The sequence below is a fragment of the Rattus norvegicus genome, chromosome 5, assembly GCF_021556685.1.
Source record: "Rattus norvegicus strain SHRSP/BbbUtx chromosome 5, alternate assembly SHRSP_T2T, whole genome shotgun sequence".
Classification (NCBI taxonomy): Eukaryota; Metazoa; Chordata; class Mammalia; order Rodentia; family Muridae; genus Rattus; species Rattus norvegicus.
Genome location: NC_141538.1, coordinates 80,845,083 through 80,977,500, shown reverse-complemented (window position 1 = coordinate 80,977,500; position 132,418 = coordinate 80,845,083). Strand labels below are relative to the sequence as shown.

Here is a 132,418-nt window from a genome sequence, read left to right as displayed (position 1 = left end):
AATCTGTACAAACACATTCTTAACAAAATACTGCCCTGAGCTGCGTACTGCCCACCCCCGGACCCCCAGCTCCATTGTCCAGCCACTGGAAATAAAGAAATGAATTAAGCACTTTCTAGAATTCAATGATACCTAAACCACACAAAGACTCAATAAATAAAGAGAACTTCAGACCAATTTCCACTATGAACATTGATGCCAATATTCTCGATAAAATGCTTGCAAACTGAATCCAGGAACACATCAAAAATATTATTCGCCATGATCATGTAGGCTTCATCCCAGGGATACAGGGATGGTTCAATGTACAGAAATCTATCAATGAAATCCACTGTACATACAAACTAAAAGAAAAATATCACATGACCATTTCACTAGATGCAGAAAAAGTCTTTGACATGATCCAACACTCCTTCATAGTAAATGTCTTGGAGAGATCTGAGATATAAGGTGCATTTCTAAACACAATAAAAACAATATACAGCAAGCCAAAAGCCAACATCAAAAAAATAAAGAAAAATATAAAGCAGTTCCCCTAAAATCAGGGATAAGACAAGGCTGCCCATTTTCTCTCTATCAATTTAACATAGTGCTTGGAGGAAGTTCTCGGTAGATCAGAAGACAACTAAAGGAGATCAAAGGGGAACAAATTGGAAAGGAAGAATTCAAGATATCACTATTCACAGATGATGAGATAGTAAACGTATGTGACTCCCAAAATTCTACCAGCTGATAAGCAACTTCAGCAAAGTAGCTGGATACAAAATTAACTCAGAATAAATCAGTAGCCCTCCTTTATAAAACAATAAACAGGCCGAGAAAGAAATTAGGGAAGCAGCAACCTTTACAATAGCCATGAATAATGCAAACTATGGTGGTATAATTCTAACCAAGCAAGTGAAAGATCTGTATGACAAGAACTTCAAGTCCCTGAATAAAGAAATCAAGGCAGTTATCAGGAGATTGAAATAACTCCCATGCTCATGGGTCAGTAGGATTGACACAGCAAAAATGGCCAGATAGCCCAAAGCAGTCTATGAGTTCAGGGCAACTCCCATCATAATTCCAACGCAATTCATTACAGACCTTTACAGAGCAGTTCTCAATCTCAAATAGAAAAGCAAAAACCCAGGATAACCAAAGCAATCCTGAACAATAAAAGAATCTCTAGAGGAATACCATCCTGATTTCAAGCTGCACTACAGAGCCAATAGTAATAAAAACTACACTGTGTTGTTACAGAGACAGGTTGATGAATGGAATAAAATCAAAGGTCTGGAAATCATACACACGCACACACACACACACACACACACACACACACACACACACACACACACACCCATGGAAACCTTATTTTTGATAAAGAAGCCAAAATCATACGATGGAAAAAAGAAGCATCTTCAATCAAATGGTGCTGGCTTAACTAAATGAATGTCTGCATGGAGAAGACTGCAAATAGAGCCATATCTATCACCCTGCACAAAACCAAGTCCAAGTGGATCAATGACCTCAACATAAAACCGGACGTACTGAACCTAATAGAAGAGAAATTGGGGGAACTTCCTTGAACACATTGGCACATGAGACGAATGCCCAAAGAACACCAATAACTCTGGGCTACAGAGCTAAGCCGAGAATTCTCAACAGAGGAATCATGAATGGCTGAGAAGCACTTAAAGGAATTTTCAGTGTCCTCAGTCCTCAGGAAATGCAAAACAAAATGACTCCGAGATTCCTTCTTATACCAATCAGAATGGCTATAATAAAAAACTGAGGTGACAGCACATGCTGGTGAAGATGTGGGGAAAGGGAATATTCACTCATTGCTGGTGGGAGTGCAAACTTGGACAACCACTTTGGAAATCAATTTGGCAGTTTATCAGAAAATTGGAAATGAACCTGAAGTCTCAGCTATATGTCCCAAACATACCCCACTCTACCACAAAGACGCTCGCTCAACTGTGTTCATAGCAGCTTTATTTGTAGTAGCCAGGAATTGGGAATAGCTCAGATGTTCCTCAACTGATGAATGGAAAAAAGAAAATGTGGTACATCTACACAATGAAATACTATTCAGCTATTAAAAACAAAGACATCTTGAAATTTGCGGGCAAATGGATGGAACTAGAAAATATCGTCCTGAGTGAGGTGATTCAGATCCAGAAAGATACGCATGGTATCTAGTCACTTATAAGTAGACATTAGCCATAAAGTGCAGGATAACCATACTACAACCCACAGACTCAAAGGTAATTAGGAGGGCCCAAGGGAGGTTTCATGAATCTCACTCAGAAGGAAACAAAATAGTCATCAAAGGGAGATAGGTGGGAGAGGGGGTGAGGAGGGGAATGTGACAGGGATCAGGTGTGGGGAGAGGGTGCTGTAGAGGTCTGGGTGTGAGAACAGAAACTGGTGGGGGGCAATTCTGGAAATAGCTGGAGATCTAGGATAAGGGAGGCTCTGGGGAGTCTATAGGGATGACCTACCTTAGACACCTACTAGCAGGGAATATGGAGATAGAAGTGGCCATCTCCTACAGCCAGGCAGGACTTCCAGTGGAGGGAGGGAGACATTAATCCAGCTACTAAACCTAAAACCCAAAATTTGTCCTGCCTCCATGATGTTCAGGGACAAAGATGGAGCAGAGTTTGAGGGAATGCCCGACCAATGACTGCCCACCTTGAGATCCATTCCATTTGAGAGTCAACCCCTGACAGTCTTAGTGATACTCTGCTATGCCTGGAGACAGAAGCCTGGCATAGCTGTCCCCTGAGAGGTTTCATCCAGCACTGAATGGAAACAGATGCAGACACCCACAGTCAAACATCAGGCCGAGCTCGGGGACTCTTGTAGAAGAGCTGGGGATAGGACTGAGCGCTGAGCTGGACAGGTCAAGGACAGCACTTGCAGACCTACTGTTGTGCTAGAACCTCTTCTGGTACTAAAATCTGTATTAGTCAGGGTTCTCCAAAGGGACAGAACATGTAGAATGAAAGAGAGCGGCTCTAATCTTTACTTCCTCCTTCTGTAATGTAAATTATATTACATCATTTTCAGTTGAGTTTGTCCTTTTTTGGTAGTTTCTGGAGGTGTAGAATTTGGTTGCCACTTGAGGTAGTTACACAGGGGGAATCTACTGTTATAACCTTTGACATTGCTTTTTCACCCAGTGAACTGTAACGTCCTGTTATCATCCCATTGTCTTGCAACATTTTCTAACTTACTTTTGAATTTATCCTTTGAACCGATAGTTATCTATATTTGCTTTATTTAATTTTCATGAATTGCTCAAATAAACTCTGCCCACTACCCCAAGTTCTTAACCCTGGATGACTTCTTCAAAGCCTCTACTGTTGGTTTTTAAGCAATATTAATCCATGACCCTGAGGGCCAGACTCTGTCACACAGACACCCTTATGAGTCCTAAACCATCCACGGAGTCTCTGAAGACAAACACTGTCTGCGTTGATCTTATGAGTATCAATAAAGACACTGTGGCCACCAAGATGTGCTGAGATTCTGGTTAAATATGAGTCGGTAACAAAGGGAATCTTTTTAGCATCTGAACTTAGTGAAAATTGCTTAAAGTTTGCTCAGTCAGTGCTGGATCGAAGGGAGAATCTGGTTTTTACAGGCTGTACTGTCTGGTGTCATTCCCCATATCTAGTCCAGGGGTGATTTTTGGTTTTGTGTTTTAAACTCTTTTTCAGAGAATGGTAGGTTATGGGTTGAAGTGGAAACTTAAAGGTTGTTTGGAAAGTCTGTTGTGTAGGATGTCATACAGGTGAAGGCAGGTACAAGATAGAATGAGGCCTGCCATTGGATGAGAAGGAGGGATGAGGGGAGAAAAGTTTTAGAGAGTTGAGGAGACTGGAGTGAGGCAGAGGAAACAGCGGAGAGAATATGGAGGCTGATGTGAAGATTCCTCTCTGCACATTTACAGGTTATGAATATTCTTAAGGGATGGATGTGGACAGGGCTTTGTATATTTTTGTATATTTGTATATTTAGGTGGGCAATTATATCTTATCAATTGGATCAGAGGTTATTGTGTTGTGTGTTCTTACATGTGGAGATTTAAATCAAAGACAGTTATGTGGCAGCCAGTGACCCTAAGCTGCCATGGACTTGGGATGTACATTTCTGGCCTGGTGGCAACCTGCCTTGGGAACTGTATGGGAAGAGAGATTGTTGCCAGGCTCAGAGAGTAGTCATAGGCAGTGTGGTATGGGATGGAGCAGAGCGGGTGAGAAGCTTTGCTGACTGAGATGAAGATATCTACCAGTTGTCTTGGGGCACTATGGTGCCGGATCTAGTACGGGGAAAAGAAAGCTTTTTTTATATTTTTACAGCAACACAGGTGGATGGTGTTTTGCTAGGGCAAACACGTGAAGGAATGTTTGACTGAAGCAGACACAGGACAGATGATATTCTGCTAAAGCAAGCACAAGGAAGGACACACTACAAAGGATTCTTTTCTAACAACATGCATGTGTTTGTCCGCCTTACATGGCATAGTTGAGGTAAAGTTGTCAGGACTCCATAGAGAGAAATGCACCAAAAAGCTTCTGGTAGAATAGTGGTGTGCTCAGTTTCTTGGCGGACTCAGGCTGATTGGATGCACATGCTGAGGCACGACACATGGTGGACACATGATGCTTGGAGGGTATAAATAGGACTCCACAGAGGGACAGACAGAGCCTAGCGTACTGGTACAGCTGTGCAAAGCTTGTGGGTCTCGAGGCTTTGTCGATCTTCACTTCCCTGACAGACACAGCCAAGAACTTCTGGTGTTCCTGTTAGCCCCTGCTGACTGGATTCTAGGCTGAAGCCTGGCTCTCTCCACTAGGTTGTAACCATTGTTGCTAACTGGATTCTACCAAACTGGACTACTGGTGTATCTGTGAAGTGTTTGCCCGTGGATTGAGCTGCTGCTGCTGACACATGTACTAAACTGCCAATTTCTGGCAACACAGATTGGAGTTGCTCCAAAGAACTTTCTAAACAGGTCTACTTCCCTTATATCCTTTCCTTTTTACTGCCTCTGGTGGGTGGTGGGTTACAAGGAAGGTTAAAGCATTGAAAAATAGGATTTGAAAAAAATTAAAGTTACAGTGGATTGTATTGGCTTAAATATGCCCGGCTCCTGGGAAGTGACATTAGGTTGTGTGGCCTTGTCAGAATAGGTGTGGCCTTGTTGGCAGAAGTTCATCACTGTGGGGTCGGGCTTTGAGTTCCTATCCTCAAGCTCCCCCTTGGCTGCCCACATTAGACAGTCTCTTCCTGGCTGCCTTTGGATCAAGATATGGAACTCTCAACTCTGCCACGTCTGCCTGGATGCTGCCTCCCTGTGTTTATGCTGCTTAGAGGAAAGGGACCCTGGATGAGAGGCCTGGCCTCTCCCCACCTCCACACAGGGAGCAACCCTGAATGAGAATGAGAGTTAAGCAACAGAAGAAACAAGTGCTCCTGCTCCCTGAGTGGGTCACGTGGAGGGTGTGTGTGTGTGCGTGTGTGCCTGTGTGCGTGTGCGTGTGCATGCGTGTACATGTGTGTGTGTTTCTTTGTTTAGGTGACCTGGCAAAGCCAAAAGAATTTGGGTCCCCAACAGGATTGGGCATAGGTCTTAAGCCCGGGGCTTCTCATACCAGAGGAAACTACTGGTCATTACAGGTAAACAGAACTGACAGAGACACATAGAAAGACACACAGACACACAGATGGATTAGGCCCTGAGTTCTGGCAGGCGGTGTTGTCTACACACTGCTTACAGCCTGAATGGTACTTTCTATCATGGAGTGAGTTACAGGATCTGGGGCCCTCTTACACTCCCACTACAGACATAAGTGTTTGGAGATAAAATGAAGGCTAATTCAGAAACTCTGGGTTCTCTTTTCAAATACATCTTAAACTTGTGGGCTCACATCAACCACATTCCTTCATTGACCTACCCTCCTATTTCTAAAGTATAAAGGTCATTTGGGCCAACACAGGCTGATAAGAGTGTCTCCCTTCCATTGAGAAGCACCTTGGAGTCCAGCTTATCAATCACAAATATGCCATAATATGCTCCCAGTGAACAGGTCCCTAGACTTAGTAGGCCCCAGGACCTGCTGTGTGAGTGCAGGGAATCAAAGCCAGATCCTGTGGGAGAGAATCCAGTGCTCACCGGAGCCATCTCTCCAGGCCCTACATCCTAAGTCTTAAAGAGCTCTTCTTTAGGACTCTCTGAGCACATGCTTTAGAACACTGAAGAACAGAAGTTTTGTTTGGAAGAAAACTGCTATATGACAGACACAAGTAGAGTGCACATTTGTGGCCAAGCAGAGCCTCATTCTAGCTCACTGAAGCAGTCACTTAAATTCTGACAATTAGATATATTGGGGAGAAATCTGGAGTTTTCCGATGCTTGACCTGGATTTGGTGCAACCTGTGCATGCCTGGCCTTCCTTCTATGTAGTTGCTGGTCCTTATCCTTACACTTCAGTGTCTACTGAACCACCCTCAGCCCTGATATCTAGTTGTATTAATTTTTTTCATTCACCTAAGAGAGAATTTATTTTTACTACACAAAATGACTTGAAGCACTCATGTCTACCATTCAGGATACCCTTCTAAAAAGATGCAGGCTTGGGGTTGGAGAGATGGCTCAGCGGTTAAGAGCACTGACTGCTCCTCCAGAGATCCCGAATTCAATTCCCAGCAACCACATGGTGGCTCACAACCACCTGTAATGGAATCTGTAATGGAATCTAATGCTGTCTTCTGGTGTCTGAAGACAGCTACAATGTACTCACGTACTTAAAAAAAAAAAAAAGATGCAGGCTTTCTGCCACTCTGTGTATAGTGCCGGACTTCCACTTGGAGAGAAATTACCAATGCCAATGGATCTCGTATTGCACTTTCTTCACTGAAGAGCAATTATTTGGATATGAAAGCACAATATTCCTAGGGTAATCAATAATCCCCCAATACAAGCATGCACATGTGAACACACAGACTTTGCCCATATTTATGCTCATTGTTCTCTGAAATGAGGATGTTGGGAAGAACCAGAATGAAGTATTTAATCACCTATGTTTGGGGCCTACTATTGTGCTACACTGCCTTGTAGATGAAATACTGAGGGGGACGGAACAGGACTAGACAAGTTCTAATGACTGGGCCATGGTGTTGTGAGATGGGATTTAATGAATATGCTGTGAGAATATAAAAGGTTACAGACAATCGAATATTTTCTTTTCAGGGATGGGGTGAGATGGGCCTGTTTTTGTTTTGTTTTGTTTCACTTTGTTTTGACTGGAGAGACTGCTGTGGGTGCTGGGAACTGAGTGTTTCTTCCTCTGGTTGTGAGATTATCCTTTAATGACAAAGCCATCTCCAGCCCAAGAGTATATTTTGTAAGCTTGCTTCAGAGACATCATGTTAAACCAGTTCCGAGTTGGGATTATGATGTGTGAGGGGGATGTCAACTGAGAAAATTCTCCTGCTACAAGGGTACGTGGGAAAGCCTGTGGTGCACTTTCTTGTTTGACGGTTGCCTTGAGAACACTGCCCAGCTCACTATTGGAGAGGCCACCCTGGGCTGACAGTCCTAATGTTCTAGAAAGCAAGAGGAGCATGCTATGAGAAGCAAGCCAGTAAGCAGTACTCCTCTATGACCTGTTACCTCTAGGTTCCTGCCCTGTATTCCATGAATGGTGAACTCTAAGCTACAAGATGAAATGAACCCTTTGCTTTTAGTCATGGTGTCTTATCAGCAATAGAACCTAGCTAATAGTTTGCAATGGCAGACAGGTCTCTTGAAAACAGAATCATGATGCTGTACAGAACCTTCAGGAATGCTTCCCCACCAAACATTCTTAAGCAGATTCTGTGAGAAGCTGAGTGAGCACAGGTATCTGCTACTGGGTAAGAACAGGGTGTGGAGGCATTTGTCGCAATTCAGTTGAAATCCTCGACTAAGATACTTTTGAATTAGCATTCTGAATATGAAATAAAAACTCATCTGCAACAAGAATCCATCCTTAGTTTTTAATAGCAAACAAGAGAAATAAATTAGTTACAGTTATGAGTCACGTTAACAAAATCTGTGTTCTACAAGAAAGTCTTCATGAATATCAAAGTTTAATGCCATACTTCAAACTTGTTTTTCATAAATGAGTATAGAAATCTCAGGTCACTTTGTCAAATAACACTGTGGAATAGACTCGGCTATATTTTTAAACTGTGTTAATTTGTACATAGAAAAGTATTTTAATGTGATATATATTTGAATAAGTCTCATGTACATGATAAAAATGTCAGACATCCATGCTGCACTCCTGTGTTCAGTGGTAGCCCCTATTTTCTTCTAGGTTAAAAAACCAAGTTTATTCATATACAAATATACTGGTATAAATGCATATCCATGTACACAGAGGCATAAAAAGACAGACACAGATTCACAGTCTTTGTCCACAGTGAGAACATACTATATACACTGTTCAACAATCTGATTTCTGTACTTAAACGATATAACAAGTAGCATTCACTACAACACATTGCCAGATGTTCAGAACTTAGGGAAAAATTAGGCACTACCTCCAAGTAGAGAGTTGTGATTAATGTCTGTAACACCAGGGAGAGTGAATTCAGGCATATATTTTAGAAGCTATAAAGGTTAAAGAAAAATCTGTGGCTCCGGGTAGAGAGCTTAACAGATGGATATATTTTGGGTTAAATTCCTGAGTTTTAAGTTGTTTATTGGTATTAGAATTGATAGAAGCTGTTTGTTTTAAGGAGAGTAAAGAGATTACCCGAATCATGTGGTGATTTTTATCTATGGTTCAGATCTTAGATAGGGAAAAATTAGTCACTACCTTCAAGTAGAGAGTTGTGATTAATGTCTATAACACCAGGGAGAGTGAATGCAGGCATATATTATAGAAGTTATTAAGGTTAAATAAAAATCTGTGTCTCCGGGTAGAGAGTTTGACAGTGTTGGCGCCAGCACTGACACAGTACCGAGAATCGGGCGAAACCCTACAGGATAAAAGAAACACACACACACACACACACACACACACACACACACACACACACACACAGGTTATCGTGTCAAGCCAGGAGAGGAAGAGAGGAAGAGAGAGAGGGAGGAAGAGAGAGAGAGAGAGAGAGAGAGACAGACAGACAGACAGACAGACAGAGACAGAGACAGAGACAGAGACAGAGAGACAGAGGAAGAGTGGAAGAGCGGAAGGAAGAGTGAGAGTGAGGAAGAAGAGTGAGAGTGAGGAAGAAGAGTGAGAGTGAGAGTCTCCTGTAGCTTTATTCACCACTTATATACCCAAGTCTCCAGGTAGAAAATATCTGGGAAGCACAGTGGGAAACCCTGACTCGTGTCTACCTGGCTCGTGACTTAGGTAACGAAAGACCGACTAGGAGACCTTAATTAATTAGGGAGAAATCCCAGAAGACCAGCCTAAATCTCAAGGATAAAGGCTGAGGAAGTAAAAGGCAGAAGTAAATTGACCACCACCCAGGTGTGGTCCAGGTGTGTCGGTTCCACATGCATCAGCTGGGCTCAGCAGAGGTCATGCAGTGGAGACACCGGGTGTTTACTACTTGGTATTTTCTTCCTGTGCCGTAAATACATGGGAGAGGCCTCTGTCCAACAATCCCATGACTTCTTAACTGTGGCCATGCAGTTACAAAGCAGCCAGGCCCAAATCCAATATGGCACTACATGACAGATTGAGACATTTTGGTCTAAAGTCCTCGTATGATGTGTTGCTTATTGATACTGGAATTGATAAAAGGTATTTGGTTTGTTTTATGAATTACCCCGCTAAAGTCCATATGGCTTGTTGATGCCGGCTAGCAAGGGTTTGTGGTTACTTTTGATATCTACCACCACAGGAAGCTCAGATTCTCTTAACGTGGGCTCCATGGGAGTTTTGGGTTAATTTCCTGATATCCCAGAGTACAAAAGCCTATCAGGCTCATTGTTTAGCTTACTTCCTCTTTAAAAAATTGTTTAGTCTTCATGATTGGTGTGACTTTGAGTTTCATGGTTATATTATTACTCTGGGAGACAGTGCAGGATACAAGCTTTTCTGGTTTCAGACTAAGGAACACAGTATTTTGGGAGAAACATTTTGTCTTTGTGTTCTTTTAAAAGTGTGATTAGGCTCTGGAAACCTCACAGAGTCATACTGATCAGATTTGATAGAGGTAGACTGCCTGAAAAATTTATTCAGGAGAATCAAACAAAAAGATATTGTAGAACTAGAGTTTCATAAAGGTTGCTCATTGTCAGAGTCCGGATGTGCAGGGCCGGACATGCCTGAGGGAGAGCCAGAGATAGGACTTGCCAAACCAGCTATCAGCCCCAAGGACACTGACCATCCTTCCTTCCCCAAGGACACCCTCCCCTTCCTTCACCCCCCTGAGTGAGATGAGCTACCCTACCTGCCTGCCGAGCTGCTAGATAACACGTACTCCTCGCTGATGTAATTTTGCGCCGAAAGTAACTGTGCACCATTTGAATTGACCAATCATGTGCACCCTCGCGAATGCCCCTAACCTCCCCTATATAAACCCCTGAGTTTGGAAGCTCAGGGTCGATTCCTCTGTCTCCTGTGTGAGATACGTGTTGACCCAGGATCCCGCTAAGACCCGGGATCTCGTTAATAAAGCTACCTCTTGCTGTTACATCAAGAATGGCTCCTCGTGATTCCTGGGGGCACCCCACCCTGCGATAGGAGCGAGAGACGCGGCTCCCCGTTTTGGGGGTACGCTCTTTCATTTGGGGGCTTGTCCGGGATCGGAGTGTGACCCCCCGGAACCCCAAATGCCACTTGGAGGTACGTAAGTGTGAGTGCCAGAAAGCGGCCGCTGTGTGTGAGTGTGTATGAATTAAGTCCTGTAGTCTGTGTTTTTCGGTACCGGTTTAGTGTCTTGGTGCACTGTCTGGGCAGAAGAAGGATTCCTGCCCTGTGCACGGGTGGAAGAAGGTTCCCCACCCCGTAGAAAGCTAGCTTGAGAGTGCACTGTCTGGGCAGAAGAAGGATTCCTGCCCTGTGCCCGGGTGGAAGAAGGTTCCCCACCCCGTAGAAAGCTAGCTTGAGAGTGCACTGTCTGGGCAGAAGGAGGATTCCTGCCCTGTGCACGGGTGGAAGAAGGTTCCCCACCCCGAAATGGCGCCTGTGAGTAGATGAAGGATTCCTACTCTGAATAGTCTTTTTCTTTCTTTTTTTCCTTTTTAGAAAGCGCACCGGGGGACGCCCCAATCGCGCAGGCTCTGGGACTCGTGAGAGACGTTCCACGAGCCAGCCTTTGTTGGGTCCTGGCTCTGGGACGCGTGAGAGACGTTCCACGAGCCGAATTTTGTCAGGAGGACCCGGCAACGGACAGTCAAAAAGATCTGACTGTGACTTTGGAGGTCATGTTCGGCTGCCTATTTAAGTATAGGCACGGACAAGTGTGCTTAGGTGTGTTAGTGTTTGTTGTCTGTATTCTGTTTCTGTGTTTGGTATCCCAGAAGCAGCTAAGGTTAAGCTGCAGTTTGGGCCAGGTACTGAAGGTACCAGGCATCTGTGAAATTGGTTATAGGATGCTTTGTTTTAGTCTTGCTTGTCTGGTTTGTTTTCTGTGGTATTGCCGAGTGTCTTTTTTTGGCTTTTGTTTCGTGTTTGAATTTGGACTGACGACCGTGTTTAAAATCTTGGACCGACGACTGTGTTTGAAATCATGAAACTGTTTGCTTTGTTCGTTGAAGAGTTTTACTTGGTCCCCTTAATGCTTAGTGAGTAAGGAACTTAATTTTGTGGACCCCGCTCTAGTGGCGGTGTGTTGGTTGATAGCCAAAGTTAGTTTTTAAAACAGTGTTTTATCTGTGCTTGTGCTTGCAGCCAGCTGAAATAAGCTAGAGAAGTGAGTAAATATTGCTTGGGAGCAAAGAATCTTAAAGGTAGAGTTTCAGCCGGTATGACACTTAGTGCATAACTGCCTAAAAGATCAGAAATGCTGTTAACAGGCTAAAAAAAAAAGGGACAGGCTGTGTTAGAAATGCTACAGGAAGAATAATCTAAAAAGGCTGAGAGCTAGGTGGGGCTATAAGGAAAACAAGAACAGGAAAGGAATTTCTGACATTTGCTCACAGTAGGAGAGCACTCATTTAGAGAAGTTCTTTAAGGAAGCCTGCCTTATCTGCTGTCTTTATTCCAAGGGAGGAGTCAGTCTCCAGCACTAAATTACTTGGAGGTGGCCAAGGTCAGGATTAATGTTTTCTTTTCCTTGGGCCCTTTAAACCCAGTGAGACAGTTTGGTAAAGGGCTACTACTGAGGTCCTGATAGCCCCAGGTGAACTGATTATGATTCTTCTGTCAGCCACCTGGCATCTAGCAACCAGGTTCTAACCATCTCTCCATCCTTTTGTTATTAGTTGTTACTAAAAGCCTAGTGTCATTTGAAGGCTGGTTCTCTTGAGAGGCAAAGCCACAGAGCTGACACTGAAGAGAGATAAATGCTGTTTGCCCTCTTCACAAGATTCTCTTGTTTTCTCACCATCCCATTTGAGATGCTTGTTAGTAACTGTTACAGGTCTTCTTTACCACTGATGAAAGACGGAATCCTACTGGAGACCAGAAAAAAATGTTCCAGACACGGATAGAAGGCCCTCACTTCTGCCTGCTCTCTTCAGACGCCTGAAGGTAGGGAGTGCCAGGTCTGCCGCCAGGCTCCAAGGGTGGGTCTCTGAGGGGCTGGAAAGTGCCCCACCAATCTAGCTAAGATAAGGAAAAGATATGAAGAGAAAGTTACAGAAACTTGAAGGGTTAAGCTAAGTCACTGAGAGAGTTATTGTAAGTTGCAGAGAAAATAAGTTGATGCGTGGTTCAGGGTCTGTGCAGAAAAGTGGACAGCACCTAATAGCTGTAGAAGAAGATGCAGAGAGACTGAAAAAAAAGAAAGAAAGAAAGAAAGAAGGTAAAAAGAGCAGGAAGCTAGGGAAGAAAAGAGACTAAAAGAAGAGGAAGCTAGAGAGCTAAAGAGAGATAAAAGACAAGAGAGGAACATATACTGGCCACAGTAGTTAGGGAACCTAGGAAGACAGTACCTGGCAACAGAAGAGAATTCCTGGCTAAAGATCAGTGTGCCTAATGCAAAGAAAAAAAAAAGACACTGGGTCAGGGACTGCCCCAGAAAGAACAAGAGGGGACACTGGAGAGCCTCTTGGTCCTAGAGTGCTGGCTATGTACAGAGATAGAAGGGAAGTGTGGATACAGGGACCCAATGCTCTGTGCTCCTATGCCCCCCAGTGGGCCAATATCCAAAGACCTTGAGTGCAAGGGGCTACTGGCAACGAACAATACTTATGGACTGCCCGAAGAACAGTGGACCTTGGCGTGGGCCGGGTAACCCACCCACTAGTTCATAGTCATCCCTGACTGCCCCTATCCCTTGCTCATGAGAAAATTGCTCTCCAAAATGGCTTGCGTGGGCTGAAATGGCTGGGTGAGGCCATGTGTATGCATATCTACAGACTGTGTATGTGGAGCTTAAGACCTGTCTCAGTGCACCAGTACCTGATGCTGGGAGATGTGTGACTTAGTCCTGATCTGCCTGGAACACATCACTCCTGCCAGCCGGGCACTAACAATTATCACCCAATCCAGGACTTAAACTGTGATAGAGTGGCTGATGTTCTGCCTTTGAATAGAGTGTCCCAAAAGATGGGACCACTGGTCAGCTGCCATGGACTAGATTCTCCACCGGTTGGGAACAATCTGGTCACCTTGCTGCCCAATCCGGACCTGGAGCCACCACAGCACGAGTGTCAAGTACTGGCAGAAGCCCATGGGTAGAGGAAAGACCTCTGCGACTGGCTGATTGACCCCTGCTGAAAGCCGAGGACCTTGTCCACAGACGGGAACAGTTCTCTTCATGAATGAAGGTCAGAGACAAGTGGGTGCTGCCATGGTGGACAACACAATGTCATCTGGGATGGCTGAACCTCTACCCCCCCAGCACATTAGCACTTCAGATGCTTTTGCCATCTCTTGGATGCCCTGGTGAAGCCAACCACTGTGAGTACTATTCATTGCTCAGGATATCAGGAGGGAAGAGATTCAGTGGGATGGGGCAATAATGAAGCAGATCAAGTGGCTCAAAAAATGGCTATGCAGTGAAAGACCCCAGCTTAACAGCAGTAACGCCATTTTGCAAGGCTGTACTTAAGATGACTGGTTCAGGGAAAGGTTAGAACACTGAGTACACAGCGGCTGCCAAACAGGATGTGTTTGGTTGAAGGCCTGGCAACAGGACGACTTCGGTTGAGCACCTGACAATGAAAAAAAAGCCCCAGGAGAGGTCCCACACCCTGGTGGGGGGCCGAGTCAGTCGTTATGTTCCAAGAAGGTAGCTAAGAAACTTGCCCCCGGGCTGAACCCTTGGGGGGCCAAGTCAGTCCTTATGTTTCAGGAAGGTAGCTAGGAAACTTGCCCCCGGGCTAAACCCTTGCCATATTAGAATCCACCAATTATATCCCTGTAACCATGCATCTGCTTCTGTATGCTTGCTTCTGCTCCCCAAAATCCTATAAAAAGCCCATCCTTGGTTCCGTGGGGTGCGCCAGTCCCCCGAGTGACTGAAGCGCCCGCAGGTGCCTGTGCCTGTGTATCCCGACAATAAACCAAATCCTCTTGCTGATTGCATCCTGTGGTGTCTCGGTCTGGTCTTTGGAGTTGGAGGGTCTCCATCCCGAGGGAAAGTTCTCCCTGAGAGCTTTTCAGCAGGAGCCTATCCTGGTTGCAGGCCTGCAAGAGACAGCCACTGAGAACTAGGATCGGACTAAGGGATGGCCTCACTTAGAAAAGGCCCAAATTGCTTAAAAGATAAAGGACAATGGCACACTTGAGGGGAAAGCTATACTCCCCAGAGAACAAAGAAAAGACTCACTTTGCCAAATACAGAAATGGACTCATTTAGGAGATAAGAAGTGTGTCCAAGTAGTTAAGGTGTATGTAACAGACTTTAAGATTTTAGCCAGAGAGACAGTAAAAAGTATAAGGTATGTCAATAAGTGAATGCTTAGCAAGCAAACAGGGCAAAGAGACCTAGAGAGTTTAGTGAAAAGTCGAAGTGAACTTCACTGAGATAAAACCAGAAAAATATAATCACAAGTATCTCCTAGTGCTTGTAGATACTTTTTCAGGAATAGATAGACGCTTTCCTCACCAAACGAGAGACGGCCTCTGCAATCATCAAGAAGATACTGGAAGAAATCTTCCCCAGGTTTGGAATGCCCAAGGTAATCTGGTCAGACAAAGGCCCTACTTTCGTTGCCAAGGTAAGCCAGGGTGTGGCCAAGTATTTAGAGGTCAATTGGAAATTACATTGTATTTACAGACCTCAAAGTTCAGGACAGGTAGAGTAAATAAATAAAATTTTAAGAGAGACCCTGACCAAATTAAATTAACCATGGAGACTGGCGCAGACTGGGTGACACTCCTTCCCTCTTGCTCTCTTCAGAGCAAGAAATACCCCTTCCAGATTCAGCCTTACCCCCTTTGAGATCTTATATGGGGCCTCAGCTCCCCTGACTGTATTAGATGATGTTACTGAACCAACATGTCATAGTGCCATAGTAATAATGATTTGTGTGCCAGGCTGAAAGACCTTCAGGTGATACAGAAAGAAATCTGCTCACAGCTGACAGCAGCCTATGCCCCGGAGACCCCTGAGACATCCCATCAGTTCCAGGTCGGAGATTGCAGCTACACTGAGCCCAGACACTCGAGCCTCGCTGGAAAGGACCATACCTGGTGCTGCTGACCACCCTGAGAGCTGTCAATTCTCAGCCCTCACCAGCCGCATACTAGCTGTTGGGGCTGAGAGCTGGGACCTAGAGGGAAATTCAGTCATGTTTGTACTGGGTTCTATCAAGATAGGTGTGGGATAGGCTTGATTTCCATTACAAATGATGTAACATTGCATATGTTAGTACTCTTAACACTTCTTGGGACTGTGCCTCAGGGATCACAGTCTGTATAAGCTTAGAAGTTCTAAAAGCTACTCATGACCTTGGTGGATAGGCTTGGATAGTGTCCAGGTTAGAATCCTCATGTTAAGACTACAATACCAAGCTGTTATGCTAGATGAAGCTGAGTTCTCCATGAAGTTCTAGGAGTAGAACTATTAACAAAAAAAAAAAGAAGTGGGGAATGTAGAACTAGAGTTTCATAAAGGTTGCTCATTGTCAGAGTCCGGATGTGCAGGGCCGGACATGCCTGAGGGAGAGCCAGAGATAGGACTTGCCAAACCAGCTATCAGCCCCAAGGACACTGACCATCCTTCCTTCCCCAAGGACACCCTCCCCTTCCTTCACCCCCCTGAGTGAGATGAGCTACCCTACCTGCCTGCTGAGCTGCTAGATAACACGTACTCCTTGCTGATGTAATTTTGCGCCGAAAGTAACTGTGCACCATTTGAATTGACCAATCATGTGCACCCGCGCGAATGCCCCTAACCTCCCCTATATAAACCCCTGAGTTTGGAAGCTCAGGGTCGATTCCTCTGTCTCCTGTGTGAGACACGTGTCGACCCAGGATCCCGCTAAGACCCGGGATCTCGTTAATAAAGCTACCTCTTGCTGTTACATCAAGAATGGCTCCTCGTGATTCCTGGGGGCACCCCACCCTGCGATCAGAGCGAGAGACGCGGCTCCCCGTTTTGGGCGTACGCTCTTTCAATATCTCGATTCTAAACTTTTGTCTTGAGAGTTGTATTTTACAGAGTGTGCCTACTTGGATTCCTGGTCTCAAGGACTTTCAGCTGGGTCCAGTCAGGACACATCCTGCTACAGCATTTGCTTCATTCTTCCTTCCCCCTACCCCTAAGGATATCTCAACGCCCATGTACAGCTTGAAGAAGTTATGGAGGAGTCATCGCCCCAATTCCCTGGACTTTGGGGGGCTGAAAGTGGTTATTCTAACATTGTTTTTATGAGGAATTTAAAATTGGTAGTAATTTAACAGGGAGTAATTAGCTAGATTGAATTGTACAGTCATAATCTCATTTGGTAACTAAGCTAAAATCATATCTTTGCTTTGATGTAGAACTTATTTGTTTAAAGTTTAAAAGTACAAGGTTTAGAGCCAGTCCTTCTATTGTTGTCATTACAAACTTCTGAGTTGATTACACCTGTGAGTTAAGATTCAAATAGCAAAGTCATGGCTCTGAGCTTTTGAGAGTGCTTTCAAGATAAAATTTAGGATATGGGGACAACAGTCCAGATTGTCTTATATAGATAGATGATTTTCAAAAACATCAGAAATCCACAAAATTTGAGATTTAAAGTTATTTATCTTTTGTTGAGACATATCTGCTCCTAACAGTTACCCTTTGGTGGATTTAATGAAGATTGTGAACATCTCTACCTCTAGGTGAGGCAATACATTGTGGCTAGGCAGCCACTAGGCAAATCTGCATGTTTCATCTGCAGACTAATACTGTCCAGAAAAGGACAAATTATGCAGTATAGTTGACTGATAAACTCTGCCAAAACAGGGTGATCAGCCCTTCAAAATCTGCATTTCAAGAGTCTTTCAGTTGATTTTGGGCCAGAAGGCTGAAGTCTTGCGCTCACATGTTGCTAACAGGGGACTGTGCTAGTGGAGATTTGTCTCTACAACCTCTCAGTTCTGGAAGCTGTGTTAGGCTTCCTTTGTGTATAGATATTTGGTCATTCCCAGATTTCTGACGGGGTTGAAGATGTTAAATAGCCTATCAGGCTGTTTAACTCTAAATATACATATTTTATTGGATAGTTATCAGGTAGTATACAAGCTAGGCAAGATATAGATTTTAAGCCTTTCTTAAGCTGGAATGGAATGGAATGTTCTGTTTAACTGATATAGTGATGGACTGGGTGTTGAGTATATCAAATGCTTTATAAATTGTAGAATGGTAATTGTACTCAATATATAAGTGACAAGGCTTTTTAACTGGACAAAAAGGGTGAAATGTTGTGGTTTGCCCTGAAGTTACTGTATTTTGATGCTAATTCCACTGCCCCAAGGACAGCTGCCTAGTCAAGGACTCAGAACTCAGGTGACTTCACCAGAACCACCTCTCCATTGAATTTGTAAAGTACTAGGGAGGGGCAGGTACAGGATAGAAGGAGGCCTGTCATTGGAGGAGAAGGAAGGATGGGCGGGAGGGAAGTTTGAAGGAAGAGGAGGAGACTGAGGGAGAGAGGAAGAGACAGGAGGGAGAGAGGGAGAGAAACCGTGGCAGGACAAGATGACAGGTGATGTTAAGATTCTGCTCTGTGTATTTATAGGTTGTTATTAATGTTCTCAAGGGATGGATGGTACCGGATTTTGTATGTTTAAGTGGGCAATTATATCTTACCAATTGGGTCAAAGATTGTTGTATTGTGTGTTCCTTTATGTGAGGGTTTGAGTGTAAGAAAGTGTGCGGCCAGGATGTGTTTCGACCAAGATACCTAGCAGACATCTTGGGGCACCACGGTGCAGACATAACGGGGTAAAAGATATCCATACTTTTTTTTTATTTTTATATTTTTACAACAACATATTCATATACAAATATATCGGTATAAATGCATATATATGTACACAGAGGCATAAAAAGACAGACACACATACACACTCTTTGTCCACAGTGAGAACATACTTTATACACTGTTCAACAATCTGATTTCTGTACTTAAACGATATAACAAGTAGCATTCACTACAACACAATGCCAGCTGTTTTCCACATTTTTATTCAACTCTTATTAACAATATCTAGACAAAAACCCCTCAAAGTTTTCTATTGAAGTCTTTAATTCTAGCACTTGGGAGGCAGAGACAGGTACATCTCTGTGAGTTCAAGGCCAGCCGGGTCTACATAAAAAGTTCAAGGTCAGCCTGGTCTACATAACAAGTTCCTGGCTAGCCAGGTCTATATGGTAAGATTCTGTCTCAAACAAAACAAAACAAAACAACTCCACAAAGTTTTCTATTAATTCAGAAGCTAACAAAGACATTAACAAAGAAAGCTAGGCAATACCAGAGGGTACCCTCACCTGTATTTTACACAGGCCATAAGTATGCAGTAAGCGTAAATGCAAATTAAATACTAATTGTGGTGGCTAAGCACACGCGTAAAAAGTTCATGAATTATTGTATTTTACTGTTTGTTGCTCTAATTAACATTTTCACAAATGAGCGTGTGTGTGTGTGTGTGTGTGTGTGTGTGTGTCTGTGTGTTAACACAAGTACTGTTTTTCAGGAGCACTGTACCCTGTCTTTAAAAGTTTTTCCCTCTGACCTATGGCTTGTAAATTAAGCAAGTCTGGTTGGCCAGGTAGTCTCAGGGATTCTCCTGTCTCAACTTTCCCAATTATGGGGTTGCAAGAACAAAGCAGCACATCTAGATTTTGAAGTGGGTCGTAGGGATGGGATTCATATACCGCTTAACAAGCTTTTACTGATTACGCTATCTCCTCATCTCCTTGTTCACAATTTTAAGAGTTTCCTATTTTAATCTAAATATGGAGAAAAATTTGTAACAAGTGTAAAAACACAGTATTTCATGTAAAGGTTTAGGATGAAGTTTAAACTTTATTACCATCTAGTGATTTCATGTAAAGATTCATACTCCTAAAAAAGACTCTAACATCATCAAACTGAGACCATCTTGAAGGAATCATCTGAGGTAAGAGTTTTAAACATTTAAAGAGAGAAACATAGGTAAGAGTGAATAGCCACTCCAGTTTATGTGGAGAAAATAAGAGCATCTGAATGGATGTCTGGAATTCTCACTTTTATGGAGGGCATTTAGGAGATCCTGGTTTGGGGTAAACTACGGTGGCACACATCTTTAATCCCAGCATTCATGAGGCAGAGCTCCAGACCAGTCAGGGCTAAATAATAGAAATTCATGTTAGAGAGAGAGAGAGAGAGAGAGAGAGAGAGAGAGAGAGAGAGAGAGAGAGAGGAGAGAGAAGAGAGAGAGAGAGAGAGCGCTGCAGAGATGCCGAGACAAATACAGATACAGAAAGAACAGAAAGGAAAACACATAACAGTGAGACAGAGAACCAGAAAGACACACACACACACACACACACACACACACACACACACACACTCAGAGACAGAGAGAGACAAAGAGAGAGAAAGAGAGAGAGAGAGAGACTCTCAGCTCTCAGTGGGGAGGGGGGAGAAGGTTTGGTGGAAATCTGTAGAGTATAGAAGGGAGAGTCCAGAAAAGCTGAACTGGAGCCTTTCACCCAGGGACTGAAGACTCGCACCCTGGGATAGAGAGATGAGTAGGACTCTCCGGGAAGCAGGACTCTCTAGGTAGCATGGCAGCACAAATCTTCTGATACCCAGTGATGATGGTGGAAGGCAGGGACAAATTTCCTTCTTAAAGGAAGTGATCAAGACTTACACCTGTTCTCTTGACATGTAAGATTAAAACAATCTTTGCCCGTGTGTACACATGTTCATCTGGATGTGTGCACATATCCACATGCCCATGCATGTGCATGCCAGTTTCTCATCAAGCCATTCCTGGACTGTTTTCTTCATCTTAGGTTGCAACAAGGTTTCTCACCAAACAGCTCACCAGTTGGCTAGACATGCTGGCCAACAAGTCCCAGCTCCGGTCTCCACCAGCTTGGTGCCATATTACAGGTGTGCACCTCTAGGCACAGCTTCTTACATGGAGGTTGAAGAGCTGAACTCAGGGTCATGCTCATGAGGCCAGTACTTTACAAACTGAGCCATCTCTCTAGCCCCATAACCAACTTCCTACAGGGGTGGATGGAGCTGTCACAATGGGTATCCACTCCCCTAAAAGACAGAAAGTATGAAAAGACAACTTCACTATGAAGGTTTTATGAATCACAGTCATACTACACGACAAGATCATACCAGGGCACTAATAATTGATGAAGGGTGAAATAATTTTCTCTTCCTTTCTTGTTTTTTTCTTGTTTTTCAAGGCAGGGTTTCTTTGTTTAGCCCTGGCTGTCCTGGAACTCATCTGTAGACCAGACTGGCCTCAAACTCACATAGATCTGTCTGCCTATGCCTCCTAAGTGCCAATATCAGAAGTGTGTGTATCCCCCTTCTCAGGAAAATAATTTTCTTAGTTTGAGACAGCAACTGGAACCTGAATTTTAAGAGAAACGAAATGTCACTTCAGAAACTGAAGCATGGGCTCACTGGGACCTGCAAGTGCAGGTAATGCTTATGAGTGACACATCTGTACTGCAAATCAGGGAACTTGGACTGGTTAAACCCTCCTAAGTACTAGACTTAGAGATAAGACAAGCCGGATTCGTGTAGTGTCAGTGACAACTAAGAAAAACCAACAAATGGGACTTGACAAGAGGATCATGGAACACAGGTCAAAAGCAGGGAGCGTTAAGGGAGCCTCTGACTAATAAAAATGAGACTTTCCATAGCTGAATTTCCTACAAGCCACTCCAATAAGAAGGTACGACAAAGACGTCGGAGATGTCCACCTAGAATCTGCCAGTCTAGAAAAATTAGCTTGTATTTGCATACTGGGAGATCTTTTGGAAAGATGCAATAAGAACAGGACAGGAGAGGACACATGACTTTAAGGGACCATCAGCAAAGTAAGGGAGCTGGTAACTCATCCATTTAAAGACATAGCAATAACTTAAGGTTGACAGCCATTAACAAGGGCCGCGCCCAACCTCGACCAGCAAGGAAGACACGAACACAGGAGATCTTCTTCAAGCAGTTTTACTCAGGAACCTTGATACAACCTTCTGACTCTCTCTCTCTTCTGGCTCTCTCTCCCCAGGGAACGCCCTGCACCATACTTAAATAGCTAGCACTGGCCAGTCCTAGCAAGCCCCATGGGTCATGTAGATAGGCTGTCAGTATGCGGAAGCTAGCGGGCCAGGCAGACATAGCCAAATAAGGACTTGTTTACTGCAAGGAGCGCTCAGTGTTGGGAGGGTGGAAGGCGGAAACCAGAGCCATCTTTGAGGCTCGGCACGTCCCAGCTCTCTACAGTTCTCCCTTTTTGTTTAATTAATCAAGCAGGCAAGGCACCACTGAGCATGGCGACCCCACTTGTCTTAGGCTCATCCCTTCATTAAACCCGTCGTAGGACACCTCGTCACCCACAAGGTTCCGTGCCTTAGGTAGAAAGGTAGTTGCCTGTCGCTGGGCAAGGTCATTCACATATACTCAGGGGCGAGGTACAACTAGGTCTTCTGAATGACCATAAGCCAGGCTTTAGGGGACTGTCCTGCTTCAATGGCTGTAAATGTCTGTACCACCATAGCCACGTGCCGCCTCTGAATAAACCTCATTCAACAGAGACACCACAGGCTCACTAGGGAGACCAGCAGCAAGAGTCCAGATAGGGCTCCCATACCCACCCACTCTCTAAGATGATTCATAGCAACAGCAATCCAAGATGACAATTCCGTAGCCAGTCTAGCGTCTGCACATGTGGAGTTCACGGTCACGATGGCTACATGTAGCTGATCCATTAAGAAATCGAATTCTCCAGTCCAATTACCTAAAAGATAACTTGACAACTGTTTAGACAAATTAGAGGAGTGGGCTTAAAGGTCATGACGTATTGGCATGAGTCTCGGGAACACCGGTAGTATCCCCCACTGGGGCTCCCTTTTGACCAGCATTAGGGTCACACCGAGAAGTGTCAGCAACAGCAGGATCTTCATTCTTGTTGCACCTCCTGGTCAATCTTTCAGGGACCCACAACGGATCTTGCCGGTCCTGAGGAAACACACAAACAGACCCTCTTGCCCACACCAACAGTGGGTCTGGCCCATGCCATAAGCCAGTGAGCACATCTTTCCACTTCACATAACCTTTCAATGTGCCCGCCCAACACTGATGTTGGTCAGCGGCAGAAAGGCCATCATCAACCAAAATTAAAAAATTAAGAGTAAAAAGGGCTAAGGATATCTGTTCCTTAGGAGTTCTGCCATGGCCTATTCCCCCTTTTTGTTTAATTAAGCATTCCTTCAAGGTACGATGTGCTCGCTCAACAATACCTTTACCTTGGGGATTATAAGGCAGACCATGGCTCAACTGCACATCCATCTGTTTACAAAAGGATTTGAAAGATTGGGCAGTGTATGCTGGGCTTTATAAGGACCATAGACGCATGAGACTTGCTGCACGATTCTTCCATCCATAGACTATCTTTTCCAACAGATCGAGGAGAGACACATCTTTCTAAGGCTACAGCTGCTCAACATGGTTCAGGACATGCCAGGGGTCGGGGGAGGTTTGGTCATTAGAGGCCCAATGGATAAAGACAAAAGTTTGCCCAGCATCCCATAGGATCCTCTGGCCCCTAGATCGAGAGATTAAATTTGGTTCAAGCTCAGGATCCTGAATCAAATTCTTGCTGTGGTTTGCTACAATATGGCAAAATGCTGTTGAGAGAGCCAACCAATATTGCTGAAATCTCTCTCTGTCTCTCTATCTCCCTGTCTCCCCCACCCCTGCCACGGTCCACATCATTCTCTGACGAAAGCCTCCTCAGTGGCTTCAGCCACATCCATGCACCACTGTGCCTGGCTTTTCACTTTTAGTCTTGGCAAAAATTTAAGAGACAAAAAGAAAAAAACAAAACAAAACAAATTGTTCACAAGCTAAGGTATCCCTGAGAATACTTACAAAATTAGGTAACAGTTCCAGGCCTGGACTCTGTGGAAGATAGAAAATGGCCTGATAATGGTGCCATAAGCCAGGGGACTGCAACCCAGAGAAAGGTCCAGACAAACTCGCTAGTCCCAGGTCAACATGGCAGCTGGAGTTCACCCTAAAGCCTTCTCCCTTCGATACCAAACACTTTGTGGAAATGAGATGTGAAATAGTAGAAACATTCAAAGCCAAGGAAGAAATTCTAAACACCAGAGACAAAGCCAATCCCTTTGTAAAGAAGAAGGGAGGGAAGAGGTGAGGGTTGATATGGTCGAACTGTCCAATTCTCTGTGAACTGAATAAGAATGATAGGACTCAGTAACGTTCATGGATGTGTCTGTGGCTTTTCCTCAGAAGGAATGGGAGCAGTTGGAACCTGGGCAGAGAAATGTGTACAAGGATACAAAGCTAGAAAACTGCAGTAATCCAGCCTCGATGGGTAAGGACAGTTCCCCAACACCCAGAACATGTTCCCTGTGGTCCCTCCTTCCTCAAGTCCTTCATGTTTCCCCTTGATGTTTTCTTGTTTTGTTTTGTTTTATTTTGGTAGTGGTGGTGGTGGTAGTGGTTGATCAGGGAGTTTTGAGACCTTTTTAATACTGTTAAGGTTTTGAATCTCAGCCCATGCCTGGACAGAAAATACTAAGACACCATGGTTTCACATGGTGAGGTTTAATGAGAGAAGAGTAGAAGAAAGGAAAGGTGGCCCAGTCATGGGTACATGGGGGCAGTGGGGCAAGAACAGAGAAGAACGAAGAGCAAGAGGGAAAGAAAAAGTAAGAGGGAATAAGAGGAGGGCGGGGGAAGAAGCTCCTTATAGAGTGTCAGGTACTATATATGGCTGTTGCTAGGCAACTGTGAGGCAGAGCATACCTGGATGCTGCCAAGTAGCTGTGGGGGTGGAGCTTAGACAGAATGGCAACAAGTGCTATGAATGATGCTTGTGCCATTGACTCCAAAAAGGAAGGTGTGCTTAAAAGGGAGGTTCATGGGCATCCTTATTTTGAAACATCAGAAGCCATATATGTTCACTAGCCTTGAAAGACCCTGAAGTAAAAAATTTGGGGCTTGATTTCTGAATGGTTGGTCCAAACCTCAGTGTCTACCATTTCTTATGAGTAGGAAATCAAGATCCCAGACAAGGCCTAGTCTCTAAGTTGGATGGAGAAGAAGAGCGGTGGTCTTCAGGAAGGGTGAATAAGAACAGCCCAAGTAGTCTGCACAGACTCAAGAAAACAGGAACCAGTGCAAGTAAGTCTTTGGTTCCTTGATGGTAAGCTTGGGATTCTTCCAAGAGTAATTTGAAAACTTTCATTAGGGCTGGGGATACAGCTCAAAATAGAGAGTGATTTCGCACAATGACCTAGATTTAATCCCCAATATGGAAAAAAAATTTTTCTTAAAAATTCCGGGTTTTTGTCTCTTAACCAGGAACTAGTAGAAAAAACACCAGAATCTCTCAGGAGAAAAGGAATTCACAGTTCAGATGTTTTCTTACCTTGGAGATTCTAATTATCACCTTCTGTAAACCTGTCCACATGAGCAGCTCACAACAAGCTTGTATTTCACGGAGAAGAAAAGAATGGGTGAATGGAACCACTTAATTACTCCTTAAATCACTGCTTGGATGTGGTAGTTACCCACTGTAGCTCACTTTCAAATGGTCAGAGCGAGCCGCCTGGCTCAGGGGTAGGCATGCATAATCTCTTTATAGAGGAGGTGCAGCAATTCCAAATGCCATGCTACAGGGTAGCCCGAGAGGCATGGTGTTCCATAAGGAGCAAGAATATAGTCAGTCACCATTCTGACAGTGGTATGGAGAAAGCTGAAATCCGGGGCTCAGTAGCCTTAAATCACCTCCATCACCTAGCCCCTTCCCTACTGTATACTTCTTGCTTAGCCTCCGGAACACTCTTCAACATTCAAACTCGTTCCTCTTCACCATATTTAAAAAAGAAACCTCAATTTTCCCTGTCCTCACCCTGCACGCCCGTTCCATAATTGTCATATTTTCTCATAGTAAGTTTAGACATTCTTAGATCAGTCTCTTTTCTGCATCTCTGGAGATGGTGGACACTCCTAATAATTTTGTTTCCTTCCATGAACTACAAAACTCCTCATACCCCTGCTCTGTAAGTGTCCATCTGTCCTTAATCCCTGTGATGATTTGAAAGAGATATCCCCCCATAGTCTCAGGCATTTGAGACATCACCCAGTTGGTGGGTGTTTTCATTAGGGCTGGCGCAACTGTGTGTGTGCCACACACAGAGGTATGGCCTGTTTCCTACTTACAGCTCAAGATGTGACATTCAGCTTCTTGCTCTGTGACGGTCCCTTGCTGACATGCCTCCCTGTCATGACTATAGAGAGAGACATATCTCTCTGAAACCATCTGCCCCCTGTTGTCACAGTCATGGCGTTTTATTACAGCAATATGAAAGTAACTAATACCATCACATTCTAGCAACCTTCTTGCCCTCTAGTGCCCTTGTTAATGGCTGTCAACCTTAAGTTCTTGCTGTGTCTTTAAATAAATGAATTACCAGCTCCCTTACTTTGCTGATGGTCCCTTAAAGTCATGTGTCCTGGTGTTCTAGTCTCTATTGCATCTTTCCAAAAGATCTCCCAGTATGCAAATACAAGCTAATTTTTCTAGACTGGCAGCTTCTAGGTGGACATCTCCGACATCTTTGTCGTACCTTCTTATTGGAGTGGCTTGTGGGAAATTCAGCTATGGAAAGTCTCATTTTTATTAGTCAGAGGCTCCCTTAACGCTCCCTGCTTTTGACCTGTGTTCCATGATCCTCTTGTCAAGTCCCATTTGTTGGTTTTTCTTAGTTGTCACTGACACTACACGAATCCGGCTTGTCTTATCTCTAAGTCTAGTACTTAGGAGGGTTTAACCAGTCCAAGTTCCCTGATTTGCAGTACAGATGTGTCACTCATAAGCATTACCTGCACTTGCAGGTCCCAGTGAGCCCATGCTTCAGTTTCTGAAGATACATTTGGTTTCTCTTAAAATTCAGTTTCCACTTGCTGTCTCAAATTAAGAAAATTATTTTCCTGAGAAGGGGGATACACACACTTCTGATCTTGGCACTTAGGAGGCATAGGCAGACAGATCTATGTGAGTTTGAGGCCAGCCTGGTCTACAGATGAGTTCCAGGACAGCCAGGGCTAAACAAAGAAACCCTGCCTTGAAAAACAAGAAAAAAACAAGAAAGGAAGAGAAAATTATTTCACCCTTCATCAATTATTAGTGCCCTGGTATGATCTTGTCGTGTAGTATGACTGTGATTCATAAAACCTTCATAGTGAAGTTGTCTTTTCATACTTTCTGTCTTTTAGGGGAGTGGATACCCATTGTGACAGCTCCATCCACCCCTGTAGGAAGTTGGTTATGGGGCTAGAGAGATGGCTCAGTTTGTAAAGTACTGGCCTCATGAGCATGACCCTGAGTTCAGCTCTTCAACCTCCATGTAAGAAGCTGTGCCTGGAGGTGCACACATGTAATATGGCACCAAGGTGGTGGAGACCGGAGCTGGGACTTGTTGGCCAGCATGTCTAGCCAACTGGTGAGCTGTTTGGTGAGAAACCTTGTTTCAAACCTAAGATGAAGAAAACAGTCCAGGAATGGCTTGATGACAAACTGTCACGCACATGCATGGGCATGTGGATATGTGCACACATCTGTATGAACATGTGTACACACGGGCAAAGATTGTTTTAATCTTACATGTCAAGAGAACAGATGTAAGTCTTGATCACTTCCTTTTAAGAAGGAAATTTGTCCCTGTCTCCATCATCACTAGGTATCAGAAGACGGAGAGTCCTGCTGCCTGGAGAGTCCTGCTCATCTCTCTATCCCAGGATGCGAATCTTGTGTCCTTGGGTGAAAGAGTGGCTCCAGTTCAGCTTTTCTGGACTCTCCCGTCTATGCTATACAGATTTCCGCGAAACATTCTCTCTCTCTCTCTCTCTCTCTCTCTCTCTCTCTCTCTCTCTCTCTCTCTTTCTCTCTCATGAATTTCTATTATGTAGCCCTGACTGATCTGGAACTCTGCCCCATGAATGCAGACACTATAGTTTACCCCAAACCAGGATCTCCTAAATGCCCTCCATAAAAGTGAGAATTTCCGACATCCATTCAGATGCTCTGATTTTCTCCATAGAAACTGGAGTGGCTATTCACTCTTACCTATGTTTCTCTCTTTAAATGTTTAAAACTCTTACCTCAGATGATTTCTCCATTCCATTTCTATGCAGAGAGCTGGTAAGGGAGTAGGCTGAGAGAAGAAGAGCGTTTATAAATGTATATTTTTCAATTGGGCAATGTGTAGGAAAAAGAACATGAGCAAGTGTTCGGGCCATGAATCAACTTGAAACTGGCCATCACCTGTTGGAATGGTGACAGGATCAAAGGCATGCATTCCACAAGTCACTGGGAAAACAGGTGGACACCCACTGTAAACCCATACAGTAAAGCATCTCCCAAGTGAGTTGCTAGGAATTTCATGACTTTGCAAAAGCATCAGGGAACTTAGAGGAACCATGGAGTTGTTTGTTGTTAGTAAGCATGTCCTTCGTACGTTACTCATGGAAGAGAAGGGAAGAGCAGCTGCCCTTCGTAGCGCCCCAGTCATCTGCTGGCTCCTCAGTTCTCCTTGGAAAATGTGTTCTGTTTTAGTTTATTTTAGGTAGCCTTAGTAAAAATAAAGGGATTTATTGAAGAGGCAAAAGTACACCTCTTACAACCCAAGGGTAGAGACTTTAGCCAGACTCCACCAGGAACAAGAACTGGAAACTTAGATGTCACAGGGAAGTGAAACTATGCACACTATGTTCTTGAGAACAAGTAGTCCTACATTTCTGCTTCTTTCTGTGTGTGGGTAAGTAGGATAAGTATGGCTTTTATAACACTTACATCATGGCATCCTAAATTTAATCACAGTGGGGAGACTAGTAATGCTTTGCTATGTAGCTCCAGCTGATCTCAAACTTATGAAAAGGTATTTCAGCCTCCTGTGTACTGGGAATAATAGGCATGTGCCACCATACCTGGCATAACCACAAATCTGTTTTTTAACTTAATGCATTGTTTGTTCAATATTCCTTGTGTGTATTTCATCTTCTACAGGTTACAAGACCTGTTTCTAGGCAGCCAACTCTTTCAGTGGTCTTTTCCCTGGTTTACTGCAGCTTTCTTTCCATTGGGTCCAAGAAGACAGAGACATTCCTTCCTGACACTTATTTTATTATCTGGATGTTAGGGTGAGGGTACCCTTCGGTATCATCTAGCTTTCTTTGTTAATGTCTTCGTTAGCTTCTGAATTAATAGAAAATGTTGGGGAGTTGTTTTGTTTTGTTTGAGACAGAATCTTACCATATAGTCCTGGCTAGCCTGGAACTTGTTACTAGACTGGGCTGGCCTTGAACTCACAGAGATGTGCCTGTCTCTGCCTCCCAAGTGCTAGAATTAAAGACTTCAATAGAAAACTTTGAGGGATTTTGTCTAGACATTGTTAATAAGAGTTGAATAAAAATGTGGAAAACAGCTGGGAATGTGTTGTAGTGAATGCTACTTGTTATATCGTTTAAGTACAGAAATCAGATTGTTGAACAGTGCATATAGTATGTTCTCACTGTGGACAAAGACTGTGTATGCGTGTCTGTCTTTTTATTCCTCTGTGTACATATATATGCATTTATACCGATATATTTCTACATGAATAGACTTGTTTTTTTTAACCTAGAAGAAAATAGGGACTACCACTGAACACAGGAGTGCAGCATGGATGTCTGACATTTTTATCATGTACATGAGACTTATTCAAATATATATCACATTAAAATACTTTTATATGTAAAAATTAACACAGTTTAAAAATACAGCCGAGCCTATTCCACAGTGTTAGTTGACAAAGTGACCTGAGATTTCTATACTCATTTATGAACAACGAGTTTGAAGTATTGATATTCATGAAGAGTTTCCTATAGAACCAAGATTTTGTTAACATGACTCATAACTGTAACTACTTTATTTCTCTTGTTTGCTATTAAAAACTAAGAATGGATTCTTTTTTTTTTTTTGGTTCTTTTTTTTTTTTTCGGAGCTGGGGACCGAACCCAGGGCCTTGCGCTTCCTAGGCAAACGCTCTACCACTGAGCTAAATCCCCAACCCCAAGAATGGATTCTTGTTGCAGATGAGTTTTTATTTCATATTCAGAATGCTAATTCACAAGTGTCTTAGCTGAAGATTTCAGCTTTATTGCGACAAATGCCTCCACACCCTGTTCTTACCCAGTAGCAGATACCGCTGCTCACTCAGCTTCTCACAGAGTCTGCTTCAGAATGCTTGGTGGGGAAGCATTCCAGAAGGTTCTGTACAGCAACATGATTCTGTTTTCAAGAGAACTGTCTGCCATTGCAAACTATTAGCTAGGTTCTATTGCTGATAAGACACCATGACTAAAAGCAAAGGATTTGTTTCATCTTGTAGCTTAGAGCTCACCATCCAGGGAATTCAGGGCAGGAACCTAGAGGTAAGAGGCCATAGAGGAGTACTGGTTACTGGCTTGCTTATCATAGCATACTCTGCCTGCTTTCTTGTACATTAAGACTGTCAGAACAGGGTGGCCTCTCCAATAGTGAGCTGGGCAGCGTTCTCAAGTCAAACGTCAAACAAAGTGCACCACAGGCTTTCCCACATACCCTTCTAGCAGGAGAATTTTCTCAGTTGACATCCCCCTCACACATCATAATCCCAACTTGGGAAACTGGTTTAAGATGATGTCTCTGAAGCAAGCTTACAAAATATACTCTTGGGCTGGAGATGGCTTGGTCATTAAAGGATAATCTCACAACCAGAGAAAGAAACATTCAGTTCCCAGCACCCACGGCAGTCTCTCCAGTCAAAACAAAGTGAAACAAAACAAAACAAAAACAGGCCCATCTCACCCCCTTCCCTGAAAAGAAAATATTTGATTGTCTGTAACCTTTTATATTCTCACAGCATATTCATTAAATCCCATCTCAAAACACCATGGCCCAGTCGTTAGAACTTGTCTAGACCTGTTCCGTTCCCCTCAGTATTTTATCTACAAGCAGTGTAGCACAATAGTAGGCCCCAAACATAGGTGATTAATTACTTCATTCTGGTTCTTCCCAATGTGCTCATTTCAGAGAACAATGAGCATACATATGGGTAAAGTCTGTGTGTTCACACGTGCATGCTTGTATTGGAGGATTATTGATTACCCTAGGAATATTATGCTTTCATATCCAAATAATTGCTCTTAAGTGAAAAAAGTGCAATACGAGATCCATTGGCATTGGTAATTTCTCTCCAAGTGGAAGTCCGGCACTGTACACAGACCTGCAGAAAGCCTGCATCTTTTTTTTTATGTTTGTGAGTACATTGTAGCTGTCTTCAGTCACCAGAAGACAGCATTAGATTCCATTACAGATGGTTGTGAACCACCATGTGGTTGCTGGGAATTGAACTCAGGACCTCTGGAAGAGCAGTCAGTGCTCTCAACTGCTGAGCCATCTCTCCAACCCCAAGCCTGCATCTTTTTAGAAAGGTATCCTGAATGGTAGACATGAGTGCTTCAAGTCATTTTGTGTAGTAAAAATAAATTCTCTCTTTGGTGAATGAAAAAAAAAGTAAGAGAAGTAGATGTTCAGGCTGAGGGTGGTTCAGTAGACACTGAAATGTAAGGATAAGGACCAGCAACTACATAGAAGGAAGGCCAGGCATGCACGGGTTGCACCAAATCCAGGTCAAGCATCAGAGAACTCCAGATTTCTCCCCACTATATCTAAATGTCAGAATTTAAGTGACTGCTTCAATGAGCTAGAACGAGGTTCTGCTTGGCGACAAAGGTGCACTGTACATGTGTCTGTCATATAGCAGTTTTCTTCAAAGCAAAACTTCTGTTCTTCAGTGTTCTAAAGCATGTGCTCAGAGAGTCCTAAAGAACAGCTCTTTAAGACTTAGGATGTAGGGGCTGGAGAGATGGTTCCAGTGAGCACTGGATTCTCTCCCACAGGATCTGGCTTTGATTCCCAGCACTCACACAGCAGGTCCTGGGGCCTACTAAGTCTGGGGACCTGTTCACTGGGAGCACATTATGACGTATTTGTGATTGATAAGCTGGACTCCAAGGTGCTTCTCACTAGAAGGGAGACACTCTTATCAGCCTGTGTTGGCCCAAATGACCTTTATACTTTAGAAATAGGAGGGTGGGTCAATGAAGGAATGTGGTTGATGTGAGCCCACAGAGCAAGTTTAAGATGTATTTGAAAAGAGAACCCAGAGGTTCTGAATTAGCCTTCATTTTATCTCCAAACACTTATGTCTGTAGTGGGAGTGTAAGAGGGCCCCAGATCTTATAACTCATTCCATGATGGAAGTACCATTCAGGCTGTAAGCAGTGTGTAGACAGCACTGACTGCCAGAACTCAGGGCCTGATCCATCTGTGTGTCTGTGTGTCTTTCTATGTGTGTCTGTCAGTTCTGTTTACCTGTAATGACCAGTGGCGTCCTCTGGTATGAAAGGCCCCTTGCTTAAGACCTATGCCCAATCCTGTTGGGGACCCAAATGCTTTTAGCTTTGCCAGGTCACCAAAAGAAAGAAACACACACACACACACACACACACACACACACACACACACACACACACACATGCACACACATGCACACACACACAGACACACACACATGCACACACACTTGCGCACATGCACGCGCACAAACACACACACACCCACACACCCTCCACATGACCCACTCAGGGAGCAGGAGCACTTGCTTCTTTTGTTGCTTGACTCTCAGTCTCAATCAATGTTGCTCCCTGTGAGGACGTGGGGAGAGGCCAGGCCTCTCATCCAGGGTCCCTTTCCTCTAAGCAGCATGAACACAGGGAGGAGGAAATAGCTACCTAAGGTGAGTCTCCCTCTGTTCCACCCATATCTGCTCTAAGCAGCTCCAGAGAAGCAGAAAAGTTCCCCTCAGCTGAGCCTGAAGTGAAAGAGAAAGTTCTCCTTTATGATTTATTTTGACTTTAAACTCAATGATCTGTGCCTTAGGGTTTCCTTGCTGTGAGGAGACATCATGACCAAGGTAACTCTTATACAGGAAAACATTTAATTGGGGCAGCTTACAATTTTAGAGGTTTAGTTCATTATCATCACCGTGGGAAGCGAGGCAGCATCCAGGCAGACGTGGCAGAGTTGAGAGTTCCATATCTTGATCCAAAGGCAGCCAGGAAGAGACTGTCTAATGTGGGTAGCCAAGGGGGAGCTTGAGGATAGGAACTCAAAGCCCGACTCCACAGTGATGAACTTCTGCCAACAAGGCCACACCTATTGTGACAAGGCCACACATCCTAATGTCACTTCCCAGGAGTCAAGCATATTTAAGGTGACACAATCCACTGTAACTTTAATTTTTTTCAAATCCTATTTTTAATGATGGTTTTTAAACACTTTATCCTTCCTTGTAACCCACCACCCACCAGAGGCAGTAAAAAGGAAAGGATATAAGGTAAGTTGACCTGTTTAGAAAAGTTCTTTGGTGTAGAGTGCTGCTTTAACATTTGCCACCACAAGATGGCGCTGGCTTCCACTGTGCCCCACGTGGAAGGCCAGGATAGCTTCTGCCATTACAAGATGGCGCTGGCCTCCGCCGCGCCAGCTGACTTCCTTTCAGGATGTTGACTGTGTGTGCATGTGCAAGAATGCCTTCGTGCCAGGTCTTTTCCCACTCTGGGGCGTGCCTAATGAGATCATGGGTAAGCGGCCAATCAGGTGTGGATGCACCGTGCTAGGGTGTATATAAGCCATGCCATGCAGGCGCAAGGGGCTCTCCTTATGATTGAATAAAAGTTTTGGCTGCTGCAAGGATCCGTATGTCCCCGCGTGTTTTCTTGCTGGCGAGAAGTCGCGCGCAGGACATCTGGTGCCGAGAACCTGGGATAAAAAACGCCACACCATCGCCAGGTGCCGAGAGGGAGTCCTCCGTCCAGGGAGAGAATCCAGAAGCGGCAAGAATTGAGGTAAGCTCCGAGAGACATGATAATTTCCGAATTGTTTGGTCTTGACCTAACGTATCTTTCTCCTTCTGCTGAGGGTGATGTTGAGGCCTCTATTACATGGTAGTCTGAGGCCGGGAACGTTAGGAATTTGGCAGATGGTTAAGGATTGTTTAGGTAAAGACATTTTTCGTCCTATAATAGCGGCAGGCCAAGAGGCCCTGGACGAAATTCAGGAAAGCATGTCAGAAACGGAGCGTAGTGAAAGGTTGCAATGAAAAAATGATACTGATCGATCTCAAGCACCAGGCCCCTCTGTGGTCTTACCACCGTCAGAGGTGCTAGAACGGGGAAAGGACGCCCCGGGGACAGTGGCCACCTCAGCTACTGAGGGAGGGACCCCTGCAAAAACGGGGGCCCCGAAGACAAAGGGAACCTGAATAAAAAAGGGGGCCTCCCTGCTAAGATTAAATTAAACAAACAGGCAAAGGAGGAGAAAACCCCCAAAAAAAGCCTTTATCTGGTAATGGAGTTAGAGGTTTTGGGGCTTGATAGTTCAGAAACAGACGAGCTTGGCTCCACTGAGGAAGAGGATTTAGAAGATGAGGCAGCTCGCTATGAAGAAGAAAGATATGGGCCTAGGTGGAGAGCCACTGTGAAGAAACCAAAAGTTATGGATCCTTCGTGGACAAGGCAGGTAATTTTGTGTATTTTTTTCTTTGTGTGGGAAGCCGTTACAGCCGTTAGGACAGGTCAGAGGGTCCTTACAGAACAACAAGAAAGTATGTCGGAGGGAGAAAAGGTCTCTGAAGAAAAAAACGAAAAGAAAAGGAGATAAAAGGAACACAGTATTTTGGTAGACAAACTATGTCTTTGTGCTTGTAAAAGGCGTGATTAGGTTCTGGAAGCTTTGCAGAGTCATACTGATTAGACTTGATAGAGGCAGACCGCTGAAAATTTATTCAGGAGAATCAAACAAAAGAACATCTCAATGCCCATGCACAGCTTGATGGAGTTAATGTAATTGGGTTGTGAGTGAAAATATTCAGGGTTGTGTTTCACTTCCATACCATTGGCGAATGTCAGTCGTGCTGGTCAGATAATATATCTCAATATCTTATAGGAATTGGGTTTCAACACGTTGATGGACTAGTCCAGGAATTGAGACAATCCATCGTCCATATCGACTCCACTCGAGTGGATAGTCACCATGAACACCATCTGGTTTTTTTCCCTCTTTGTCTATTGTCTGTCCTTGGTGCACCAGGATGTCCCCATGTCTGTCAGTTTATGTCTGTGGTTCTTGCTTCTCGTTGTTTAAATGTTTTATGTTTCATGTTCAAAAGAAAAAATGGTAAAAACTTTATCTGCTGGTTGTTCACACCTTGATTTGGTTTTAACTCGTTTCAAAAAGGAACAAATGAATAAAAAACAGTTTCAATCAGGCCTTTAGAGCCCTACACCTGCAGCCAGGAGTCTGGGTCAGCTGGAGAAGCTGCCCAGGAGCTAAGCGTCTGCACGAGCTGATATTAAAGGCGCCAGCAGCTTCTCAGCTTCTTTGATACAAGAGCTGACAGCTGTTTCTCTTAGAGATATCCCTGACTTATTATTTGACTCAACAGGTGACAAGGTGCTTCTCTTAAAATCATAGCTAAAAAGGTAAAAATGGTGTTAGGTCTAAATATTAAAGATATGTGTAGCCACTTCAATTTTGTTTCTGATTGGTTTTAAATGTGTAAATATGCTCTACTTGCCTTGGTCATAGATTGTTGGCCTTTTTAGTTATTAGATATGGTTAAAAAGGTGTAATATTGGTAGCAGAAAGTTGACATAAAACTGGTAATTTGTATGGAGACATTCTAGACAACATGTGGCATGAGCCCACCCAGGGAAACAGGTCTAAATTGAGATAGTATTTTTATGGAATTCTTATCCTAGAAACCAGGCTTCTAAAAGAATTTAGGACAATGTCTCTTTGTTGAGGTACTGGAGACTACACCATCGTGCGTTCATATATAGGAATTGGCAGTCAAACTTTGTACTAGTTTGTTGGAGGTCGAGTTTTGCTTTCCAAAGTTGTGGTTTGCCCTAAAGCTATCTGTATTTTGATGCTAATTCCACTACCCCAAGGACAGCTGCCTAGTCATGTACTCAGAACTCAGGTGACCTTGTGGTTATGCTCTAGTGTTACAAAGAGAACTTAAAGATTGTGATTAAGGATTGCCAGTGTTACATTGACTAACTCAAACTTATTTTTAATTAAGAAAAAATCAAACAGGTAGAGATTGTTACAAGATTTATGAAAGATTGATGAGGTTTTAGAACTTGTGAGAACATTACAGCCAGTCTGTTTACTCCAACTGCCATTTCAAGATAGATTTAGAGGATTGATTTTGAGTTTTCATTCCGTGAGCTTGCTTATAGTTTTGGAGAGCCCATAAAGTGATATCATTAAGAATGGCTAACAGCCTTATATTATGTAATTTTGTCGCTTCTTCAATGTAAAAAGTTAGAACTTTAAATCTTTCAGTGTATATGGAAATTTTTACTACAAACCTTTGCTCTCAAAATGAGCTTTAATATTTGGGGAGTAGCTGTTGCACTACTCCAGAAAAGAATATTTGAAACTAATTTCAAGCTTCTAAGGATATGTTAATTGGCTAAGTATCTCACCTTACCAGAGGACTTAGGTCTTTGTTATGCACATTGGAGATAAAGCTTCAGCTGTGTTAATACAGAGTTGTGGACTAGAGTCATGGAAGTATTTTAAAAAGAAAGCTGATAAAACATATCTTATTCCAAACAACAGTTAATTGGTTATTACAAAATATTTGGCCTGATATTTGGCCTATTACATATACAAATTTTTCAGGCAAAATTGATAATTTTACTCTTTGCATGCTTTTGTACTTTCTGTATATTTGTGCATACAACCCATAGGAAATGTGCTTACTGTATTTATAGGTGGTTCATCTAATGAAAAGGCTACATGTATGATTGGATCACTTGTTTATTCTCTTGAGTTTCTGTTGCTTCAGTACATTATTAAATTCCGTGCTTTAGCCACTTTTTAAATCAAGCCTTCAAATCATATACTGATAGCCAATGTGTGGCTTGTGGTTTACAATTGATTTCAATTACTTAATGCTTTATTAGAGGCAAGTTTTCTACATGAAATCAGTGAGTGATGATTTCAGTGTGAATTGTCTGACAACTCACTGTCCTTTCAGTGCCCTGGCTCAGACAACTAAACAAAACCATAGACCCAGCTCTTTGAAAATGGTAATGGAGTTAATATAAAAAGAGGAAGACTCCATTTGCTTACTTTCAATTCTCAGCCTCGTCCTGCCAGCTCAGGGATTTCTAGTAAGACTGAAATTGGACAATATTTACAGGATTTGACATTTCTAATTAATGCTTATGTTTAGGTAAATAAAGTTTGTGAGGTGCTAGAGAAATTGCTTAGTGGTTAAGAGCACTAAGTACTGTTCCTTAATAGACCATTTAAGAACTCAAACTGGATTGTCTGGGCTCCTTAACAATGGAGGACAATGATACCAGACAGATTGTAGGCCTTACATAGGAACAATTAGTCAAAAAATCTCATTCTTATATATCCAAAACAATAATGCTGGAGACAATAATTTGGTATACAAGTCAAGTGCTCAGTGTCCTCAATTTAATCCTCGAGGACTTACCTTAATAAATAATATCTTCACTATATCTTAATAAATAAAAAGGGGAGTTATCCTTGTACGCTAAATAATGCTCCTTTTATTTCAATTTTAAAATTTGGATGCCAAAGTTTATGGTACCCTACAACTAGGCATACTTCTGCATAGGTGAAATAGAGAGATCCACATATTGACATGAACCTGTCCAGATATTTTATATGGGGAAGAGGGAATGTTTGTGTTTTTTCTACAGGATGTTACAAGAGTGTGCCAGCTGCCTGAGTGGTTGCTGAGACTTGCTGATCCTGGTTACATGAAGATTCAGCTCTCGTGGTTCGGGTCCCTGGAGTCATTCCTCTGCCCTGAGAGGAAGATAGAAGATTCCCCCTCACCTTTTGTCATCACAGAGATTTTGGCATTGCTGCAGTCAGTGTTACCGCTGCGTGTGTCCCGTCCAACTATGGCCCGCTCTCTGACCCTCTTTGCACTGCTGCTTGCTGGAGAAGACTGGACTCCAGCCGTTACTGCCCCCCTCATTCCCTGGTGACTCTTGCTGCCTTAACTGGTTATTTTACAGACTGTAGCTTCACAGAAATGCCACCTGCGTAAAGCTGCTGTGGACTGGGGAACTCTTCACTGGATGTACAGATCTCAGAAATAGTTCCATTGTCTGCTGGTTGTTCCAGAGAAAAATGACTGATCCTAAACTGTCCCAGAAAAGACCTTGACACTTTCGCTGCTATTGTATTTCGCTTGACACTTTTGCAGCCATTACTGCTGCAGACATTGTGTCTGCAGTGTCTAGAGTTATCCTCCCCCAATCTATTGTTAGACAAACACAGTGGGTGAACTTTCTGGAGTAGTTGCTAACAATTGCGAGTTCAAAATTTTATTATAGGAGCGGCTTGACTACGGCCCTTGGTGGTAACAGCTGTAGAGAACCAAATGAGGTGCCCACTACTTATCGGGAGTGGCTCTGTTTGGTGCAGCCCTATGCTGTGGATTAGTGTTCATGCTATGGTTGGTTTTCAAACTCAGATCTCGACAGAAACGTGACAAGGCCGTTATCACTCAAGCACTTGTGGCCATTGAACGAGGGGCCTCCCCTGGAATTTGGTTATCTATCTTCAAAAATTAGTCAGTATCTGAGTTCTCTGCTCTTGCACCCCATGGATCTGTGGATCCATTGCACTGGGATGAGAGAGACTCTCTCTCTGTATCTGAGTTCTCTGCACTTGCACCCCATGGATCTGTGGATCCATTGCACTGGGATGAGAGAGACTCAATGATCCTTTGATCAGCCCTTCCACATCGCTGAGGTTTCCTCATTGCATGCGATAGGGTAATCATGACTGTTATTAATACATAAATAAATAGGGGGAGATGTAGAGGGCCGCTTTAACATTCGCCACCACAAGATGGCGCTGTCTTCCACTGTGCCCCACGTGGAAGGCCAGGATAGCTTCTGCCATTACAAGATGGCGCTGGCCTCTGCCGTGCCAGCCGACTTCCTTTCAGGAACTTGACTGTATGCGCATGTGCAAGAGTGCCTTTGTGCCAGGTCTTTGCCCACTCCGGGGCGTGCCTAATGAGATCATGGGTAAGCGACCAATCAGGTGTGGATGCGCCGCACTAGGGTGTATATAAGCCGCCCCATGTGGGCGCGCAGGGCTCTCCTTAAGATTGAATAAAAGTTTTGGCTCCCGCAAGGATCCGTATGTCCCCGCGTGTTTTCTTGCTGGCGAGAGGTCGCGCGCAGGACACTTTGGAGCAACTCCAATCTGTGTTGTCCAGAAATTGGCAGTTAGGTTCGTGCGTCAGCAGCAGCAGCTCAATCCACGGGGAAACACTTCACAGATACACCAGTAGTCAAGTTTGGTAGAATCCAGTTAGCAACAATGGGAACAACCTAGTGGAGACAGCCAGGCTTCAGCCTGGATCCAGTCAGCAGGGGTCAACAGGAACGCCAGAAGTTCTTGGTTGTGTCTGTCTCATGGAAGTGAAGAGCGACAAAGCCTCGAGACCCACAAGCTTTGTACAGCCAGCTGTACAAGTAAGCTAGGCCCTGTCTGTCACTCTGTGGAGCCCTATTTAAACCCTCCAAGCATCATGTGTCCACCATATGTCGTGCCTCAGCATGGGTTCTGACTCTCAGCATGTGCATCCAATCAGCCCGAGCCTGCCAAGAAACTGCAGCACACCACTATTCTACCAGAAGGTTTTGGTGCATTTCTCTCTATGTAGTCCTAACAACTGCACCTGAACATGCCATGTAAGATGGACCAATAATGCATGTTGTTAGAAAAGAATCCTTCATCGTGTGTCCTTTCCTGTGCTTGCTTTATCAGAATATCATCTCTCCTGTGTCTGCTTCAGCCAAACATTCCTTCATGTGTTTGCCTTAGCAAAACACCATCCAACTGTGTTGCTGTAAAATTATAAAATATACCTTTCTTTTCTCCTGTACTAGATCCAGCATCATAGTGCCCCAAGATATCTGGTAGATATCTTCATCTCACTCAGCAAAGCTTCTCACATGCTCTGCTTCATCCCATACCACACTGCCTATGACTACTCTCTGAGCCTGGCAGCAATCTCTCCAGTTCCCAAGGCAGGTTGAACCAGGCCAGAAATATACCTCCCAAGTCCGTGGCAGCTTAGGGTCTCCAGCTGCCACATAACCCTCTTTGATTTAAATGTCCACATGAAAGAACACACAACACAATAACCTCTGATCCAATTGATAAGATACAATTGCCCACCTATACATACAAAGCCCTGTCCACATCCATCCCTTAAGAATATTCATAACCCGTAAATGTGCAGAGAGGAATCTTCACATCAGCCTCCATATTCTCTCTGCTGCTTCCTCTGCCTCACTCCATTCTCCTCCTCTCTCTAAAACTTTTCTCCCCTCATCCCCCCTTCTCATCCAATGGCAGGCCTCATTCTATCTTGTACCTGCCTTCGCCTGTGTGACATCCTACACAACAGACTTTCCAAAGAGCCTTTAAGTTTCCACTTCAACCCACAACCTAACATTCTCTGAAAAAGAGTTTAAAACACAAAACCAAAAATCACCCCTGGACTAGATATGGGGAATGACACAACACAGTACAGCCTGTCAAAACCAGGTTCTCCCTCTATCCAACACTGACCGAGCAAACCTTAAGGAATTTTCACTATGTTCAGATGCTAAAAAATTCCCTTTGTTACCGTCTCATATTTAACCAGAATCTGAGCACATCTTGGTGGCCACGGTGTCTTTATTGATACTCATAAGATCAACGCAGACAGTGTTTGTCTTCTGAGAATCCGTGAATGGTTTAGGACCCATAAGCGTTTCTGTGTGACAGAGTCTGGCCCTCAGGGTCATGGATGAATATTGCTTAAAAACAAACAGTAGAGGCTTTGAAGAAGTCATCCAGGGTTAAGAACTTGGGGTAGTGGGCAGAGTTTATTTGAGCAATTGTTGGAAATTAAATAAAGCAAATATAGATAACTATCGGTTCAAAGGATAAATTCAAAAGTAAGTTAGAAAATGTTGCAAGACAATGGGATGAGAACAGGACGTTACAGTTTACTGGGTGAAAAAGCAATGTCAAAGGTTATAACAGTAGATACCCCCTGTATATCTACCTCAAGTGGCAACCAAATTCTACACCTCCAGAAACTACCGAAAAAGGAAAAACTCAACTGAAAATGATGAAATATAATTTACATTACAGAATGGAGGAAGTAGAGATTAGAGCCCCTCTCTTTCATTCTACAAGTTCTTTGGAGAACCCTGACTAATACAGATTTTACTACCAGAAGAGGTTCTTGCACAACAGTAGTTCTGCAAGTGGTGTCCTTGCCCTGTTCAGCTTAGCGCTCAGTCCTATCCGCAGCTCTTCTACAAGAGTCCCCGAGCTCGGCCTGATGTTTGACTGTGGGTGTCTGCATCTGTTTCCATTCAGTGCTGGATGAAGCCTCTCAGGGGACAGCTATGCCAGGCTCCTGTCTCCAGGAATAGCAGAGTATCACTAAGACTGTCAGGGGTTGACTCTCTCAAATGGAATGGATCTCATGTTGGGCAGTCATTGGTTGGCCATTCCCTCAAACTCTGTTCCACATTTGTCCCTGAACATCATGTAGGCAGGAAAATTTTGGGTTGAAGGTTTTGTAGGTGGATTAATGTCTCCCTCCCTCCACTGGAAATCCTGCCTGGCTATAGGAGATGGTCACTTCAATCTCCAAATTCCCTGCTAGTAGGAGTCTCAGGTAGGTCATCCCTATAGACTCCCCAGAGCCTCCCTTATCCTAGATCTCCTACTTCCAGAATTGTCCCCACCAGTTTCTGTTCTCACACCCAGACCTCCCCAGCACCCTCTCCCCACACCTGATCACAGTTCCCCTCATTACCCCCTCTCCCACCTATCTCCCTTTGATGACTATTTTGTTTCCTTCTGAGTGAGATTCATGAAGCCTCCCTTGGGCCCTCCTAATTACCTTTGAGTCTGTGGATTGTAGTATGGTCATCCTGTACTTTATGGCTAATGTCTACTTGTAAGTGACTGGATAGCATGCGTATCTTTCTGGATCTGAATCACCTCACTCAGGACTATATTTTCTAGTTCCATACATTGGCCCACAAATTTCACGCTGTCTTTGTTTTTAATAGCTGAATAGTATCTCATTGTCTACATGTACCACATTTTCATTTCTCCATTCAGCAGTTGAGGAACATCTGGGCTATTCCCAATTCCTGGCTACTACAAATAAAGCTGCTATGATCACAACTGATCAAGCGTCTTTGTGGTAGAGCGGGGTACGTTTGGGGCATATAGCTGAGACTTCAGGTTCATTTCCAACTTTCTGAGAAACTGTCAAATTGATTTCCAAAGTGATTGTCCAAGTTTGCCCTCCCACCAGCAATGGGTGAATATCCCCTTTCCCCACATCTTCACCAGCCTGTGCTGTCACCTCAGTTTTTAATTATAGCCATTCTGATTGGTATAAGAAGGGCTCTCGGAGTCATTTGATTTGCATTTCCTGAGGACTGAGGACTCTGAAAATTCCTTTAAGTGGTTCTCAGCTATTCCAGATTCCTCTGTTGAGAATTCTCTGCTTAGCTCTGTAGCCCAGAGTTATTTGTGTTCTTTGGGAATTTGTCTCCTGTGTCAATGTGTTCAAGGAAGTTCCCCCACTTTCTCTTCTATTAGGTTCAGTATGTCCGGTTTTATGTTGAGGTCCTTGATCCACTTGGACTTGGTTTTGTGCAGGGTGATAGATATGGCTCTATTTGTATTCTTCTACATGCAGACGTTCAGTTAAACCAGCACCATTTGATTGAAGATGCTTCTTTTTTCCATTGTATGATTTTGGCTTCTTTATCAAAAATCAGGTGTTCATAGGTGTGTGTGTGTGTGTGTGTGTGTGTGTGTGTGTGTATGATTTCCAGTCCTTTGATTTTATTCCATTCACCAACCTCTCTGTCTCTGTAACAACACAGTGTAGTTTTTATTACTATTGGCTCTGTAGTGCAGCTTGAAATCAGGATGGTGATTCCTCCAGAGGTTCTTTTATTGTTCAGGATTGTTTTGGTTATCCTGGGTTTTTCGTTTTCTATTTGAGGTTGAGAACTGCTCTGTAAAGGTCTGTAATGAATCGCATTGGAATTATGATGGCAGTTGCCCTGAACTCATAGATTGCTTTGGGCTATATGGCCATTTTGGCTGTGTCAATCCTACTGACCCATGAGCATGGGAGTTATGTCGATCATCTGATAACTCCCTTGATTTCTTTATTCAGGGACTTGAAGTTCTTGTCATACAGGTCTTTCACTTGCTTGGTTAGAGTTACACCACCATAGTTTGCATTATTCATGGCTAATGTAAAGGTTGCTGCTTCCCTAATTTCTTTCTCGGCCTGTTTATTGTTGTATAAAGGAGGGCTACTGATTTATTCTGAGTTAATTTTGTATCCAGCCACTTTGCTGAAGGTGTTTTATCAGCTGGTAGAATTTTGGGAGTCACATGCGTGTACTATCACATCATCTGTGAATAGTGATACCTTGACTTCTTCCTTTCCAATCTGGTCCCCTTTGATTTCCTTTAGTTGTCTTAGTGCTCGAGGTAGAACTTCCTCCAAGTACTATGTTAAATTGATAGAGAGAAAATGGGCAGCCTTGCGTTATCCCTGATCTTAGTGGAACTGCTTAATATTTTTCTTTATTTTTTTGATGTTGGCTTTTGGCTTGCTGTATATTGTTCTTATCGTGTTTAGAAATGCCCCTTATATCTCGGATCTCTCCAAGACAGTTAAAATGAAGGAGTGTTGGATTATGTCAAAGACTATTCCTGCATCTAGTGAAATGATCATGTTAAATTTTCCTTTTAGTTTGTATGTACAGTGGATTGCATTGATGGATTTCTGTACATTGAACCTGGAATGAAGCCTACATGATCATGCTGAATAATGTTTTTGATGTGTTCCTGGATTCAGTTTGCAAGCATTTTATCGAGAATATTTGTATCAATGTTCATAGTGGAAATTAGTCTGAAGTTCTCTTTATTTATTGAGTCTTTGTGTGGTTTAGGTATCATTGAATTCTAGAAAGTGCTTAATTCATTTCTTTATTTCTAGTGGCTGGACAATGGAACTGGGGGTCCGGGGGAGGGCAGCACGCAGCTCAGGGCAGTATTTTGTTAAGAATGTGTTTGTACAGATTTTCATGTTTTATTTCTTTGTTATGTAGTATCAGAATGATTAAGAGAATATCACTAGTTGTCATATTTAAATTTTGAGATATCAAAAGAATGTCCCTTGAAGGAACGTCATAAAATTTATAATGCATTTATGGTTGTACGAGGGATGCTTACATCATGCTGTGTACAATTATGACTCTATTAAATACATAACGCCTTTGAGGTTGTACATGGGGTAGTTACACAGGCATAGTTATGACCTGGCTGTTACTTCCACCTGAAAATTAAGCATGTGATTGTGTGTCACATTGACCAGGGGTGGGCTTGTAATGGCTGTTCTTGGTTGTCAATGACATCCAGAATTAACTAAACCTTAACAGCCAATGCACGAATGAGAGAGTGGCTGAGTCAATTGAAGATGGAAAGACCCACTTTTCATCCGGATGTTTTTGAGGAGGGAAGGTCCACCTTGAAACTGGGTCAATCCCTCTGCTGACAGCTTACATAGAAGATGTGGAAGAAGGAAGATCCCTCCCTAGAGCCTCTGGCTAGGAGGTCCATTCCTTCATGAGCGTTAGGGCTTACTTTGGAATTCTGACATATACTGAAAAACAGCTATGCCATCCAACCTTGTGGACTAAACATCTCCTGAATTCTTGGACTTTATGGTAACAGATTACCTGAACTACAGTCTGTAGACCATTCTAATAAACTAATCACACACACACACACACACACACACACACACACACACACACACACACACAGAGTAAGTTTTATTCCTCTAGGGAACCCCACTTAATACAATACCACAAAGACACTTACATTTGATTTGTATTGGGTAAGAAGTAATGAAAGCATTCCCAAAAGGACGAGAAAAGAAAAAAAGTGCTAAGACAAACTCACAAGAAAGGACCAAGAACAGTTTCCTATGGAGAAAGACCTCAGACTATCTAAAGTAACTCCAATAAAAGAATCGAACTTCAGAAATAGGGGATAGGCCGCTGATGGTGAATGGTGACTTTGTAACCATGACACCCTCATTCAATCCTCAGCACTCAAAAAACAAAAGAACAGAATGTAACTCCGAGGTTAGAAGACCAGTAACCAAGGCTTTTAGTTGAAACATTAGCGTGAAACATTTGTAATGAAAGATGAGATTAATATTTTAACGTAGATTAAAAATGGATCCTTTGGAGCTGGAGTTACAGATGGTTGTGAACCACCATGTGGGTGCCGTGAACGTAACCTAAGTCCTCTGGAAGAACAGCCCTATGCTGTTAACCGGTGACAAAGCTCTCCAGTCCTGACTTGTCTAGTTAGACATTTTTAGTTTTATTTTATGGGTATAAGTGTTTTGGCTGTCTGTATGTCTGTTCACATATACAACTCGTGCCTGAAGAGTTCAGAATAAGGTGTCATATCTTCTGAAACTGGAGGTTGCGAGCTATCCTGTGTATGCCGGAAACTCAGGTCCTCTGTTAGAGCATCGAGTGCTCTTCCCCACTGAGCTATCTCTCCAGCCTCGACTTTTCTATTTTTACAAAGGACGATAATGAGTACAAGTTTTGTGCTCCAACTCGCCAGCTACTGGCTGCAAATTATAAGCACAAACTTAACAGAGACCTAACATGCACAAAGGAAGCCCCAGCAATGCGGCTGTAGAATACAGCGCAACACTGAGGTTGGCCAGTATGGGGCAACCCTACACCTTGCTGAACTGGCCCTGTGAACCCCCAGCATCGATTTCTTGGTGTGGTTAAGATTCTAACTCTTTCCTCTGTAGATGAGCTTAACATAACTACGCTTGCGTAATTACAAAGGCCTTGGTGTGGTTATCGGGTCTGTCCTATTATCTCCAGAGTTTCAGTCCTTATTTGGTTTGTCAGTAGTATTTGACTGGCTCCTCTATATTTTTATATATCTAATTAAAATTGCATTGCATAGTGGATGGATGAAACTGTATGCGACTAAGCTGAGCACCACAACCAATTAACACGGAATGTCATACAGATTGGTACTTCTCTGCACTCTAACACAGTTATAGTTATTTTATTATTTATAAACAAATCTCTGACACTAGATTTATACTGTATTTAAGACTGGACTCTCTCTCTTTTTTTTAAATTTCCATCTTAAGTAGGTCCATTCTTTGTAGTCCTTTTAAAACTATTTAAAGTTCCTTTGCATCTAAATAAATCCAAAGCTATCATGTCTTCAGAAAACCAGTTCTCTCTCATAGAGTCCCCTCCCACACACACACACACCTTCCCTTCATGATAGACTGTAAGCTAAAATAAACCCTTTCCTCCTCAAGTTTCTTTTGGTCATGATATTAATCACAATAACTCTAAATTGTATCTATATAAGGATACAGAATACCAATGTTTTCTTAACACCTCACATTCTATGAACACCATGTACTTTCTCTATAGACGTCCCTCTAATTGCAGCTATCGAGAGTAAGCTTACATGATCTCTTGCCAGCACGTTCCAGTAACTTCCTTCATGATCTCTTGCCTAAAGTTTCTCAACCTTCCTGATGCTATGACCCTTTAATTCAGTTCCTCATGTTATGGTGGCCTCCAACCATAAACTTATTTCCTTGCTACTTCATAAATGTCATTTGGCTGCTTTTATTAATTGAAATGTAAATATCTGATATGCAGGATATAGGACATGTAACTCAGGTGGGGGTCACAACCCACACATTGAGAACCCATGTAGGGTCCCGATCCACACGTTTGAGAACCACAGATAGCAACTTTTTTCTCTCTTCTCCTGCCTTCCTGTTGGTCTTTGTTATCCAAATGCAGCCAGATGAACTTTGAAAGCACACCTCTGACCATGCTCCTACTATAATTCTAAAATGCTTCAGGTCCTTCCCAGACACATGAAAACCAACCCCTACCAAGCTCCTCACAGGCCCACATAAGCTGATCCAGGATAAGTGTGCATACCAAAAATACATACATTAGAAGCCTTACCCATAGTGCCTGAGGCTGTGATTTGGTGTAATTATGGTAAGATGAGGTCTTCGGCGTGAACCTAAGTCAAAATGACTGACAAGTGTCCTCAAAAGAAAAGACTAGGATACAGGATGGATTAGAGAAGAGACTTCCTGAAGACCCGGGAAGACGATTCCACCAATGAGGAAGAGCTCAGAAGAAGCAGGACGCATCAAACACATTGCTCCCAGAGTTCTGGCTGCCAGAAAGGAGAGTCTAATTTTTGAAGTCACCCATACTGCATGAGTTCGAGAGGGCAGCCCCTGCAAACTGACACAACTCCCTTTCTAGCCTTAACTCATTTCGTAATTCCTGTGTTCACTGTATTCCAGCAAGGTTTCCTTTGGTTCTCTGAACTATTTGTACTCCTGTTTGCCATGGCCTTCACGTATGTATCCATTCTCCCCACACCCTAGAAGGCCTTCTGCCTAGTTCCTGTTAGTCTAGTCAATTCTCTTGTGCTTAAAACAATAGATTATTTTATGTGTATGAATGTTTTGCTTGCATGTATGTCTGTGCAGCACATGCACGCAGTGCCCACATAGGGTGTTGGATCCCTCGAACAAGACTTATGGATTCCTGTGGGTGCTGGGAATTTAACCAGGAGTCATCTCTCCAGTCTCTCCCTCTTCTGGTTCATCCTGCATTCCCTCCATCATTCAATGGTGACTGAAGGCTAACACTGCCAAGGCGCTGACCCATCTGAGCATGCAATAGTGTGGACACATGGTTCCTGGCCTCGGTGGCTTACAGATTCCCCTGAGATAAATATCTTTGTATTGCAATGTTCCTGTGACAGATACCTAATTGGGGAGAGGACTTGAGCCCTGTGAGGAAAGAATACTCATGGACAGCAGAATGAAATCACACACATCATGATGCAGTATAGCTTAGAGTCCACCCCCGATCTTGAAGTAAAGACTGCTTGGTTGTGAGGTGTGTGAATAGCTAGCTGTCCCAACTGTTAACTGCTTCAGAATCCCTTGTCTTTGAGCTGAGATGCTGGTCTCTTTGGGGTGCACATCCCCCACTGCATGATCGAGCAAAACTGTGGCATAGCATTTCTGCCTGACACAGGATAACTTCCCTTCCTTGATTCTGCTGTCTCCTAGCTCCCTTTGTCCTTCACGAGTTCCTGGCCAATAATCTCTTTGTCCCTTAAAGTTTGTTTGTGCCTGTTTTCTGGGGCCTGCTCTAGGTTTTGGGAGTTAAGCAGATTGATTCCAGTGACTCCAAGCATCCTCTGACACTGACAGAAGCAGGTGCTTTAGAACTGATGTTGAGCTGGGGTCAGCAGTCCTATCTGTCACTCTGCTGGAGGGACTACAGAATATTTCCTCTCTGGGACATGAATCAAATAAGCCCGTGTTCATTGATGTTCTTCTTGGCCCCAAACACACTCTGGCACCAGGTAAGTGACTCGAATGTTTCCGCAGGCTTTCTGAATGGGTTATTTATTCAATTAGTTGAGACTCAGGTAAAAGTCATTAAATCATCTTCCTATTAGTCAGTTTCAGAAATGCTAGCTAGTTACACATGGGCCATTAGCTGGTTACACGTACACTCCTTAAACCCCTTACCCACGTGCTTTGTCTAGTCATTTCTTAACAGCCTCAGTGCTTCAGTCACAGGAACAGCCCACATGTACTGACGAGTGTTAAGTGGAAGGAACTGGCTGTTGCCTTCTGCTGGGAAAGCAACTTCTTGCTCATTACTAGAAAAGCAGTAATCTATAGCCAGACGTGGTGCTACAACCTATAATCTTAGCATTCAGGAGGCTGGAGCTAGGGGATTGCCACAGATCCAAGACCATTCAGAAACTCAGGAAGCTCAAGGCCAGTCTCTATGTGAGTTGCTGGGAATACAGATCAGTGGAGAAGTACTGGCTGTGAGGGCTGTATGGATTCCCAGCAAGGTAAGATCAGATGTTCAGAACTCACATTAAAAAACGTGGTCATGGCTGCATTTAACCCCACCACTAGGTAGATGGTGGAGTCTGGAGGATTGCTGTGACTTACTGGACAGACAGCCTATCTGAAACACACTAAGTCCCAGATTCAGAGGGAGACCCTGTCTGAAGGGGATAAAGTAAAAGGAGACAGAGGGAGACAACTGGCACCCTGTTCTGACTCCTGCGTATACTAGCAAAGGGACAGGCGTGTGCACATGTGTGCACATGTGTGCACACACACCGCAATCAACCAAAAAAAGAAGAGGAGGGGAGAGGAGCAGGAGAAAGAGGAGGAGGAGAAAAGAAAAATGATAGTCCCCTAGTCAAGCATTTACCAAGTGCTTATAGACCAAGAGGGGCCAGTAGTCATGTCTCATTGAATCTCAAGCTACATCCACTCCTCCATATTTTAAAGAAACCCACGTGCAGTTTCAGTCCGATGTGTCTGGAGCTCTACAGTGCTGTTTATTCCTCTTTCTCCTATTTAACCATCCTCCCTTCATGTAAAAACATCCCGACCTGTGTAGTGGAGTTAATAAGAGTAAAGGATCCTGAGTCAGATGGACAGGCTTGGGTTTAAATCTAAGTTCTCTCGCTGACTGGCTGTATGGCCTTGTATAGTTACTTGATCTTTCTGAGTCTTAGCTAACACTATGGAAAGATGAAAATAAATAGTACATACTATAGACAGTTGATGCAAAGTGGAAATAAACCCTATCGAGGACTTGCCTCCTTCTTGAATTCTTTATTTCCCCACATCAAACACTATTTTATGTTTCTAGTTCCAGGGTAAATACAATTTATACGGATACAAAATATGTTCCTATTATATCTGTGTTTCTTTGTAAGCAGACTCTTGACATCATTTCTACTTGGACCTCCATCAGCAAATATGACTTTGAACAATACCTTTGTTTTTCTTTAATGATGAGATTATGTCCAGTCTTTTAAAGTCCACCATTCTCTGAGGTAAACAGCTGAAGCAGTTCACCTTACTAAGTTAGCAGTTTGCATTCTGAGGTCAATCTTTTGGGGTGGGTTTGGAGTTGGGGGCTGTCAGCTTAGCTTCGGAAGATCCTTCCTGATAATCTTTTTAAATAACGATTTATTATTTTTATGCATATGTGACTGAATGAGTGAGCTCATATGTACCACATGTGTATAGGAGATCACAAGGACCAAAAGAGGGTCATTTCCTGAGACTGGAGCTAGAGTCAGTTTGAGATGCCATGTGAGTGCTAGGAATTGAACCTGGGTCCTCAGCAAGAAAAGGTTTCAAAGAATCTGACTCCTTCTTTTACATCCTTCTGACTTTCTTGTCCCCAGGTGTGTGCATGGTACACATGCAAAACCAATGCTCATACACATGAAATGTGAATGTTTTCAAAGAAAACCCAAGTAATTCAGCTTCTTCCACACTCCACTCAAGTCTTGAAGCAAAGATTCTCTCCATGCTTGACCTTCCAGTTCAGTACCCGCCCACTCCATTACTGGCTTTCTGATTCCAAGTCAGATCCAAAGTTGCATCTGGTTCCAGATAGCCCTCTTGAACACCCACTGTTTTTCTTGGGAATATGCTTTGTGAAATGTATTAGTGAAAAAATCAATCCATAGGAGATGAGATTGCCAAGTTGGAAAAAGGGCAGGAACAATCCTTGGCTTCACATCAGTACATGAGAAAACATTCCAAAAAGCCTGAGGGAAGGAGGCCCATATGAGAAGGAAAAAAAAACACTCGAACCCAGAGAGAGTATAAAGATGAGCAACGTGCTGGAGGTGGAGTGTGGGCACCATCAGCAAAGAGATTGTCCCGACAGAGAGGCAATTCTATTCCCTACCAACATGAAGCTGTTGCTGCTGCTGCTGAGTCTGGGCCTGACCCTGGTCTGTGGCCATGCAGAAGACGCTAGTTCCACAAGAGGGAACCTCGATGTGGACAAGGTATGCTCAGCGAATAGTAACTTCTGACTCAGAGAGTGTTTTGGAGAACTCTTGAAGCCAAGCGGGTCCGCTGAGGGGATGGGTACAGTGGCCTGTTCTATTAGACAAATGAATGGCCTCAGACATTGAAATAAGACCAGTTGTATGCTATTCAGATCTAACAAGATTTGGGGACCTCTGCTCTCACTGAGAGGCATGGGCAGAATGTTAGGTATTGTGACAACTCTATCAAGCCAAATTCAAGAAGAAACACGTCCATGCGGTATCCCTGCCCCCTTCTCCCTTAAGCATTTTCTTATCCATTACAGCTCAATGGGGATTGGTTTTCTATTGTCGTGGCCTCTAACAAACGAGAAAAGATAGAAGAGAATGGCAGCATGAGAGTTTTTATGCAGCACATCGATGTCTTGGAGAATTCCTTAGGCTTCAAGTTCCGTATTAAGTAAGTGAGGTGTTTGCCCTTAGCTGAGGAAGAATAAATAAGCCCAAATTCCTGATTACTAAAGTATCAGACAGAAACGAAATAACCTTTAAAAAGCCATTTTGCTAATTTTGCAAAAATATTCAAAAGTAAAATGGAATGAGAAACTGGAGATACCTATAGAGTAGAGGGTGAAGAAGCCAGCCAGATCAAAAATCCCCTAAGCATCAGCTTGCTCTGTTTTACAGGGAAAATGGAGAGTGCAGGGAACTATATTTGGTTGCCTACAAAACGCCAGAGGATGGCGAATATTTTGTTGAGTGTAAGTATATAGAATGTCTATATATCTATCCACAAGTAATTTAGTAAACCCTACTACCATTATCTTGTGTGTGTGTGTGTGTGTGTGTGTGTGTGTGTGTGTGTGTGTGTGTGTGTCTATGTGTTGCTGGGAATTGAACTCAGGAACTTGCACCTCCCAGTCAAACTTTCTACTAGGGAACTCACCACACCCCCTTGTAGAATCTCAAGCACTTCCTGACATGGTTGATTTAGCCAGGGACATGGGGGCCATCTAATAGCTAGCACCCTGTGGCAGGCAAGGGAGATAAGTATGGTGAGGTGGAATGTGATACTGCCCAGTAGCTAGCACCGGTGTACATTGCTCAGGATGTAGCCATGTGAGAAGGCAGACTTATGAAAGGCAGACGTGTCGCTTGAAGGTGCTGAGGGAGGTAGGTGAGCCTCAGAGAGGATGAGAGAGAGTGAGTCACTGCAGTGGCTAAGTGTTCTCTAGTGGGCATGGTCCCAGGGCCCCTTCCTTAGAAGTTACTTCATCAAGTCCAGAAGGCTACAGATGGGAAGCAGAGACATCTCCGCCCCACATCTCTTCCAGGATATGTATTTTAATGATTTTTATGTTCGGGGTAGTACAGGTAAAGGGTTTACATAATTTCATGCAGACCAGAGTATTTCTGAGCTGTGTCCCATTTCCTCCACAGATGACGGAGGGAATACATTTACTATACTGAAGACAGACTATGACAGATATGTCATGTTTCATCTCATTAATTTCAAGAACGGGGAAATCTTCCAGGCGATGGTGCTCTACGGTAAAGTATTTCCACACGGACACTGATTTGGGGTGGGAAAACAGGAAGGAAACTCGAGCTTTAGTATAGTCTTCCCAGCTTGGTCCTGCCTCTTCCTCACTTCCTGAAGGTCGACGATGTTCACCTGCACCCTGCCTCAAGCACAGTGATGGGCACACTCTGAAATCTCTCCGTGTGCCAGAAGGCCATTCCGTGGGTGCCACATTCAGGATAGATTGGACCCACACCTGTCAACCATGTCACCAGCCATTTTCTCATCCTTATGGGGGTGCCCCTGTCCCCTCACTTAGTTCTGTGGTCAATGCCTAGGACACAGCTGCTACACTCACTGCTGCTCTTTTCACAGGCAGAACAAAAGATCTGAGTTCAGACATCAAGGAAAAGTTTGCAAAACTATGTGAGGCGCATGGAATCACTAGGGACAATATCATTGATCTAACCAAGACTGGTAAGTCAGGACTCACTTATTTTTCTCGTTCTGAATATCATATCATAGAAGAAATGACCCTGGGGGATTGGCTATCAGCTATTTGTTGAAAGCTGTAGAGGCACCTCATTTTCTCTTCGGGGAATAACGTGGACCTGGTACCTGAACACGTTCTTGTTCTCACCCTGCAGATCGCTGTCTCCAGGCCCGAGGATGAAGAAAGGCCTGAGCCTCCAGGTGGGCAATCTCCAGTGAGAGCAAGGGGTGGGTGGGCATGGACCAGGCCTTCCAAAAGCATTAGTATTGTGCCCCCAAATTATTATAAGAATAATTTGATAAGGAGTCTTTGAGGAGAGTTTGAAAAATGACTGAATTATGTGGATTTGTGACTATCTGGTCCTATTTTGAGCTCTAATGTAAAGTGAACGAAGCACTTAGGCAAGAAAACAAGGGAGTGAGTTTTCCATAGTTGCTGCACAGTTGTGTAAAAATGGCTCAGCGATGTGTTAAGTGTCATTAAGAGTTAAAGTTTGAAACAGAGAGTAGCAGGATGTGAGCATGACTGCTCTTCAGAGTCTGTGGTCCTACTCCATCCAACTCTGGAGAATAAGATCTTCATCTGTACTCCATACAACCTTGGCTTCTTACCTGGAAGTGGAGTTGCATGATCTCCACTTCTCTTCCAGTCTGGCGAGCAGACTCCTTTGACCCCTCTTTCCCACTTCCCAAGACTTCACTCAGATAATGTAGGAAAGTCTTTACAAGTGGCCAAGGCTTTCACCATTATTCCTCAAGGCAATGACCATTCTTCAGAGCCAAAGGTTGTGGAACCAAGCCTCAGACCTTTCATTACTTCATTTTTCATAGGCCATCCATAAGGAAAGTGTAATTTATTCTATGCCTTTAATCCCTGTTTTCTGGCAAATAATTTTGATTATAATGCAGGGCAAGATCTATTTCTTCATCCTTTCTTGTACATAATAGAGTGCCTCTCTGTCCAGAAGTCAATCCAAGAAGTGCTTAATGGGTTCCTGTATCCTTTCTTCCTTGATTACTCAGTGCTGAGTGGAGACTTCTCACCAGGACTCCAGCATCACCATTTCCTGTCCATGGAGCATCCTGAGACAAATTCTGCGATCTGATTTCCATCCTGTCTCACAGAAAAGTGCAATCCCGGTCTCTCCAGCATCTTCCCTAGTTACCCAGGACAACACATCGAGAATTAAAAGCTTTCTTAAATTTCTCTTTGCCCCACCCATGATCATTCCGCACAAATTTCTTGCTCTTGCAGTTCAATAAATGATTACTCTTACACTTAAATGTATGTCTATGTGTCCAGAGGGCTAACTCATGAGAGAATGAGGGGACCTCCTTAGTCCTGTACCCAAGATCCTTCCTCATGTCCCAGAATCTAAGCTGAGTCTCAGGATCTCACCACCTCTGGAGCAGTCCCAAGACCTGATGAATGCCCTCTAGGGCTCCTGCCTTAGAGGCTTTATAAGGACCTTAGACACTTGAGACTTGCTGCACGATTCTTCCATCCATAGACTATCTTTTCCAACAGATCTAGGAGAGACACATCTTTCTAAGGCTATGGCTGCTCAGCATGGTTCAGGACACACTAGGGGTCGGGGGAGGTCTGGTCATTAGAGGCCCAATGGATAAAGACAAAAGTTTGCCCAGCACCCCATAGCATCCTCTGGCCCCTAGTTCGAGAGATTAAATTTGGATCAAGCTCAGGATCCTGAATCAAGTTCTTGTTGTGGTTTGGTATATTATGGCAAAAAGCTGTTGAGAGAGCCAACCAATTTTGCTGAAATCTCTCTCTGTCTCTCTGTCTCCCCCCCCCCCCCCCCGCTACGGTCCACATCATTCTCTTACTAAAGCCTCCTCAGTGACTTCAGCCTCATCCATGCACCACCGTGCCTGGCTTTTCACTTTTAGTATTGGCAAAAGTTTAGAGACAAAATAACAAAGTGTTCACAAGCTAAGCTATCCTTGAGAATACTTACAAAATTAGGTAACAGTTCCAGTCCAGGAATCTGTGGAAGATAGAAAATGGTCTGACAATGTTGCCATAAGCCAAGGGACCGCAACCCAGAGAAAGGTCCAGACAAACTCGCTAGTCCCAGGTCAACATGGCGGCTGGAGTTCACCTAAAGCCTTCCCCCTTCGATAACAAATACTTTGTGGAAATGAGATGTGAAATAGGAGAAACATTCAAAGCCAAGGATGAAATTCTAAACACCAGAGACAGAGCCAATCCCTTTGTAAAGAAGAAGAGGGGGAAGCGGTGAGCGTTGTTGCGGTCGAACTGTCTAATTCTCTGTGGACTGAATAAGAATGATAGGAGTCAGTAACATTCATGGATGTGTCTGTGGCTTTTCCTCAGAAGAATGGGAGCAGCTGGAACCTGGGCAGAGAAATGTGTACAAGGATACAAAGCTAGAGAACTGCAACAATCCAGCCTCAATAGGTAAGAACAGTTCACCTCCACCCAGAATATGTTCCCTGCGGTCCCTTCTTCCTCAAGTCCTTCATTTTTCCCCTTGATGTTTTCTTGTTTTGTTTTGTTTTATTTTGGCAGTGGTGGTGGTGGTGGTGGTGGTGGTGGTGGTGGTCGTGGTGGTTGGTTGGTTGGTCAGGGACTTTTGATCCCTTTTTAGTACTGTTAGGGTTTTTTTATCTCAACCCTTGACTGGACAGAAAATACTAAGACACCATGGTTTCACGTGACGAGGTTTAATGAGAGAAGAGTAGGAGAGAGGACATGTGGCCCAGTCATGGGCACATGGGGGAGGGGGATGGGACAAGAACAGAGAACAAGAAAGAGCAAGAGGGGAAAGAGAGGGTAAGAGGGAATAAGAGGTGGGGGGGGCAAGCAGCTCCTTTTATTGTGTCAGGTACTATACATGCCATTTGCTAGCCAACTGTGGGGCAGAGCATACCTGGCTGCTGCCAAGTAGCTGTGGGGGTGGAGCTTAGACAGAATAGCAACAAGTGCTAGGAATGATGCTTGTGTCATTGCCTCCAAAAGGGAAGGTGTGCTTAGTTGAGGTTCATGGGCATCCTTATTTTGAAACATCAGAAGCCATATATGTTCATTAGCCTTGAAAGACCCTGAAGTAAAAAGTTGGGGCTTGATTTCTGAAGTGGTTGGTCCAACCCTCAGTGTCTACCATTTCTTATGAGTAGGAAATCAAGATCCCAGACAAGTCCCAGTCTCTAAGTTGGATGGAGAAGAGGAGCGATGTTCTTCAGGAAAGGTGAATAAGGACAGCCCAAGTAGTCTGCACAGACTCAAGAAAACGGGAACCAGTGCAATAAGTCTTTAGTTTCTTGGTGGTAAGCTTGGAATTCTTCAAAGAGTAATTTGAAAACTTTCATTAGGGCTGGGGATACAGCTCAGAATAGAGAGTGATTTCTCACAAGGACCTAGATTTGATCCCCAATATGGAAAAAATATTTTTTTCTTAAAATTCCCGGTTTTTGTCTCTTAACCAGGAACTAGTAGAAAAAACACCAGAATCTCTCAGGAGAAAAGGAATTCACAGTACAGGAATTTTCTTACCTTGGAGATTCTAATATCACCTTCTCCTGTAAACCTGTCCACATGAGCAGCTCGCCACAAGCTTTTATTTCATGGAGAAGAAAAGAATGGGTGAATTGAACCACTTAATTACTCCTTAAATCACTGCTTGGATGTGATAGTTACCCACTGTAGCTCACTTTCAAATGGTAAGAGCTAGCCGCCTGGCTCAGTGGTAGGCATGGATAATCTCTTTATAGAGGAGGTGCAGCAATTCCAAATGCCATGCTATAGGGTAGCCCGAGAGGCATGGTCTTCCATAAGGAGTAAGAGTATAGTCAGTCACCATTCTGACAGTGGTAGGGACAAAGCTGAAATCCAGTGCTCAGTAGCCTGAAGTCACCTCCCTCACCTAGCCCCTTCCCTACTGTATAATTATTGCTTAGCCTCCAGAAGACTCTTCAACATTCAATCTCATTCCTCTTCACCATATTTAAAAAAGAATCCTCAATTTTTCCTGTCCCCTCCCTGCACAAAAGTTCCCTAATTGTCATATATTCTCGTAATAAATTTAGACATTCTTAGATCAGTCTCTTTTCTGCATCTCTGGAGATGGTGGACACTCCCAATAATTTTGTTTCCTTCCATTGACTACAAAACTCCTCATACCCCTGCTCTGTAAGTGTCCATTGGTCCTTAATCCCTGGGATGATTTGAATGAGATATTCCCCCATAGTCTCAGGCATTTGAGACATCACCCAGTTGGTGGGTGTTTTCATTAGGGCCGGCCCAGCATGTGTGTGCCACACACAGAGGTATGGCCTGTTTCCTACTTACAGGTCAAGATGTGACTTTCAGCTTCCTGCTCTGTGACGGTCCCTTGCTGCCATGCTTCCCTGTCATGAGTGTAGAGAGGGGCGTATCTCTCTGAAACCATCTGCCCCTTGTTGACACAGTCATGGCATTTTATCACAGCAATATGAAAGTAACTTACACAATCACTCTCTAGTCAACCTTCTTGCCCTCTAGTGCCCTTGTTAATGGCTGTCAACCTTAAGTTCTTGCTGTGCCTTTATTTTTTTTATCTTTATTAACTTGAGTATTTCTTATTTACATTTCGATTATATTCCCCTTCCAGATTTCCTGGCCAACATCCCCCTAATCCCTCCCCCTCCACTTCTATATGGGCTTCCCCTCACCATCCTCCCCCCATTACCACCCTCCTTCAACAATCACGTTCACTGGGCGTTCAGTCTTGGCAGGACCAAGGGCTTCCCCTTCCACTGGTGCTCTTACTAGGCTATTCATTGCTACCTATGAGGTTGGAGCCCAGGGTCAGCCCATGTATGGTCTTTGGGTAGTGGCTTAGTCTCTGGATTGCTGTGTCTTTAAATGGATGAGTTACCAGCTCTCCTTAGTTTGCTGATGGTTCCTTAATGTCATTTGTCCTGGTGTACTAGTCCTCTATTGCATCTTTCCAAAAGATCTCCCAGTATGCAAATACAAGCTAATTTTTCTAGACTGGCAGCTTATGGGTAGACATCTCCGACGTCTTTTTCATACCTTCTTATTGGAGTGGCTTGTAGGAAATTCAGCTATATAGAATTAGAAAAGAATTAGAATTAGAATAGAATTAGAAATAGAAAGTCTCATTCTTATTAGTCAGAGGCTCCCTTAACCCTCCCTGCTTATGACGTGTGTTTTATGATCCTCTTGTCAAGTCCCATTTGTTGGTTTTTCTTAGTTGTCACTGACACTACACGAATCCGGCTTGTCTTATCTCTAAGTCTAGTACTTAGGAGGGTTTAACGAGTCCACATTCCCTGATTCGCAGTACAGATGTGTCACTCATAAGCATTACCTGCACTTGCAGGTCCCAGTGAGCCCATGCTTCAGTTTCTGAAGTGACATTTGGTTTCTCTTAAAATTCAGGTTCCAGTTGCTGTCTCAAATTAAGAAAATTATTTCCTGAGAAGGGGGATACATACACCTCTGATCTTGTCACTTAGGAGTCATAGGCAGACAGATCTATGTGAGTTTGAGGCCAGCCTGGACTACAGAGTGAGTTTCAGGACTGCCAGGGCTATACAAAGAAACCCTGCCTTGAAAAGCAAGAAAAAAACAAGAAAGGAAGAGAAAATTATTTAACCTTCATCAATTATTAGTGCCCTGGTATGATCTTGTCGCGTAGTAGGACTGTGATTCATAAAACCTTCATAGTGAAGTTGTCTTTTCATAATTTCTGTCTTTTAGGGGAGTGGATACTCATTGTGACAGCTCCATCCATCCCTGTAGGAAGTTGGTTATTGGGCTAGAGAGATGGCTCAGTTTGTAAAGTACTGGCCTCATGAGCATGACCCTGAGTTCAGCTCTTCAACCTCCATGTAAGAAGGTGTGCCTGGAGGTGCACACCTGTAATCTGGCACCAAGGCGGTGGAGACCGGAGGTGGGACTTGTTGGCCAGCGTGTCTAGCCAACTGGTGAGCTGTTTGGTGAGAAACCTTGTTGCAAACCTAAGATGAAGAAAACAGTCCAGGAATGGCTTGATGGGAAACTGGCATGCACATGCACGGGCATGTGGGTATGTGCACAAATCCAGATGAACATGTGTACACACGGGCAAAGATTGTTTTAATCTTACATGTCAAGAGAACAGGTATAATTCTTGATCACGTCCTTTAAGATGGAAATTTGTCCCTGTCTTCCCCCATCATCACTGGGTATCAGAAGATGGAGAGTCCTGCTGCCCGGAGAGTCCTGCTCATTTCTCTATCCCAGGGTACAAGTCTTGAGTTCCTGGGTGAAAGAGTGGCTCCAGTTCAGTTCTGGACTCCCTCTTCTATACTATACAGATTTCCACCAAAAATTCTCTCTCTCTCTCTCTCTCTCTCTCTCTCTCTCTCTCTCTCTCTCTCTCTCTCTTCTCTCTCTCATAAATTTCTATTGTGTAGCCCTGACTGGTCTGGAACTCTGCCCCATGAATGCAGCCACCATAGTTTACCCCAAACCAGGATCTCCTAAATGCCCTCCATAAAAGTGAGAATTCTAGACATCCATTCAGATGCTCTGGTTTTCTCCATAGAAACTGGAGTGGCTATTCACTCTTACCTATGTTTCTCTCTTTAAATGTTTAAAACTCTTACCTCAGATAATTTCTCCGTTCCATTTCTATACAGAGAGCTGGTAAGGGATTGGGCTGAGAGAAGAAGAGCGTTTCTAAATGTACATTTTTCAATTGGGCAATGTGTAGGAAAAAGAACATGAGCAAGTGTTCGGGCCATGAATCAACTTGAAATTGACCATCACCTGTTGGAATGGTGACAGGATCAAAGGCATGCAATCCACAAGTCACTGGGAAAACAGGTGGACACCCACTGTAAACCCATACAGTAAAGCATCTCCCAAGTGAGTTGCTAGGAATTTCATGACTTTGCAAAAGCATCAGGGAACTTAGAGGAATCATGGAGTTGTTGGTAGTTAGTAAGAATGTCCTTGGTACGTTGCTCATGGAAAAGAAGGGAGGAGCAGTGCCCTTCGTAGCACCCCAGTCATCCGCTGGCTCTTCAGTACTCCTTGGAAGATGTGTTCTGTTTTAGTTTATTTTAGGTAGCCTTAGTAAAATTAGAGGGATTGATTGAATAGGCAAAAGTACACCTCTTACAACCCAAGGGTAGAGACTTTAGCCAGACTTCACCAGGAACAAGAACTGTCAACTTAGAGGTCACAGGGAAGTGAAACTATGTACACTATGTTCTTGAGAACAAGTAGTCCTACATTTCTGCTTCCCTCTGTGTGTGGGTAAGTAGGATAAGAATGGCTTTTATAACACTTACATCATGGCATCCTAAATTTAATCACAGTGGGGAGACTAGTAATGCTTTGCTATGTAGCCCTGGCTGACCTCAAACTTATGAAAAGGTATTTCAACCTCCCGTGTAATGGGAATAATAGGCATGTGCCACCATACCTGGCATAACCACAAATCTGTTTTTTAACTTAATGCATTGTTTGTTCCACATTCCTTGTGTGTATTTCATCATCTACCCTAAGGTTACAAGACCCTGTTTCTAAGCAGCGAACTCTTTCAGTTTTCTTTTCCCTGGTTTACTATAGCTTTCTTTCTATTGGGTCCAAGAGGACAGAGACAGTCCTTTCTGATGCTTATTTTATTATTGGGATGTTAGGGTGGTACATATTTAACCCCACCAAGGATGGCATCTCTTTAGGAAATTTATACAGAAGTTCAGTGGGGGTGTAGAAATCACAAGAATCTCTCATCAATTCTATTCTAGAGGTCCAACAAGATGGTGCACAGACGGAGGGGAAGCAGAAATTCCAAAGGAAACTAACTACAGAAGTGACATTCAGGAAGAAAAGTTCAAACAGTAAGAAAAGCAGTGAGTGTACTTTGTTGGAGAAGAAAAATGTCCATTCAAAACACGATCCTTCTGAAAAAAGATTGCATAAATCCAATTTGTATGGGAAGAACTTGAATCAGAAGTTAGACTTGCCCAGTCAGATTAAAAACTCTGCGAAAAAGAAACCTGATACAGCTAACGAACATAGGAAATCACTCAGCCATTGTGCATCCGATGTGAACAGAGATGAGATTTCAACTAGAAAGAAATGTGACAAGTCACCCAACAATAAATTGTTTGGTAAAAGTGACAAAAACCAAACAGGCAAGAAATGTGAGAAAGTATGCCATCATAGCGCGTCCCATAACAAGGAAGACAAAATTCAGACCGAGGAGAAACGGAAATCACCCTGCCATAGTCCATCTAATCTCGACAAGGCTCCGGGTTCTGGGAAACCGTATGAATGTAATCAATGTGGGAAGGTCCTCAGCCATAAACAGGGGCTCCTTCACCATCAAAGAACTCATACCAGGGAGAAACCATATGAATGTAACGAATGCTGGATAGCTTTCAGCCAAAAGTCCCACCTCGTCGTACATCAGAGAACTCACACTGGGGAAAAGCCATACAAGTGTGTCCAGTGTGGCAAAGCCCACGGTCACAATCATGCCCTCACTGACCACCTGAGAATCCATACCAGAGAAAAGCCCTACAAATGTAACAAATGTGGCAAAACCTTTAGGCATAGCTCAAACCTTATGCAACACATAAGATCTCACACGGGCGAGAAGCCGTACAAGTGTAAGGAATGTGGCAAATCCTTCAGATATAATTCATCTCTCACCGAACATGTGAGAACACACACGGGTGAAATACCCTATGAATGTAATGAATGTGGCAAATCTTTTAAGTATGGCTCATCCCTGACTAAACACATGTGAATTCATACAGGCGAGAAGCCATTTGAATGTACTGAATGTGGGAAGACTTTTAGCAAAAAGTCACACCTAGTTATCCATCAGAGAACTCACATGAAGAAGAAACCTTATAAATGTAAGGAGTGCGGCAGCCTTTGGACATAGCTCATCTCTTACCTACCATCTGAGAACTCCCACCGGGGGTTGCCCCTTTGAATATAATCAATGTGATAAGGCCTTTAAGCAAATTGAGGTTCTTACTCAACACCAGAGAGTTCATACAGGAGAGAAATCCTATGAGTGTGTAGAATATGGAAAAGCCTTTAGTCAGAAGTCACACCTCATTGTACATCAGAGAACTCATACAGGGGAGAAGCCCTTTGAATGTTATGAGTGTGGAAAAGCCTTCAATGCAAAATCACCACTTGTTATTCATCAGAGATCCCACACTGGAGAGAAACCCTATGAGTGTGTTGAATGTGGTAAAGCCTTCAAACAAAATGCTTCTCTTACCAAACATATGAAAATTCACTCGGAAGAGCAATCTCTGGAGGAAGATTAATGTGGGAACTCTGACAGCTGAGTGGTTTGGTATTGTTTAACCTTCAAGATGTATTTAGATTAAAATAGGAAACCCTTAAAATTGTGAACAAGGAGATGAGGAGATAACGTAATCAGTAAAAGCTTGTTAAGCGGTACAGAGATCTGAATCCCATCCCTAGGACCCACATCAAAATCTAAATGTGCTGCTGTGCTCTTATAACCTCATAATTGGGAAAGTTGAGATTAGAGAATCCCTGAGACTACCTGGCCAACCAGACTTGTTTAATTTACAAGCCATAGGTCAGAGGGAAAAACTTTTAAAGACAGGGTACAGTGCTCCTGAGAAATGGTACTCGTGTTCACACACACACACACACACACACACACACACACACACACACACACACACTCATTTGTGAAAATGTTAATTAGAGCAACAAACAGTAAAATACGGTAATTCATGTACTTTTTACGTGTGTGCTTAGCCACCACAATTAGTATTTATTTTGCATTTATGTTTACTGAATACTAGGACCTTTGTAAAATACAGGCGAGGGTATCCTCTGGTATCGCCTAGCTTCCTTTGTTAATGTCTTCGTTAGGTTCTGAACTAATAGAAAACTTTAGGGAGTTCTTTTGTTTTGTTTTGTTTGAGACAGAATCTTATCATATAGTGCTGGCTAGCCAAGAACTTGTTATGTAGACCAGGCTGACCTTGAACTTTTTATGTAGAACGGGCTGGCCTTGAACTCACAGAGATGTGCCTGTCTCTGCCTCCCAAGTGCTAGAATTAAAGACTTCAAAGAAAACTTTGAGGGATTTTGTCTAGATATTGTTAATAAGAATTGAATAAAAATGTGGAAAACAGCTGGCAATGTGTTGTAGTGAATGGTACTTGTTATATCGTTTAAGTACAGAAATCAGATTGTTGAACGGTGTATATAGTATGTTCTCACTGTGGACAAAGACTGTGTATGTGTGTCTGTCTTTTTATGCCTCTGTGTACATATATATGCATTCATACGATATATTTGTATATGAATATGTTGTAAAAATATAAAAATAAAAAAGTATGGATGTCTTTTACCCAGCTATGTCTGCACTGCAGTGCTCCAAGATGTCTGCTAGGTATCTTGGCGGAAACACATCCTAGCTGCACACTTTCTTACACTCAAACCCTCACATAAAAGAATACACAACAACAATCTTTGACCCAATTGGTAAGATATAATTGTCCACTTAAACGTACAAAGCCCGGTACCATCCATCCCTTGAGAGCATTAATAACAACCTGTAAATACACAGAGCAGAATCTTAACATCACCTGCCATCTTGTCCTGCCATGGCTTCTCTCCATCTCTCCATTCTGTCTCTTCCTCTCTCCCTCAGTCTCCTCCTCTTCTTTCAAACTTCTCTCCCGCCCATCCTTCCTTCTCCTCCAATGACAGGCCTCCTTCTATCCTGTACCTGCCCCTCACCAGTACTTTACAAATTCAGTGCTTTAGCAGAATATCATCTCTCCTGTGTCTGCTTCAGTCAAACATTACTTCATACTTTGCCTTAGCAAAACACCATCCAACTGTGTTGTTGTAAAATTATAAAAAAAGCTTTCTTTTACCCTGTACTAGATCCGGCACCATAGTGCCCCAAGAAAGCTGGTATATATCTTCATCTCAGTCAGCAAAGCTTCTCACCTGCTCTGCTCCATCCCATACCACACTGCCTATGACTACGCTCTGATCCTGGCAACAATCTCTCTACCCATCCAGTTCTCAAGGCAGGTTGCCACCAGTCCAGAAATATACATCCCAAGTCCGTGGCGGCTTAGGGTCTCCAACTGCCACATAACTCGCTTTGATTTAAATCTCCACATGAAAGAACACACAACACAATAACCTCTGATCCAATTGATAAGATATAATTGCCCACCTAAACATACAAAGCCCTGACCACATCCATCTCTTAAGAATATTCATAACTTGTAAATGTGCAGAGAGGAATCTTCACATCAGCCTCCATATTCTCTCTGCTGCTTCCTCTGCCTCACTCCAGTCTCCTCCTCTCTCTAAAACTTTTCTCCCCTCATCCCTCCTTCTCATCCAATGGCAGGCCTCATTCTATCTTGTACCTGCCTTCACCTGTGTGACATCCCACACAACAGACTTTCCAAAGAGCCTCTAAGTTTCCACTTCAACCCACAACCTACCATTCTCTGAAAGAGTTTAAAACACAAAACCAAAAATCACCCCTGGACTAGATATGGGCAATGACACAAGACAATACAGCCTGTAAAAACCAGATTCTCCCTCTATCCAACACTGACCGAGCAAACTTTAAGCAATTTTCACTAAGTTCAGATGCTAAAAAGATTCCCTTTGTTACCGACTCATATTTATCCAGAATCTGAGCACATCTTGGTGGCCACGGTGTCTTTATTGATACTCATAAGATCAACGCAGACAGTGTTTGTCTTCTGAGCATCCGTTGATGGTTTAGGACTCATAAGGGTGTCTGTGTGACAGAGTCTGGCCCTCGGGGTCATGGATTAATATTGCTTAAAAGCCAACAGTAGAGGCTTTGAAGAAGTCATCCAGGGTTAAGAACTTGGGGTAGTGGGCAGAGTTTATTTGAGCAATACATGGAAATTAAATGAAGCAAATATAGATAACTATCGGTTCAAAGGATAAATTCAAAAGTAAGTTAGAAAATGTTGCAAGACAATGGGATGAGAACAGGACATTAAATTCACTGGGTGAAAAAGCAATGTCAGAGTTTAGAACAGTAGATTCCCCCTGTGTAACTACCTCAAGTGGCAACCAAATTCTACACCTCCAGAAACTACCGAAAAAGGACAAACTCAACTGATAATGATGTAATATAATTTACATTACAGAAGGAGGAAGCAAAGATTAGAGCCCCTCTCTTTCATTCTATAAGTTCTGTCCCTTTGGAGAACCCTGACTAATAAAGATTTTAGTACCAGAAGAGGTTCTAGCACAACAGTAGGTCTGCAAGTGCTGTCCTTGACCTGTCCAGCTCAGTGCTCTGTCCTATCCCCAGCTCTTCTACAAGAGTCCCCGAGCTCGGCCTGATGTTTCACTGTGTGTGTCTGCATCTGTTTCCATTCAGTGCTGGATGAAGCCTCTCAGGGGACAGCTATGCCAGGCTCCTGTCTCCAGACATAACAGAGTATCAGTAAGACTGTCAGGGGTTGACTCTCAATTGGAATGGATCTCAAGGTGGGCAGTCATTGGTCGGGCATTCCCTCAAACTCTGTTCCATATTTGTCCCTGAACATCATGGAGGCAGGACAAATTTTGGATTTTAGGTTTTGTAGGTGGATTAATGTCTGCCTCCCTCCACTGGAAGTCCTGCCTGGCTGTAGGAGATGGCCACTTCAATCTCCATATTCCCTGCTAGTAGGAGTCTAAGGTAGGTCATCCCTATAGCCTCCCCAGAGCATCCCTTATCCTAGATCTCCAGCTAGTTCCAGAATTGCCCCCCACCAGTTTCTGTTCTCACACCCAGACCTCTCCAGCACCCTCTCCCCACACCTGATCCCTGTCACATTCCCCTCCTCACCCCCTCTCCCACCAATCTCTCTTTGATGACTATTTTGTTTTCTTCTGACTGAGATTCATGAATCCTCCCTTGGGCCCTCCTAATTACCTTTGAATCTGTGGATTGTAGTATGGTTATCTTGTACTTTATGTCTAATGTCTACTTATAAGTGACTAGATACCATGCGTATCTTTCTGGATCTGAATCACCTCACTCAGGACGATATTTTCTAGTTCCATACATTGGCCCGCAAATTTCACGATGTCTTTGTTTTTAATAGCTGAATAGTATCTCATTGTCTACATGTACCACAATTTCATTTCTCCATTCAGCAGTTGAGGAACATCTGGGCTATTCCCAATTCCTGGCTACTACAAATAAAGCTGCTATGACCACAGCGGAGCGAGTGTCTTTGTGGTAGAGCGGGGTATGTTTGGGGCATATAGCTGAGACTTCAGGTTCATTTCCAATTTTCTGAGAAACTGCCAAATTGATTTCCAAAGTGGTTGTTCAAGTTTGCACTCCCACCAGCAATGGGTGAATATTCCCTTTCCCCACATCTTCACCAGCATGTGCTGTCACCTCAGGTTTTGATTATAGCCATTCTCATTGGTGTATGATGGACTGTGGGAGTCATTTGTTTTGCATTTCCTGAGGACTGAGGACTCTCAAAATTCCATTAAGTGCTTCTCAGCTATTCCAGATTCCTCTGTTGAGAATTCTCTGTTTAGCTCTGTAGCCCAGAGTTATTGGTGTTCTTTGGGCATTCGTCTCCTGTGCCAATGTGTTCAAGGAAGTTCCCCCACTTTCTCTTCTATTAGGTTCAATATGTCCGGTTTCATGTTGAGGTCCTTGATCCACTTGGACTTGGTTTTGTGCAGGGCGATAGATATGGCTCTATTTGCATTCTTCTACATGCAGACATTCAGTTAAACCAGCACCATTTGATTGAAGATGCTTCTTTTTTCCATTGTATGATTTCGGCTTCTTTATCAAAAATCAAGTGTTCATAGGTGTGTGTGTGTGTGTGTGTGTGTGTGTGTGTGTGTGTGTGTGTGTGTTTGTGTATGTATGATTTCCAGACCTTTGATTTTATTCCATTCATCAACTTGTCTGTCTCTGTAACAACACGATGTAGTTTTTAGTATTATTGGCTCTGTACTGCAGCTTGAAATCAGGATGGTGATTCCTCCAGACATTCTTTTATTGTTTAGGATTGTTTTGGTTATCCTGGGTTTTTGGTTTTCTATTTGAGGTTGATAACTGCTCTGTAAAGGTCTGTAATGAATTGCGTTGGAATTATGGTGGCTGTTGCCCTGAACTCAGAGATTGCTTCGGGCATTAGGGCCATTTTGGCTGTGTCAATCCTACTGACCCATGAGCATGGGAGTTATTTCGATCATCTGATAACTCCCTTGATTTCTTTATTCAGGGACTTGAAGTTCTTGTCATACAGGTCTTTCACTTGCTTGGTTAGAGTTACACCACCATAGTTTGCATTATTCATGGCTAATGTAAAGGTTGCTGCTTCCCTAATTTCTTTCTCGGCCTGTTTATTGTTGTATAAAGGAGGGCTACTCATTTATTCTGAGTTCATTTTTTCTCTGGCCACTTTGCTGAAGGTGTTTTATCAGCTGGTAGAATTTTGGGAGTCACATACGTGTACTATCACATCATCTGTGAATAGTGATACCTTGACTTCTTCCTTTCCAATTTGTTCCCCTTTGATATCCTTTAGTTGTCTTAGTGCTTGAGGTAGAACTTCCTCCAAGCACTATGTTAAATTGATAGAGAGAAAATGGGCAGCCTTGTCTTATCCCTGATTTTAGTGGAACTGCTTTATATTTTTCTTTATTTTTTTTGATGTTGGCTTTTGGCTTGCTGTATATTGTTTTTATTTTGTTTAGAAATGCACCTTATATATCGGATCTCTCCAAGACATTTAATATGAAGGAGTGTTGTATTATGTCAAAGACTTTCTGAATCTAGTGAATTAATCATGTGATATTTTTCTTTTAGTTTGTATGTACAGTGGATTGCATTGATGGATTTCTGTACATTTAACCATCCCTCTATCCCTGCGGTGAAGTCTACATGATCATGGTGAATAATGTTTTTGATGTGTTCCTGGATTCATTTTGCAAGCATTTTATCGAGAACATTTGCAACAATGTTCATAGTGGAAATTGGTCTGAAGTTCTCTTTATTTATTGAGTCTTTGTGCGGTTTAGGTATCATTGAATTCTAGAAAGTGCTTAATTTATTTCTTTATTTCCAGCGGCTCGACCATGGAACTGAGGGTCCGGGGGAGGGCAGCACGCACTCAGGGCAGTATTTTGTTAAGAATGTGTTTGTACAGATTTTCATGTTTTATTTCTTTGTCATGGAGTATCAGAACGATTAAGAGACTATCAGTGGTTGACATATTTAACTTTTGAGATATCAAAGGAATGTCCCTTGAAGGAACATCATAAAATGTATAATGTGTTTATGCTTGTAAGAGGGATGCTTACTTCACGCTGTGTACAATTATGACTCTGTTAAACACATAACACCTTTGAGGCTGTACATGGGGTAGTTACACAGGCATAGTTATGACCTGGCTATTAATTCCATCTGAAAATGAAGCATGACAAAGAGATGTGATTGTGTGTCACATTGATCAGGGGTGGGCTTGTAATGGTTGTTCTTGGTTGTCAATGACATCCAGAATTAACTAAACCTTAACAGCCAATGCACATGTGAGAGAGTGGTTCAGTCAATTGAAGATGGAAAGACCTACTTTTCATCCAGGTGTTTTTGGGGAGGGAAGGTCCACCTTGAAACTAAGTCACCCCCTCTGCTGATGGCTTACATATAAGATGGGGAAGAAGGAAGATCCCTCCCTAGAACCTCCTCTTACTCTGGCCAGCAGGTCCATTCCTTTATGAGTGTTAGGGCCTACTTTGGAATTCTGACATACACTGAAAAACAGCTATGACATCCAACTTTGTGGATTAAACAACTCCTGAATTCTTGGACTTTATGTTAATAGATTACCTGAACTACAGTCTGTAGACCGTTCTCATAAACTAATCACACACACACACACACACACACACACACACACACACACACACATTGTAAGTTTTATTCCTCTAGGGAACCCCACTTAATACAATACCACAAAGACACTTACATTTGATTTGTATTGGGTAAGAAGTAATGAAAGCATTCGCAAAAGGTCGGGAACAGAGAAAAAGTGCTAAGACAAACTCACAAGATAGGACCAATAACAGTTTCCTATGGAGAAAGACCTCCGACTATCTAACAAACTCCGGTAAAAGGATTGAACTTTATAAACAGGGGTATAGGCCACTGCTGGTGAATGGTGACTTTGTCACCATGACACCCTCATTCAATCCTCAGCACTCAAAAAACAAAATAACAGAATGTAACTCAGAGGTTACAAGACCAGTAACCAAGGCTTATAGTTGAAACATTAGCCTGAAACATTTGTAATGAAAGATGAGATTAATATTTTAATGTAGATTAAAAATGGATCCTTTGGAGCTGGAGTTACAGATGGTTGTGAACCACCATGTGGGTGCCATGTACCAAACCTAAGTCCTCTGAAAGAACAGCCCTATGCTTTTAACCGGTGACAAAGCTCTCCACTCCTGACTTGTCTAGTTAGACGGTTTTTAGTTTTATTTTATGTGTATAAGTATTTTGGCTGCATGTATGTCTATTCACCACATATACAACTCGTGCCTGAAGAGGTCAGAATAAGGTGTCCTATCTATTGAAACTGGAGGTATAGATGGTTGCGAGCTATCCTGTGTATGCCGGAAACTGAACTCAGGTCCCCTGTGAGGGCATCGATCGCTCTTACCCACTGAGCTATCTCTCCAGCCTCGACTTTTCTATTTTTAAAAAGGACAATAATGAGTACAAGTTTTGTGCTCCAACTCTCCAGCTACTGGCTGCAAATTATAAGCACAAACCTAAGAGAGACCAAACATGCACAAAGGAAGCCCCAGCAATGCGGCTGTAGGATACAGCGCAACACTGAGGTTGGCCAGTAGGGGGCAACCCTACACATTGCTGCACTGGCTCTGTGAACCCCCTGCATAGATTTCTTGGTGTGGTTAAGATTCCTACTCTTGGGGCTGGGGATTTAGCTCAGTGGTAGAGCGCTTACCTAGGAAGCACAAGGCCCTGGGTTCGGTCCCTAGCTCCGAACAAGAGAACCAAAAAAAAAAAAAAAAAAAAAGATTCCTACTCTTTCGTCTGTAGGTGAGCTTAACAGAACTACGCATGGGTAATTCCAGAGGCTGTGGTGTGGTTGTCGGGTCTGTCCTATTTTCTCCAGAGTTTCAGTCATTATTTGGTTTGTTAGTAGTATTTGACTGGCTCATCCATATTTTTATATATCTAATCAAAACTGTATTGCATAGTGGATGGATGAAACTGTATGCGACTAAGCTGACCGCCACAACCAATTAACACGGAATGTCACACAGAGTGGTACTTCTCTGCACTCTAACACAGTTATAGTTATTTTATTATTTATAAACAAATTTCTGACACCAGATTTATAATGTGTTTAAGACTGGAGTTTCATTTTTATTTTAATTTCCATCTCAAGTAGGTCCATTCTTTGTAGTCATTTGAAAACTATTTAAAGTTCCTTTGCATTTAAATAAAACCAAAGCAATCACCTCCTCAGAAAACCAGTTCTCAGGCTTACAATGAAATTACTTCTGAATTGCTGTTTATCAAATAAATTATGAGGGATAAACCAATCATTGCCATATCGTCTTCATAGACACATATAATAAGCCCATTTTTAGCATTTTTTGTTATATTCGACCGTTTAGATTAATTTTAGTGTGTGTGTGTGTGTGTGTGTGTGTGTGTGTGTGTGTGTGCATGTGTGCATGCGTGCAGGTGCACGCCGAGGCCTGACAAGGGCACTTGGGCTACAGGTGGTTGTGAGTTGCTCAATGGGGCTGCTGGCAACTTCTGTCCATCCTGCCCTCTGGAAGCATGTCTCGAGACAGTATCAATGACCGCGGCGCTTCCCAGCCCTAAGCACTTCTTCAGGTATCCAGTTTTAAGTTTTTCACACCCGTGGCTAAAATGTTTTTACATTCTGAAGTTTAAAACCACTAATCATGCTTCAGTTAAAAAAGAATTAACGTCCATGGAAGCATCCACCATTCAGTGAAGTGTATGAACCGCCAGCACAATTCAGATTCTGACCTGTAAAGGGTGGCTATATAGGTTTGGTTCAGTTAATGTCAGGGGGAGAAGTCCTGAGATAACTTATGAAACTATTTGCAGCATAAAACACAGAAAATTATGAGTAATGAAGAAAGAAGAATAAAAGGAAGATAGAAGCAAGAGGTGCCTACATCACGAAGGTTGAAACCAGCATCGCACCGACTCTCATGCATCCTGCATCTGTGTGGATCAGTCAACGGCACATAGATGCCTTCACGCCCACCTGTACACAGGGATATGGACGTCAGGTTTGAAAACACTAGGCAGAGGCATTATCTTTCTTGTTTCTCATGTAGAGTCAGTTTTTGTTTCTTTTGGTGTTTTGCTTTTTCCTTCCTTCATTAGTAACTTTCTTGGGTCATTTCTTTATTTTTTTTTGTTTCAATTCCACACAGGCTAGAGTTATTTGGAAGGAGGCACCCTCAAGTGAGAAAATGCCTCTAGGAAACTGATTCGGGAGGACCCACCTCACTATGGATGTACCACCCTGGGCAGGGTGTTCTGAGGTATATAAGAAGGCAGGCTCACAATCCACAGGGAACGAGCCAGGAAGCCATGTTCTCCTAAGGACTCTGCTTTAGTCCCTGCCTCCAAGTTCTCTCATAGAGTCCCCGCACCACACACACACACACACACACACACACACACACACACACACACACACGCACACACACACACACAACTTCCCTTCATGATAGACTGTAAGCTAAAATAAACCCTTTCCTCCTCAAGTTGCTTTTCGTCATGATATTAATTGCAATAACTCTAAATTGTATCTACGTAAGGATACAGAATACCAATGTGTTCTTAACACCTCACATTCTCTGAACACCATGTACTTTCTTTATAGACGTCCCTCTAATTCCAGCTATGGAGAGTAAGCTTACATGATCTCTTGCCAGCATGTTCCAGTAACTTCCTTCATGATCTCTTGCCTAAAGTTTCTCAACCTTCCTGATGCTATGACCCTTTAATACAGTTCCTCATGTTATGGTGGCCTCCAACCATAAACTTATTTCCTTGCTACTTCATAAATGTCATTTGGCTGCTGTTATTAATTGAAATGTAAATATATGATATGCAGGATATAGGACATGTAACCCAGGTGGGGGTCACAACCCACACATTGAAAACCCAAGTAGGGTCTCGATCCCCATGTTTGTGTGTGTGTGTGTGTGTGTGTGTGTGTGTGTGTGTGTGTGTGTAAGGACTGGGAAGACAGCTGGGCACTATAGAGACTAAAAACGGAACGTAGCATGAGCTAGCTCCATAACCCTTGCTCCTTTAAGCCCTGAGGATTCAGCGTTTTCCTAGGTTCTGTGACTTCTGTAATGAGGCTGGTACATTTTAGACCTCACACATATTATAGGCTGTCTCCAAAAGTGAATATTCTATACAGTGACATCTCAGATACCAATTAGCATGTAAGTCTGGTTAGGCAGCCACCATGCTGGGGAAGAGCTGAGGAAACCTGAGATCTGGGAAGATATGCGTGGTAGATAGCTATGGGAGGCTCCTTTGAGTGTGTTCCTCTGGAGAATGGGGCAAAGGGGGTTCCTTCGTCTTGACAGCCCTGATACTCACTGATACACTGATAGCAACTTTTTTCTCTCTTCTCCTGCATTCCTGTTAGTCTTTGTTATCCAAATGCAGCCAGATGAACTTTGAAAGTACACCTCTGACCATGCTCCTACTGTAATTCTAAAATGCTTCAGGTCCTTCCCAGATACATGAAAACCAACCCCTACCAAGCTCCTCACGGGCCCACATAAGCTGATCCGGGATAAGTGTGCCCACCAAAAATACATACATTGGAAGCTTTACCCACAGTGCCTGAGGTTGTGATTTGGTGTAATTATGGTAAGATGAGGTCTTCAGGGTGAATCCTAAGTCAAGATGCCTGACCAGTGTCCTCAAAAGAAAAGACTAGGATGGGTCAGAGAAGAGACTTCCTGAAGACTCGGGAACACGATTCCACCAATGAGGAAGATCTCAGAAGAAGCAAGCCCCATCGAACACCTTGCTCCCAGAGTTCTAGCTGCCAGAAATGAGAAAGTCTAATTTTTGCTGAAGTCACCCATACTACATGAGTTCGAGAGGGCAGCCCCTGCAAACTGACACAACTCCCTTTCTAGCCTCAAATCATTTTGTAATTCCTGTGTTCACTGTGTTCTAGCAAGGTTTCCTTTGGCTCTCTGAACTATTTGTACTCCTGTTTGCCATGGCCTTCATGAATGTATCCATTCTCCCCACACCCTAGAAGGCCCTCTGCCTAGTTCCTATTAGTCTGGTCAATTCTCTTGTGCTTAACACAATAGATTATTTTATGTGTATGAATGTTTTGCTTGCATGTATGTCTGTGCAGCACATGCACGCAGTGCCCACACAGGGTGTCGGATCCCTGGAACTAGAATTATGGATTCCTCTGGGTGCTGGGAATTTAACTGGGAGTCATCTCTCCAGTCTCTCCCTCTTCTGGTATCATCCTGCTTTCCTTCCATCAGCCATTGGTGACTGAAGGTTAACACTGCCAAGGGGCTGACCCGTCTGAGCAGGCAGTAGTGTAGACGCATGGTTCCTGGCCTCGGTGGCTTACAGATTACCCTGAGTTAAATATCTTTGTATTGCAATGTTCCTGTGACAGATACCTAATTGGGGAGAGGACTCGAGACCTCTGAAGAAAGACTACTCATGGATAGCAGAATGAAATCCCAGACATCATGATGCAGTATAGCTTAGAGTCCACCCCCAACCTTGAAGTAAAGACTGCTTGGTTGTGAGGAGCGTGAATAGCTAGCCGTCCCAACTGTTAACTGCTTCAGACTCCCTTGTCTTTGAGCTGAGATGCTGGTCTCTTTGGGGTGCACATTCCCCCACCCCATGTTCGAGCAAAACTGTGGCATAGCATTTCTGCCTACCACAGGATAACTTCCCTTCCTTGATTCTGCTGTCTCCTAGCTCCCTTCGTCCTTCATGAGTTCCTGGCCAATAATCTCTTTGTCCCCTAAAGTTTGTTTCTGCCTGTTTTCTGGGGACCGCTCTAGGTTTTGGGAGTTAAGCAGGTGGATTACAGTGGCTCCAAGCATCCTCTGATGCTGACAGAAGCAGGTGCTTTAGAACTGATGTTGAGCTGGGGTCAGGAGTCCTAGCTGTCACTCTGCTGGAGGGACTACAGAATATTTCCTCTCTGGGACATGAATCAAATAAGCCCGTGTTTATTGATGTTCTTCTTGGCCCCAAACACATCCTGACACCATGTAAGTGACTCGAATGTTTCCGCAGGCTTTCTGAATGGGGTATTTATTCAATTAGTTGAGGGTAAGACTCAGGTAAAGGTCATTAAATCATTTTCCTATTAGTCAGTTTCAGAAATGCTAGCTAGTTATAAATGGGCCATTAGCTGTTACATGTACACTCCTTAAACCCCTTACCCACGTGCTTTGTCTAGTCATTTCTTAACAGTGCTTCAGTCACACGAGCAGCCCACATGTACTGAGGAGTGTTAAGTGGAAGGGACTGGCTGTTGTCTTCTGCTGTGGAAGCATCTTCTCTCATTACTAGAAAAGCAATAATCTATAGCCAGACGTGGTGCTACAACCTGTAATCTTAGCATTCAGGAGGCTGGAGCTGGGGGACTGCCACAGATCCAAGACCATTCAGAAACTCAGGAAGCTCAAGGCCAGTCTCTATGTGAGTTGCTGGGAAGACAGATCAGTGGAGAAGTACTGGCTGTGAGGGCTGTGCGGGCTCCCAGCAAGGTCAGAGCAGATGCTCAGAACTCACATTAAAAAAGCTGGTCATGGCTGCCTTTAACCCCAACACTAGTTAGATGGTGGAGACTGGAGGATTGCTGGGACTTACTGGCCAGCCTGCCTATCTGAAACACACTAAGTCCCAGATTCAGAGGGAGACCCTGTCTGAAGGGGATAAAGTAAAAGAGACAGAGGGAGAAAACTGGCACCCTGTTCTGACTCCTGCGTATACTAGCAAAGGGACAGGCGTGTGCACATGTGTGCACATGTGCGCACACACACCGCAATCAACCAAGAAAAGAAGAGGAGGGGAGAGGAGCAGGAGAAAGAGGAAGAGGAGAAAAGAAAAATGATAATCCCCTAGTCAAGCATTTACCAAATACTTGTAGACCAAGAGAGGCCAGTAGTCATGTCTCATTCAATCTCAAGCTACACCCACTCCTCCACATTTTAAAGAAACCCATGTGCAGTTTCAGTCTGATGTGTGGAGCTCTACAGTGCTGTTTATTCCTCTTTCTCCTATTTAACAATCCTCCCTTCCTGTAAAACCATCCCGACCTGTGTAGTGGAGTTAATAAAAAACAAAGGCTCCTGAGTCAGAATGACAGGCTTGGGTTTAAATCTAAGATCTCTCACTGACTGGCTGTATGGCCTTGTATAGTTACTTGATCTTTCTGAGTCTTAGCTAACACTAAGGAAAGATGAAAATAAATAGTACATACTATAGAGAGTTGATGCAAAGTGGAAAGAAAACCTATCGAGGACTTGCCTCCTTCTTGAATTTTTATTTCCTCACATCAAACACTATTTTATGTTTCTAGTTCCAGGGTAAATACAATTTATACGGACACAAAATATGTTCCCATTATAACTGTGTTTCTTTGTAAGCAGACTCTTGACATCATTTCTACTTGGACCTCCATCAGCAAATATGACTTTGAACAATACCTTTGTTTTTCTTTAATGATGACATTATGTCCAGTCAGTTAACGTCCAACATTCTCTGAGGTAAACAGCTGAAGCAGTTTACCTTAATAAGTTAGCAGTTTGCATTCTGAGGTCAAGCTTTTGGGGTGGGTTTGGGGGTGAGAGCTGTCAGCTTAGCTTCGGAAGACCCTTCCTGATAATCTTTTTAAGTTAAGATTTATTATTTTTATGCATATGTGCCTGAATGAGTGAGTTCATATGTACCACATGTGTACAGGAGATCACAGGGGCCAAAAGAGGGTCATTTCCTGTGACTGGAGTTAGAGTCAGTTGTGAGATGCCATGTGAGTGCTGGGAATTGAACCTGGGTCCTCAGCAAGAACAGGTTTCAAAGAATCTGCCTCCTACTTTTGACCTCCTTCTGACTTCCTTGGGCCCAGGTGTGTGCATGGTACACATGCAAAACCAATGCTCATACGCATGAAATGTGAATGAATCTTTTCAAAGAAAACCCAAGTAATTCATTTTCTTCCACACTCCACTCACGTCTTGAAGCAAAGATTCTCTCCATGCTTGACCTTCCAGTTCAGTACCCGCCCACTCCATAACTGGCTTTCTGATTCCAAGTCAGATCCAAAGGTGCATCTGGTTCCGGATGGCAGCCCTCTAGAACACCCACTGTTTCTCTTGGGAATATGTTTTGCGAAATGTATGAGTGATAGAATCAATCCATAGGAGATGACGTTGCCAAGTTTGAAAAGGGCAGGAACAATCCTTGGCTTCACATCAGTACATGAGAAAACATTCCACAAAGCCTGAGGGAAGGAGGCCCATATGAGAAGGAAAAAAAAAACAATCGAACCCAGAGAGAATATAAAGACGAGCAAAGTGCTGGAGGTGGAGTGTGGGTACCATCAGCAGAGAGATTGTCCCGACAGAGAGGCAATTCTATTCCCTACCAACATGAAGCTGTTGCTGCTGCTGCTGTGTCTGGGCCTGACCCTGGTCTGTGGCCATGAAGAAGAAGCTAGTTTCGAGAGAGGGAACCTCGATGTGGACAAGGTATGCTCAGGGAATAGTAACTTCTGTCTCAGAAAGTGTTTTGGAGAACTCTTGAAGCCAAGCGGGTCCTCTGAGGGGATGGGTACAGTGGCCTGTTCTATTAGACAAAGGAATGGCTTCAGACCTTGAAGTAAGACCAGTTGTATGCTATTCAGATCTAACAACATTTGGGGACCTCTGCTCTCACTGAGAGGCAGGGACAGAATGTTAGGTACTGTGACAACTCTATCAAGCCAAATTCAAGAAGAAACACGTCCATGCAGTATTCCTACCCACTTCTCCCTTAAGCATTTTCTTATCCATTACAGCTCAATGGGGATTGGTTTTCTATTGTCATGGCCTCTGACAAAAGAGAAAAGATAGAAGAGAATGGCAGCATGAGAGTTTTTGTGCAGCACATCGATGTCTTGGAGAATTCCTTAGGCTTCAAGTTTCATATTAAGTAAGTGAGCTGTCTGCCCTTAGCTGAGGGAGAAGAAATAAGAGCAAATTCGTAATTACTAAAGTATCAGACAGAAACAAAATAACCTTTAAAAAAAGCCATTTTGCTAATTTTGCAAAAATATTCAAAAGGTAAATGGAATCAGAAACTGGAGATACCTATAGAGTAGAGGGTGAAGAAGCCAGCCAGATCAAAAATCCCCTAAGCATCAGCTTTCTCTGTTTTACAGGGTAAATGGAAAGTGCAGGGAACTCTATTTGGTTGCCTACAAAACGCCAAAGGATGGCGAATATTTTGTTGAATGTAAGTACATACAAGGTCTATACGTCTATCCACAAGGATTTAGTAAACCCTACCAACTTTATCGTGTGTATATGTGTGTGTGTGTGTGTGTGTGTGTGTTTGTGTGTGTGTGCGTGTGTCTGTGTGTGTGTGTGTGTGTGTGTGTGTGTGTGTGTGTGTGTGTGTGTGTTGCTGGGGATTCAACTCAGGAACTTGCACCTCCCAGTCAAACTTTCTACTAGGGAACTCACCACAACCCCTTGTAGAATCTCAAGCACTTCCTGACATGGTTGATTTAGCCAGGGACATGGGGGCCATCTAGTAGTTAGAACCCTGTGGCAGGCAAGGGGGATAAGTATGGTGAGGTGGAATCTGATACTGTCCGGTAGCTAGCACCGGTGCACATTGATCAGGATGTAGCCATGTGAGAAAGCAGACTTATGAAAGATAGACGTGTCGCTTGAAGGTGCTGAGAGAGGCAGGTGAGCCTCAGAGAGGATGAGAGAGAGTGAGTCGCTGCTGTGGCTAAGTGTTGTCTAGTGGGTGTCGTCCCAGGACCCCTTCCTTAGAAGTTACTTCATCAAGTCCAGAAAGCTACAGATGGGAAGCAGCAGACATCCCTGCCCCCCATCTCTTCCAGGATATTTACTCTAATGATTTTCATCTTTGGGGTAGAACAGGTAAAGGGTTTACATAATTACTTGCAGACCAGAGAATTTCTGAGCTGTGTCCCATGTCCTCCACAGATGACGGAGGGAATACATTTAATATACTTAAGACAGACTATGACAGATATGTCATGTTTCATCTCGTTAATTTCAAGGACGGGGAAACCTTCCAGCTGATGAGTCTCTTAGGTAAAGTATTTCCACAAGGACATGGATCTTGGGGTGGGAAAACAGGAAGGAAACTCTAGCTTTAATATGGTCTTCCCAGCTTGGTCCTGCCTCTCCCTCACTTCCTGAAGGTCGACGATGTTCACCTGTACGCTGCCTCAAGCACAGTGATGGGCACACTCTGAAATCTCTCCGTGTGCCAGAAGGCCATTCCGTGGGTGCCACATTCAGGATAGATTGGACCCACACCTGTCAACCATGTCACCAGCCATTTTCTCAACCTTATGGGGGAGCCCCTGTCCCCTCACTTAGTTTTGTGGTCAATGCCTAGGACACAGCTCCTACACTCACTGCTGCTCTTTTCACAGGCAGAACAAAGGATCTGAGTTCAGATATCAAGGAAAAGTTTGCAAAACTATGTGTGGCGTATGGAATCACTAGGGAGAATATCATTGACGTAACCAAGACTGGTAAGTCAGGATTCACTTATTTTTCTCGTCCTGAATATTATATCATAGAAGAAATAAACCTGGGGGATTGGCTATCAGCCGTTTGTTGAAAGCTGGAGAGGCACCTCATTTCTTCGGGGAATAACGTGGACCTGGTACCTGAACACGTTCTTGTTCTCACCCTGCAGATCGCTGTCTCCAGGCCCGAGGTTGAAGAAAGGCCTGAGCCTCCAGGTGGGCAATCTCCAGTGAGAGCAAGGAGGGGGTGGGCATGGACCAGGCCTTCCAAAACCGTTAGTATTGTGCACACAAATTATTATAAGAAGAATTTGATAAGGAGTCTTTGAGGAGAGCTTGAAAAATGACTTTGAATTATGTGGATTTGTGACTATCTGGTCCTATTTTGAGCTCTAAAGTAAAGTGACACAAGCACTTAGGCAAGAAAACAAGTGAGTGAGTTTTCCATAGTTGCTGGATGGTTGTGTAAAAAGGGCTCAGCAATGTGTTAATTGTCATTAAGAGTTAAAGTTTGAAACAGAAAGTAGCAGGATGCGAGTATGACTGCTCTTCAGAGTCTGTGGTCCCACTGCTTCCCACTCTGGAAAATAAGATCTTCATCTGAACTCCGTACAACCTTGGCTTCTTACCTGGAATTGGAGTTGCATGATCTCCACTTCTCTTCCAGTTTGGAGAGCAGACTCCTTTGACCCGTCTTTCCCATTTCCCAAGACTTCACTCAGATAATGTAGGAAAGTCTTTAAAAGTGGCCAAGGCTTTCACCATTATTCCTCAAGGCAATGACCATTCTTCAGAGCTTCTTATGCGGAAGGTTGTGGAACCAAGCCTCAGACCTTTTGTTACTTCATTTTTCATATGCCATCCATAAGGAAAGAGTAATTTATTCTATGCCTTTAATCCCTGTTTTCTGGCAAATAATGTTGATTAGATTGCAGGGCAAGATCTATTTCTTCATACTTTGTTCTACATCATAGAGTGCCTCTCTGTCCAGAAGTCAATCCAAGAAGTGCTTAATGGGTTCCTGTATTCTTTCTTCCTGGATTACTCAGTGCTGAGTGGAGACTTCTCACCAGGACTCCAGCATCACCATTTCCTGTCTATGGAGCATCCTGAGCCAAATTCTGCGATTTGATTTCCATCTTGTGTCACAGAAAAGTGCAATCCTGGTCTCTCCAGCGTCTTCCCTAGTTACCCAGGACAACACATCGAGAATTAAAAGCTTTCTTAAATTTCTCTTTGCCCCACCCATGATCATTCCGCACAAATTTCTTGCTCTTGCAGTTCAATAAATGATTACCCTTGCACTTAAATGTATGTCTATGTGTCCAGAGGGCTAACCCATGAGAGAAAGAGGGGACCTCCTTAGTCCTGTACCCAAGATCCTTCCTCATGTCCCAGAATCTAATCTGAGTCTCAGGATTTCACCACCTCTGGAGCCGTCCCAAGACCTGATGAATGCTCTCTAGGGCTCCTGCCTTAGAGGCTTTATAAGGACCATAGACACATGAGACTTCCTGCACGATTATTCCATCCATAGACTATCTTTTCCAACAGATCGAGGAGAGACACATCTTTCTAAGGTTATGGCTGCTCAACATGGTTCAGAATATGCCAGGGGTTGGGGGATGTCTGGTCATTAGAGGCCCAATGGATAAAGACAAAAGTTTGCCCAGCACCCCATAGCATCCTCTGGCCCCTAGATCAAGAGATTAATTTGGTTCAAGCTCAGGATCCTGAATCAAGTTCTTGCTGTGGTTTGCTACAATATGGTAAAACGCTGTTCAGAGAGCCAACCAATTTTGCTGAAATCTCTCTCTGTCTCTCTGTCTCCCCCACCCCTGCCACACTCCACATCATTTTCTGACCAAAGCCTCCTCAGTGGCTTCAGCCGCATCCATGCAATACTGTGCCTGGCTTTTCACTTTTAGTCTTGGCAAAAATTTAAGAGAAAAAAACAAAACAAAACAAAAAAAAACAAAAACAAAAAACAAAAAACAAACCAAACAAACAAAAAAATCAAATTGTTCACAAGCTAAGCTATCCTTGAGAATACTTACAAAATTAGGTAAGAGTTCCAGTCCAGGACTCTGTGGAAGATAGAAAGTGGCCTGACAATGGTGCCATAAGTCTAAGGAGCACAACCCAGAGAAAGGTCCAGACAAACTCGCTAGTCCCAGATCAACATGGCAGCTGGAGTTCACCCTAAAGCCTTCCCCCTTGGATACCAAACACTTTGTGGAAATGAAATGTGAAATAGTAGAAACATTCAAAGCCAAGGAAGAAAGAAACACCAGAGACAGAGCCAATCCCTTTGTAAAGAAGAAGAGAGGGAAGAGGTGAGGGTTGATACGGTAGAACTGGACAAGTCTCTGTGGACTGAATAAGAATGATAGGAGTCAGTAACGTTCATGGATGTGTCTGTGGCGTTTCCTCAGAAGGAATGGGAGCAGCTGGAACCTTGGCAGAGAAACGAGTACAAGGGTACAAGCTAGAGAACTGCAGCAATCCAGCCTCAATAGGTAAGGACAGTTCCCCACCACCCAGAACATGTTCCCTGCAGTCCCTTCTTCCTCAAGCCCTTCATGTTTCTCCTTGATGTTTTCTTGTTTTGTTTTGTTTTATTTTGGTAGTGGTGGTGATGGTGGTGGTTGTAGGTCAGGGAGTTTTGTTCTCTTTTTAGTACTGTTAGGGTTTTCAATCTCAGCCCATGCCTGGACAGAAAATACTAAGACACCATGGGTTCACGGGGCGAGGTTTAATGAGAGAAGAGTAGAAGAGAGGAAAGGTGGCCAAGTCATGGGCACATGGGGGGAAGGGGTGAGAAAAGAACAGAGAACAATAAAGTGCAAGAGGAGAAAGAGAGGGTAAGACGGAATAAGAGGTGGGGGGGGCAAGCAGCTCCTTTTATAGTGTCAGGTATATATATGGCTGTTGCTAGGAAACTGTGGGGCAGAGCATACCTGGCTTCTGCCAAGTAGCTGTGGGGGTGGAACTTAGACAGAGTAGCAACAAGTGCTAGGAGTGATGCTTGTGCCATTGCCTCCAAAAGGGAAGGTGTATTTAAAAGGGTGGTTCATCGCATCCTTATTTTGAAACATAAGAAGTACATTAGCCTTGAAAGACCCTGGAGTAAAAAAGTTGGTGCTTGATTTCTGAAATGGTTGGTCCAACCCTCAGTGTCTAACATTTCTTATGAGCAGGAAATCATGATCCCAGACAAGGCCCAGTCTCTAAGTTGGATGGAGAAGAGGAGCGATGTTCTTCAGGAAAGGTGAATAAGGACAGCCCAAGTAGTCTGCACAGACTCAAGAAAACGGGAACCAGTGCAATAAGTCTTTAGTTTCTTGGTGGTAAGCTTGGAATTCTTCAAAGAGTAATTTGAAAACTTTCATTAGGGCTGGGGATACAGCTCAGAATAGAGAGTGATTTCTCACAAGGACCTAGATTGATCCCCAATATGTAAAAAAATTTTTTTTCTTAAAAGTGCCGGGTTTTTGTCTCTTAACCAGGAACTAGTAGAAACAATACCAGAATCTCCCACGAGAAAAGGAATTCACAGTACAGATGTTTTCTTACCTTGGAGATTCTAATTATCACCTTCTCCTGTAAACCTGTTCACATGAGCAGCTTGCCACAAGCTTTTATTTCATGGAGAAGAAAAGAATGGGTGAATGGAACCACTTAATTACTCCTTAAATCACTGCTTGGATGTGGTAGTTACCCGCTGTAGCGCACTTTCAAATGGTCAGAGCGAGTTGCCTGGCTCAGGGGTAGGCATGCATAATCTCTTTATAGAAGAGGTGCAGCAATTCCAAATGCCATGCTACAGGGTAGAGTGAGATTCATGGTCTTCCATAAGGAGCAAGAGTATAGTCAGTCACCATTCTGACAGTGGTAGGGAGAAAGCTGAAATCCAGGGCTCAGTAGCCTGAGGTCACCTCCCTCACCTAGCCCTTTCCCTACTGTATACTTATTGCTTAGCCTCCAGAAGACTCTTCAATGTTCAATCTCGTTCCTCTTCACCATATTTAAAAAAGAATCCTCAATTTTCCCTGTCCTCTCCCTGCACACCAGTTCCCTAATTGTCATATTTTCTCATAATAAATTTAGACATTCTTAGATCAGTCTCTTTTCTGCATCTCTGGAGATGGTGGACACTCCTAATAATTTTGTTTCCTTCCATTGCCTACAAAACTCCTCATACCCCTGCTCTGTAAGTGTCCATCCGTCCTTAGTCCCTGGGATGATTTCAATGAGATATCCCCCCATAGTCTCAGGCATTTGAGACATCACCCAGTTGGTGGGTGTTTTCATTAGGGCTGGCCCAACTGCGTTTGTGCCACACACAAAGGTATGGCCTGTTTCCTACTTACAGTTCAAGATGTGACTTTCAGCTTCCTGCTCTGTGACGGGCCCTTGCTGCCATGCCTCCCTGTCATGACTGTAGAGAGAGAGATATCTCTCTGTAACCATCTGCCCCCTGTTGTCACTGTCATGGCATTTTATCACAGCAATATGAAAGTAACTAATGCAATCACTCTATAGTTAACCTTCTTGCCCTCTAGTGCCCTTGTTAATGGCTGTCAACTTTAAGTTCTTGCTGTGTCTTTATTTTTTTCATCTTTATTAACTTGAGTATTTCTAATTTACATTTCGATTGTATTCCCCTTCCCGGTTTCTGGTCCAACATCCCCCTAGTCCCTCCCCCTCCTCTTCTATATGGACTTCCCCTCCCCATCCTCCCCTCATTACCACCCTCCCCCCAACAATCTCGTTCACTGTGGGTTCAGTCTTGACAGGAACAAGGGCTTCCCCTTCCACTGGTGCTCTTACTAGGCTATTCATTGCTACCTATGAGGTTGGAGCCCAGGGTCAGCCCACGCATGGTCTTTGGGTAGTGGCTTAGTCCCTGGATTTCTGTGTCTTTAAATGGATGAGTTATCAGCTCCCCTTACTTTGCTGATGGCTCCTGAATGTCATGTGTCCTGGTGTTCTAGTCCTCTATTGCATCTTTCCAAAAGATCTCCCAGTATGTAAATACAAGCTAATTTTTCTAGACTGGCAGCTTCTAGGTGGACATCTCCGACGTCTTTGTCATACCTTCTTATTGGAGTGTCTTGTAGGAAATTCAGCTATAGAAAGTCTCATATTTATTAGTCAGAGGCTCCCTTAACCCTCTCTGCTTTTGACCTGTGTTCCCTGATCCTATTGTCAAGTCCCATTTGTTGGTTTTTCTTAGTTGTCACTGACACTACACGAATCAGGCCTGTCTTATCTCTAAGACTAGTACTTAGGAGGGTTTAACGAGTCCACGTTCCCTGATTCTCGCAGTACAGATGTGTCACTCATAAGCATTACCTGCACTTGCAGGTCCCAGTGAGCCCATGCTTCAGTTTCTGAAGTGACATTTCGTTTCTCTTAAAATTCAGGTTCCAGTTGCTGTCTCAAATTAAGAAAATTATTTTTCTGAGAAGGGGGATACACACACCTCTGATCTTGGCACTTTGGAGGCTTAGGCAGAGAGATCTATGTGAGTTTGAGGCCAGCCTGGACTACAGAGTGAGTTTCAGGATAGCCAGGGCTATACAAAGAAATCCTGCCTTGAAAAACAAGAAAAAAGCAAGAAAGGAAGAGAAAATGATTTCAAAGTTAAGCAATTATTAGTGCCGTGGTATGATCTTGTCGAGTAGTAGGACTGTGATTCACAAAACCTTCATAGTGAAGTTGTCTTTTCATACTTTCTGTCTTTTGGGGGAGTGGATACCCATTGTGACAGCTCCATCCATCCCTGTAGGAAGTTGGTTATGGGGCTAGAGAGATGGCTCAGTTTGTAAAGTACTGGCCTCATGAGCATGACCCTGAGTTCAGCCCTTCAACCTCCATGTAAGAAGCTGTGTCTAGAGGTGCACACCTGTAATCTGGCACCAAGGCGGTGGAGACCGGAGCTGGGACTTGTTGGCCAGTGTGTCTAGCCAACTGGTGAGCTGTTTGGTGAGAAACCTTGTTGCAAACCTAAGATGAAGAAAACAGTCAGGAGTGGCTTGATGACAAACTGGCATGCACATGCATGGGCATGTGGATATGTGCACACATCCAGATGAACATGTGTACACACGGGCAAAGTTTGTTTTAATCTTACATGTCAAGAGAACGGTGTAAGTCTTGATTACTTCCTTTTAAGAAGGAAATTTGTCCCTGTCTTCCCCATCATCACTGGGTATCAGAAGATGGAGAGTCCTGCTGCCCAGAGAGTCCTGCTCATCTCTCTATCCCAGGGTGTGAGTCTTGAGTCACTGGGTGAAAGAGTGGCTCCAGTTCAGCTTTTCTGGACTCCCCCTTCTATGATATACAGATTTCCACCAAACACACACTCTCTCTCTCTCTCTCTCTCTCTCTCTCTCTCTCTCTCTCTCTCACACACACACACACACACACACACACACACACACACACATCACAAAGACACACATATGTATTTCTATTATGTAGCCCTGACTGGTCTGGAACTCTGCCTCATGAATGCTGGGATTAAAGATGTGTGATACTATAGTTTACCCCAAACCAGCATCTCCTAAATGCCCTCCATAAAAGCGAGAATTCCAGTCATCCATTCAGATGCTCCGATTTTCTGCATAGAAACTGGAGTGGCTATTCACTCTTACTATGTTTCTCTCTTTAAATGTTTAAAACTCTTACCTCAGATGATTTCTCCATTCCATTTCTATGCAGAGAGCTGGTAAGGGAGTAGGCTGAGAGAAGTAGAGCGTTCCTAAATGTACATTTTTGAATTGGGCAATGTGTAGGAAAAAGAACATGAGCAAGTGTTCGGGCCATGAATCAACTTGAAACTGGCCATCACCTGTTGGAATGGTGACAGGATCAAAGGCATGCATTCCACAAGTCACTGGGAAAACAGGTGGACACCCCTTGTAAACCCAGATGGTAAAGCATCTCCCAAGTGAGTTGCTAGGCATTTCATGACTTTGCAAAAGCATCAGGGAACTTAGAGGAACCATGGAGTTGTTGGTTGTTAGTAAGAATGTCCTTGGTATGTTGCTCATGGAAGAGAAGGGAGGAGCAGTGCCCTTCGTAGTGCCCCAGTCATCTGCTGACTCTTCAGTTCTCCTTGGAAGATGTGTTCTGTTTTAGTTTATTTTAGGTAGCCTTAGTAAAATTAGAGGGATTTATTGAAGAGGCAAAAGTACACCTCTTACAACCCAAGGGTAGAGACTTTAGCCAGACTCCACGAGGAACAAGAACTGTCAACTTAGAGGTCACAGGGAAGTGAAATTATGCACACTATGTTCTTGAGAACAAGTAGTCCTACATTTCTGCTTCCCTCTGTGTGTGGGTAAGTAGGATAAGTATGGCTTTTATAACACTTACATCATGGCATCCTAAATTTAATCACAGTGGGGAGACTAGTAATGCTTTGCTATGTAGGCCCGGCTGACCTCAAATTTATGAAAAGTTATTTCAGCCTCCCGTGTACTGGGAATAATAGGCATGTGCCACCATACCTGGCATAACCACAAATCTGTTTTTTAACTTAATGCATTGTTTGTTCAATATTCCTTGTGTGTATTTCATCTTCTACCCTAAGGTTACAAGATCATGTTTCTAAGCAGCCAACTCTTTCAGTTGTCTTTTCCCTGGTTTACTGTAGCTTTCTTTCCATTTGGTCCAAGAGGACAGAGACAGTCCTTCCTGACACTTATTTTATTATTGGGATGTTAGGGTGGTACATATTCAACCCCACCAAGGAGGGCATCTCTTTAGGAAACTTATAACGAAGTTCATTGGGGGTGCAGAAACTCACAAGTATCTCTCATCAATTCTCTTCTAGAGGTCCAACAAGATGGTGCACAGACGGAGGGGAAGCAGAAATTCCAAAGGAAACTCACTACAGAAATGATATTCAGGAAGAAAACTTCAAATAGTAAGAAAAGCAGTGAGTGTACTTTGTTGGAGTAGAAAAATGACCATTCAAAACATGATCCTTCTGAAAAAAGATTGCATAAATCCAATTTGTATGGGAAGAACTTGAATCAGAATTTAGACTTACCCAGTCGGATTATAATCTCTGCGAAAAAGAAACCCGATACAACTTACGAATATAGGAAATCACTCAGCCATTCTGCATCCGATGTGAACAGAGATGAGATTTCAACTAGAAAGAAATGTGACAAGTCACCCAACAATAAATTGTTTGGTAAAGGTGACAAAAACCAAACAGGCAAGAAATGTGAGAAAGTATGCTGTCATAGCGCGTCCCATACCAAGGAAGACAAAATTCATACCGGGGAGAAACGGAAATCGCCCCGCCGTAGTCCATCTAAACCCAACAAGGCTCCAGGCTCTGGGAAACCTTATGAATGTAATCAATGTGGGAAGGTCCTCAGCCATAAACAGGGGCTCCTTGACCATCAAAAACTTTTAAAGACAGGGTACAGTGCTCCTGAAAAACAGTACTTGTGTTAACACACACACACACACACACACACACACACACACACACACACACACACCCATTTGGGAAAATGGTAATTAGAGCAACAAACAGTAAAATACAATAATTCATGAACTTTTTAGGCATGTGCTTAGCCACCACAATTAGTATTTAATTTGCATTTATGCTTACTGCATACTACCGCCTGTGTAAAATACAGGTGAGGGTATCCTCTGGTATCGTGTAGCTTTCTTTGTTAGTGTCTTTGTTAGCTTCTGAATTAATAGAAAACTCTGGGGAGTTGCTTTGTTTTGTTTTGTTTTGTTTGAGACAGAACAAACGGCCTGGAATTTTTTATGTAACCAGGCTGACCTGGAACATGTTATGTAGACCGGGATTGCCTTGAACTCACAGAGATGTGCCTGTCTCTGCCTCCCAAGTGCTAGAATTAAAGACTTCAATAGAAAGTCCTTGAGATCAGGAATCCAAGTAGGCACACTCTGTAAAATACAACTCTCAAGACAAAAGTTTAGAATCGAGATATCTTTTGGTTTGATTCTCCTGAATAAATTTTTCAGGCAGTCTACCTCTATCAAATCTGATCAGTATGACTCTGTGAGGTTTCCAGAGCCTAATCACACTTTTAAAAAAACACAAAGACAAAATATTTCTCCCAAAATACTGTGTTCCTTAGTCTGAAACCAGAAAAGCTTGTATCTTGCACTCTCTCCCAGAGTAATAATATAACCATAAAACTCAAAGTCACACCCATCATGAAGACTAAACAATTTTTTAAAAAGGAAGTAAGCTAAACAATGAGCCTGATAGGCTTTTGTACTCTGGGATATCAGGAAATTAACCCAAAATTCCCGTGGAGCCCACGTTAAGAGAAGCTGAGCTTCCTGTGGTGGTAGATATCAAAAGTAACCACAAACCCTTGCTAGCCGGCATCAATGAGCCATATGGCCTTTAGCGGGGTAATTCATAAAACAAACCAAATACGTTTTATCAATTCCAGTATCAATAAGCAACCCATCAAACCAGGAATTTAGCCCAAAATATCTCAATCTGTCAAACTCTCTACCCGGAGCCACAGATTTTTATTTTACCTTAATAACTTCTATAATATATGCCTGCATTCACTCTCCCTGGTGTTACAAACCTTAATCACAACTCTCTACTTCGAGGTAGTGACTAATTTTTCCCTATCTAAGTTCCGAACCATAGATGAAAATCACCACATGATTCGAGTAATCTCTTTCCTCTCCTTAAAACAAACTTAAACAGCTTCTATCAATTCTAATACCAATAAATAACTTAAAACTCAGGAATTCAACCCAAAATATATCCATCTGTTAAGCTCTCTACCTGGAGCCACAGATTTTTCCTTAACCTTAATAACTTCTAAAATATATGCCTGAATTCACTCTCCCTGGTGTTACAGACATTAATCACAACTATCTACTTGGTTGTAGTGACTAATTTTTCCCTAAGTTCTGAACAGCTGGCAATGTGTTGTAGTGAAGGCTACTTGTTATATCGTTTAAGTACAGAAATCAGATTGTTGAACAGTGTACATAGTATGTTCTCACTGTGGACAAAGACTGTGTATGTGTGTCTGTCTTTTTATGCCTCTGTGTACATGTATATGCACTTATACCGATATATTTGTATATGAATAGACTTGGTTTGTTAACCTCGAAGAAAATAGTGGCTACCACTGAACACAGGAGTGCAGCATGGATGTCTGACATTTTTATCATGTACATGAGACTTATTCAAATATATATCACATTAAAATACTTTTATATGTACAAATTAACACAGTTTAAAAATATAGCCGAGTCTATTCCACAGTGCTATTTGACAAAGTGACCTGAGATTTATATACTCATTTATGAGCAACAAGTTTGAAGTATGGCATTAAACCTTGATATTCATGAAGACTTTCTTGTAGAACACAGATTTTGTTAATATGACTCATAATTGTAACTACTTTATTTCTCTTGTTTGCTATTAAAAACTAAGAATGGATTCTTGTTGAAGATGAGTTTCTATTTCATATTCAGAATGCTAATTCACAAGTGTCTTAGCCGAGGATTTCAGCTGTATTGCGACAAATGCCTCCACACCCTGTTCTTACCCAGAAGCAGATACCTCTGCTCACTCAGCTTCTCACAGAGTCTGCTTCAGAATGCTTGGCGGGGAAGCATTCCAGAAGGTTCTGTACAGCAGCATGATTCTGTTTTCAAGAGACCTGTCTGCCATTGCAAACCATTAGCTAGGTTCTATTGCTGATAAGACACCATGACTAAAAGCAAAGGGTTCATTTCATCTGGTAGCTTAGAGCTCACCATCCAGGGAATTCAGGGCAGGAACCAAGAGGTAAGAGGTCATAGAGGAGTACTGCTTACTGGCTTGCTTCTCATAGCATGCTCCACCTGCTTTCTTGTACATTAGGACTGTCAGCCCAGAGTGACCTCTCCAATAGTGAGCTAGGAAGCGTTCTCAAGCCAACCGTCAAACAAGAAAGTGCACCACAGGCTTTCCCACGTACCCTTCTAGCAGGAGCATTTTCTCAGTTGACATCCCCTCACACATCATAATCCCAACTCGGGAAACTGGTTTAAGATTATGTCTCTGAAGCAAGCTTACAAAATACACTCTTGGGCTGGAGATGGCTTGGTCATTAAAGGATAATCTCACAACCAGAGGAAGAAACATTCAGTTCCCAGCACCCACAGCAGTCTCTCCAGTCAAAACAAAGTGAAACAAAACAAGACAAAAACCGGCCCATCTCACCCCCTTCCCTGAAAAGAAAATATTCGATTGTCTGTAACCTTTTATATTCTCACAGCATATTCATTAAATCCCATCTCAAAACACCATGGCCCAGTCGTTAGAACTTGTCTAGTCCTGTTCCGTCCCCCTCAGTATTTTATCTACAAGCAGTGTAGCACAATAGTAGGCCCCAAACATAGGTGATTAAATACTTCATTCTGGTTCTTCCCAACGTCCTCATTTCAGAGAACAATGAGCATAAATATGGGCAAAGTCTGTGTGTTCACATGTGCATGCTTGTAATGGGGGATTATTGATTACCCTAGGAATATTGTGCTTTCATATCCAAATAATTGCTCTTCAGTGAAGAAAGTGCAATATGAGATCCATTGGCATTGGTAATTTCTCTCCAAGTGGAAGTCCGGCACTGTACACAGAGCTGCAGAAAGCCTGCATCTTTTTTTTTTTTTATGTATGTGAGTACACTGTAGCTGTCTTCAGACACCAGAAGACGGCATCAGATCTCATTACAGATTGTTGTGAGCCACCATGTGGTTGCTGGGAATTGAACTCAGGATCTCTGGAATAGCAGTCAGTGTTTTTAACCGCTGAACCATCTCTCATCCCCAAGCCTGCATCTTTTTAGAAGGGTATCCTGAATGGTAGACATTAGTGTTTCGAGTCATTTTGTGTAGTAAAAATAAATTCTCTCTTTGGTGAATGAGAAGAAAAAGTAAGAGAACTAGATGTCAGGACTGAGGGTGGTTCAGTAGACACTGAAGTGTAAGGATACGGACCAGCAACTACATGGAAGGAAGGCCAGGCATGCACAGGTTGCACCAAATCCAGGTCAAGCATCAGAGAACTCCAGATTTCTCCCCACTATATCTAATTGTCAGAATTTAAGTGACTACTTCAATGAGCTAGAAAGAGGCTCTGCTTGGCCACAAATGTGCACTGTACTTGTGTCTGTCATATAGCAGTTTTCTTCAAACCAAAACTTCTGTTCTTCAGGGTTCTAAAGCATGTGCTCAGAGAGTCCTAAAGAAGAGCTCTTTAAGACTTAGGATGTAGGGCCTGGAGAGATGGTTCCAGTGAGCACTGGATTCTCTCCCACAGGATCTGGCTTTGATTCCCACACAGCAGGTCCTGGGGCCTACTAAGTCTGGGGACCTGTTCACTGGGAGCACATTATGATGTATTTGTGATTGATAAGCTGGACTCCAAGGTGCTTCTCACTAGAAGGGAGATACTCTTATCAGCCTGTATTGGCCCAAATGACCTTTATACTTTACAAATAGGAGGTCGGGTCAAGGAAGGAATGTGGTTGATGTGAGCCCACAGAGCAAGTTTAAGATATATTTGAAAAGAGAACCCAGAGGTTCTGAATTAGCCTTCATTTTATCTCCAAACACTTATGTCTGTATACAGTGGGAGTGTAAGAGGGCCCCAGATCCTATAACTCCATCCGTGATGGAGGTACCATTCAGGCTGTAAGCAGTGTGTAGACAGCACCGCCTGCCAGAACTCAGGGCCTAATCCATCTGAGTGTCTGTGTGTCTTTCTATGTGTCTCTGTCAGTTCTGTTTACCTGTAATGACCAGTGGATTCCTCTGCTATGAGAGCCCCTAGCTTAAGACCTATGCCCAATCCTGTTGAGGACCCAAATGCTTTGGGCTTTGCAAGGCCACCTAAACAAAGAAACATACACACACTCACACACACACACGCACTCGCAAGCACATGCACACACACACACACACACACACACATGCACACACATGCACACACGCACACACACCCTCCACGTGCCCCACTCAGGGAGCAGGAGCACTTGCTTCTTTTGTTGCTTGACTCTCAGTCTCAATCAAGGTTGCTCCCTGTGTGGACGTGGGGAGAGGCCAGGCCTCTCATCCAGGGTACCTTTACTCTAAGCAGCATGAACACAGGGAGGAGGAAATAGCTACCTAAGGTGAGTCTCCCTCTGTTCCACCCATATCTGCTCTAAGCAGCTCCAGAGAAGCAGAAAAGTTCCCCTCAGCTGAGACTGAAGGAGAAGAGAAAGTTCTCCTTTATGATTTATGTCGCCTTTTCAATCAATGATCTGTGTCTAAGGGTTTCATTGCTGTGAGGAGACATCATGACCAAGGTAACTCTAATACAGGAAAACAAGTAATTGGGGTAGCTTACAGTTTTAGAGATTTAGTTCATTATCATCACTGTCGGAAGCGAGGCAGCTTCCAGGCATGCATGGAAGAGTTGAGAGTTCCATATCTTGATCCAAAGGCAGCCAGGAAGAGACTGTATAACGTGGGCTGCCAGGAGGGGAGCTTGAGGATAGTAGCTCAAAGCCCACCCCCACAGTGATGAACTTCTGCCAACAAGGCCACACCTATTCTGACAAGGCCACACACCCTAATGTCACTTCCCAGGAGCCGAGCATATTTAAGCCAACACAATCCACTGTAACCTTAATTTTTTTCAAATCCTATTTTTAATGATGGTTCTTAAACGCTTTAACCTTCCTTATAACCCACCACCCACCAGAGGCAGTAAAAAAAGGAAAGGATATAAGGGAAGTAGACTTGTTTAGAAAAGTTCTTTGGAGCAACTCCAATCTGTGTTGTCCGGAAATTGGCATTTTAGTTCATGCATCATCAGCAGCAGCTCAATCCACGGGCAAACATTTAACAGATACACCAGTAGTCCATTTTGGTAGAATCCAGTTAGCAACAATGGGAACAACCTAGTGGAGACAGCCAGTCTTCAGCTTAGGATCCAGTCAGCAGGGGCCTACAGTAACACCAGAAGTTCTTGGCTGTGTGTGTCTCAGGGATGTGAAGATCGACAAAGCCTTGAGACCCACAAGCTTTGCACAGCTGTAACAATAAGTGAGGCTCTGTCTGTCACTCTGTGGTGTCCTATTTACACCCTCCAAGCATCATGTGTCCACCATGTGTCGTGCCTCAGCATGGGTCGTGACACTCAGCATGTGCATCCAATCAGCCTGAGTCCGCCAAGAAACTGCAGCACACCACTATTCTACCAGAAGGTTTTTGTGGATTTCTCTCTATGTAGTCCTAACAACTGCACCTCAACTATGCCATGTAAGGTGGACCAAAACATGCATGTTGTTAGAAAAGAATCCTTCATGGTGTGTCCTTTCCTGTGCTTGCTTTAGCAGAATATTGTCTCTCCTGGGTCTGCTTTGGCCAAATTACCTTCACGTGTTTGCCTTAGCAAAACACCATCCAACTGTGTTGCTGTAAAATTAGAAAAAAAGCTTTCTTTTACCCCATACTAGATACAGCACCAAACTGCCCCAAGATATCTGGTAGATATCTTCATCTCAGTCAGCAAAGCTTCTCACCTGCTCTGCTCCATCCCATACCACACTGCCTATGACTACTCTCTGAGCCTGGCAACAATCTCTCTACCCATCCAGTTCCCAAGGCAGGATGAACCAGGCCAGAAATATACATCCCAAGTCTGTGGCAGCTTAGTGTCTCCGGCTGCCACATAACTGTCTTCGATTTAAATATCCACATGAAAGAACACACAACACAATAACCTCTGATCCAATTGATAAGATACAATTGCCCACCTATACATACAAAGCCCTGTACACATCCATCCCTTAAGAATATTCATAACCTGTAAATGTGCACAGAGGTATCTTCACATCAGCCTCCATATTCTCTCCGCTGCTTCCTCTGCCTCACTCCAGTCTCCTCCTCTCTCTAAAACTTTTCTCCACTCATCCATCCTTCTCATCCAATGGCAGGCCTCATTCTACCTTTTACCTGCCTTCACCTGTGTGACATCCTACACAACAGACATTCCAACAGCCTTTAAGTTTCCACTTCAACCCACAACCTACCATTCTCTGAAAAAGAGTTTAAAACACAAAACCAAAAATCACTCCTGGACTAGATATGGGGAATGACACAAGACAATACGGCCCGTCAAAACCAGATACTCCCTTCTATCCAACACTGACCGAGCAAACCTTAAGCAATTTTACTAGGTTCACATGCTAAAAAGATTCCCTTTGTTACCAACTCATATTTATCCAGAATCTGAGCACATCTTGGTGGCCACGGTGTCTTTATTGATACTCATAATATCAACGCAGACAGTGTTTGTCTTCTGAGAATCCGTGAATGGTTTAGGACTCATAAGTGTGTCTGTGTGACAGAGTCTGGCCCTCAGGGTCATGGATTAATATTGCTTAAAAACCAACAGTAGAGGCTTTGAAGAAGTCATCCAGGGTTAAGAACTTGGGGTAGTGGGCAGAGTTTATTTGAGCAATTCGTGGAAATCAAATGAAGCAAATATAGATAACTATCGGTTCAAAGGATAAATTCAAAGTAAGTTAGAAAATGTTGCAAGACAATGGGATGAGAACAGGACGTTACAGTTCACTGGGTGAAAAAGCAATGTCAAAGGTTATAACAGTAGATTCCCTCTATATAACTACCTCAAGTGGCAACCAAATTCTACACCTCCAGAATCTACCAAAAAAGGACAAACTCAACTCTAAATGATGTAATATAATTTACATCACAGAATGGAGGAAGTAAAGATTAGAGCCTATAAGTTCTGTCCCTTTGGAGAACCCTGACTAATAAAGATTTTAGTACCAGAAGAGGTTCTAGCACAACAGTAGGTGTGCAAGTGGTGTCCTTGCCCTGTCCAGCTTAGCGCTCAGTCCTATCTCCAGCTCTTTTACAAGACTCCCCGAGCTCGGCCTGATGTTTCACTGTGGGTGTCTGCATCTGTTTCCATTCAGTGCTGGATGAAGCCTCTCAGGGGACAGCTATGCCAGGCTCCTGTCTCCAGGCATAGCAGAGTATCACTAAGACCGTCAGGGTTGACTCTCCAATGGAATGGATCTCAGGTTGGGCAGTCATTGGTCGGCCATTCCCTCAAACTCTGCTCCATCTTTGTCCCTGAACATCATGAAGGCAGGACAAATTTTGGGTTGAAGGTTTTGCAGCTGGATTAATGTCTCTCTCCCTCCACTGGAAGTCCTGCCTGGCTATAGGAGATGGCCACTTCAATCTCCATATTACTGCTAGTAGGCGTCTAGGGTAGGTCATCCCTATAGACTCCCCAGAGCCTCCCTTATCCTAGATCTCCTAGTTTCAGTATTACCTCCCACCAGTTTCTGTTCTCACATCCAGACCTCCCCAGCACCCTCTCCCCACACCTGATCCCTATCGCAGTTCCCCTCCTCACCCCCTCTCCCACCTATCTACCTTTGAAGACTATATTGTTTCCTTCTGAGTGAGATTCTTGAAGCCTCCCTTGGGCCCTCCTAATTACCTTTGAGTCTGTGGATTGTAGTATGGTTATCCTGCACTATGGCTAATGTCTACTTATAAGTGACTAGATACCATGCCTATCTTTCTGGATCTGAACCACCTCACTCAGGACGATATTTTCTAGTTCCATCCATTTGCCCGCAAATTTCACGAATTCTTTGATTTTAATAGCTGAATAGTATTTCATTGTGTAGATGTACCACATTTTCTTTTTTCCATTCATCAGTTGAGGAACATCTGAGCTATTCCCAATTCCTGGCTACTACAAATAAAGCTGCTATGAACACAGTTGAGCGAGTGTCTTTGTGGTAGAGTGGGGTATGCTTGTGGCATATAGCTGAGACTTCAGGTTCATTTCCAATTTTCTGAGAAACTGCCAAATTGATTTCCAAAGTGGTTGTCCAAGTTTGCACTCCCACCAGCAATGGGTGAATATTTCCTTTCCCCACATCTTAACCATCATGTGCTGCCATCTCAGTTTTTTATTATAGCCATTCTGATTGGTATAAGAAGGAATCTCAGAGTCATTTGATTTGCATTTCCTGAGGACCGAGGACTCTGAAAATTCCCTAAGTGCTTCTCAGCCTTTCAAGATTCCTCTGTTGAGAATTCTCTGTTTAGCTCTGTAGCTCAGAGTTATTGGCGTTTTTTGGGGTTTTGTCTCCTGTTCCAATGTGTTCAAGGAAGTTCCCCACTTTCTCTTCTATTAGGTTCAGTATGTCCGGTTTCATGTTGAGGTCCTTGATCCTCTTGGAGTTTGGTTTTGTGCAGGGTGATAGATATGGCTCTATTTGCATTCTTTTACATGCAGACATTCAATTACACCAACACCATTTGATTTAAGATGCTCCTTTTTTCCATTGTATGATTTTGGCTTCTTTATCAAAAATCAGGTTTCCATAGGTGTGTGTGTGTGTGTGTGTGTGTGTGTGTGTGTGTGTGTTTGTGTGTGTATGTGTGTGTGATTTCCAGTCCTTTGATTTTATTCCATTCATCAACCTGTCTGTCTCTGTAACAACACGGTGTAGTTTTTACTATTATTGGATCTGTAGTGCAGCTTGAAATCAGGATGGTGATTCCTCCAGGGGTTCTTTTATCGTTCAGGATTGTTTAGTTTATCCTGGGTTTTTGGTTTTCTATTTGAGGTTGAGAACGGCTCTGTAAAGGTTTGTAATGAATTGCGTTGGAATTATGGTGGTTGTTGCCCTGAACTCATAGATTGCTTCGGGCATTAGGGCCATTTTCGCTGTGTCAATCCTACTGACCTATGAGCATGGGAGTTATTTCGATCTCCTGATAACTCCCTTGATTTCTTTATTCAGGGACTTGAAGTTCTTGTCATACAGGTCTTTCACTTGCTTGGTTAGAGTTACACCACCATAGTTTGCATTATTCATGGCTAATGTAAAGATTGCTGCTTCCGTAATTTCTTTCTCAGCCTGTTTATTGCTTTATAAAGGAGGGCTACTGATTTATTCTGAGTTCATTTTTTCTCTGGCCACTTTGCTGAAGGTGTTTATCAGCTGGTAGAATTTTGGGAGTCATATACGTGTACTATCACATCATCTGTGAATAGTGATACCTTGACTTCTTCCTTTCCAATTTGTTCCCCTTTGATATCCTTTAGTTGTCTTAGTGCTCTAGCTAGAACTTCCTCCAAGCACTATGTTAAATTTATAGAGAGAAAATGGGCAGCCTTGTCTTATCCCTGATTTTAGTGGAACTGCTTTATATTTTTCTTTATTTTTTTTATGTTGGCTTTTGGATTGCTGTATATTGTTTTTATTGTGTTTAGAAATGCACCTTATATATCGGATCTCTCCAAGACATTTAATATGAAGGAGTGTTGGATTATGTCAAAGACTTTTTCTGCATCTAGTGAAATGATCATGTGATATTTTTATTTTAGTTTGTATGTACAGTGAATTGCATTGATGGATTTCTGTACATTGAACCATCCCTATATCCCTGGGATGAAGCCTACATGATCATGGCGAATAATGTTTTTGATGTGTTCCTGGATTCAGTTTGCAAGCATTTTATCAAGAATATAGACATCAATATTCATAGTGTAAATTGGTCTGAAGTTCTCTTTATTTATGGAGTCTTTGTGTGGTTTAGGTATCATTGAATTCTAGAAAATGCTTAATTCATTTCTTTATTTCCAGTGGGTGGACAATGGAGCTGGGAGTCCAGGAACGGCAGCACGCAGCTCAGGGAAGTATTTTGTTAACAATGTGTTTGTACAGATTTTCATGTTTTATTTAAGAACTATTAAGAGAATATCAGGGGTTGTCATATTTAAATTTTGAGATATCAAAGAATGTCTCTTGTGCTTGAAACAATAGATTATTTTATGTGTATGAATGTTTTGCTTGCATGTATGTCTGTGCAGTACATGCACGCAGTGCCCACATAGTGGGTTGGGTCCCTGGAACTAGACTTATGCATTCCTGTGGGTGCTGGGAATTTAACCGGGAGTCATCTCTCCTGTCTATCCCTCTTCTGGTGTCATCCTGCCTTCCCTCCATCATCCATTGGTGACTGAATGCTAACACTGTGCCTGCCAAGTCGCTGACCCGTCTGAGCATGCAGTAGTGTGGATGCATAGTTCCTGGCCTCGGTGGCTTGCAGATTCCCCTGAGTTAATATCTTTGTATTGCAATGTTCCTGTGACAGATACCTAGTTGGGGAAAGGACTTGAGACCTGTGAAGAAAGACTACTCATGGATAGCAGAATGAAATCCCAGACATCATGGTGCAGTATAGCTTAGAGTCCACCCCCAACCTTGAAAAAAAGACTGCTTGGTTGTGAGGAGCGTGAATAGCTAGCCGTCCCAACTGTTAACTGCTTCAGACTCCCTTGTCTTTGAGCTGAGATGCTGGTCTCTTTGGGGTGCACATCCCCCAGCCTATGATCGAGCAAAACTGGGCATAGCATTTCTGCTGGACACAGGATAACTTCCCTTCCTTGTTTCTGCTGTCTCCTAGCTCCCTTCGTCCTTCATGAGTTCCTGGCCAATAATCTCTTTGTCCCCTAAAGTTTGTTTCTGCCTGTTTTCTGGGGACCGCTCTAGGTTTTGGGAGTTAAGCAGGTGGATTACAGTGGCTCCAAGCATCCTCTGATGCTGACAGAAGCAGGTGCTTTAGAACTGATGTTGAGCTGGGGTCAGGAGTCCTAGCTGTCACTCTGCTGGAGGGACTACAGAATATTTCCTCTCTGGGACATGAATCAAATAAGCCCGTGTTTATTGATGTTCTTCTTGGCCCCAAACACATCCTGACACCATGTAAGTGACTCGAATGTTTCCGCAGGCTTTCTGAATGGGGTATTTATTCAATTAGTTGAGGGTAAGACTCAGGTAAAGGTCATTAAATCATTTTCCTATTAGTCAGTTTCAGAAATGCTAGCTAGTTATAAATGGGCCATTAGCTGTTACACGTACACTCCTTAAACCCCATACCCACGTGCTTTGTCTAGTCATTTCTTAACAGTGCGTCAGTCACTCGAGCAGCCCACATGTACTGAGGAGTGTTAAGTGGAAGGGACTTTCTGTTGTCTTCTGCTGCGGAAGCATCTTCTCTCATTACTAGAAAAGCAATAATCTATAGCCAGACGTGGTGCTACAACCTGTAATCTTAGCATTCAGGAGGCTGGAGCTGGGGGACTGCCACAGATCCAAGACCATTCAGAAACTCAGGAAGCTCAAGGCCAGTCTCTATGTGAGTTGCTGGGAAGACAGATCAGTGGAGAAGTACTGGCTGTGAGGGCTGTGTGGGCTCCCAGCAAGGTCAGAGCAGATGCTCAGAACTCACATTAAAAAGGTGGTCATGGCTGCCTTTAACCCCAACACTAGTTAGATGTTGGAGACTGGAGGATTGCTGGGACTTACTGGCCAGCCTGCCTATCTGAAACACACTAAGTCCCAGATTCAGAGGGAGACCCTGTCTGAAGGGGATAAAGTAAAAGAGACAGAGGGAGAAAACTGGCACCCTGTTCTGACTCCTGTGTATACTAGCAAAGGGACAGGCGTGTGCACATGTGTGCACATGTGTGCACACACACCGCAATCAACCAAGAAAAGAAGAGGAGGGGAGAGGAGCAGGAGAAAGAGGAAGAGGAGAAAAGAAAAATGATAATCCCCTAGTCAAGCATTTACCAAATACTTGTAGACCAAGAGGGGCCAGTAGTCATGTCTCATTCAATCTCAAGCTACACCCACTCCTCCACATTTTAAAGAAACCCATGTGCAGTTTCAGTCTGATGTGTCTGGAGCTCTCCAGTGCTGTTCATTCCTCTTTCTCCTATTTAACAATCCTCCCTTCCTGTAAAAACATCCCGACCTGTGTAGTGGAGTTAATAAGAACAAAGGCTCCTGAGTCAGATGGACAGGCTTGGGTTTAAGTCTAAGTTCTCTCGCTGACTTGCTGTATGGCCTTGTATAGTTACTTAATTGTAGGGAGCGGTACATATAGAAAAGATGGCGCTGACATCTGGTGGTCGTTTGTGGTTAACACCCACAAAGCACATGTCCTGGCATTTCTCTGGCAAGCTATCAGGCTGGTGGGATATTCATGCTAATGAGGTATTTCATGATCCACCAATCCCTAGAGGACAAGTATATAGCCATAGCCTGTTTTTGTATTTAAGGCTGGTGCCTTTGTTGCTCGGGGTCCCCGTATCAAGAATGAGGTCTTCCTGCAATAAAGGGTGTTGAGAAGAATCCAACGGTGTTGCGTCTTCCATGCTGGACGAGGTGGTGTTGCAACTGGTGGCCTTTACTGGGATCCGAGGACATCCTTCTGGATTCACAACTCTTCAACCTCAGGATGGCGACGTCGGTAAGTTTCCAGATGGGACAATAAAGCTCCTGGATAAGTGACAATAAAGCTCCTGGCTAAGGGACAATAAAGCTCCCGGGTGAGGGACTATAAAGCTCCCGGACAAGGGACTATAAAGTTCCCTTTTAGGGACAATAAAGTTCTCTGGACTAAGCAGAGGCGATGAAAGCCTTTGTTTAGAGGTAAAAAGGTTTGTGGAACACAGCAATGTTGTTTTCCCCAATGGATCCTCTGTGGGTTGGACTAGCACTTTTGCCTTTTACCCTTTTTGTGTGGTGGTGTTGTACTGTTTGAATTGCCACCATCCCGGGCATGAGTGCATTTGCTGGGAAGAGCCCACTAATGATGAGCTACAAGATCGTGTGTAAATAAACACGTCAGCCTGCCCTGCTCGTAAATGGATTGTAAATAAGCTCGTAAAACATGGAAAACTCACACTCCACCCCGCTCCTGTTAGCTCCTCAGGAGCTTCTTGGTGAGCGTAAGCTTAAAATCAAAAGGAAATTTAATTTTATGGACCCCGATCTAGTGGCAGTGTGTTGGTTGATAGCCAACATTATTTTTTGAAACATAGTGTTTTATCTGTGCTTCTGCTCGCAGCCCACACAGTAGGGGGGAGCGAAACTAGCTGTGGAGCTGCTTTAGTGAGCATGGGGACTTCTCAGTCTCACCCAATATTTCTGGCTCTTCAAGAGCTGTTTGAAAGAAAAAGGCTTAGGATGAAAAGAAGCACTCTAGAGAGATTTCTTAGTGAATGTGATGCCATTGCACCTTGGTTCACTGTCTCTGGGAATCTCACAGTGGGCAGCTGAGATCAGAAATGCTGTCAGCACGCTATAAAAAAGGGACAGGCTGCGTTAGAAATGCTACAGGAGGAATGATCTGAAAAGGCTGAGAGTGAGGCGAGGGAGGACTCTAAGGAAAACAAGAACAAGAAAAGAATTTATCCATCCCTCAAATAACAGGGTAAGAGAAAAAAAAATTCCAGTTGCTGCCTTTAGTGGCCTGACCTTCAACGCTTGCTCACAGAAGGAGAGTGTTCATTAAGAGAAGTTCTTTAAGGGAGCATGCCTTATCTGCTGGCCTTATTCCAAGAGAGGAGTTGATCTCCAACATTAAGTTACTTTTCCCGTTGGTCATCATTAACATGGAGAGTGCCTTTGGTCCTATCCCTTCAACAGCCAGTTCCTGTCCCTATGGTCAAAATGCCCCAGGTTTGGGGACAGGGGTGCCCCTGAAATAGTTTCAGAAAAAGTCCGCAGAAGACTGTGAGTAACTTTGTTTTCCCAGACAGAACAGGCTTTACTCTATGATGATAAGAGGAGAAAGTCTTGGCACCAGCTCTTCAACTTAATCCAACTGGAGGCTGTGGCCAAGGTCAAGATTAATGTTTTCTTTTCCATGGGCCTTTAGCCCACTGAGACAGTTTGATAAAGGGCTGCTACTGATGTCCTGAAAGTCCCAGGTGAACTGGTTACAATTCTTTTGTCAGCCACTTGATGAAAAGATCATTTAGAAACTTTAAATGACTTTCAGAAATTACTAGGAAGCATAAATTGGATTCGACCCTATATTAAAATGCCCAATGTAGAGTTACAACCACTCTATGAGATCCTAAAAGGGGATTCTCAGCTTACTTCACCCCGTGCTTTAACCAATGAAGCACAATTATCCTTAAGGAAAGTAGAAGAAAGACTGGATAAAGCAATGATAAGAAGGTGCAAGGAAAAGGAAGATCTCCTTTAGTGTATACTGAGAATCTTTCATCAGCCTACAGGAGTGCTATGGCAACAAGGACCGCTTCTTTGGATTTATCACCATATTTCTCCTAATAAGACCCTTGAATATTACCCTTCTGCTGTTGCACAGCTTGCTATGTTAGGTGCAAAATCTTGATTTCAGAATTTTGGTATTGTACCAAAGAAAATTATTATACCTATACTACAGCTCAGATGGAAACATTGTGTGCCGTGATAGATGATTGGGCCATATTACGCTGTAGTTTTGATGGAGAGTTTGACAATCATTATCCTAAGGATCCTTTGTTACAATTTTTTACTGAACATCCAGTGATTTTTTCCTAAGGTCACTGCCTCAGAGCCTTTGTCTGGAGCATTAGATATTTATACAGATGGCTCCAAAACAGGTGTAGATGCCTATATGGTTGATTCTCAAGAAGGAGTATTAATTCAATACAGTCCAGGCACCTGCCAAATTACAGAATGTAATATTGTATTGGAAGTTGTTAAAAGATTTCATGATTCCTTTAATTTAATTTCTGATTCTGCTTATGTAGTTAATGCTGTGTGCTCATTTGAAATTGCAGGGCCAATTAGGTCGACTAGTACTGTACGTCAAATTCTTTCAGAATTACAAAAATTGATTGGTGCCAGAAAAATACATTTTTCAGACAACATATTCGAGCTCATACTAATTTGCCTGGTCCCATGGCCAGCAATAACGCCCTGGTGGATGCCAGTACTCGTAGAGAGTTTATTTTTCATGCAGCTCCAGTTGATCTCGCTAGAGATTTGCATCAAAAGTTTCATGTTCCTGCCTTCACTCTTCAACAAAAATTTAAAACCTCTAGAGCTGCAGCTCGTGCTATGGTATTTCGTTGCCAGAATTTTATTCAATTTCACCACCCTCCTCAGGTGGGAATTAACCCTCATGGTCCGATTCTGCTAAAAATTTGGTAGATGGATGTCACACACATATCTCAATTTGGAAATTTAAAATATGCTCATGTTTCTTTTGATACCTGTTCCGCGGTATTATACATGCCACTTTGATGACTGGTGAAAAAGCTCGTAATGCCATTAGTCATTGCTTAGAGGCGTCGGCAGCCTGGGGAAAGCCTGATAGTCTCAAGACAGACAATGAGCCTGCCTACACTGCAAAGTCCTTTCAGGCATTTTGCCAGACAATGCAGGTCAAGCATACTACTGGATTACGGTAAAATCCCCAGGGTCAAGGAATTGTGGAAAGAGCACATCGTCCCTTAAAAGAGCTTATACAAAAACAAAAAGGGATAATTGTTTACGGCAAAACACCAAGAGAACAGTTGTCATTAGTGCTTTTTAATTTGAACATTTTAGTCTTGGATGCACATGGCCGCACTACAACTATGACTAATGCAGAAGTCAAGTGGAAGGATGTCTTAACTGATGAATGGCGTGGCCCAGATACCGTGATTTTGAGATCTAGGAGAGCTGTTTGTGTTTTTCCACAGAATCAAGACAACCCAATTTGGGTGCCTGAGCATTTCACTTGCCAACTGCCTCCTGCCACTCCAGACAATGGAACTGTGCACTCTATTATTGCTGGAAATGGTAATCCAGGTTGATTCACTCACTCTGTGGCCTATTGCCAGACCCTGGCCATTACTTATGCCAGTTCATAGCAATTCTACTGTTTTGCCAACCTTCTTCTCCACCTCCTGTTTGCGTGATGTTCCCTGTATAGTGCCTAATGGAGAATTGTCCCAACGGTATACTGCCACTAATCTTTCTTTGTTGCATACATTATGTTTCACTCTTAAAAATTCCTCCCTGCCTTGTATATGGCTGCGAAGGACAACATTGGCTAATTTGTTGGATCCTATGAGCAATAGTGCTATGGGCACTGACTATCCTGGCTGCTTTGAGTCAAGTTACCCAAGGAGCCTCTTCAGGCAGTGGAGACACATCAATCAATAATTCTGCTGAGTTGAACATTACAACTTTGATTATGATGCATAATTGTAGTTTTCCATCACGCCTGGGGCAAGGCAATCACACACTAGATAACTCTACCTGTCGTAAAGTCCTACGTACTTGCCCCCATATCAAGCGTTTCCACCTAATTTTACCCCATGTCAGAGTCCATTCCATAGAGCAAAACAATTCCTACGGCGATTTGAATTTTCCACTCCTCTTGGGAATGTACAGTATGATCAGGGGGAAAATAAGTCTGGCAAAAATAATTTTTGGCCTTGGTATCAATGGGTATTATCAAATGAGCAGGGAGCATACACATCTCTAATTCCTTTTGCCTGATTATTAGGTGAAAACTTTACAGTGTATAATATTTCAGCCACTAGAACAAATAACAAAACCAGTTTAGTAAATGTAAAGATTAATGGCCTTTTAGCAAATGATACTGCCGTTGGGGCTTCAGTATGTGTTAGACCACCTTTCTTCTTTCTGATAAGCACTACTGTAAGCGATGATGCTTTAAATTTTAACAACTCTGATGTAGTCTGCTATTTAGCTGAATACTTGGATGGCACCAATGATACTGCAGTGATGGTCAAGATTCCCTCCTTTGTGCCAATTCCAGTAGAGGCCAACCCAGATAGTTTTCCCATACTTCATTTACTAAGAACCAAAGGGGATTTTGGTATTATGGCAGCTATAACTTCAGACATTTTACTATCAGCCGCTGCAGCAACACCAGCCAAGATTGCTATGACTAATCAAGTACAGACGGCTGAGACTATCAACCAGAATGTGGAAAGAACCGCAGTGGCATTAGAGATACAAGAAGAATTTAATGCCCACTTGACTGGCTTTCTATTAACTAATCAACGAATGGATTTAATTCAAGAACAAATTGAAGCACTATATCATATGACACAGCTGTCCTGCATTTCCTCCCTTAGAGGTTTATGCATTACTCCTTTGCAAGCTAATATTTCTCAGTATTCTCAAGAGAGCAAAGAAATCTCGAATTATCTGAAAGTAAACTGCTCCATGAAAGTGGAGTAACTATCAAGATTATTACTGATGCAGATTGCTGTCCTTAAAAACACTAGATTGGAACGTATCACGTTTGGAGATTTCACCTCATGGATTATCAATGCTTCCTCCTTTTTGAAAGAATGGGTTGGCATGTTTGCCTGGGGGGCCATTGTCCTTTTGGGATGTGGAGTATGTCTATGGCTCTTCTGCAATTTACAACGAGAACATGCCAGACACAAAGCGATTGTTTACCAGGCTATGGTTGCCATTGAAAGTCGTGCTTCTCCCAACATATGGCTGGCCTCTTTGAAAAATTAAGAGTTTGCCCTAGATCCTATTTTGTCACTGTCATGTGAACTCATTGTCTCCAGAGACGGGCAACTGTCCTCAGGCTAGGACCAACCTAAGACAGGGGCCCGGTGTCGATAGGGTAACCCAGTAATGGGAATGGCCGAGCTGCCAGGAGGAACGACCTAAGACAGGAGCAATGACAATATTGACGTGACACCCTGATCTAGACCAGTCACAGACAGAGGTGGCTACACCCCATTTGAACATACGGACTGGTCAAATGCTCCTCTGCCCAGTTTCTCCCCAATAAAAACGCACGTATAGCCCAGAATGGTGTGTTACAGCATAAGTTCATTTATTGCCATTGGGGTGCAGTACTAATTGCAAGAGTAGCCCGCCATAACCGAGTTGGGCACTCTGTGAGACATGTCTGATCTCTCTCAGACCACTACCTCCATCTATTGGCTTCTTTTTTTTTTTTCATGATACAAAAAAGGAGGAGTTGTAGGGAGCGGCACATATAGATAAAAGATGGCGCTGACATCTGGTGGTCATTTGTGGTTAACATCCACAAAGCACATGTCCTGGCATTTCTCTGGCAAGCTATCAGGCTGGAGTGATATTCATGCTAATGAGGTATTTCATGTTCCACCAATCCCTAGAGGACAAGTATATAGCCATAGCCTGTTTTGTATATAAGGCTGGTGCCTTTGTTGCTCGGGGTCCCCGTATCAAGAATGAGGTGTTACTTCAATAAAGACTGTTGAGAAGAATCCAACGGTGTTGCATCTTCCTTGCTGGACGAGGTGGGCATTGCACTTGATCTTTCTGAGTCTTAGCTAACAGTATGGAAAGTTGAAAATAAATAGTACAAACTATAGAGAGTTGATACAAAGTGGAAATAAAACCTATCGAGGACTTGCCTCCTTCTTGATTTCTTTATTTCCCCACATCAAACACTATTATATGTTTCTAGTTCCAGGGTAAATAAAATTTATAAGGATACAAAATATGTTCCCGTTATAACTGTGCTTCTTTGTAAGCAGACTCTTGACATCATTTCCACTTGGACTTCCATGAGCAAATATGACTTTGAACATGAGATTATGTCCAGTCAGTTAAAGTCCAACGTTTTCTGTGGTAAACAGCTGAAGCAGTTTACATTACTAAGTTAGCAGTTTGCATTCTGTGGTCAAGCTTTTGGGGTGGGTTTGGGGGTGGGGCTGTCAGCTTAGCTTCGGAAGACCATTCCTGATAATCTTTTTAAGTTAAGATTTATTATTTTTATGCATATGTGACTGAATGAGTGAGTTCATATGTACCACATGTGTACAGGGGATCACAGGGGCCAAAAGAGGGTCATTTCCTGTGACTGGAGTTAGAGTCAGTTGTGAGATGCCATGTGAGTGCTGGGAATTGAACCTGGGTCCTCAGCAAGAACAGGTTTCAAAGAATCAGATTCCTTCTTTTGCCCTCCTTCTGACTTCCTTGGGCCCAGGTGTGTGCATGGTACACATGCAAAACCAATACTCATATGAATGAAATGTGAATGAACCTTTTCAAAGAAAACCCAAGTAATTCAGCTTCTTCCACACTCCACTCAAGTCTTGAAGCAAAGATTCTCTCCATGCTTGACCTTCCAGTTCAGTACCCACCTACTCCATAACTGGCTTTCTGATTCCAAGTCAGATCCAAACTTGCATCTGGTTCTTGATGGCAGCCCTCTAGAACTTCCACTGTTTTTCTTGGGAATATGTTTTGCGAAATGAATGAGTGATAGAATCAATCCATAAGATATGACATTGCCAAGTTTTAAAAGGACAGGAACAATCCTTGGCTTCACATCAATACATGAGAAAACATTCCCCAAAGCCTGAGGGAAGGAGGCCCACATGAGAAGGAAAAAAAAACTGGAACCCAGAGAGCATATAAAGACGAGCAAAGTGCCGGAGGTGGAGTGTGGGCACCATCAGCAGAGAGATTGACCCGACAGAGAGGCAATTCTATTCCCTACCAACATGAAGCTGTTGCTGCTGCTGCTGTGTCTGGGCCTGACCCTGGTCTGTGGCCATGCAGAAGAAGCTAGTTCCGTGATAGGGAACCTCGATGTGGACAAGGTAGGCTCAGCGAATAGTAACTTCTGACTCAGAGAGTGCTTTGGAGAACTCTTGAGTCCTCTGAGGACTCCCTCTGAGCGGGTCCTCTGAGGGGATGGGTATAGTGGCTTGTTCTATTAGACAAAGGAATGGCTTCAGACCTTGAAGTAAGATCAGTTGTATGCTATTCAGATCTAACAACGTTTGGGGACCTCTGCACTCAATGAGAGGCAGGGGCAGAATGTTAGGTATTGTGACAACTCTATCAAGCCAAATTCAAGAAGAAACACATCCATGCGGTATCCCTAACCCCTTATCCCTTAAGCATATTCTTATCCATTACAGCTCAATGGGGATTGGTTTTTCGATTGTCGTGGCCTCTGACAAAAGAGAAAAGATAGAAGAGAATGGCAGCATGAGAGTTTTTATGCAGCACATCAATGTCTTGGAGAATTCCTTAGGCTTCAAGTTCCGTATTAAGTAAGTGAGCTATCTGCCCTTAGCTGAGGAGGAAGAAATAAGAGCAAATTCATGATTACTAAAGTATCAGACAGAAACGAAATAACATTTAAAAAACTGCCATTTTGCTAATTTTGCAAAAATATTCAAAAGTTAAATGGAATCAGAAACTGGATATATATACAGAGTAGAGGGTGAAGAAGCCAGCCAGATCAACAATCCCCTAAGCACCAGCTTGCTCTGTTTTACAGGGAAAATGGAGTGTGCACAGAATTTTCTTTGGTTGCCTACAAAATGGCAAATGATGCAGAATATTTTGTTGAGTGTAAGTATATAGAATGCCTATATATCTATCTACAAGGAATTCAGTAAACCCTACTACCTTTGTCGTGTGTGTGTGTGTGTGTGTGTGTGTGTGTCTGTGTGTGTGTGTGTGTGTGTGTGTTGCTGGGAATTGAACTCAGGAACTTGCACTTCCCAGTCAAACTTTCTACTAGCGAACTCACCACAACCCCTTGTAGAATCTCAAGAACTTCCTGACATGGTTGATTTAGCCAGGGACATGGGTCCATCTAATAGCTAGCGCCCAGTGGCAGGCAAGGGGGATGAGTATGGTGTGGTGGAATCTGATACTGCCCGGTAGCTAGCACTGATGCACATTGCTCAGGATGTAGCCATGTGAGACGGCAGACTTATGAAAGACAGACGTGTCATTTGAAGGTGCTGAGGGAGGCAGGTGAGCCTCAGAGAGGATGAGAGAGAGAGTGAGTCACTGCTGTGGCTAAGTGTTCTCTAGTGGGCATCGTCCCAGGGCCCCCTTCCTTAGAAGTTACTTCATCGAGTCCAGAAAGCTACAGATGGGTAGCAGCAGACATCCCCGCCCCATGTCTCTTCCAGGATATGTATTTTAATGATTTTTTATGTTTGGTGTAGAACAGGTAAAGGGTTTACATGATTTCTTGCAGACCAGAGAATTTCTGAGCTGTATCAAATTTCCTCCACAGATGACGGAGAGAATACATTTACTATACTTAAGACAGACTATAACAATTATGTCATGTTTCATCTCGTTAATGTCAAGAACGGGGAAACCTTCCAGCTGATGGAGCTTTACGGTAAAGTATTTCCACACGGACACTGATCTTGGGGTGGGAAAAGAGTAAAGGAACTCTAGCTTTAGTATGGTCTTCCCGGCTTGGTCCACCTCTTTCTCAGTTCCCGAAGATCGACAATGTTCACCTGCACCCTGTCTCAAGCACAGTGATGGGCACACTCTGAAATCTCTCTGTGTGCCAGAAGGCCATTCCATGGGTGCCACATTCAGGATAGATTGGATCCACACTTGTCAACCATGTCACCAGTCATTTTCTCATCCTATTGGGGGAGCCCCTGTTCCCTCACTTAGTCCTGTGGTCAATGCCTAGGACACAGCTGCTATAAGCACTGCTGCTCTTTTCACAGGCAGAACAAAGGATCTGAGTTCAGACACCAAGGTAAAGTTTGCAAAGCTATGCAAGGCGCATGGAATCACTAGGGACAATATCATTGACCTAACCAAGACTGGTAAGTCAGGATTCACTTATTTTTCTTGTCCTGAATATTATATCTTAGAAGAAATAAACCTGGGGGATTGGCTATCAGCCGTTTGTTGAAAGGTGGAGAGGCACCTCATTTTCTCTTCGGGGAATAACGTGGACCTGGTACCTGAACACGTTCTTGTTCTCACCCTGCAGATCGCTGTCTCCAGGCCCGAGGTTGAAGAAAGGCCTGAGCCTCCAGGTGGGCAATCTCCAGTGAGAGCAAGGAGGGGGTGGGCATGGAGCAGGCCCTTCCAAAAGCGTTAGTATTGTGCCCCCAATTTATTATAAGAAGAATTTGATAAGGAGTCTTTGAGGAGAGCTTGGAAAATGGCTTTCAATTATGTGGATTTGTGACTATCTGGTCCTATTTTGAGCTCTAAAGTAAAGTGACCCAAGCACTTAGGCAAGAAAACAAGGGAGTGAGTTTTCGATAGTTGCTGCATGGTTGTGTAAAAAGGGCTCAGCGATGTGTTAAGTGACATTAAGAGTTAAAGTTTCAAACAGAGATTAGCAGGATGTGAGTATGACTGCTCTTCAGAGTCTGTGGCCCACTCCATCCCACTCTGGACAATAAGATCTTCATCTGAACTCCATACAACCTTGGCTTATTACCTGGAAGTGGAGTTACATGATCTCCACTTCTCCTCCAGTCTGGAGAGCAGACTCCTTTGACCCCTCTTTCCCATTTCCCAAGACATCACTCAGATAATGTAGGAAACTCTTTAAAAGTGGCCAAGGCTTTCATCATTATTCCTCAAGGCAATGTCCATTCTTCAGAGCTTCTTATGCCAAATGTTGTGGAAACAAGCCTCAGACCTTTCGTTACTTCATTTTCATATGCCATCTGTAAGGAAAGAGTCATTTATTCTATGCTTTAATCCCCGTTTTCCAGGAAAGAGCATATGTCAGCAGCTTGACAGCACACCTAAGAGCTCTAGAACAAAAAGAAGCAAATACACCCAGGAGGAGTAGAAGGCAGGAAATAATCAAACTCAGAGCAGAAATCAACCAAGTAGAAACAAAAAGGACCATAGAAAGAATCCACAAAACCAAAAGTTGGTTCTTTGAGAAAATCAACAAGATAGATAAACCCTTAGCCAGATTAACGAGAGGACACAGAGAGTGCGGCCAAATTAACAAAATCAGAAATGAAAAGGGAGACATAACAACAGATTCAGAGGAAATACAAAAAAATCATCAGATCTTACTATAAAAACCTATATTCAACAAAACTTGAAAATCTTCAGGAAATGGACAATTTCCTAGACAGATACCAGGTACCGAAGTTAAATCAGGAACAGATAAACCAGTTAAACAACCCCATAACTCCTAAGGAAATAGAAGTAGTCATTAAAGGTCTCCCAACCAAAAAGAGCCCAGGTCCAGACGGGTTTAGTGCAGAATTCAATCACACCTTCATAGAAGACCTCATACCAATATTATCCAAACTATTCCACAAAATTGAAACAGATGGAACACTACCGAATTCCTTCTATGAAGCCACAATTACTCTTATACCTAAACCACACAAAGACACAACAAAGAAAGAGAACTTCAGACCAATTTCCCTTATGAATATCGACGCAAAAATACTCAACAAAATCCTGGCAAACCGAATCCAAGAGCACATCAAAACAATCATCCACCATGATCAAGTAGGCTTCATCCCAGGCATGCAGGGATGGTTTAATATACGGAAAACCATCAACGTGATCCATTATATAAACAAACTGAAAGAACAAAACCACATGATCATTTCATTAGATGCTGAGAAAGCATTTGACAAAATTCAACACCCCTTCATGATAAAAGTCCTGGAAAGAAAAGGAATTCCAGGCCCATACATGAACATAGTAAAAGCCATATACAGCAAACCAGTTGCTAACATTAAACTAAATGGAGAGAAACTTGAAGCAATCCCACTAAAATCATGGACTAGACAAGGCTGCCCACTCTCTCCCTACTTATTCAATATAGTTCTTGATGTTCTAGCCAGAGCAATCAGACAACAAAAGGAGGTCAAGGGGATACAGATCGGAAAAGAAGAAGTCAAAATATCACTATTTGCAGATGATATGATAGTATACTTACGTGATCCCAAAAGTTCCACCAGAGAACTACAGAAGCTGATACACAACTTCTGCAAAGTGGCTGGGTATAAAATTAACTCAAATAAATCGGTTGCCTTCCTCTATACAAAAGAGAAACGAGCCGAGAAAGTAATTAGGGAAACGACACCCTTCATAATAGACCCAAATAATATAAAGTACCTCGGTGTGACTTTAACAAAGCAAGTAAAAGATCTGTATAATAAGAAAAAGATCTGTATAATAAGTCACTGAAGAAGGAAATTGAAGAAGACCTCAGAAGATGGAAAGATCTCCCATGCTCATCGATTGGCAGGATTAATATAGTAAAAATGGCCATTTTACCAAAAGCGATCTACAGATTCAATGCAATCCCCATCAAAATACCAATCCAATTCTTCAAAGAGTTAGACAGAACAATTTGCAAATTCATCTGGAATAACAAAAAACCCAGGATAGCTAAAGCTATCCTCAACAATAAAAGGAATTCAGGGGGAATCACTATTCCTGAACTCAAGCTGTATTACAGAGCAATAGTGATGAAAACTGCATGGTATTGGTACATAGACAGACAGATAGACCAATGGAATAGAATTGAAGACCCAGAAATGAACCCACACATATGGTCACCTGATTTTTGAAAAAGGAGCCAAAACCATCAAATGGAAAAAAGAGAATTTTCAGCAAATGGTGCTGGTTCAACTGGAGGTCAACATGTAGAAGAATGCAGATTGATCCATGCTTATCACATTGTACAAAGCCTAAGTCCAACTGGATCAAGGACCTCCACATCAAACTAGACACACTCAAACTAATAGAAGAAAAACTAGGGAAGCATCTGGAACACATGGGCACTGGAAAAAATTTCCTAAACAAAACACCAATGGCTTACGCTCTAAGATCAAGAATCGACAAATGGGATCTCATAAAACTGCAAAGCTTCTGTAAGGCCAAGGACACTGTGGTTAGGACAAAACGGCAACCAACAGATTGGGAAAAGATCTTTACCAATCCTACAACAGATAGAGGCATTATATCCAAAATATACAAAGAAATCAAGAAGTTAGACCGCAGGGAAACAAATAACCCTATTAAAAAATGGGGTTCAGAACTAAACAAAGAATTCACAGCTGAGGAATGCCGAATGGCTGAGAAACACCTAAGGAAATGTTCAACAACTTTAGTCATAAGGGAAATGCAAATCAAAACAACCCTGAGATTTCACCTCACACCAGTGAGAATGGCTAAGATCAAAAACACAGGGGACAACAGATGCTGGCGAGGATGTGGAGAAAGAGGAACACTCCTCCATTGTTGGTGGGATTGCAGACTGGTACAACCATTCTGGAAATCAGTCTGGAGGATCCTCAGAAAATTGGACATTGAACTGCCTGAGGATCCAGCTGTACCTCTCTTGGGCATATACCCAAAAGATACCTCAACATATAAAAGAGACACGTGCTCCACTATGTTCATCGCAGCCTTATTTATAATAGCCAGAAAATGGAAAGAACCCAGATGCCCTTCAACAGAAGAATGGATACAGAAAATGTGGTACATCTACACAATGGAATATTACTCAGCTATCAAAAACAACGAGTTTATGAAATTCGTAGGCAAATGGTTGGAACTGGAAAATATCATCCTGAGTGAGCTAACCCAATCACAGAAAGACATACATGGTATGCACTCATTGATAAGTGGCTATTAGCCCAATTAGCTTGAATTACCCTAGATGCCTAGAACAAATGAAACGCAAGACGGATGATCAAAATGTGAATGCTTCACTCCTTCTTTAAAAGGGGAACAAGAATACCCTTGGCAGGGAAGAGAGAGGCAAAGATTAAAACAGAGACTGAAGGAACACCCATTCAGAGCCTGCCCCACATGTGGCCCATACATATACAGCCACCCAATTAGACAGGATGGATGAAGCAAAGAAGTGCAGACCGACAGGAGCCGGATGTAGATCGCTCCTGAGAGACACAGCCAGAATACAGCAAATACAGAGGTGAATGTCAGCAGCAAACCACTGAACTGAGAATAGGACCCCCGTTGAAGGAATCAGAGAAAGAGCTTGAAGGGGCTCGAGACCCCATATGTACAACAATGCCAAGCAACCAGAGCTTCCAGGGACTAAGCCACTACCTAAAGACTATACATGGACTGACCCTGGACTCTGACCTCATAGGTAGCAATGAATATCCTAGTAAGAGCACCAGTGGAAGGGGAAGCCCTGGGTCCTGCTAAGACTGAACCCCCAGTGAACTAGACTGGTGGGGGGAGGGTGGCAATGGGGGGAGGGTTGGGAGGGGAACACCCATAAGGAAGGGGAGTGGGGAGGGGAATTTTTGCCCGGATACCGGGAAAGGGAATAACACTCGAAATGTATATAAGAAATACTCAAGTTAATAAAAAAAAATCCCCGTTATCTGGCAAATAATGTTGATTAGATTGCAGGGCAAGATCTATTTCTTCATCCTTTGTTCTATACAAGAGTGCCTCTCTGTCCAGAAGTCAATCCAAGAAGTGCTTAATGGTTTCCTGTATTCTTTCTTCCTGGATTACTCAGTGCTGAGTGGAGACTTCTCACCAGGACTCCAGCATCACCATTTCCTGTCCATGGAGCATCCTGAGACAAATTCTGCGATCTGATTTCCATCCTGTGTCACAGAAAAGTGCAATCCCGGTCTCTCCAGCATCTTCCCTAGTTACCCAGGACAGCACATCGAGAATTAAAAGCTTTCTTAAATTTCTCTTTGCCCCACCCATGATCATTCCGCACAAATTTCTTGCTCTTGCAGTTCAATAAATGATTACCCTTGCACTTAAATGTATGTCTATGTGTCCAGAGGGCTAACATTTGAGAGAATGAGGGGACCTCCTGCGTCCTGTACCCATGATCTTTCCTCATGTCCCAGAATATAAGCTGAGTCTCAGGATTTCACCACCTCTGGAGCAGTCCCAAGACCTGATGAATGCTCTCTAGGGCTCCTTCCTTAGAGGCTTTATAAGTACCATAGACGCATAAGACTTGCTGCACGATTCTTCCATCCATAGACGATCTTTTCCAATACATCGAAGAGAGACACATCTTTCTAAGGCTATGGCTGCTCAACATGGTTCGGGACATGCCAGGGGTCGGGGGAGGTCTGGTCATTAGAGACCCAATGGATAAAGACAAAAGTTTGCCCAGCACCCCATAGCATCCTCTGGCCCCTAGATCAAGAGATAAATTTGGTTCAAGCTCAGGATCCTGGAACAAGTTCTTGCTGTGGTTTGCTACAATATGGCAAAATGCTGTTGAGAGAGCCAACCAATTATGCTGAAATCTCTCTGTGTCTCTCTGTCTCCCCCACCCCTGCCACCTTCCATATCATTCTCTTACCAAAGCCTCCTCAGTTGCTTCAGCCGCATCCATGCACCACCATGCCTGGCTTTTCACTTTTAGACTTGGCAAAAATTTAAGAGACAAAAAACCAAATTGTTCTCAAGCTAAGCTATCCTTGAGAATACTTACCAAATTAGGTAACAGTTCCAGTCCAGGACTCTGTGGAAGATAGAAAATGTCCTGATATGGTGCCATAAGCCAAGTGACCGCAACCCAGAGAAAGGTCCAGACAAACTCGCTAGTCCCAGGTCAACATGGCAGCTGGAGTTCACCTAAAGCCTTCCCCCTTCGATACCAAACACTTTGTGGAAATGAGATGTGAAATAGTAGAAACATTCAAAGCCAAGGATGAAATTCTAAACACCAAAGACAGAGCCAATCCCTTTGTAAAGAAGAAGAGAGGGAAGAGGTGAGGGTTGATATGGTCAAACTGTCCAATTCCCTGTGGACTGAATAAGAATGATAGGAGTCAGTAACGTTCATGGCTGTCTGTGGCTTTTCCTCAGAAGGAATGGGAGCAGCTGGAACCTGGGCAGAGAAACGTGTACAAAGATACAAAGCTAGAGACCTGCAGCAATCCAGCCTCGATGGGTAAGGACAGTTCCCCACCACCCAGAACATGTTCCCTGCTGTCCCTTCCTCCTCAAGTCCTTCATGTTTCCCTTTGATGTTTTCTTGTTTTGTTTTGTTTTATTTTGGCAGTGGTTGTGTTGGTGGTGGTGGTGGTGGTGGTGGTGGTGGTGGTGGTGGTGGTGGTGGTGGTGGTTGTTCAGGGAGTTTTGATCCCTTTTTAGTACTGTTAGGGTTTTGAATCTCAGCCCATGCCTGGATAGAAAATAGTAAGATACCATGGTTCCCATGGTTTCACGTGGCATGGTTTAATGAGACAAGAATCAAGAGAGGAAAGGTGGCCCAGTCATGGGCACCTGGAGGAGGAGGGTGGGACAAGAACAGAGAACAAAGAGCAAGAGAGGAAAGAGAGGATAAGAGGGAATAAGAGGTGTGCGGGGGGAAGCAGCTCCTTTTATAGTGTCAGGTACTATATATGGCTGTTGCTAGGCAACTGTGGGGCAGAACATACCTGGCTGCTGCTAAGTAGCTGTGGGTGGAGCTTAGACAGAATAGCAACAAGTGCTAGGAATGATGCTTGTGCCATTGCCTCCAAAAGGAAAGGTGTGAGTAGTTGAGGTTCATGGGCATCCTTATTTTGAAACATAAGAAGCCATATATATGTTCATTAGCCTTGAAAGACCCTGGAGTAATAAAGTTGGGGCTTGAATTCTGAAATGGTTGATCCAACCCTCAGTGTCTACCATTTCCTATGAGTAGGAAATCAAGATTCCAAACAAGGCCTAGTCTCTAAGTTGGATGGAGAAGAAGAGTGGTGGTCTTCAGGGAGGGTGAATAAGAACAACCCAAGTAGTCTGCACAGACTCAAGAAAATAGGAACCAGTGCAAGTAAGTCTTTAGTTTCTTGGTGGTTAAGTTTGGAGTTCGTCAAAGAGTAATTTGAAAAATTTCCATAGGGCATGGGATACAGCTCAGAATAGAGAGTGATTTCTCACAAGGACCTAGATTTAATCCCCAATATGGAAAAAATTATTTTTTCTTAAAAGTGCCGGGTTTTTGTCTCTTAACCAGGAACTAGTAGAAAATACCACCAGAATCTCCCAGGAGAAAAGGAATTCACAGTACAGATATTTTCTTACCTTGGAGATTCTAATATCACCTTCTCCTGTAAACCTGTCCACTTGAGCAGCTCACAACAAGCTTTTATTTCATCGAGAAGAAAAGATTGGGTGAAGGGAACCACTTAATTACTCCTTAAATCACTGCTTGGATGTGGTAGTTACCCACTGTAGCTCACTTTCAAATGGTCAGAGTGAGCTGCCTGGCTCAGGGGTAGGCATGCATAATCTCTTTATAGAGGAGGTGCAGCAATTCCAAATGCCATGCTTCAGGGTAGCCCAAGAGGCATGGTCTTCCATAAGGAGCAAGAGTATAGTCAATCACCATTCTGACAGTGGTAGGGAGAAAGCTGAAATCCAGGGTTCAGTAGCCTGAAGTCACCTCCCTCACCTAGCCCCTTCCCTACTGTATACCTATCACTTAGCCTCCAGAAGACTCTTCAATGTTCAATCTCGTTCCTCTTCACGATATTTAAGAAAAAATCCTCAATTTTCCCTTTCCTCTCCCTTCACACCATTTCCCTAATTTTCATATTTTCTTGTAATAATTTTAGACATTCTGTGATCAGTCTCTGTTCTGCACCTCTGGATATGGTGGACACTCCTAATAATTTTGTTTCCTTCCATTAACTACAAAACTCCTCATACCCCTGCTCTGTAAGTGTCCATCCGTCCTTAATCCCTGGGATGATTTGAATGAGATATCCCCCCATAGTCTCAGGCATTTGAGACATCACCCAGTTGGTGGGTGTTTTCATTAGGGCCGGCCCAACATGTGTGTGCCACACACAGAGGTATGGCCTGTTTCCTACTTACAGGTCAAGATGTGACTTTCAGCTTCCTGCTCTGTGACGGTCCCTTGCTGCCATGCCTCACTGACATGACTGAAGAGAGAGAGACTTATCTCTCGGAAACCATCTGCCACCTGTTGACAGGGTAATGGCGTTTTATCACAGCAATATGAAAGTAAGTAATTCAATCACTCTCTAGTCAACCTTCTTGCCCTCTAGTGCCCTTGTTAATGGCTGTCAACCTTAAGATCTTGCTGTGTCTTTTAATGGATGAGTTACCAGCTCCCTTACTTTGCTGATGGTCCCTTAAAGTCATGTGTCCTGTTGTTGTAGTCCTCTATTGCATCTTTCCAAAAGATCTCCCAGTATGCAAATACAAGCTAATTTTTCTAGACTGGCAGCTTCTAGGTGGACATCTCCGACGTCTTTGCCGTACCTTCTTATTGGAGTGGCTTGTATGAAATTCAGCTATAGAAAGTCTCATTCTTATTAGTCCTTAACCCTCCCTGCTTTTGTCCTGTGTTCTATGATCCTCTTGTCAAGTCCCATTTGTTGGTTTTTCTTAGTTGTCACTGACACTACACGAATCCGGCTTGTCTTATGTCTCAGTCTAGTACTTAGCAGTGTTAAGGAGCCCACATTTTGTAATTCTCAGTACAGATGTGTCACTCATAAGCATTACCTGCACTTGCACGGCCCAGTGAGCCCATGCTTCAGATTCTGAAGTGACATTATGTTTCTATTAAAATTCAGGTTCCAGTTGCTGTCTCAAATTAAGAAAGTTATTTTCCTGAGAAGGGGATACACACACCTCTGATCTTCCACTCAGGAGGTATAGGCAGACCCATCTATGTGAGTTTGAGGCCAGCCTGGTCTGCAGAGTGAGTTCTAGGACAGCCAGGGCTATACAAAGAAACCCTGCCTTGAAAAACAAGAAAAAAACAAGAAAGGAAGAGAAAATGATTTCAACCTTAATTATTAGTGCCCGGGTATTATCTTGTCACGTAATAGGAACATGATTCCTAAAACCTTCATAGTGAAGTTGTCTTTTCATACTTTCTGTCTTTTGGGGGAGTGGATACCCATTTTGACAGCTCCATGCATCCCTGTAGGAAGTTGGTTATGGGGCTAGAGAGATGGCTCAGTTTGTAAAGTACTGGCCTCATGAGCATGACCCTGAGTTCAGCCCTACAACCTCTATGTAAGAAGCTGTGCCTGGAGGTGCACACCTGTAATCTGGCACCAAGGTGGTGAAGACCAGAGCTGGGACTTGTTGGCCAGAGTGTCTAGCCAACTGGTGAGCTGTTTGGTGAGAAAACTTGTTGCAAACCTAAGATGAAGAAAACAGTCCAGGAATGGCTTGATGACAAACTGCATGCACATGCATGGGCATGTGGATATGTGCACACATCCAGATGAACATGTGTACAAGCAGGCAAAGATTGTTTTAATCTTGCATGTCAAGAGAACATGTGTAAGTCTTGATCACTTCCTTTAAGAAGGAAAATTGTCCCTGTGTCCATCATCACTGGGTATCAGAAGACTTTGTGGTGCCATGCTACCCGGAGAGTCCTGCTACCCAGAAAGTCCTGCTCATCTCTCTATCCCAGGGTGCGAGTCTTGAGTCCCTGGGTGAAAGGCTCCAGTTCAGCTTTTCTGGACTCTCCCTTCTATACTATACAGATTTCCACCAAACATTCTCCCCCCCCACACTGGGAGTCTCTCTCTCTCTTTCTCTCTGTCTCTGAGTGTGTATGTGTGTGTGTGTGTGTATGTGTGTGTGTGTGTGTGTGTGTGTGTCTTTCTGTTTCTCTGTCTCACTGTGTATGTGTTTTCCTCTTTCTGTTCTTTCTGTATCTGTTTTTGTCTCGGCATCTCTGCAGATCTCTCTCTCTTTCTCTCTCTCTCTCTCTCTCTCTCTCTCTCTCTCTCTCTCTCTCTCTCTCTCTCTCTCTCTCTCTCTGTCTCCTCTCTCTCCCTCTCTTTCTCTCTAACATTTCTAACATGTACTTCTATTATGTGGCCCTGACTGGTCTGGAACTCTGCCTCATGAATGCTGGGATTAAAGATGTGTGCCTCCATAGTTTACCCCAAACCAGGATCTCCTAAATGCCCTCCATAAAAGTGAGAATTCCAGACATCCATTCAGATGCTCTGATTTCCCCCATATAAACTGGAGTGGCTATTCACTCTTACCTATGTTTCTCTCTTTAAATGTTTAAAACTCTTACCTCAGATTATTCGTTCAAGATGGTCTCAGTTTGATGATGTTAGAGTCTTTTTTAAGAGTATGAATCTTTACATGAGATCATTAGATGGTAATAAAGTTTAAACTTCATCCTAAACCTTTACATGAAATACTGTGTTTTTATACTTGTAACCAATTGTCTCCATATTTAGATTAAAATAGGAAACTCTTAAAATTGTGAACAGGAAATGAGGAGATAGTGTAATCAGTAAAAGCTTGTTAAGCAGTATATGAATCCCATCCCTAGGACCCACGTCAAAATCTAGATGTGCTGCTGTGCTCTTGCAACCTCATAATTGGGAAAGTTGAGACAGGAGAATCCCTGAGACTACCTGGCCAACCAGACTTGCTTAATTTACAAGCCATAGGTCAGAGGGAAAACTTTTCAAGACAGGGTACAGTGCTCCTGAAAAACGGTACTTGTGTTAACACAAACACACATACACACACACACACACACACACACTCATTGGTGTAAATGTTAATTAGAGCAACAAACAGTAAAATACAATAATTCATGAACTTTTTACGTGTGTGCTTAGCCACCACAATTAGTATTTAATTTGCATTTATGTTTACTGCATACTAGGGCCTGTGTAAAATACAGGTGAGGGTACCCTCTGATATCGTCTAGCTCACTTTGTTAATGTCTTCGTTAGCTTCTGAATTAATAGAAAACTTTGGGGAGGTTTTTTGTTTTGTTCTGTTTGAGACAGAATCTTACCATATAGATCTGGCTAGCCAGGAACTTGTTATATAGACCATGCTGACCTTGAACTTTTTATGTAGACCGGGCTGGCCTTGAACTCACAGAGATGTTCCTGTCTCTGCCTCCCAAGTGCTAGAATTAAAGACTTCAATACAAAACTTTGAGGGGTTTTGTCTAGATATTGTTAATAAGAGTTGAATAAAAATGTGGAAAACAGCTGGCAATGTGTTGTAGTGAATGTTATTTGTTATATCGTTTAAGTAAAGAAATCAGATAGTTGAACAGTGTATAAAGTATGTTCTCTCTGTGGACAAAGACTGTGAATGTGTGTCTGTCTTTTTATGCCTCTGTGTACATATATATGCATTCATATCGATATATTTGTATATGAATATGTTGTTTTAAAAATATAAAAATAAGAAAATATGGATGTCTTTTACCCAGCTATGTCTACACCGTGGTGCCCCAAGATATCTGCTAGGTATCTTGGCGGATACATGTCCTAGCCACACACTTCCTTATACTCAAACCCTCACATAAAAGAACACACAACACAACAATCTTTGACCGAATTGGTAAGATATAATTGCCCACTTAAACACACAAAGCCCGGTCTTGTCTAATTGGATGGCTGTATATGTATGGGCCACATGTGGGGCAGGCTCTGAATGGGTGTTCCTTCTGTGTCTGTCTTAATCATTGCCTCTCTACTCCCTGCCAAGGGTATTCTTGTTCCCCTTTTAAAGAAGGAGTGAAGCATTCACATTTTGATCATCCGTCTTGAGTTTCATTTATTCTAGGCATCTAGTGTAATTCAAGCATTTGGGCTAATAGCCACTTATCAATGAGTGCATACCATGTGTGTTTTTCTGTAATTGGGATCCCTCACTCAGGATGATATTTTCCAGTTCCAACCATTTGCCTATGAATTTCATAAAGTCATTGATTTTGATAGCTGAGTAATATTCCATTGTGTAGATGTACCACATTTTCTGTATCCATTCCTCTGTTGAACGGCATCTGGGTTCTTTCCAGCTTCTGGCTATTATAAATAAGGCCGCTATGAACATAGTGGAGCAGGTGTCTTTTTTATATGTTGGGGCATCTTTTGGGTATATGCCCAAGAGAGGTATAGCTGGATCCTCAGGCAGTTCATTGTCCAATTTTCTGAGGAACCTCCAGACTGATTTCCAGAATGGTTGTACCAGTCTGCAATCCCACCAACAATGGAGGAGTGTTCCTCTTTCTCCACATCCTCGCCAGCATCTGCTGTCACCTGAGTTTTTGATCTTAGCCATTCTCACTGGTGTGAGGTGAAATCTCAGGGTTGTTTTGATTTGCATTTCCCTTATGACTAAAGATGTTGAACATTTCTTAAGGTGTTTCTCAGCCATTCGGCATTCCTCGGCTGTGAATTCTTTGTTTAGCTCTGAACCCCATTTTTTAATAGGGTTATTTGTCTCCCTGCAGTCTAACTTCTTGAGTTCTTTGTATATTTTGGATATAAGGCCTCTATCTGTTGTAGGATTGGTAAAGATCTTTTCCCAATCTGTTGGTTGCCGTTTTGTCCTAACCACAGTGTCCTTGGCCTTACAGAAGCTTTGCAGTTTTATGAGATCCCATTTGTCGATTCTTGATCTTAGAGCATAAGCCATTGGTGTTTTGTTCAGGAAATTTTTTCCAGTGCCCATGTGTTCCAGATGCTTCCCTAGTTTTTCTTCTATTAGTTTTAGTGTATCTGCTTTGATGTGGAGGTCCTTGATCCACTTGGACTTAAGCTTTGTACAGGGTGATAAGCATGGATCAATCTGCATTCTTCTACATGTTGACCTCCAGTTGAACCAGCACCATTTGCTGAAAATTCTCTTTTTTCCATTTGATGGTTTTGGCTCCTTTGTCAAAAATCAAGTGCCCATAGGTGTGTGGGTTCATTTCTAGGTCTTCAATTTTGTTCCATTTGTCTATCTGTTGGTCTCTGTACCAATACCATGCAGTTTTTATCACTATTGCTCTGTAATATTGCTTGAGTTCAGGGATAGTGATTCCCCCTCAAGTCCTTTTATTGTTAAGGATAGTTTTAGCTATCCTGGGTTTTTTGTTATTCCAGATGAATTTGCAAATTGTTCTGTCTAACTCTTTGAAGAATTGGATTGGTATTTTGATGGGGATTGCATTGAATCTATAGATCGCTTTTGGTAAAATGTCCATTTTTACTATATTAATCCTGCCAATCCATGAGCATGGGAGATCTTTCCATCTTCTGAGGTCTTCTTCAATTTCTTTCTTCAGAGTCTTGAAGTTCTTATTGTACAGATCTTTCACTTGCTTGGTTAAAGTCACACCGAGATACTTTATATTATTTGGGTCTATTATGAAGGGTGTCATTTCCCTAATTTCTTTCTCGGCTTGTTTCTCTTTTGTGTAGAGGAAGGCTACTGATTTATTTGAGTTAATTTTATACCCAGCCACTTTGCTGAAGTTGTCTATCAGCTTTAGTAGTTCTCTGGTGGAACTTTTGGGATCACTTAAATATACTATCATATCATCTGCAAATAATGATATTTTGACTTCTTCTTTTCCGATCTGTATCCCCTTGACTCCTTTTGTTGTCTGATTGCTCAGGCTAGAACTTCAAGAACTATATTGAATAAGTAGGGAGAGAGTGGGCAACCTTGTCTAGTCCCTGATTTTAGTGGGATTGCTTCAAGTTTCTCTCCATTTAGTTTAATGTTAGCAACTGGTTTGCTGTATATGGCTTTTACTATGTTTAGTTATGGGCCTTGAATTCCTATTCTTTCCAGGACTTTTATCATGAAGGGGTATTGAATTTTGTCAAATGCTTTCTCAGCATCTAATGAAATGGTCATGTGGTTTTGTTCTTTCAGTTTGTTTATATAATGGATCACGTTGATGGTTTTCCGTATATTAAACCATCCCTGCATGCCTGGGATGAAGCCTACTTGATCATGGTGGATGACTGTTTTGATGTGCTCTTGGATTCGGTTTGCCAGAATTTTATTGATTATTTTTGCATCGATATTCATAAGGGAAATTGGTCTGAAGTTCTCTTTCTTTGTTGTGTCTTTGTGTGGTTTAGCTATAAGAGTAATTGTGGCTTCATAGAAGGAATTCGGTAGTGTTCCATCTGTTTCAATTTTGTGGAATAGTTTGGATAATATTTGTATGAGGTCTTCTATGAAGGTCTGATAGAATTCTGCACTAAACCCTTCTGGACCTGGGCTCTTTTTGGTTGGGAGACCTGTAATGATTGCTTCTATTTCCTTAGGAGTTATGGGGTTGTTTAACTGGTTTATCTGTTCCTGATTTAACTTCGGTACCTGGTATCCGTCTAGGAAATTGTCCATTTCCTGCAGATTTTCAAGTTTTGTTGAATATAGGCTTTTATAGTAAGATCTGATGATTTTTTGAATTTCCTCTGAATCTGTAGTTATGTCTCCCTTTTCCTTTCTGATTTTGTTAATTTGGACACACTCTCTGTGTCCTTTCGTTAGTCTGGCTAAGGGTTTATCTATCTTGTTGATTTTCTCAAAGAACCAAATGTTGGTTCTGTTGATTTTTTCTATGGTCCTTTTTGTTTCTACTTGGTTGATTTCAGCTCTGAGTTTGATTATTTCCTGCCTTCTACTCCTCCTGGTTGTATTTGCTTCTTTTTGTTCTAGTGCTTTTAGGTGTGCTGTCAAGCTGGTGACATATGTTCTTTCCTCTTTCTTTCTGCAGGCACTCAGAGCTATGAGTTTTCCTCTTAGCACAGCTTTCATTGTGTCCCATATGTTTGGGTATGTTGTACCTTCATTTTCATTAAATTCTAAAAAGTTTTTAATTTCTTTCTTTGTTTCTTCCTTGACCAGGTTATCGTTGAGTAGAGCATTGTTCAACTTCCACGTATATGTGGGCGTTCTTCCCTTATTGTTATTGAAGACCACCTTTAGGCAGTGGTGGTCTGATGGCACGCATGGGATTATTGCTTTCTGTACCTGTTGAGGCCCGTTTTTTGACCAATTATATGGTCAATTTTGGAGAAAGTACCATGAGGAGCTGAGAAGAAGGTATATCCTTTTGCTTTAGGATAGAATGTTCTATAAATATCTGTTAAGTCCATTTGGCTCATGACTTCTCTTAGTCTGTCTACGTCTCTTTAATTTCTGTTTCCGTGATCTGTAAATTGACGAGAGTGGGGTGTTGAAATCTCCTACTATTATTGAGTGAGGTGCAATGTGTGTTTTGAGCTTTAGTAAGGTTTCTTTTACGTATGTAGGTGCCCTTGTATTTGGGGCATAGATATTTAGGATTGAGAGATCATCTTGGTGGATTTTTCCTTTGATGAATATGAAGTGTCTTTCCTTATATTTTTTGATGACTTTTAGTTGAAAATTGATTTTATTTGATATTAGAATGGCTACTCCAGCTTGCTTCTTCTGACCATTTGCTTGGAAAGTTGTTTTCCAGTCTTTCACTCTGAGGTAGTGTCTGCCTTTGTTTCTGAGGTGTGTTTCCTGTAGGCAGCAGAATGCAGGGTCCTCGTTGCGTATCCAGTTTGTTAATCTATGTCTTTTTATTGGGGGGTTGAGGCCATTGATGTTGAGATATATTAAGGAATAGTGATTATTGCTTCCTGTTATATTCATATTCGGATATGAGGTTATGTTTGTGTGCTTTTCTTCTCTTTGTTTTGTTGCCAAGACGATTAGTTTCTTGCTTCTTCTAGGGTGTAGCTTGCCTCCTTATGTTGGGCTTTACCATTTATTATCCTTTGTAGTGCTGGATTTGTAGAAAGATGTTGTGTAAATTTGGTTTTGTCATGGAATATCTTGGTTTCTCCATCTATGTTAATTGAGAGTTTTGCAGGATACAGTAACCTGGGCTGGCAGTTGTGTTCTCTTAGGGTCTGTATGACATCTGTCCAGGATCTTCTGGCTTTCATATTCTCTGGAGAAAAGTCTGGTGTGATTCTGATAGGTCTGCCTTTATATGTTACTTGACCTTTTTCCCTTGCTGCTTTTAATATTCTTTCTTTATTTTGTGCATTTGGTGTTTTGACTATTATGTGACAGGAGGAGTTTCTTTTCTGGTCCAATCTATTTGGAGTTCTGTAGGCTTCTTGTATGCTTATGGGTATCCTTTCTTTAGGTTAGGGAAGTTTTCTTCTATGATTTTCTTGAAGCTATTTACTGGTCCTTTGAGCTGGGAGTCTTCACTCTCTTCTAAACCTATTATACTTAGGTTTGATCTTCTCATTGAGTCCTGGATTTCCTGTATGTTTTGCACCAGTAGCTTTTTCCGCTTTACATTATCTTTGACAGTTGAGTCGATGATTTCTATGGAATCTTCTGCTCCTGAGATTCTCTCTTCTATCTCTTCTATTCTGTTGGTGAAGCTTGTATCTACAGCTCCTTGTCCCTTCTTTTGGTTTTCTATATCCAGGGTTGTTTCCATGTGTTCTCTCTTGATTGCTTCTATTTTCATTTTTAATTCCTTCAACTGTTTGATTGTGTTTTCCTGGAATTCTTTCAGTGATTTTTGTGATTCCTCTCTGTAGGCTTCTACTTGTTTATTTATGTTTTCCTTTGTTTCTCTAAGGGAGTTCTTCACATCTTTCTTGAAGTCCTCCAGCATCATGATCAAATAAGATTTTGAAACTAGATCTTGCTTTTCTGGTGTGTTTGGATATTCATTGTTTGCTTTGGTGGGAAAATTGGGCTCTGATGATGCCATGTAGTCTTGGTTTCTGTTGCTTGGGTTCCTGTGCTTGCCTCTCGCCATCAGATTATCTGTAGTGTTACTTTGTTCTGCTATTTCTGACAGTGGCTAGACTGTCCTATAAGCCTGTGTTTCAGCAGTGTTGTAGACCTGTTTTCCTGTTTCCTTTCAGCCAGTTATGGGGACAGAGTGTTCTGCTTCCGGGCGTGTAGTTTTTCCTATCTACAGGTCTTCAGCTGTTCCTGTGGGCCTGTGTTCTGAGATCACTAGGCAGGTCATTTGGAGTAGGAAGGTTTGTCTTACCTGTTGTCCCGAGGCTCAAGTTTGCTTGGGTGTTGGTTATGAGCTCTCCGTGGTTTTACCACCCAGGAAGATCTGCGCCGCCCTTTCCGGGAGCTTCCGTGCACCAGGGTTCCCGGTGGCATTTGGTGTTTTCCTCTGGCATCAGAGATGTGTGCCGAGTGCAGTCTCTTCTGGTTTCCCAGGTGTGTCTGCCTCTCTGAAGGTTTAGCTCTCCCTCCCAAGGGATTTGGGTGCAGAGAACTGTTTATCTGGTCAGTCCCTTCAGGTTCCAGAGGTGTCTCAGACACAGCGGACCTGCTGCTCCTGGGCCCTCTCTACGGGAACCCAGAGGCCGTATATAATTTCCTCTTGGGCCAGGGATGTGGGCAGGGGTGGGCAGTGTTGGTGGTCTCTTCTGCTCTGCAGTCTCAGGTGGTGAGTTCTCTCTCCCACGGTGTTTGTGAGCAGCGAGGTGCTTGTATATTGCTTTTATTGTGTTTAGAAATGCACCTTATATCTCGGATCGCTCCAAGACATTTAATATTAAGGAGTGTTGGATTATGTCAAAGACTTTTTCTACATCTAGAGAAATGATCATGTGATATTTTCTTTTAGTTTGTATGTACAGTGGATTGCATTGATGGATTTCTGTACATCGAACCATACCTGTATCCCTGGGATGAAGCCTACATGATCATGGTGAATAATGTTTTTGATGTGTTCCTGGAGTCAGTTTGCAAGCATTTTATCGAGAATATTTGTATCAATGTTCATAGTGGAAATTGGTGTGAAGTTCTTTTATTTATTGAGTCTTTGTGTTGTTTAGGTATCATTGAATTCTAGAAAGTGCTTAATTCATTTCTTTATTTCCAGTGGCTGGACAATGGAGCTGGGGGTCCAGGAGAGGACAGCACGCAGCTCAGGGGAGTATTTTGTTAAGAATGTGTTTGTACAGATTTTCATGTTTTATTTCTTTGTCATGGAGTATCAGAACGATTAACAGAATATCAGAGGATGTCATATTTAACTTTTGACATATCAAAGGAATGTCCCTTGAAGGAACATCATAAAACTTATAATGCATTTATGGTTGTATGAGGGATGCTTACATCACGCTGTGTACAATTACGACTCTGTTAAACACATAACGCCTTTGAGGCTGTACATGGGGTAGTTACACAGGCATAGTTATGACCTGGGTGTTACTTCCACCTGAAAATTAAGCATGACAAAGAGATGTGATTGTGTGTCACATTGACCAGGGGTGGGCTTGTAATGGCTGTTCTTGGTTGTCAAAGACATCGGAATTAACTAAACCTTAACAGACAATGCATGAGTGAGAGAGTGGCTAAGTCAATTGAAGATGGAAAGACCCACGTTTTTTTCTTTTTTTTATTAACTTGAGTATTTCTTATTTACATTTTGAATGTTAATCCCTTTCCCGGTTTCTGGGCAAACATCCCCCTAACTCCTCCCCCTCCCCTTCCATATAGGTGATCCCCTCCCCATCCTCCCCCCATTACCGCCCTCCCCCCAGCAATTATGTTCACTCGCGGTTCAGTCTTGGCAGAACCAAGGGCTTCCCCTTCCACTGGTGCTCTTACTAGGCCATTCATTGCTACCTATGAGGTTGGAGCCCAGGGTCAGTCCATTTATAGTCTCTGGGTAGTGGCTTAGTCCCTGGAAGCTCTGGTTGGTTGGCATTGTTGCTCATATGGGTTCTCAAGCCCCTTCAAGCTCTTTCAGTCCTTTCTCTGATTCCTTCAACAGGGGTCCTGTTCTCAGTTCAGTGGTTTGCTACTGGCATACGCCTCTGTGTTTGTTGTATTCTTGCTGTGTCTCTCAGGAGAGATCTACGTCTGGTTTCTGTTGGCCTGCACTTCTTTGCTTCATCCATCTTGTCTAATTGGGTGGCTGTATATGTATGGGCCACATGTTGGACAGGTCCTTAATGGGTGTTCCTTCTGCCTCTGTTTTAATCTTTGCCTCCCTATTCCCTGCCAAGGGTATTCTTGTTCCCCTTCTAAAGAAGGAGTGAAGCATTCGCATTTTGATCATCCCGGAAAGTCCCACTTTTAATCCGGAGTTTTTTGAGGAGGGAAGGTCCACCTTGAAACTGGTTCACCCCCTCTGTTGACAGCTTACATAGAAGATGGGGAAGAAGGAAGATCCCTCTCTAGAGCCTCCTCTTACTTTGGCTAGCAGGTCCATTCCTTCATGAGCGTCAGGGCCTAATTTGGAATTCTGACATACATTGAAAAACAGCTATGACATCCAACTTTGTGAACTAAACAACTCCTGAATTCTTGGACTTTATGTTAATAGATTACCTGAACTACAGTCTGTAGATCATTCTAATAAACTAAGCACACACACACACACACACACACACACACACACACACACACACTGTAAGTTTTATTCCTCTAGGTAACCCCACTTAATACAATACCACAAAGACACTTACATTTGATTTGTATTGGGTAAGAAGTAATGAAAGCATTCACGAAAGGACAGGAACAGAAAAAATATGCTAAGACAAACTCACAAGAAAGGACCAAGAACAGTTTCCTATGGAGAAAGACCTCAGACTATCTAAAGTAACTGCAGTGAAAGAATGGAACTTCAGAAATAGGGTTATAGGCCGCCGATGGTGAATGGTGACTTTGTAACCATGACACCCTCTGTTCAATCCTCAGCACCCCAAAAACAAAAGAACAGAATGTAACTCCGAGGTTAGAAGACTAGTAACCAAGGCTTTTAGTTGAAACATTAGCCCAAAACATTTGTAATGAAAGATGAGATTAATATTTTAACATATATTAAAAATGAATCCTTTGGAGCTGGGGTTACAGATGGTTGTGAGCCACAATGTGGGTGCCATGAACCAAACCTAAGTCCTCTGAAAGAACAGCCCTATGCTTTTAACCGGTGACAAAGCTCTCCAGTCTTGACTTGTCTAGTTAGACGTTTTTTAGTTTTATTTTATGTATATAAGCGTTTTGGCTGCATGTATGTCTGTTCACCACATATACCACTCGTGCCTGAAGAGGTCAGAATAAGGTGTCCTATCTTCTGAAACTGGAGGTATAGATGGTTTCAAGCTATCCTGTGTATGCCGGAAACTGAAGTCAGGTCCTCTGTGAGGGCATCGAGTGCTTTTATCCACTGAGCTATCTCTCCAGCCTTGACTTTTCTATTTTTAAAAAGGACGATAATGAGTACAAGTTTTGTGCTCCAACTCTCCAGCTACTGGCTGCAAATTATAAGCACAAACCTAAGAGTGACCTAACATGCACAAAGGAAGCCCCAGCAATGCGGCTGTAGGATACAGCACAACACTGAGGTTGGCCAGTAGGGGGCAACCCTACACCTTGCTGCACTGGCTCTGTGAGCCCCCAGCAGCGATTTTGTGGTGTGGTTAAGATTCTTACTCTTTCTTCTGTAGATGAGTTTAACAGAACTACGCATGCGTAATTTCAAATGCCGTGGTGTGGTTGTCGGGTCTGTCCTATTATCTCCAGAGTTTCAGTCCTTATTTGGTTTGTTAGTAGTATTTGACTGGCTCCTCCATATTTTTATATATCTAATTAAAACTGTATTGCATAGTGGATGGATGAAAGTGTATGCGATTAAGCTGAGCGCCACAACCAATTAACACGGAATGTCACACAGAGTGGTACTTCTCTGCACTCTAACACAGTTATAGTTATTTTATTATTTATAAACAAATTTCTGATACTAGATTTATACTGTATTTAAGACTGGAGTTTCGTTTTTATTTTAATTCCATCTCAAGTAGGTCCATTCTTTGTAGTCATTTGAAAACTATTTAAAGTTCCTTTGCATCTAAATATAACCAAAGCAATCATCTCTTCAGAAAACCAGTTCTCAAGCTTACAATGAAATTACTTCTGAATTGCTGTTTATCAAATAAATTATGAGGGATAAACCAATCATTGCCATATCATCTTCACAGACACATATAATAAGGCCATTTTTAGCATTTCTTGTTATATTTGACCGTTTAGATTAATTTTAATGTGTGTGTGTGTGTGCGTGCAGGTGCACCCCGAGGCTTGACAAGGGCACTTGGGCTACAGGAGGTTGTGAGTTGCTCGATCGGGCTGCTGGGAACTTCTGTCCATCCTGCCCTCTGGAAGCATGTCTCGAGACAGTATCAATGACCGAGGTGCCTCCCAGCCCTAAGCACTTCTTCAGGTATCCAGTTTTATGTTTTTCACATCCTTGGCTAACTTATTTTTACATTCTGAAGTTTAAAACCACTAATCATGCTTCAGTTAAAAAAGAATTAACGTCCATGGAAGCATCCACCATTCAGACACTGTATGAACCGCCAGCACAATTCAGTTTCTGACCTGTAAATGGCGGTTATATAGGCTCGGTTCAGTTAATGTCAGGGGGAGAAGTCCTGAGATAACTTATAAAACTATTTGCAGCTGAAAATACAGAAAATTATGGGTAATGAAGAAAGAAGAATAAAAGGAATACAGAAGCAAGAGGTGCCTACATCACGAAGGTTGAAACCAGCATCTCAGCGACTCGCATGCATCCAGCATCTGTGTGGATCAGTCAACGGCACATAGATACCTTCACGTCCACCTGTACACAGGGATACGGACATCAGGTTTCAAAACACTAGGCAGAGGTGTTATCTTTATTGTTTCTCATGTACAGTTTTTTTTTTTTTTTGTTTTGGTGTTTTGTTTGTTCTTTCCTTCATTACTAACTTACTTGGGCTTTTTTTTATTTTTGTTTTTGTTTCAATTCCACACAGGCTAGAGTTATTTGGAAGGAGGCACCCTCAAGTGAGAAAATGCCTCTAGGAAACTGATTCGGGAGGACCCACCTCACTATGGAAGTACCACCCTGGGCAGGGTGTTCTGAGGTATATAAGAAGGCAGACTCACAATCCACAGGGAACAAGCCAGGAAGCCATGTTCTCCTAAGGACTCTGCTTTAGTCCCTGCGTCCAAGTTCTCTCATAGAGTCCCCCCACCACACACACACACACACACACACACACACACACACACACACACACACACACACAACTTCCCTTCATGATAGACTGTAAGCTACAATAAACCCTTTCCTCCTCAAGTTGTTTTGGTCATGATATTAATCGTAAGAACTCTAAATTGTATCTATATAAGGATACAGAATACCAATGTGTTCTTAACACCTCACATTCTCTGAACACCATGTACTTTCTCTATAGACGTCCCTCTAATTCCAGCTATCGAGAGTAAGCTTACATGATCTCTTGCCAGCATGTTCCAGTAACTTCCTTCATGATCTCCTGCCTAAAGGTTTTCAACCTTCCTGACGCTATGACCCTTTAATACAGTTCCTCATGTTATGGTGGCCTCCAACCATAAACTTATTTCCCTGCTACTTCATAAATGTCATTTTGCTGCTGTTATTAATTGAAATGTAAATATCGGATATGCAGGATATAGGACATGTGACCCAGGTGGGGGTCACAACCCACACATTGAGAATCCAGGTAGGGTCTCAATCCACACGTTTGAGAGCCACTGATAGCAACTTTTTTCTCTCTTCTCCTGCCTTCCTGTTGGTCTTTGTTATCCAAATGCAGCCAGATGAACTTTGAAAGCACACCTCTGACCATGTTCCGACTGTAATTCTAAAATGCTTCAGGTCCTTCCCAGATACATGAAAACCAACCCCTACCAAGCTCCTCACGGGCCCACATAAGCTGATACGGGATAAGAGTGCCCAGAAAAAATACATACATTGGAAGCATTGCCCATAGTGACTGAGGGTGTGATTTGGTGTAATAATGGTAAGATGAGGTCTTCAGGGTGAACCCTAAGTCAAGATGACTGACCAGTGTCCTCAAAAGAAAAGACTAGGATACAGGATGGATCAGAGAAGAGACTTCCTGAAGACCCGGGAACACGATTCCACCAATGAGGAAGAGCTCAGAAGAAGCAAGCCCCATCGAACACCTTGCTCCCAGAGTTCAAGCTGCCAGAAATGA

At 43.0% G+C, this 132,418-nt stretch overlaps 3 protein-coding genes, 1 long non-coding RNA gene and 2 pseudogenes across 7 annotated transcripts; all 6 read left to right on the top strand.

Moving 5' to 3' along the window:
* Window positions 1-11,183: 11,183 nt before the first annotated feature.
* LOC148005832 (uncharacterized) lies at window positions 11,184-62,353 on the top strand. The gene is given in 10 exon segments (XM_087551798.1): window positions 11,184-11,192; window positions 11,253-11,296; window positions 13,305-13,400; window positions 13,706-13,846; window positions 15,654-15,747; window positions 16,545-16,616; window positions 24,080-24,164; window positions 24,848-24,976; window positions 60,808-61,939; window positions 61,941-62,353. Coding segments are annotated over 10 exon segments (2,214 nt in total). The 3' UTR covers window position 62,353.
* LOC148005834 (uncharacterized) lies at window positions 33,922-38,300 on the top strand (annotated as a pseudogene).
* Window positions 50,698-54,229, top strand: LOC148005833 (major urinary protein-like). Of its 2 annotated transcripts, none has more exons than XM_087551623.1 (7): window positions 50,698-51,026; window positions 51,335-51,468; window positions 51,696-51,769; window positions 52,449-52,559; window positions 52,906-53,007; window positions 53,178-53,223; window positions 54,046-54,229. In XM_087551623.1, the coding sequence occupies exons 1-6, from the start codon at window positions 50,844-50,846 to the stop codon at window positions 53,201-53,203; spliced, it is 630 nt and encodes a 209-aa protein (XP_087407749.1). In that variant the 5' UTR covers window positions 50,698-50,843; the 3' UTR covers window positions 53,204-53,223; window positions 54,046-54,229. The 2 variants fall into 2 exon arrangements, with proteins under 2 accessions (XP_087407749.1, XP_087407750.1); XM_087551624.1 differs by having other exon boundaries at window positions 50,809-51,026; window positions 53,971-54,229.
* A 14,271-nt stretch (window positions 62,354-76,624) lies between the features above and the next one.
* Window positions 76,625-80,236, top strand: LOC148005831 (major urinary protein-like). 2 transcript variants are annotated; one of them, XM_087551622.1, is made up of 7 exons: window positions 76,625-76,903; window positions 77,212-77,345; window positions 77,575-77,648; window positions 78,374-78,484; window positions 78,832-78,933; window positions 79,101-79,146; window positions 79,980-80,236. In XM_087551622.1, the coding sequence occupies exons 1-6, from the start codon at window positions 76,676-76,678 to the stop codon at window positions 79,124-79,126; spliced, it is 675 nt and encodes a 224-aa protein (XP_087407748.1). In that variant the 5' UTR covers window positions 76,625-76,675; the 3' UTR covers window positions 79,127-79,146; window positions 79,980-80,236. The 2 variants fall into 2 exon arrangements, with proteins under 2 accessions (XP_087407748.1, XP_087407747.1); XM_087551621.1 differs by lacking the exon at window positions 79,980-80,236 and having other exon boundaries at window positions 79,101-79,184.
* A 16,730-nt stretch (window positions 80,237-96,966) lies between these two features.
* LOC148005830 (uncharacterized) lies at window positions 96,967-106,116 on the top strand. Its single transcript, XR_015620245.1, has 4 exons — window positions 96,967-96,999; window positions 97,656-97,708; window positions 100,139-100,329; window positions 103,562-106,116. It is a non-coding gene; the product is annotated as an uncharacterized LOC148005830 (long non-coding RNA).
* Window positions 106,117-107,322: 1,206 nt separating this feature from the next.
* On the top strand, window positions 107,323-114,396 carry LOC148005829 (major urinary protein-like; annotated as a pseudogene). The gene is made up of 7 exons (XR_015620930.1): window positions 107,323-107,458; window positions 107,783-107,917; window positions 108,148-108,221; window positions 108,901-109,011; window positions 109,358-109,459; window positions 109,630-109,675; window positions 114,061-114,396. The product of XR_015620930.1 is annotated as a major urinary protein-like (transcript).
* The last annotated feature ends 18,022 nt before the right edge of the window (window positions 114,397-132,418 follow it).

What these genes read in the sequence shown, in the direction of transcription:
- LOC148005833 (XM_087551623.1), top strand. Translation starts at nt 50,844, where the DNA reads ATGAGCAACGTGCTGGAGGTGGAGTGTGGGCACCATCAGCAAAGAGAT. An exon ending in TGGCGAATATTTTGTTGAGT is followed by an intron (nt 51,770 to 52,448) that starts GTAAGTATATAG and finishes TTTCCTCCACAG; the next exon opens with ATGACGGAGGGAATACATTT. An exon ending in CATTGATCTAACCAAGACTG is followed by an intron (nt 53,008 to 53,177) that starts GTAAGTCAGGAC and finishes CTCACCCTGCAG; the next exon opens with ATCGCTGTCTCCAGGCCCGA.
- LOC148005831 (XM_087551622.1), top strand. Translation starts at nt 76,676, where the DNA reads ATGAGAAGGAAAAAAAAAACAATCGAACCCAGAGAGAATATAAAGACG. An exon ending in TGGCGAATATTTTGTTGAAT is followed by an intron (nt 77,649 to 78,373) that starts GTAAGTACATAC and finishes TGTCCTCCACAG; the next exon opens with ATGACGGAGGGAATACATTT. An exon ending in CATTGACGTAACCAAGACTG is followed by an intron (nt 78,934 to 79,100) that starts GTAAGTCAGGAT and finishes CTCACCCTGCAG; the next exon opens with ATCGCTGTCTCCAGGCCCGA.